This window comes from Chiloscyllium plagiosum, unplaced genomic scaffold, assembly GCF_037043375.1.
Source record: "Chiloscyllium plagiosum isolate Xiang-an unplaced genomic scaffold, Cpla_swu_hap1 HiC_scaffold_32, whole genome shotgun sequence".
Lineage (NCBI taxonomy): Eukaryota > Metazoa > Chordata > Chondrichthyes > Orectolobiformes > Hemiscylliidae > Chiloscyllium > Chiloscyllium plagiosum.
In genome coordinates, this window is record NW_028270170.1 from 19,155,281 (window position 1) to 19,299,459 (window position 144,179).

Below are 144,179 nucleotides of genomic sequence, written 5' to 3' on the forward strand. Positions count from 1 at the left end.
ATAAAACAGTTTATTTGGTGATTACCACATTTCTATGTGAAAATAAAATGCTGTCTTGTGACTATACATTGAAATCAATGGTTTTAAAGAGCCATTACGGTTATAAAGAAACAGTTTTTTCTTTTGCTTTGAGTATTCTGAAATTTCTAAGGTAATTAGCTTGAATCCTTCAAAATAATGCGGTTCTTTTGGCATCACCACTGTAATCATCTTTACATCTTGTCCTTAATAAATGTAAACAAAAACCAGAAATCGCTGGAAAAGCTCAGCAGGTCTGCCAGCATCTGTGGTGAGAAACCAGAATTAATGTTTCAGGCCCACTGACCTTTCCTCAGGAGTATAAAGATGTCTAATGACTCTGTCCTTTTAAAGCAAGTTAATATAATGTGGAACACTCATATTTTCCACTGCTATTGTCTCAGAATATATGCCATTGCAAATAATAAAGTTCTGCTGATGATCCGATGGTTAACTGTAATGTAAGGTGTGGAACTAACCCATACAAGATAGGATGTTTTTCTTTATTCATTTGTGGGATGTGGGTGTTGCTAGCTGAGCCAGCATTTAGTTCCTGTCCCTGGTTACCCTTGAGAAGGTGGTGGTGAGCTGCCTTCTTGAACCGCTACAGTCCATCTGCTGTGAGTTGACCCAGAATGCCATTAGGGAGGGAATTCCTGGATTTTGACATAGCAATGGCGAATGAATGGCAATATATTTACAAGTCAGAATGGTGAGTGGCTTGGAGGGGGACTTTAAGGTAGTGGTGTTCCCATGTACTTGCTGCCCTTGTCCTTCTAGATGAAAGTAGTCATGGGTTTGGAAGATGCTGTCTGAGGATCCTTGGTGAAGGTTTAATTTCTATTTTGAGCCAAGTCAGCTGATCTCAGCTAAAGTTAAAAATCACACAACACCAGGTTATAGTCCAACAGGTTTAATTGGAAGCACTAGCTTTCGGAGCACCGCTCCTTCATTAGGTGGTGGTGGATGAAGGAGCGGTGCTCCGAAAGCTAGTGCTTCCAATTAAACCTGTTGGACTATAACCTGGTGTTGTGTGATTTTTAACTTTGTACACCCCAGTCCAACACCGGCATCTCCAAATCATGATGATCTCAGCCAAAGCAATGTTTGGCATAGTACAGTTCCTCAGTGCCCAAGAGCTTGGACAGAGAAAGAAATCAGTCAGAGTACTAATTAGCATTCACTAATACAACTGATAAATATAGTGCCATGGACATCAAGTGGGGGTAAGATTTAGCTCAGCTGGGTTAACCCCTAAAACAAAGTAATGTGCGAATGTTCACTGTCTTAGTTTCTCATATGCAGGAGGAGCAGTCCAAACCTGTAGACCAAATAATCTGGTAAGCAGGAGAGGTCATTGTTGTAGGCATGCAGGGGAAATGGGGGGATGAATTTAAAAATAAATCACATTTTTTGCACCCAGATTGGAACACGAAGGGCTCTATTTTGCACCGAAATCACACACATGTCCTGCAGCGTTGAGGTAGATTTTTTAAAATCATTCTTGATTTAGAAGAGAGCTATGCAACTTAAGAGTCTAGTTTTGGGAGCTCTTAAATACCTGAACAAGGATGTTTATTGACTTTGGAAAAGTGTCGCCTTCATTTCAGACCTTTCAGTTTGATGAGTTTGTCCAGACAAGCAGGCTATTTGAATTCAATAGGCAGAGCAAAACTTGGGGGCATTAATACAAGTGAATGAAAGCACTCAGATAAACTGCTACAAAGCAGTTATTTTTGCAGGGCCATTTCCTTCTAGAATAGACGGTTGTACGTGTGGTGAGTGTGGACTCACAACGAGCAGGATGAGTTCCAACAAGAGGAAGATATCTTGGCTATAGAAGCAGATGGGTTGACATGCACCAGTGATGTTAATCACAGGGATCATGTGGAGCTTCTGAAGGTGGCAGTGGAATTTGACAACATTTCATCTGCTAAAATAGCATGAATTATTTTTCCATATCTTCAAGATGACTGTGTGACTAGTGTGATGTGGATGGGAAGGTGGAGTGATAAATATGGTTTGCATCATGTAGAGAGCTTAATGGGGAATCAGGACTTTTACAGATTTTTTTTCATTACAACAGAGGAACTATGAGAGGCTTAATATGCAACTTTAATAAATGTCTAATGGCTAAAAAATAGCCAGTGAAAACAGGAAGACTTGCCATTTTGGACAAAGGTCCCTTCCATAAGAATGGGGGAGAATCATTTGATGATTTTCTTTCATGACAAGAAAGTGTTTTTTAAAACTAAATTGTAAATTATATATATGCATTTTCTTTATCAGTTTTGCGACATGTTTCAATATTATGAAAAATGACAAACATTCATTCCAATAATTTGAGCAGTTTGGTGTTTCAACTGACAGAAGGACCTTTCAACGTTTCTTAGGATTGGAAACAGCTCACACCCACCTTTTCTCTTTTCAGATGTCACCACACCATTGTCTATGGCTGGAAACCAAATCCTATTTTGTCAACTTTGCACTCTTTCGGATGCAAGTGTTTAATACAGTGACAATACAAAAAGGTCAATGCAAACCATTGAAAACCAGATTCTACGGTTTCAAATACCTTAACCGTATTAGGACAACAAGACAGCAAAGACAAGCAATGACATTTTATTCAGATTAATGTAGATTAGATAATATCCATTTTGTCTGCTCTTACTGTTTATAAAAGAAATGCTAGGCTGTTGTTTGTCGGCACAATTCGTGCAGCAGATGGCTGGAACAGAAGGGTTGGGGATTAGTGTGACATTCAATTGCTATACAACAGATATCTACTTCCAATCCTTTCAGAGCATATGCAATGTTACTATGCAAGTGACTAAGATCCACTTCATTTTCAATAAGTGAAAGAGACAGGTCTGTTTAAGTCACAGAAGGGCAATGAGATGAAACATTGGGAAGCATGGAATTCCTCCATTCTATAAACACATTAAAAAATACACATGGAATGTGGAAAAAAATGCTAGTGGGCTATTTGTCTATCTGTGGCCTTTCACCACTTCAAATATCTCAAATGTTGTTTAGTAAGAAAGTATCAGACAGGCAGATCTACAAACATAGCTTCACTTGGCAGTAGTAAAGATTGCAAATCTGAGTCTCAAGGTGACTGCATCACCTTGCAATACTTCCAGGAATTTATTTTTGTTCTTGAGATGTGAATGTCATGAGCAAGGCAAGCAATACTTACCTCTATTTGCCTTTGACAAAGTGATCAGGAAGGGGCTTGTTGAATCATTGCAGGCCATGTGGTATAGTTAGATCCATAATGGCTTGCTTCTGCTATGCTGGTTTCAGACAATTCAGTGGTTTGCTCCCTATTTCAGAGGGGTTTATGAGTTAACCATACTGCTGTGCATTTGGATTAGTGTTTCGGCCAGACCAGATATTATTTTTAATTCCAAAATTATTTATTATTTGCATTTGTATTTCCCTAGCTGTTATGTTGGGATTTGACCAAATATCTCCAGAACATGATTCTGGGCCTCTTCATTAATAGTCTAGTAGCATTACCACTAAGCTACCATCTCCACTTACTTTAATGAGCACTGTGCGTTCTTCCAAACAGCTGATACTGCTCTCACTGGGTGACCTTCTCTAATAGAGCTGGCATGGTCTGGCATCTGCAGTCCTCACTTTCTCCTGTACTCCTGGTCCTGTAGGAAGAAGAAGTCTCAGCTCTGCACCACCATGTCCATCAGGGTCGCCGCTGGTGAAGCAGGGTGCCAATTTCCCCTTTCTGCCCTGTCAGGGGCAAATGTCAAAAACCATACAGGACAATTCGAACTGACAGTCATTGTCTGTATGCACAATAGGCTTTTAAAGGTGGCATCGGCCTCAGGGTTACTGGTGAATTGCCGGATATCCACTGAGTAGGGAATTGTTTCAAGAAAGGTGGGTTGTAGGTGGGGCTAGAATCGGCTGCAGACAGTTAATGAGATGAGGTTGGTACGCAATGGCAAGAAAATCCATCAGGTGTTGTCATAAAATTCTCTCTCCAAAAAATCCAACTCAACTTGACCTAAGCCAAACAAAAAGTAAGATTCAGTCATAATGTCTGATAATGGACAACAATCCATTGGCAATCCATTTCATGACAGATGTACTAACTGGGCAATGACCTATATCATATTGTCACCCAGTAGCCAGACCCAAATGGCCCAGCAGAATCCATCGCACATAATGTCAAATTGCCGATCATTTAATATCAAGCAGCAAAACAACATTTTCACATTGCAATGCTGCACTTCCATACTACACTAGTGGAGAAGGGATTACCATCACAGCACAACATATGCTTGCAATGCAAGTGTGAACAATCTTGCTCAGCATCCAAGTGTAAACATTCTGAGACACAGGACATTCTTCTTCAAAGACAGAGGAAAATAAAAGAGGTGTGAAACAAGGAGACCAGTACAGAACTACTAACTTTGTGCCAGCAACGACAAAAACATAAATTGCTGGAAAAGTTCAGAACTGAGGAAGGGTCACTGGACTGAAATGTTAACTCTGATTTCTTTCTACAGATGCTGCCAGATCTTCTGAATCTTCCTAGCCATTTCTGGTTTTAATTCTGATTTTCAGCATCCACAGTTCTATTGATTTTTTATTTACCAAGTCTGTGCTCTTGTCAATCTGGGTAAAACACACAAACCTTCATGTTCATTTCTTCCTTGCTCTGCCTGCCAACTTCTTGAGGTTTGAGGTTCTAAACTCTCCCACACAACTCTTTTACTTCCCACTTTACCCTCCGATTCCCAGGTCTATGCCACCCATCATGGTACACTGTCCTGCCATGGAAACGAGGGTGGTGGTTACTGTCAATGATCCTGCCCCTCACATAGTCACCCACATTTTCCAATGCACCTCCATATGTCTCCCACCCATGTATGTTGAATTGTCCATCACAATTATTCTCCCCTATGCATCCCAGCATGTTGTCTCCAACCCCATAATTGTGCACCAAAGCAGTTGCCCCTGATATTCCCCACCCCAAACATCAGTGAACAGACTCTCGAGGACTGACTGTGGGCAACCCCTGACAAAGTTGGAAGGACATGTCTGAATGCTGACTGACAGAACTCTGACTGATTTCTGTGCAGCTTTCTTATTGAGTTACTGCTAATGCCCTGACTGTTGGAGCTGAACATGCACTGAGTGCACTGGGGCCCACTCTGGCCTGGAGGAGCAAGTGGGCAGCTGGCAACTGCTCCAAATTTTATGTTGGGAATTGTTGCTGATTAGTTTGTCTCTGCCACGTGGGAAAATAGCACACTACATATAAATGAGGCCAGAACAGGTAATAATTGCATATTAGTGCATGTAAGAAGTCCCCCTCTCTGTTCGTAAGTGAGATTCTCATCTTGTTGTTAAAAATTCCTGTGGAAAATCAGGCTTTATCTTACAAACATTGAGAAACTCATGTTATGATCCTGCCATATTTTCCGAAGTAGCTCGCCATATTGTCCAGGGGCTGAGAAGATTGTTTCTTGGTGAAAGGAGGTAATCCAAGTTGGAGGACGGGAAAAATTTCTGGCAGTAAATAGCTGCTCCTTTTTTTGAGGTATTTTAGGTGTTGCAGGTAATATCCTTGAATTCCAGGAGCAGCAATTATTGGTTTGTATGCTATTGCATTGTTTTGGAACTTTGGAGAAAAAAAATTAAAACAACGCATTTTTAAAAAGGAGAGGGATCGACAATAGGCAGCACATGGTCATTCATTGCAGGACAGAGAGAAAGAAACCCACACTGCTAACTGACACAGCAGTGAATCTGCGCTGTTAATACCTTTGCTGTTTGAATTCATGTATCGCTGGACATCAGAGAAAATGAACAAACAGTGAAATTCACAACTGATCTTGGGGGAACCTGTTTGAGAGAGGCCAAAGCTCAGAAGCTGATAAGTAAATAATGTTTAGTGTGGCCTTACTGTAAGTCTGCAGTAGTGAGTAGAAAGGGTTCTTTCTTGATTAAATGTTTCATTGAGGTATGTTTCTTGATTAAACTTGAAAATATAAGCCATAAGTACTAAGATAGCCTGGAGCAGTGTTTGTAGAGAAATAAGACAGTGCTATTTTCTTGAACTAAGATTGAAAGAAGCAAAAATGGCCTTTAGTAGAATGATATGCTCTTCTTGTCGGATGTGGGAGTTTAGAGAGAGCTTACATGTTACTGAGGATTATATCTACAATAAATGCCGTTGGTTGCAAATCCAATCAGCTTGAACATACTGGTTGGAGAGACAGTTAGAGGCAATGAGGAATTTACAAGGGCAAGGGGGTGTGAGGGATGGCAGTTATAGGAAGGGAGAAAAGTTGCAGATACAGTCACATAGATGGGTTAACTCCAGGAAAGATAAAAGAGTTAGGCAGGTAGTGCTGAAGTCTTCTGTGGCTATCTCCATTTCAAACAAGTATGCTGTTTTGGAAAATATAGGGAATGATTATCCGGGGAATGTAGCACAAACAGCCAAGTTTCTGGTATCGAGACTGGCTCTAATGCAATGAGGGGTACATCAGGTTCCCAGAGATCAATTGTGTTAGGGGACTCTCTAGTCCAAGGCACGGGTAGACGTTTCTGTGGCCAGCATCGAAAAATCAGAATGGTGTGTTACCTCCTGGTGCCAGGATCAAGGATGTCTCAGAGAGGGTGCAGAATGTTCTCAAGGGGGAGAGGGGCCAGCAGGAGGTCATTGTCCACATTGGAATCAATGACATAGGAAGGGAAAAGAATGAGATTCTGAAAGGAGAATCTGAAATGTTAGGCAGGAATTTAAAAAGGAGGACCTCGAGAGTAGTAATATCTGGATAACTCCCTGCGCTAAGAACTCATGAGGATAGGAATAGGAGGATAGAGCAGATGAATGCATGGCTGAGGAGCTCTTGTGTGGAAGAAGGATTCACGTTTTTGGATCATTGGAATCTCTTCTGGGGTAGAAGTGACCTGTACAAGAAAGGAAGGATTACATCTGAATTGGAAGGGGACTAATATACTGGCAGGGAGATTTGCTAGAGCTGCTCAGGAGGATTTAAACTAGTAAGATGGGGGGGTGGTTGGGACCCAGGGAGACAGTGAGGAAAGAGATCAATCCGAGACTGTGAAGTTGAGAAAAGAGGCGAGTCAAACAATCAGGGCAGGCAGGGACAAAGCAGCGAACAAGGTAGGACTGATAAATTAAACTGCATTTATTTCAATGCAAGGCCTAACAGGGAAGGCAGATGGACTCAGGGCATAGTTAGGAATGTGGGACTGGGATATCGTAGCAATTACAGAAACATGGCTCAGGGATGGGCAGGACTGGTAGCTTAATGTTCTAAGATACAAATGCTACAGGAAGGACAGAAAGGGAGGCAAGAGAGGAGGGGGAGTGGTGTTTTTGATAAGGGATATCATGACAACTTACTGAGGGAAAATATTCCCAGAAATACATCCAGGGAAGTTATTTGGGTGGAACTGAGAAATAAGAAAGAGATGATCACCTTTTTGGGATTGTATTATAGACCTCCTAACAGTCAGCGGGAAATTGAGAAACAAATTTGTAAGGAGATCTCAGTTATCTGTAAGAATAATGGGGTGGTTACGGTAGGGGATTTTAACTTTCCAAACATAAACTGGGAATGCCATAGCGTTAAGGGTTTAGATGGAAAGGAATTTGTTAAATGTGTACAAGACAATTTTCTGATTCAGTATGTGGATGTACCTACTAGAGAAGGTGCAAAACTTGACCTACTCTTGGGAAATAAAGCAGGGCAGGTGACTGAGGTGTCAGTGGGGAGCACTTTGGGGCTAGCGACCATAATTCTGATTAAAATAGTGATGGAAAAGGATAGACCAGATCTAAAAGTTGAAATTCTAAATTGGAGGAAGGCTAATTTTGACAGTATTAGGCAGGAACTTTCAAAAACTGACTGGGGGCAGATGTTCGCACGTAAAGGGATGGCTAGAAAATGAGAAGCCTTCAGGAATGAGATAACGAGAATCCAGAGAGAGTATTCCTGTTAGGGTGAAAGGAAAGGGTTTTTACAAATATATTAGGGACAAAAGGGTTGCTAGGGAGAGAATAGGGTCCCTCAAAGATCAGCAAGGCGGCCTTTATGTGGAGCTGCAGGAGATGGGGCAGATACTAAATGAGTATTTTGCATCAGTGTTTATTGTGGAAAAGGACATGGAAGGTTTATGAATGTAGGGAAATAAATGGTGACATCTTGAAAAATGTCCATATTACAGAGGAGGAAGTGCTGGAAGACTTGAAATGCATAAAAGTGGAATAATCCTCAGGACTTGATTAGGTGTACCCTAGAACTCTGTGGAAAGCTGGAGAAGTGATTGCTGGGCCCATTGCTCAGATATTTGTGTCATCGATAGTCACAGGTGAGGTGTCGGAAGACTGGAGGTTGGCAAATGTGCTGCCTCTGTTTAAGAAGCGTGGTAAGGACAGAGAACTATAGACCAGTGAGCCTGACGTCGGTGGTGGGCAAGTTGTTGGAGGGAATCCTGAGGGACAGGATGTACATGTATTTGGAAAGGCAAGGACTGATTAGGCATAGTCAGCATGGCTTTGTGCGTGGGAAATCATGTCTCACAAACTTGATTGAGTTTTTTGAAGAAGTAACAAAGAAGATTAATGAGGGCAGAGCGGTAGATGTGATCTATATGGACTTCGGTAAGTGTTCGACAAGGTTCTCCATGGGAGACTGGTTAGCAAGGTTAGATCTCATGGAATACAGGGAGAACTAGCCATTTGGGTACAGAACTGGTTCAAAAGTAGAAGAGGATAGAAAAAAGTGGCGGATGATTGTTTTTCAGACTGGAGGCCTGTGACCAGTGGAGTACCACAACACTCGGTGCTGGGTCCACTACTTTTCATCATTTACATAAATGATTTGGATGTGAGCATAAGAGGTGCAGTTAGTAAGTTTGCAGATGACACCAAAGTTAGAGGTGTAGTGGACAGTGAAGAAGGTTACCTCAGATTACAACAGGATCTTGATCAGATGGGCCAATGGGCTAAGAAGTGACAGATGGAGTTTAATTTAGATAAATGCGAGGTGCTGCATTTTGGGAAAGCAAATCTTAGCAGGACTTATACATTTAATGGTAAGGTCTGAGGGAGTGTTGCTAAACAAAGAGACCTTGGAGTGCAGGTTCATAGCTCCTTGAAAGTGGAGTCGCAGGTAGATAGGATAGTAATGAAGGCGGTTGGTATGCTTTCCTTTATTTGTCAGAGTATTGAGTATAGGGGTTGAGAGGTCATGTTGCGGCTGTGCAGGATATTGCTTAGGTCACTGTTGGAATATTGTGTGCAACCTTGGCCTTCTCCTTTTCAGAAGGATGTTGCGAAACTTGAAAGGGTTCAGAAAAGATTTACAAGCATGTTGCCAGAGTTGGAGGATTTGAACTACAGGGAGAGGTTGAATAGGCTGGGCTGTTTTCCCTGGAGCATCGGAGGCTAGGGGTGACCTTATAGAAGTTTATAAAATCATGAGGGACATGGATAGGATAAATAGACAAAGTCTTTTCCCTGGGGTGGGACAGTCCAGAACTAGAGTCCATAGGTTTAGGGTGAAAAGGGGCAACCTTTTCACGCAGAGGGTGGTACGTGTATGGACTGAGCTGCCAGAGGAAGTGGTGGAAGCTGGTATAATTGCAACATTTAACAGGCATCTGAATGGGTATATGAATAGAAATGGTTTAGAGGGATATTGGCTGGGTGCTGGCAGGTGGGACTAGATTGGGTTGCGATATCAGGTCAGCATGGACAGGTTGGTTTGAAGGGTCTGTTTCCGTGCTGTTCATCTCTATGACTCTGTGGCTCTGTTGCCAATTTGATAGCCAACCCTATATCAACCCCAGTATTTCAGCTGTCTAATATATCACCCCCAACACCAACAGATCTTTGCGCAGTAAACTGTCACGTATCACATTATAAAATGTCTTTTTTGAAATCCAAATATGCTACATCTACTGGAACACCTGTCTTTATTTGCTTGTTATATCCTCTGAGAAGTTTAATAAATTTACCAAACATGATTTCCCTTTCGCAAAGCCATTGTATCTCTTTCTGATTATATTCTGATTTTCTAAGTGTCCTGGTACTCTTTAGGTAGTGCCAAAGAAATATGCATGACTTACCTTCACGCTGTTCTAATGGGTTCAGGAATGGCCGATAAGCCCCATGTGTGATCTACCACATAGAATCGTAGAATTCCCTACAGTATGGAAGCAGGCCAATCAGTCCATTGAGTCCACACCCATCCTCCAAATGGTGTTTGAAGGATTTGGGTGGATGTGGAGATTTGTGCACTGTCTGCGAGACTTTGCCTTTGTGTGCTGCTGACAAAGTGTCTTCATCTATTTGGTAGCTTCCCATTTGGATTAGTTGCACGTCAGAGACCTGAATGAGGGGTTGCTTGGTCACTTCGGGACTATATTGGAGAAGGGTGACACATCCAGTTTGTTAAAATCATAATTAAATGGACTGTTAATATGTTGTGGTTCTGTTCGCCGAGCTGGGAATTTGTGTTACAGATGTTTCGTCCCCTGTCTAGGTGACATCCTCAGTGCTTGGGACCCTTCTGTGAAGCGCTTCTGTGATCTTTCCTCCGGCATTTATAGTGGTTTGAATCTGCCGCTTCCGATTGTCAGTTCCAGCTGTCCGCTGCAGTGGCCGGTATATTGGCCACGAAATGACATGACCAGCTATCCTTAGTAGCCACACACTCAGATGACAAGCAACATGAGTTCGACTGGGACAACACTACTATTATAGGACAAGCCAAACAGAGAACAGTCAGGGAATTCCTAGAGGCATGGCATTCATCCACAGATTCAATCAATAAGCACATCGATCTGGACCCAATATACCGGCCACTGCAGCGGACAGCTGGAACCGACAACCGGAAGCAGCAGATTCAAACCACTATAAATGCCGGAGGAAACATCACAGAAGTGCTTCACAGGAGGCTCCCGAGCACTGACGATGTCACCTAGACAGGGGACGAAACGTCTGCAACACAAATTTCCAGCTCGGCGAACAGAACCACAACAACGAGCACCCGAGCTACAAATCTTCTCCCAAACTTTGAGGACTGTTAATATTCTACTTCAATCATCTGATTCTAATATCTGAGACTTTTCATGTACTAAACATAATTTTAGACAGGAAAAGCACTGACCTCAAATGGCTGCTGTGATTAATTGACAAAGTTGAGCCAAAATTAACATTGTTAGAAAAGGACTTTGGAATTCAAAGTCGTACTTCCTAGTTGAATCATGTCCTTCTGAAAGTTACACACTGATCTGCGAGTTGTCTGTGGAGTATTCAGCTTGGGAAAACAATGATCAGAGTCAGGAATAGACAACTGGGCCTTTGCCAACAGTGGCCCCAGTGGCCAAAGAGCACCTTGGAAAATAGGAGTGTGAGTTTTTCCCCTTTGAGAGAGAACACAGATATAATCTTCACTTTGTGGCAAGTTCAATGAAATGCATCAACCACAGTCCTTGGTTGTTTTCAACCTGATGAAAGCCTGCTATAAACTCCTGAATAATGGATTCCAGTTATTTTCCCAATGATAGATATTAAACTAACTACCTACAGTTCCCTGCTTTCTGTCTCCCTCGGTTCTTGAATGGACGCTTTTGATTTGTAGCCTTTCAATCTACTTGAACGTTTCCAGAAATTTGGACAATTGCAATCATGCATCCACTATCTGTGCAACCACTTTTATTTACAAACCTAGGATGCAAGCCATTAGGTCAAGAGCACCTGTCAGCCTTTAGTTTCATTAGTTTGCTTAAAACTCTTGTTTTCCCTCTGGGGGTGATCATTGTTTTAATAGCCCCCTTCCATTTCACCTCGTGATTGGCTATGACTCTTTGGATGTTTATTGTGCTGTTACTTTAACAACAAATACAAAATACTTGTTCAAAGTCTCAGCCACTTCCTTTCATCCTATTATTAATTCCCCTAATCCTGTAGACGATTTTTACAATGTATTTTTACATTTGACACTGGTTCACTTTCATTCTCCAATTTTTTTGTTTTTGGTTTCTCCATCCTTTGTTGTCCTCTAGGATTTTTCTAACCTGGGTTCCCACTAATTGTATGCCTTCACTTCCAAAAATACTTCTGACCAAATCTTTAACATGTACCCCTAAGAGGTGAGAATGCTGCGAATGCAAAATTGGAAAATGATCCTAACTGTACTGATGTGTGAATTCAAAGTACTGAAAGCTGAAACATATGGCTGGATATATGAACCGCACTGTGATTTCCCAAAGTACCTTGGATTTGATTAACAAGTGAAGGCATTCAATAGTACAGAACTTGTAATGAGTAATATGTGCCATTAAATACTGAAATTGAACTGACATCTCACCAAAAGCAAAAACAAAATATAAATCTGACATTTGTCTTGAGTGATTACAATGAAGCATTCTAAATTCAGCTTGCTGAGCTTATGATGGAGGTATAGGTTGTTTTGACATTTAAATGACTTGACAGGTTTATAAGTTGGTTTCTGCATTATGTGCTATGCACTTAGGGTTTTAGATACAGCTGAGCTCACTCCTTCAATGCAATTGCCATGACAACAAATACATTTGGAAACAACCAAAGGATCCTCTTTACTTTCGAAGCCCATCAAGATGGAATCTGTTTTCATTGTTAATTACTTTTTTTTTCTGTTCTGTTGGTGGAAAAAGCAATCATTTTGAGTTTTCTTTTCAATTTTGTTTTAACATATTGGCAGTGCTGCGCATAAAAACCATCATTCTGATTCGCCCTCATTATTGTGCATTCTTCATTCACAAAGAAATTGCATGAATGGCCACAGCTGCAATAAAAATAACACAAAAACATTTTGATGTAAGTGTCTTTGTGAAAGATCCATTTTCTTTCTCTTCCCAGACAAAGTACGAAGACCTTGCATTTATATAGTAGCTTTTACAACATCAAATTATTTACTGATTTACAATCAACAAAGTAGTTTTCAAATGTAGTCACTCTTGCAATGTAAGGAATCAAATTGCCATTTTGAACATGGCAAGTTTCTATAAACAACCATGAGATCATGACTCAATCTTCTGTTTGAATGTGGGTGACTGAAAGATAAATATTGGCTAGGACACTGAGGAGAACTCCCCTGCAGAACTTCAAAACTGTGCCATGAAATCCTTTATGCCCGTCTACAGGAGTAGACAATGCTTCAGTTGATGATCTCAAGGGAAAGACAACACATCAAAGTAATACAGAGCTTCCTCAGTACTACTGGATGTCAACTTCAGTGTCTGTGCTAAAGTCACTGCTTTGGAACTTGAACCAAAAGTTCTCTGACTCAGAAGCAAGAATGCTACTAACTGAGACATAGAATCAAAAAATAACATTCCATGATTAACTCATAAAATAATCAAGGGGCTGTATAACTAAGTGTTTTACACCAACAACTTAGTTGCGTTCAGCAAAACTAGGGTGGCACGGTGGCTCAATGGTTAGCACTGCTGCCTCTCAGCACCCGGGTCCCAGGTTCGATTCCAACCTCAGGCGACTGTCTGTGTGGAGTTTGCATATTCTCCCTGTGTGTGCATGGGTTTCCTCCCACAGTCCAACGATGTGCAGGTCAGGTGAATTGGCCATGCTAAATTGCCCATAGTGTTAGGTGCATTAGTCAGAGGGAAATTGGTCTGGGTGGGTTACTCTTCAGAGGGTTGTTTTGGGCTGAAGGGCCTGTTTCCACATTGTAAGGAAGCTAATCTAATAAACTTGGGAAGAACACTTATACCAGTTGACTGAATTGTGAGCAGCATCAAAGAGCCAATTTGTTTACAAATCTGACTAAAACTGAATTTACTAAAGCAGAAGTGACTTATTTAGGCCACTCTCTAGGACAAGGCCAAGTAGCAGCTAAAGAAGTGAAAGTAAGGGATATTTGGGATTGTCAAGGACAAGGTTTGCTATATTTTTAGAAGTGCGTCCTATCCTTCAGCACTGTGGTGACTCCTATGAAGAATTTGTTAAAGTATAAAAATTTGAAATGGACACAAGAATGTCAGAGTACTTTTGACAACTTGAAAGCTGTGCTCACAACTGCATTGGGATATGATAAGTAGGTGAAATGGGCATTGAATTACCTGTCAGTTGCTTTTCAAAGAAATAGAATACATGTCAACTGAAATATTCAAAGATGAAGAGACATTAAATCTTGTGTAGGCTTTAGATTAATTTGAAATTTGTATTGCTAACAACTTGGAAGAAACTGTTATTTATACTTTTGTTTCTGTGGTCAACACTCCTTTGGTTTATTTAGAGACAATATTGGACCAAAACTTATCATTGTTATGGTGAAGTTTAATCCTCCAGCTGTACAATTAAACATTATTCATCTGCCTGGAAAAACATACCTTTTGTCAAGAGCATATATGAAGAAAATTGAGTGCTGAAATCTAAACCTTATTGCCATGAATTTTATTGCATATTTAATATCAATACTGTGAATGTGACATAAAAAATAGGATAAAAAGGTCTTCTGTTTATTAAAAGAAACAAGAATACTTCTTATAGATATATTTTCATTCTTCTTTGGACAGTGGTGTGATGAAAGGTGAGTGTGTGCTTAAAGTTTAGAGCATGGATTTCATTCTAGAGGCATATGGGTTACTCTTGTAAGGGGTCTTGAAAGAAACAAGGTCAGAGTGCCCTTCCAGAATGATGATCAAATCTAGTATGTGTCAGAGAGCAGGTGACTGCAAGCACCTGAAGTGCTAATAGAAAATTGCTGATACAGTGAGGTTATAACTGGAAGTAAACTTTAAAATATATTAACTTGCTTTTGGTTTAGAATAATCATGGATTGATTTTAGCTTGGGGAAAAAAAACAACATTGAAAGCTTATTGGGCAGTTTTGGAAGAGATGTTACTGGAGTCATGTCCAAATATAGTTTCTCACCCTGAAATTAATATTGGACAATGCTGGGAAAACCCAGCTAGCTTGGTATAAAAACTTAGATTGTGAAATCTCAAGACCAGGATAAAAAATCAACTGATTATTAAAAAACAGAGAAGATCTAAGCTTTCCGTTTTGTAAGTGTTCCTGTAAGCAGACTTCACAGTTCACAGGACAGAATTGGGAAGAAGCAATTAAGTTAAAACCAAAGATTTGATATAGTAGGATTATTCCACAGGATTTGGATCGCTGTGAAGTAAAGGTATTGGAGAATAGATAAGATTTTGTTTGCTGTGTAATTTAAGACTTCTCAAACTGTATTTAGAAAATGTGCGTGCCAAAAATGCTGGAGTACCGGGGGGCACCCATTGAGTAGTGAGTTGTTTTGGGAATGGTGCCGGGTAAAATGGGGAAGAGATTGGGTGTGAGAGATGCCATGGGGGCAGCATAGGTCATTCATGATGTGAGTTTGGTAAAATAGGATGAGAAATCTCTTGACATCACAGTGAAAAACTGTTCAAACAACTTAGTACAACTTTGACTTAGCCAAAAAAAAGTAAGATTCAGCCCAGTAAAGACTAATATACAGATGTAGCCAGCAATTAGGAGGACTGATAACACAAGTCTTTAACACAAGTGGTTTTGAGCATGTCTATAGGGAAGTCTTGCTTTCATTGTATAGGTTAGATTACAGTCTTAGTCTCCTAATTTTAAGAAAGGTTTTATTGCCATGGAGGGAGTGAAACAAAGGTTCATCGAACGTGTTCCTGGGATTACAGGACGATCCGGTAAAATGATTGAGCAAACTGGGATTGTATTCTTTGGAATTTCGAAGAATGAGCAGTGATCTCATCTTACAAAATACTTGAAGGAATCAGGTTAGGGAGTCTAAAAATGGAGGGGCACAGTTTATAAATCTAGAAGATGCCATTTAGAAATAAGATAGGGAGAAATGTTTTTACTCAGATAGTTGTGAATCTTTATAAAAATAGAAATTGCTGGAAAATCTCAGCAGATCTGGCAAATTCTGTGGACAGAAATTAGAGTAAACATTTCAGGTGCAGTGACCCTTTTTAAAAACTGATGGTAGCTAGGATAAAGTTATTTATTATGCAGAGAATAGGGAGGGGGAGGGTGGGAAGGGGTAGAGAGTAAATTATAGATAGAGATACAGCCTATTGATTAATAGTCCCTATTAGCTGTTATTTGTTTGCTTTGGCTGATTATTATCCACTTCTTTGTCTGTTCACCTGTTCTTCTTTCTCTTTGGGCTCTATCTCCATCTATTGTTGACTCCTTACCCCCACCCACACACCTATCTTCTGCATTCAAACTAACATTTTCCTCTTTACCATCAGTTCTGAAGAAAGCTCACTGGACCCAAAACGTTAACTCCAATTTCTTTTCACAGATGCAGCCAGACCTGCTGAGACCTTCCAGCAAACTTTTGTTTTGCTTCAGATTTCCAGCATCTGCAGTTCTTTTGGTTCTTTGTGAATCCTCACATTTCTCTACCATGAACATCTGTAGAAGCTCAGTATTTGAGTATGTTTAATGTAGACTTTAACCTTCACCTTATCCATTTCTGACTCTTCTGTTCTCTTCCTTGACTTCACTGTTTCCACTTCTGAGGATAGGTTGTCGACCAATATCCATTAACACCCAAGTGGCCCGCTCAGTTATCTTGGCTACGGCTCTTCCCACCCTACCTCCTGCAAGGATTCCATTGCATTCTCCTCGTTTGTTCATCTCCATCGCATCTGTTCTGATGTTGCCACCTTCCACCGGGGTGCCTCTGAATGTCCTCATCTTTCCTGAACTGAAGATTCCTGCCTGACCCATTTCCCATACTTCTGCCTTATCCTCCCTCCCAGAACACTGAGAGGGCTCTCCCGGTCCTCACTTTCCATCCGACATTCAGACATCCATCTTCTGCCATTTCCACCACCTTCAGCAATGTACCACCACCAAGTACATCTTCCCCTGTTTTCCACTGTCAGCATTCTGCAGGGACTGTTTTTTCCACAGTGCCCCACTCCACTCCTCTACTACCCTAACATTTCTTCACCCATCACATGGCACCTTTTCTTGAAACTGTAGAATGTGTAACACCTATAGAGTCATAGAGTCATAGAGAGGTACAGCACAGAAACAGACCCTTTGGTCCAACTCGTGCCAACATGCCAACCAGATATCCTAACCTAATCTAGTCTCACTTGCCAGCACTTGGCCCATGTCCCTCTAAAGCTTTCCTATTCATATTCCCATTCAGATGCCTTTTAAATGCTGAAATAATACTAGCCCCACCATTTCCTCTGGCAGCTCGTTCCATACATGCACCAGCCTCTGCATGAAAGGATTGCCTCTTAGGTCCCTTTTATATCTTTCCCTTCTCACCTTAAACCTCTACCCTATAGTTTTGGACTTACCCAGCCCAGGGGAAAGACTTTGTCTATTTATCCTATCTATGCTCCTCATGATTTTATAAACCTCTATAAGGTCACCACTCAACCTCCGATGCTTCAGGGAAAACAGCCCCAGCCTATTCAGTCTCTCCCTATAGCTCAAATCCTCCAACCCTGGCAACATCCTTGTAAATCTTTTCTGAACCCTTTCAAGTTTCACAACATTCTTCTGATAGGAAGGAGACCAGAATTGTTTGCAATATTCCAAAAGTGGCTTAACCAATGCCCAGTACAGCTGCAACATGACCTCCCAACTCCTTTACTCAATGCTTTGACCATTAAAGGAAAGCCTACCAAGCGCCATTTTCACTATTCTATCTACCTGCTTGTTCTTTTACTTCTCCCCTCACCACTGTTCAGGGCCCCAAACACTCCTTTCCAGGTGAAACAGCGCTTTTCTGGTACTTATTTCAATCTAGTCCACTGTGTATGCTGCTCACAATGTGGTGTTCTTTACATTGGCAAGACCAAACGTAGACTGGGTGAAGGCTTTGTGGAACACCTTTGCTTGTTCATAAGGATGACTCCAGTTGTTCGTTATTTCACTGAAACATCGAGTTCTAACATTGCTGTCCTGCACCTTCTGCATTTTTCTAATCACTCAGGCACTTTGCAGCCTCAGAATTCAACTTTGAGCTCAACAACTTCAGAGCAGCTTTCCGATGCCACTGCCATTCCTTGTCTAATTTGTGTCTTGTTGGTTTTGCTCTCAGCACTCCAGACACGTTTTCTCCTTTACACATTTATAAGTTTGCATATCTAGCTCTCCCTTGCCAACACCAATAGTCCCTTTGACTTTTGCTGTATCCCCAACCCCCCCCCCCCACCACTCCCTGCAGCTTCCCCCATCATCAATATGAATGGGAATATGATAAAAACCATCATTTTCCAACCCCATTCAGTTCTAAAGAAGAGTCATATTGGACTTGAAATATCAACCATGTGTCTCTCTCCACAGATGCAGCCAGACCTGCTGAGTTTCTCCAGGATTTTCTGTTTTTTATTTCAGATTTCCAATATCAGCAGTTTTTTATTTTTATTAGAATGGATGGCTATTTTTTGTCATAGGCTGGTGCAGAAACAGTGGCTGGATGTCCTCTGTCGAGCTGTAGCTTTTTCTAACTTTTCTTCCTAGCTTCTAACTTCAATTACAGTAGTGTCTGTTCTAATTCATTTCTAAACTCATTTGTTCATGTATATTAGAAAATTCTCACAACTGTTAGAAAGCGGACTGTGAATGCAAGCTGTAATAACTGTTAATATGTCATTTCAAAAGCAAATTGGTCATGGTCTGTGGCTGTACCACCAGTCATGCGGGACACTTGTGTATATCTTCATTTCTATACTGTAGTGCAGTTCTCCTTGGCGAGCTAACTATTTATGACAAAGGTGAAAGTTGCTTTTTCTGAAGTGTTAAATAGACTGCAAAACTGCAAAATATATGAAGATCAATGAAGATAAAGGTGAGGTCTTATATTTTGTGCATGAAGAACAGAAAGATCACTTATTCACAGATGCTGGTTGAGCTGCAGGAACAAAGGCACCTCAGATACATCATATCTCAGATACAAATACATCAATCACTAAAGATTGTCCCATAGATTTGCATGGCTATAGGGAGAGGACCAACTTCTATTTCTAGAAGGATAGAATTGGAAAGTATCAATTTAATGCCATACTTGGTTCAAATCTTGGTTTTACAATACTTACCTTACCTGTCTGCCACATTATAAAAATGGTACCAAGGCAATGGAGATGTTGCAAGATTTACAAGAATGTTACCAGAATTGTGTGAGTAAACGTATCAGGAATGGCTTGATAAGCTGCACTTTATCTTTTCACTTGATAGAAGAAGTGACCTTGTGATGAAACGTTTTGATCAAGTGGACCTGGAGAAAATGATTTCTCTTCTGCAAAAATGTCATTTTACAACCTGAGAATCACTCGGAGAATCCAGCCGAATGGGAGAAGAATTCAACTCACAGAAGCTCATTCGAGAATCTGAATCTAAGTTTGCCATATGTTGCTTCAGGGTCACCATAGTGGCTCAACCACAGCAACAGCAAGACTACTTGTATTTATATAGCACCTGCAATTTAATAAAATGTTTAGGGCCATTATAACACAAAATATGCATAACAATGTATTACCTAAGTCAAATGAGTAAAGAGATGGTTTTTAAGGAGTAACTTAATGGAGGAACAGTGTGGAGAGGTTTATTGAGGGAATTCCAGAGCTTGGGGATTAGGCACAACCATCAGTGGGAGAGCAATTCACGTCTGGATCATTAAGGTGCCAGAATTAGAGGAACACAGTGGACTGAAGAGAACACCTTTTTGGGAAGGAAACTGCTGTACTTACTCGGTCTGACCTAAATGTGTCTCCACACCCACAGCATTGTGGTTGAATCTGGACTGCCCTCTGGGTCAATCAGGGCTGGGCAATCAATGCTGGCCTGGCCAGTGGCACTCACATCCGATGAATAAATAGTGAAAAACAAATTCAGAGATTGGAAGCATGGAGGAATTTGCAAACAAGGGTGAGACTATACAAAGAGAGACATTGCTTATCTGAGAGCCAGCGCTGAATCAGTGAATAATACTTTGATCATCTTTCAGATATTCACTTGTGCTCCTTAAATATACAGGTACATGTCCTGCATAAATTGTAGGGTCTTTTAGTGTGAAATTCAGATTCAATGAGCGAAGCTTGAGATGCAGGCACTCTGTTTAGCTGTACTTTAGCAGAGAATAATCAGTTTCCTCCGGGTGCTCCGGTTTCCTCCCACCATCCAAAGATGTGCAGGGTCAGGTGAATTGGCCATGCTAAATTGCCCGTAGTGTTAGGTAAGGGGTAAATGTAGGGGTATGGGTGGGTTACGCTTCGGCGGGTCGGTGTGGACTTGTTGGGCCGAAGGGCCTGTTTCCACACTGTAAAGTAAAGTAAAGTAAAGTAAAGACTAATGGAATGCCAATCTTTACATTTAGAGGACTAGAATGTAAGGATACAAAAGTTATGCTGCTGTTGTACAGGACCCTGGTTAGACCCTACTTGGAGTACTGAGAGCAAATCTGGGTACCGCATCTTAAGAAAGATATATTAGCCTTGCAGGGTGAAAAAACTGCATAGAAGCTAATATTATGTCACCAAGTCACCCTTTGTTTACATGTTTACTGTATATGGATTCTGACTAACCAACTCAGAGCCAGTCCCCAGAATGAGGAGGCTCTCCAAACTTCCTGTTTATATCTGTTAGCCAGGACTCCCTGATTAGCCCAGGGTAACAAATCTAATCAAGAATCTCATAGTCAATGTGATCCAACTGGCCCTCCTTCCAGTCACTACAGACAGAGTACAACGTGGGTTTACAAGAATGATACCTGGACTTCAGCAGTTAAGTATGGCAGCACGGTGGCTCAGTGGTTAGCACTGTTGCCTTGTAGCACCAGGGACTCGGGTTCAATTCAACCTGCCGGCGACTGTCTGTGTGGAGTTTGCACATTCTCCCTCATGTCTGCATGGGTTCCTTCCGGGTGCTCCAGTTTCCTCCCACAGTCCAAGGATGTGCAGGTTAGGTGGATTGATCATGCTAAATCGTCCAGGGCTGTGCAGCCTAGGTAGGTTAGCTATGGGAAATGCAGGGTCACAGGGATAGAGTACGGAGGTGGGGCAGGATGGGATGCTCTTCAGTGGGTTGGAATGGACTCAATGGATCAAATGGCCTGCTTCCACATTGTAGGGAATCTATGATTCTCAGTTCATCATATAAAATAAGCCTGTTTTCTCTAGAATTTAGAAGGTTATGGAGTGATTCTGAATGAAATATTCAAGATATTAGTAGGAAATGACAGGATAGACAAAGATAAACTATTTCCACAGGTTGGGGATTCTAGAATGAGGAGGTATAGCCTGAGAATTAGGGCCAGACTGTTTAGGAGAGATGTTAGGAAGCACTTCTACACACAGAGGACGGTTGGAACTCTCTTCCACAAATGGCAATGGATGCTGGTTCACTTGTTAATTTAAAATCTGAGATAGATCAATTTTTGTTAAGGAAAGGACTTAAGGGATAAGGGCATAAGGAGTCAGGCCACAGATCGACCATGAGCTATTTGAATGGCAGAACAGGCATGAGGAGCTGAATAGTCTACTTCTGTTCCTATGTTCCTAGTACGTGCTTAGAGGCCAAATCAATGGGCAGGAAATTTTCAGATTTGTTTTTTATTTGAATGTCTGGGGAAAACAGACATGCTCCTCCTGACACCCCATAAATACTTCTTCCCAGCAGTTCAGCCTGCTGCCTGTCAATTCAAGGGCCCCTTTTCTGGATTCACCTCTCTCCCCTCCAGACTCTGTCAACTGGTTCAGCAAAATGACAGGACGCTTTTTATCCCTTCATGATCGGCGAATTGCAGAGAATCCTGCTGATACATAAATAAAGCCCAAAGCTGAAGCTGGCCCAAGCCTCAGGCCTTCAGACACAGACCTTGTGGAGTGATTGTTCAGCCAACATTGTGCTTGTTTTGGCCACAAGTCAAACTTCTCCCCCAAAGAACCCCTGGCCTGCTGAAGGTATGGGAACGATTTGTCCCCAGGCAATGAAGCAGTGACAAATGTGACTATTCAAAAGTCAAACGTGTAATAATGAAGCATTACATTATACTTGCTGATTCGGCTGCATTCTCTATGTTTGAGCATTCATGTTTTAAAATGATAATTTAATACACACATTGAAAATCAGTGCTATTACAGAATAAATCAAACAGGGTATTCTTAAAAGAGTTCTGTGATCACGAAAGCAAACGGTTTCAGTGATGGTGAAGTCTTTTCTTTCTAAGTTGTTGCGATAAATATCAAACACCCACAGATTAAATATTGGTTTGGATTGGAATTGTGAAAAATCCACTCTGCTCTGCCCCAGCAAATCAACTAGGCGTCAGCCTTGGAAGAGTACTAGCATCTGCAGTCAGCGTTAGAATCCTATTCCCCACAGCAGCTATCATTATGACCTCAATTTAGTGGCTGTCAGTTTAGTGTGAAATAATATGCAGTTTTATTCTGTGAACTCCCAGCCACCCGCTGCTATATGATGGTCCAAGCTCATTTGGCTTGGGATCCTGGCAGCTCAAAGGGAAGAGTGGAGATCTCCGAGCATTAATTTGGTTGGGACACAAATGCAGGCCCTGAGGTGACAAGATAGTGTTTTAATGGGCCGCATCACACAGTCTCCAGAGAGAGTTCATTCTGACTTTCAATCAGTGATGAAGTCATTGCCTTTTGTACAGGAGATCACAAATTGTTCTGACTCCCTCCTATGGCTCTGTAGGTTTATCCAATGACTAGTTTGCCATGGAGCTGTAAAGATTCTTCAATTGAATCCTTAGCCTGCCGCAGAAAATAGCCCAGAAATGGTGAAAACCCAGCAACCAAGTTACCATTTCATGGATATCAACTGATAAAATAAGAAGTGAAGTACAGGTCGTTCTGCTACAACACATGTTTCGTTACACTGTAACGCAATTGACAAATTAGGTACACTTTCTAAAGCGCAAACTTTTAAAATGTGTGTTGGTTGTATCGTGATCACAGCGCCAACACTTTAAGCGCAGCTTCTAAAGCTGATTTTTCTAATAAAGAGGGATTGCACAAGAACGCAACTATCACATTATAGAAGAACTATATGCACAGCAAACTTTTCACTAACCAGCACCTATGAGACCAGGAATGTGCTGGTTGATCAAATATTCCAGTTGATCAGGAGATACACATAACCACAGTAAACCCTGCTCCAGTGAATCTTTAAAATATCATTATCCCTCAAAACATCTATGTAAAAGTGTCAACATACCTCCAGTTTGTTGGTTTATTAAGAGTGCTGGTTAGTAAGGTGCCAGTTAAAACAAAGTTTGCTATAATTTTAAGTAGATTAGATTAGATTCCCTACAGTGTGGAAACAGGCCCTTCGGCCCAACCAGTCCTCACCTACCCTCTGAAGAGTAACCCACCCGGACCCATCTCCCTCTGACTAACGCACCTAAAATTATGGGCAATTTATCACGGCCAATTCACCTGACCTGTGGAGGAAACACACGCAGACATGGGGAGAATGTGCAAACTCCACACGGACAGTCACCCGAGGTTGGAATCGAACCTGGGACCCTGGTGCTGTGGGGCTGCAGTGCTAGCCACTGAGCCACTGTGCCACCCATAATATTGAATTTAAATTGGCATTTAATCCCTACCGTGTGGAAGCAGGCAATTTGGCCCATCAAATCCACACTGGCGCTCCAAAGAGCGTCCCACCCAAACCCACACCCCTACCTCGTTAACCCTGTATTTCCCATAGTCGATCCACCTAACCCTTTGGGGGAGGCAACTCACGTAGAAAATGTGCAAACTCCATAGGGACTGATACCCGAGGGTGAGAATCAAACCCGAGTCCCTGGCATTATGAAGCAGCAGTGCTAACCACTGAGCCAGAGTAAGGTCAAATCAATAAAACAGCAATTTATATTTAATAGTTCCATTAACATGATAAAACATCCCAGGGTCCCCTCAGGATCAGCTCTGCTGTAGAGTGTGGATTTTTGCAAACTGGCAACATTGAGATGTGCTTGTCATTATCACATGCTGACAATGAGCAGGACTGGCCTTTCGAATTGCTCCATGCTTTATCTCATCATTTCCATTCTGTCTGTGCACATGCAAGATGTTCATAAGGTCTCAGGGTGAGAGGATACTGGCTGCAAGGTGCACATTCCTGCAGGATCACAGCTCTCAATGGGTTGTGCTCACTTTTAAGAGGAAATCCACTTAATTTACCTGCAGGGGTAGTATTCCTTATTTTGCTTATTTTGCAAACTTCCCATACCTATATGGATCCTGTGCAGAAAGTACAACAAAAACATGACATGGAACCATAGACAATAGGAGCAGGAGGAGAACATTCAGCCCTTCAAGCCTGCGCTGGCATTCAATATGATCATGGCTAACCATCCTACTTCTGCTTTTGGCCCGTACACTTTGATCCCTTCAGCTTGAAGAACTATATCTAACTCCTTTTGAAAATATTTGAAATTCTAGCCTCAACTGTTTTCTGGGCAGAGAATTCCAGAGGCTCACCACTCTCTGGGTGAAGAAATTTCCCCTCATCTCTGTCACTTCTAAATGGCCGACCTCGTACCTTTAGACTGTGACCTGTAGTTCTGAACTCTCCAGTCATTGGGAACATCCTTCCTGTATCTATCCTGTTGAGCTCTGTTAGAATTGTATCTTCGGCACGGTGGCTCAGTGGTTAGCACTGCTGCCTCACAGTGCCAGGGACACAGGTTCAGTTCCAGTATCGGGCGACCGTCTGTGTGGAGTTTGCACATTCTCCCAGTGTCTGTGTGGGTTTAGTCCAGGTGCTCTGGTTTCCTCCCACAATCCAAGGATGTGCAGGTGAGGTGAATTGGCCATGCTAAATTACCCATAGTGTTCAGGGATATGTAAGTTAGATTCTTTGGTCAGGGGTAAATATAAGATAGTAGTGTAGGTGAATGGGTCTGGGTGGGTTACTCTTCGGGGGGGTCAGTGTGGACTGGTTGGGCTAAAAGGGCCTGTTTCCACACTGTAGGGATTCTATGAGAGCTTATCAGAAATAGGAGCAGGTGCAGATCAATATAGCCTCCCCACCACTGACGTTGCTTGACAATTTAATACAATTATGACTGGTCCGACTGTTCTTGCGACCTTTGCAACAATTGGAAGAGCCATTGCAATTTTGAGAGTTGCCTTTGGCAGATAGCATTATCTTGATCACAACTTCTGCACTGAAGCAAAGACAGTAGAGACAGCCCTGTCCTCACAAACATAGGTAGATGGTGGGATATAGATCTGAGCACTGGGATAATAATGGATATGCCTTAGGTGTTGTTGAACAGGACCATTATGAAATTGTTTCAACTTCCTGCACATAGTGGGAAAACCCAAAACAAGTTGTATGCAGCAGTAATTAAGACACATTGCAGGAATGTCTGGCTTAGCACGCTGAAAGCTTGTTCGAAAATGAACCACCAGAAATTATGCAGGATATTAAGCATTCACTGCATTTTGCAGAGGTTTGTGAAATTCAGCATAAGGCCTTAGTTTAATTATTGCTGCAATTAAATCAGGCTCCCTTGGTCTTGTCTGGCTCTTGAAAATGGCACCTTGCAAAATTCAGCATGTTATAAATCACGTGCACAGTGGCTGCCATCCGATTTCATGAACTACGTGGTTCTTTAATGAGGATTCAATAAAACCTTGGTGAATCTGGGCTTATGTATAAACAGAACACTCCAGATGGTACTTCTGTTTTAATCCAACTCTTTATTAACAACAAGAATAAAAGAAAGAACGCGCCTCTGCAGGGGTTGACCTATGACTTGAGACAGGTGTTGACCTTACTCAAGGCGGCCTACTTTGAATTACTTTCATAAGAATCATGTTCCATCTTTATGTTGGTCCCCAGGCAAATCTAGGTCCCCAGGTCAGTTTATGATTGTGAGGAGAAGGGACATTGAATACACCCACTTTCTTTATGTTTGTTTTGTGATAAACTGTTTCTATTGCTCCTCTATTGTGAAGTGTGCAGAAAGAGGCAGGCCAGCCTGGCTGTGTTGTACAAATCAAAGGCAGCTCACAACTGGAGGTCCAGGTGTGCATTCGAGATTAAGGACGCGCCTGGGTGCACTTCCACACATGGCACATAATATTACCCTTCGTGGTTTGTAGGTAAAAGGCGGTGATAATCAGTGAGTGGAACGAGTGGCAGACAGGTCCAGGACAAACTATAAAGGAAACTGTGAGGAACAGGGATTTCACAGATGGTGTACAGGACTGGGAAGCAGAAAATGGAAAAATAAAACTGGGACAAACAGGAAGGAGTTCAGATTCAAGCACCAGGGCAGTCTGTTTATACTGTAGTAAAATCTGTGATCAGAGGATTATACTCAGTTGTAGAATTTGCCTCAGAGGGCTAAGAAAGTTCAGGTTGAATGCACCACTGCACTTCAGCTGGTACTTTATAATAACCTGATCTGCAATTATCCAGTTTCTGCAGCTTGTGGTGACCCGTATCGTAGGGCTGCATCACACTGCTTCTTGCATCTGTTTCAGGCTGAGCTCCTGAGACACACTTTGTTTATCAGATACTGGAGTTGACCAAATCCAGGGAACTGCGATGGTAATAGTAGGAAATGTATCATTTGATGCCATCCCTTATTTCCATTGATTATGAATGTTTAGGCAGAGGCATGCAATATTTGCTGTCACTTAGAATCATGGAATGGTGCAGCAAAAGTCCAATCAGCCCATCGAGTCTCTAAAGCACATCCCACCCTGACCCCCACCCTATCTCTGTAACCCCACATGAGGTTTTTATCCTGTGGTTAAACAACCTAGCCTGCATTTCCCTGGACACAATAGGTCAAGTAGTTTGGCCACTCCAGCAGCAAAAGTGAGGACTGCAGTTACTGGAGATTAGAATCAAGATTAGAGTGATGCTGGAAAAGCACAGCAGGTCAGGCAGCATCTGAGGAGCAGGAAAATCAACGTTTCAGGCAAAAACCCTTCATCAGGAATCATCTTTGGACTGGATCACCCGGCAGAAACCCTCACAGACATGGGGAGAATTGAGCCAGTCCCCTGGCACTGTGAGAGAGCAGTGCTAGCCACTATGCCACCTTGCCACCCTGGTGCCAAATCTCACAAGATGCTGAATGTTTCTGCACCAACATTCAAAGTGGATGTAAATAAGAGATGGCATCAAATGGTACATTTCCTGCTATTACCATTGTCTTCTGGCAGACATTGCAGCCCTACGCACACAGGTCAGGGTGCAACATTTCTTACGATACAGTATAATATGGTAACATTATTAGTGAGTTGTAACAGTTTTATGGACATTAAAATAAATTCATTTCCATCCTTCAGTCTCCATCCAGAGCTTTGAGCACAAACCCTAAACCAACATTTTAGTGCATGACTGAGTCTGTAGGGTACTGCCAGAGGTGGGCCATCTTTATAGGTGAGCTATTGAACTGTCGGCCTGTTTGTCCTTTCTATGGGGGTATTTTATGGTCATAATAGTATTGTGACCATTATATGTCCCTCAATCAAAGATCACTTGAAACAAATTGTTTTTTTGTCATCATATAGCTGTTTTGGGGAATTGACTGTGCATAAATTGGCTAATGTGCTTCCTACACAGTACCAGTACTTTATTGCCAGCAAAGCAGTTTGGTCCATCTGGAGATGGTAAAAGGTGCTATATAAATGCAAACTCTTCTCCTCTTGGTTGAATTGTCTGTGGTTTGTTTGAAGACAAATAGCACGATACCTCCTTTTGTTTTGGCTAGGGCAGCACTAACTGCCCATCTCCAATGTGCCTTGAAGAAGGTAATAGAGAGCTATCTTCTCTTGACTTCAGTTTAATTATTTATAATTTTTATATTCCTGGGCCAGTTGGTAGGAGTTTTATTCGGGCTCCTTAATCCAGGAGGCAAATATGATGTTCAAGATTTTACTTATTTGTTACTGTACACTTTAACTGGCTTTTAAAAATGTGGAAGGTAATTTGGAAACTCTTTGCTGGATGAAAACCTTTCATTGATTTTCAGGACTGTTTATCCATTATGTTTTGAAGGAATCTGGGGTGAAAGGCCACAGAAGTCTTGAATTATTAGTATCTCTCTTCAGCTTCTAACTGTAACTCATCAATCTTCCACTGTCAACTCCCATTTGACACAGGTATCCACTTGACTTGTTTTGATGATCGTATTGAAGGCAAAACTTCCGTGTGAAAGTGCATCATTATTTTGGAGATTAAAAAAAATGAATTTAATACCTCCAAAGGCCTAATAGGTTTATCTGATTAGCTGAGACACCTAGGCCTGAAAGTTTCCCTGTTTGAATTTCCAGTTTCTTTTCGTTTCACTAGGAGTGCTAAAATAGGCTTTCTCCGGGTTAGGGAGCACTAAGCTTAGCCACAGCTTCTGCTCCCTGCTGTAAATGGCTGTCCATTTTGTACAACTATTAGATTAGGACAAGTCTGATCTTCACTGTGAAGCCTCACACAGCCAAATAATCAGCTCATGTCCAGAAAGCAAAATTGTCACCTTTTAAGTGCAAAAATGGTAAGGGTCTGGTGCAGGAACTGAAATTTGAAATGTAAATCAGCCATTCATTTTGTTCCTGTACCTAGAGATACATTTGTAGAGTCATTTAGATATATAGCACAGAAACAGACCTTTTGGTCCAATTTGGTCATGCCAACCAGGTATCCTAACCTAACCTTGGCCTATTTGTCAGCACTTGGCTCATATCTCTCTAAACCCTTCCTAGTCACATACCCATCCAGATGCTTTTTAAAATGTTGTAATTGTACCAGCCTCCAACACTTCCTCTGGCAGCTCATTCCATACATGCACCACCCTTTGCACGAAAAAGTTGCCCCTCAGGTCGCTTTTAAACCTTCACCCTCTCACCTTAAGCCTATGCCTGCTGGTTTTGGACTCCCCACTTAACTGAATTAGCCCCCGACTAATGCTCAAGTAAAAGCAAAATATTGGAAAAATGTTGGAAATCTGAAATAGAAACAAAGTGCTAAAGAAACTCAGCAGGTCTAGCATCATCTATGGAAAATGAAAGAATGTTTCAAATCCAATGTGACTTCAGAACAGCTCTGAAGAAGATTCATATCAGATTCAAAGTTAACTCTGTTTCTTTCACCATAGATACTGCCAGAACTGCCTAACCTCTCCAGCACTGATTTTTATCTCAGATTAATACACGGCTCAAATCCCATCATGGCAGATAATGAAATGCAAATTCACTAAAAAAAACCTGGAATTTTAGAAATGTTAGTCTGATGGCACATTGTTTAGATTAGATTACCTACAGGCCCTTCAGCCCAACAAGTCCACACCGACCCTACGAAGAGTAACCCATCCAGACCCATTCCCCCTGACTAATGCACCTAATTCACCTGACCTGCACATCTTTGGATTGTGGGAGAAAACCGGACCACCCAGAAGAAACACACACAGACACAGGGAGAACATGCAAACTCCACACAGACAGTCGTCCAAGGCTAGAATCAAACCTGGGACCCTGGCACTGTAAGGCAGCAGTGCTAACCACTGAGCCACTGTACTGCCCTGTTGATGGCCATAAAAAAAACATCTGGTTCATTAATATCCTTTAGGGATGGAAATCATCTAATCTTACCTGGTCTGGCGTATATGTGATGCAGAAATGTTATTCAAACTGAACCATTACCTGAAATGATTAGAGTGGTGCTGGAAAAGCACAGCAATTCAGGCAGCATCTGAAGAGCAGGAAAATTGATGTTTTGGGCAGGAGCCCTTCATCAGGAAGGGCTCCTCAATGCTGCCTGTCCTGCTGTGCTTTTCCAGCATCACTCTAATCTTGACTCTAATCTCCAGTATCTGCAGTCCTCACTTTTGCCATTATCTGAAATGGCCTACCTAGTAAGCCACTCGGCTCACTATTCCCATTAGGACCTGATGGGACCCTGCTGAAGTCCAGGTGCACTGATTTAATGGATAATTGTGCAACAAGTTTAATCTTCCAATGGGAAATTCTCCTGCTCATGCCTAGCCCTCCCTCCAACCCAGCCCCAAATGTCCCCTGCTTGGTTTCTCTGGAGAGGTCATTAAACTGTTTGCTGTACTGCAGCGCCTTTGAAAAAGTGCAGTTACTACCACAGCTACCTTCTTCCATAAAGTGAGCTCCACATTCATGGGGGCTTTCTAGCTCCTGGCCTTGAGGAACATTCTGAGGGTCGCAATATTCAGAATGCTTTTTTTTTCATGTTTTCATTGTGCTATTTATTAAACTTTACAGTGTTGTCGGCTTGTGCATTGATTTATTTTCCCTCTGAATCTCCTGACCCATATCTCCATTAGAGGGACATAAGGTCTAGCATCCATAGAATCTCAGAATCATTACAACACAGAAAGATGTCATTTGGCAAGTTGTTTCTGAACCATCCCCAAATGAGGGAATGCCATGTAACCTTGAACATTCTTCCTTTACAGATATAAATCCAATTCCCTCTTGAATGCCTCAATCGAGCATGACTCCACTATTGTCTCACACAATGCTTTCCAGATCTTAACTATTTGTTGCATGAAAAGGTTTCTTGCTTTTTTCACCTAAATTTGTGCCTTCTTGGTCTCAAGCTTTCCATCAGTGCAAACAAATTTTTCCCATCCACTCACTCCGGTTCCCTCAAGATTTTAAGTGCCTCTTTCAAATCTCCTCATGACCTTTAATTATTCATAGAAAACAGTCCCAACTTCTCCAATCTATCAATGGAATGGGAGCTGTCTATAGGTTGCACCTCATTTCTTAATGTTGACTGGCATCCTTGCCTTCTATGTTTTTCTAGAGCGAGAGCGATGTTTGTAAAAACAGAACCGTGTGCTTACGAGGTAGGCCATTTCAGATAATGACTGCAGATACTGGAGATTAGAGTCAAGATTAGAGTGATGCTGGAAAAGCACAGCAGGACAGGCCAGGAGCTAGAAAGCCCCCATGAATGCGGAGCTCACTTTATGGAAGAAGTACTGCTGAACTTAATTTCTCTCTTTCATCTCAGTATGAGCCTGCAATGATAGCACATTTTCCTTCCGGCTGACACTGTTTCTTGTAAACTAGGACAGGGAATCCTGATGATTGTGTCAATAATTTCAAATGGAACAAAGCTTGGAAAAGTTTATCAACCACTGAAGTTGGGTGACCTCAATTTTTTCCAGCTAGTTAAAATATCATTACTATTTACTTCACACAGTCACATCAATGGGAGGCCTCAATTGACCTGAGCAGACATCAAAGGCAGCAATGCGCTTTAACAAATGCACAGGCAAAGACTGACCTATAAAACATGAGGCATACCCTTCATATCCAGGTCATTGAAGTCCAATACCTAAAGCCTGGGAGTTTTTGATAATAAACTGAACATTGCGTAGAGATGGGCCTTTGGTCTTGCAATATTCCGAATTGCTTTTCACACTTTCACAACACTGTGCATTAAACATTCTTCATTGATTGTCTTTCTCACGGTGAAATCCATTTTGTATCAAGAACGTGCTGAGCAGAAAGAAATACAACAGCATGTCCGCAACTGAATAAAACGTTGTCACAGTGTCTAACAAGAAAGTCGAAGAGAGTTGCTTCAAACGTGTAATCTAATCTTGATGGTAGCAGCTCATCATTGAACTCTTTGATTAGATTTGTCCTGTATAATCACATTTAGGTATCTATACCGTTTATAGAAGCCAGCTGAGCTCCTCAGTTAGACTGATTACTTGGAATTACTTCCAGATATCTAGTATTCTCTCTATTAAACTTCACTTTAAGCATTCCTTTATCCAGAGATACCACCCTAGTTGGTGCTCCAGTAGTTTGAGCTTGACACCTCAGGAGTAATGAAGAAATGCTGAGTTGCTGAAGGTTACGAGCTTTTGATGCAATGTTAAACCACTCAGGTGAATACAAACGATCCCATGGCACTATTTTGAGACAGATATGGAATTTTTAACAGTGTTCTCGCTCTTATGTATCCTTCAGCCAAAATGACTAAGATATAGAAGTATAGGAACAGTCTGAGGCAGTTCAGCTTCTTGTTGATCTCTCAGTTGATCATGGCTTCCCTGTACTTTGACTCCATATGCCAATCTCAATGTTATAACTCTTAACATACAGAAGCTCCCCGCCAAGTCACCCGCCATCCTGACTTGGGTCTTCATTGTTACTGGGTCAAAATCCTGAACTTCCCTTCCTAGCAGCATTGTGGGCATACCGACACAATAGATTCATGACGACATTGCGTACAGTAGAGGCCATTTGGCGCATTGAGTCTACTCTGACCTATCTATACTAATCCCATTTTCCAACACTTCCCCAAAGCCTTGAATGTTATGACATTTCAAGTGGTCATCCATGTACTCTATAAAGTTTGTGAGGTTTCCTACATCTATTACCCTCCCAGACAGTGCATCCCAGATTCCCAGCACCCTCTGGGTGAAAATGGTTTTCCTGAAATCCCCTAAATCTCCTGCGCTTCACATTAAAATTATCCCTCCTCATTATTGACCCTTCAACGAAGGGGAACAGCTACTTTGCACTCACCCTGTCCACGCCCCTCATAATCTTAAATAGCTCTAACAGGTCCTCCCTCAGGCTTCTCTGCTCTAAAGAAAACAACCTGATTATGTTCAGCCACAATAGATAACTAAAACGCTGCCAAATTGTTGTGAATCCTCTCTGCGTCCCCTCCAGATCCTTCTTATAAAGTGGTGATCAGAATTGCAGAATGTCTACTTTCAGATGAATAGTTATTATAATTTAATACTTTATGCTCCAGTATCATTCTGGTGAATTTCACCTAGCCGCCCCCTCCAACAGCACTGTACTCTTCCTGAGGGATATAACCCAAGACTGATCAGAATACCCCAGATGGCTGTCTGCTCAAGACTCTGTATAACAGCAACATGCCTCCTCACTTCTGTAATCGAGTCCCCTTGAGATAAGGCCAACATTCCATTAGTCGTCATGATTGCTTTCTGAACCTGTCTACCAGCTGTATAATGATTTGTGGACTTGGATTCCCAAAGCCCCTCTGGGGTTCTTTTTGTCTTATCATTTCAAAAAATATTCCAGTTTGTTTTTCTAAGTTCCTAAAGCTGAAAACCTCATACTTACTTAAGTCATAGAGTCATAGAGATATACAGCATGGAAACAGACCCTTCTGTCCAACTCGTCCTTGCCGACCAGATATCCTAACCTAATCTAGTTCCATTTGAAGTGGTTAAAAACTTAACAGAAATCTAGGTTTATTCAATACATCACATTCAGTTGTTTGACACTTTGATCTTTTACTATAAATTCTGTGTCCTATGTTCCTGCCCCACTAGCTACCTGATGACAGAGCAGCGCTCTGTAAGCTTGTACTTCCAAATAAACCTTTGCCATAATTTTGCAATAAGTTCTTCAAAGTAGTTGAATTAATTTGCTATTTTACTTCTGGTGCAATTGCTACAACTGAGTGATGCTTTAATAACGGGGAATTTTGGGGCGATCTAAAGTTTGTCCAGCTCCAACTTATCCTTCCTGTTCATATAATCTATCATTGACTACTTCCTTGTCTCGGTATTTCTTCCAAAGTGCATCACCTCACACCTTTCAGGGTTAAATTCCATCCGACAATGATATTCCCATCTGACTAACCTGTCTGTATCTTCCTCTGACCATTATCTTCTTCATCACTCTTGACCAACTGGCCAATCATCATGTCATCCACAAACTCATTTATCACCCACCCTCACATTCTCATTTATATTGTTTATAGATGGACTACAGCAGCTGGTAAAGTGGCTTACCTTCTCATGGTCAATTAGGCATAGGCAACAAATAACGCTCTTGCTAGAGATGCTTTCTGCTCATAAAAGCATGAAAAGAATACAAAGTCGATCGATAGCATTCTTGTAACTTCCATGTGACTCAGTATTTGCAGCCTTTTGGGAGTGAAAGAAAGGTTCATTTGTGTGAAATGTTATAGAGTCATAGAGATGTACAGCATGGAAACAGAGACAGCCTAATTAGAGAGCCAGTGTGGACATAAGGGGCAGAAAGATCTGTAACAATTCTATGATTCTGTAAAGCTTCAAAGGTGAATACAACCAGAGTTGATTCAGGTTCAGCTGGTGAAAGGGAAGTTTGGACAATATCTCAGGAAATTCCAGAAGTCAAGAATAATTAACGCATGGCATGTTTGTGGAGGTAGGATAATGGAGGCAGAAAATCTTGGTGTAATTAAGCAATATGCCCTCTCCCGCAAGGGCAAACAACTTCTCCAACTCTACCCTGTCAATTCTTGATTTGGAGATGCCAGTGTTGGGTTGGGGTGTACAAAGTTAAAAATCACACAACACCAGGTTATAGTCCAACAGGTTTATTTGGAAGCACACTAGCTTTCAGAGCACCAATCCTAAGGAGCTCTGTCAATTCTTAGGGGAGTTGACAGGGTAAATGCAGATGGTTTGTTACTCCCTGTGGAAGAGTATAGGACCAAAGAGCAAAGTCTCAGAGTAACGGATGGCCCATTCAAAACAGCGATGAGGAGTATTTTTTTTCTCAGAGGGTGGTGATCCTGTGAAATTCTTTACACAGAGGGCGATAAAGGCTGGGTGGTTATGACAGATTTTTAATTAGTAAGTGAATCAAAGTTTATGGAGAAAAGGCAGGGAAGTAGATTTGAGGATTATCAGCTAATGTGAGATCAGACAAGATCCCATTGAATATCAGAGCTGACTTTTATAGTCATAGAGATGTCCAGCATGGAAACAGACCCTTCGATCCAACTCATCCATGCTGACCGGATATCTTGAGTTAATCTAGTCTTATATGCTAGCATTTGGCCCATATCCCTCTAAATGATACCTATTCATGTACCCATCCAGATGCCTTTTAAATGTTGTTACTGTGCCAGCCTCCACCACATCCTCTGGCAGCTTATTCCATTCATGCACCACCCTCTGCATGAAAACGTTGCCCATTAGGTCCCTTTTAAATCTTGCCCCTTTCAGCTTGAACCTATTTGCTCTAATTTTGGACTCCCCTACCCTGGGGTAAAGACCTTGTCTATTTACCCTATCCATGTCCACCATGATTTTATAAACCTCTATAAGATCACCCCTCAGCCTCTGACGCTCAAGGGAAAATAGCCCTGGCCTATTCAGCCTCTCCGTATAGCTCAAATCCTCCAACCCTGGCAACATATTTGTAAATCCTTCTTGAACCCTTTCAAGTTTAATAACATTTTTCCTATAGCAGGGAGGGCAGAATTGAATGCAGTACTCCAAAAGTGACCTAACCACTGGCCTGTGCAGCTGCAGCATGACCTCCCATCTCCGATACTCAATGCAATGACCAATAAAGGCAAACATACTAAATGCCTTCTTTACTATCCTATCTACCTGCAACTCCACTTTAAAGGAGCTATGAACCCACACCCCAAGGTCCCTTTTTCAGCAACACACCCCAGGTGTTTACCATTAAGTGTATAGGTTCTGCCCTGATTTGCCTTTCCAAAATGCAACACCTCACATCTATCTAAATTAAACTCCATCTGTCACTCCTCAGCCCATCACCCCTTTGGAATCAAGGTCTCGCTGTACTCTGAGGTGACTTTCGTCGCTTTCCACTACACCATCTGCAAACTTACTAACCATACCTCCTATACTGACATCATGTTGTCTTAGTTCCATCTTAAATAGCTTAGGTCCAGTGTTTAGTTAGTATCCAAATCAGACAACTTGGTTTCTCCATATATACACTATTAAATTGTTTCTACATTTTAAACACCTCAGTCAAATCATCCCTCACTTCTACTTTCAAAGGAATAGTTCTTACATTTTAACACTTTAAGCTCCAGTACCATTCTAGTGAATTCCCCCAGACCCCTTCCAACAGCACTGTACTCTTCCTGAGGGATATAACCCAAGACTGTACAGAATACTCCAGATGGCTGTGTGCTCAAGGCTCTGTATAACAGCAACATGCCTCCTCACTTCTGTAACCAAGGCCCCCTTGAGATAAGGGCCAACATTCCATTAGTCGTCATGATTGCTTTCTGAACCTGTCTACCAGCTGTAAAATGATTTGCGGACGTGGATTCCCAAAGCTCCTCTCGGGTTCCTTTTGTCTTATCATTTCAAAAATATTCCAGTTTATTTCTCTCAACTCCTAAAGCTGAAAATCTCAAACTTGCTTATGTGAAATCACATTTGCCAAAATTTTGCACTAAGCTCTTCAAAGTGGTTGAATTAAATTGCTATTTATTTTCTGGTTCCAACTGCCACACCTGAGTGGTGCTTTAATAACTGGGGGAGATGGTGGTTTCATAGTGATGTCACTAAACTAGTAACTCCGAGGCTCAAACTAACACTCTGGGATGTAGCCTCAAATCCCAACAAGGTGGTTGGTGTAGTTTGAATTCAATTAGTAAATCTGGCATTTCATTGAAAGCTCATACCCGTAATGAGCTTGTATCAACAATGGTGGCCATGGCAACTGCAATTGTATGTTACAAAAACCCATCTTGTTCACTAATGTCCCTTCGGGAAGGAAATTGTCTGTCCTAGTCTGTGACTCCAGACTCACAGCACTGAGGTTGACTCTTAACTGTCCTCTAAATTGGCCTAGCAAGCCACTCAGTTTGAGGGCATTATGGAAGGATGACAAATTCTGGCCTAGTCAATGCTGCCCACACCTCATAAAAGAATAAAGAAGAAAATTGCACAATGACTGCTAAAACAGACAGGAAAGGCTTTTCATTTGCTGTTGGGCTGCTTTTTTTTGCGATGGAACTTCATTCAATTTTAACCCTTGAATTTCCTTAGCTCGCAGTAGCCAGTTCTGCAAAGGAATGATTAAAGGGGCAAAGTAGTGAAGAGGTTTGACCATTTCCATCGTTGCCGATGTCCACCATTCTGTTTCCACAGCTCACTGGGTGTAGAACATGTTAAATGTTGAACATTGTGGTTTCTACCACTAATGGCTTGTGGCTGCAATAATCCATGCCACAAATCCTTCTTTCTAAAGCTCCTTAATTATCATGTTCAGAGATGTTATTACTCACCTCTGGAGCAGCTGGAACTTGAATCTGGGCCTCCTGGCTCAGAAGTAGGGACATTATCACTGTGACATAAAAGCCCTTGAATCCTCCTTTCTTTGCACAGTCTAAGGGTCTATTTAATTAGCTGTGGTATATGATTAGCCAATATTCAACCTTCATGAGAAGAGACACTTGTCTTAAAATAAGGTTTAGTCTATAGAATGATAACAGTAAGTAAAAGTAATATAAACTAGTGAAGATCAATTACAAAAGCCATCAGGAGCCAGGGATGGCATGTCTGTCTCTAACGAGGCATCATGCTAAACTCTCTGGTTCTCTTCCCATGACTGTGTGACATCAATAGTGAAGCTTAATAATATGGACATTTTTGGAATCATTATCTACACAACACAAATGGCATTGGGCATACAATTAAGATGTTTAGATAAGCTCAGTTTCATTATCGTGTGAAGCCCTTAATATGGTCACAAATGTCTGCAGTCCTTTTGAGGAATGGTCCGGAAGATACTATAGGCATACCATGTGCCTGTAGATACATTTCTGGAGAGAAGGGACATTATTATTTTGGATTAATGTCTCTGAGGAATGTACAATCCTTTTGAGCCTAATTCTCTCTTTCTGTCCTTTAAATGACTTATATTCTTACAGATGCCTACACATAACTGTTATTAATATTAAAAAATAATAATTTAGCATTGAGACAGTTAATACATGTCCATGAACTTTAACATCATCAGACTGAAATTAAGTACCAAAGCTGTTCTTTGGGATCAGCCTTGATAAAGCCCCTGAACAAATTAGAGAGTTGGATAATCCTCTATAATGGTGGCTTGAAGGAGCATTAAAAAAATAAACAAAATCTGCATCAAGCATTAACCTTTCAATACATTAATGATGTGTAATGTAATCCTTCCATGAAAGAAATTGTAATTAATTTGCTTTTGGAATAATAACAGAGAAATTTCTTAAAGTCACAGTCATTGCTGGTGAAAGATTTCAAATTCCTTTGCAGATTTATGGATGGATTTAAGTACATTTTGGAAATTCTAATCTGAATAACATAAATGTTATCCTGGTGTATTTTGCTGTGTTATAAAGGGGTGCCAAGTTTGTGCAAAAATATTTTCCGAACCTTGTCTGTGGGGGATGGAAACTGAAGAGAGCTGTGTGCTATTTTTGTCATATTACATGGGTCACAACTAACACAATAATGAGTTTTAATGTGATTTGCATCAGTGCACAATGAAAAGAAAAATTATTGCATGGTTTTTCTCGTGAAGGTGATGCTGCTTTAAATGTAATTCAGCTGAAGGAGTGTGTGTCAGCACTGCAGAAATATGTCATCATAGATGACAGACTGATGAATTTTGTTGCAATACGAAATTTTGTTGATTGTGTAGCCTTTTCTTTTCTAAACATAAGCAACAGAGGCTCAAATTCACTATAAAATGTATAGTGGTGTAATCATTTTTCATCAAGTGCAGCTCTTCAGTGATGGCGCTCTTGACCAATGTCAGAAATTTTTCAGTTCATGTTACCTAACCCACCACCACCTCCCCCCTTCCCCTTAGCACAACTATCCCTTCATTTTCAAATTCCAGCCTCCAATAATACTTATAAGTCAACGTCAAGGAAATGAACAAACATTCGTCTGATGTACGCATTTCTTTCTCACTGTGATGTACCACAATTACATAAAGCTGGAGACTGTTAGCACAGATGGGACCAATATTTGAGGTAAGCTGGCTAAAGATGTGCAAAGAATGTAGCTGAGACCCACCGATATTCCCAGTTAGGCAATGATATGCAAAGTTTCTGTTTCTGTATTTGTAGATTGCAAGGAGCATATCATGGGCTTTGAGGCCACACATGAGTTTAGATAGATGCTCCCCATTAATGGGCATATCCTCCAAGTTGCAAGGAATAACAGCAAACATTTTTCAGACAGGATTTGTCCATCATTGAGGTAACAATACTTTCCAAAACTCCAGGGCTACAAGATAAGGAAAAATGTGAAGAATAAACAGCATAAATAAGAATGTGCTGATCGGGCTGATTGACCAGAGAACCACATATGGGCTTACAGGCAGTAGTTGGAAACTCCTTTTGATTAGAATGTTAAATGGAAGTGAGCAAGTGAAATCTCATCCCACTGTGACAGAACAACAGCTTCACATGACCGGTTTGTTGATGATCAACAGGAATAGTTTATTTTTCAATATCTTTGACCTGTTTAAGCAAGTTAAGAAGTAAATTATATTTTATTTAATTTGATTAGTTATAAAACACCTTCTGTGAGGAAGAATAACTATGGGGTATAGGTAAAAAGTAATGTCTTAGGTTTAAGACTTTCCGATCATTTTCATGGCTCAGGTTAATGTCAAACTAAGCTAACAAACATGCAAATGATTGTGACAAATGTCTTTTACTCAAAGACAAAGCTATGATTTAAGTTAGTATTGATTATTTTGAGTTTTAATCCATTTTAGACATCAACAGCTATTTTTGAAACACCTATGGTTCTTGCAGTTGAAGGTCATTCATAAGCTTTAGAATTAACCAGAATATTTAGATGTACTGGTTGAACATTTGGCATGGTAGCTCAATCAATAGAGAGTAACACTTTATGCTCTCAATCAGATGTATAGATTACACTATTCATTAATCACAATAAAGGTCTATGCCCAATTATTTTCCTATTTTTCTTATTAACCTGCTTAGAGATGTTACTAAACAGCTCTGGAGCAGGTGGCACCTTGAAGCCAGATCTCCTGGTCCAGGGGTAGGGGCACTGCCACTGAACCACCAGAGGACCCCAATAAAGATCACGAAGTAAATAAGATAAGGGGGCTAAACTGTCCCAAAAGGGACATGATTGATATTTCAAAAAACACATCAGAATATAGTAGGAAACAATATCTGTATGATGACCACCACTAATTAGTAACTAATTAGGAATTGGACATACACTGATCAGCCCATCTGAGATTGATCCTGTGCTGCTCATGCATTTGCAAGCTAGTTAAGGTGCAGGCTATGTCCTGATCATGCATGGGAGGTAACGACCAGCAAAGGTTGACCAGCAGAGATTCATGGTCGTTTGGTAGACAGGGGAGAAAAACAGGCGGACAACTTCAGTCAACAGAAGAGAACAAAAAACATGTGCCTAATCAGCTACAAACTGCAACTAAATAGACACCAAAAGAACTCTGGATGCTGTAAATCCGAAACAGAAATTGTTTGAAAAGCTCAGCAGGTCTGGCAGCATCTGTGAAGAGAAATCAATTAAAGTTTCAGGTCTGGTCACCCTTCCTCAGAACCCTTTAGTTCTGAGGAAGGGTCAGCGGACTTGAAACTTTACCTTTGGTTTCTCTGCACGGATGCTGCCAGACCTGCTGAGCTTTTCCAGATGTAGTCTCCTTTGAGCTTGTTTTCGTTTGCTTAATAAATTACGTGAAACTTGTGAAAACATGCTTCTACTTGAACTGTGATTAATCAGTACAAGTTATACTTCTGGAACTTTCTCTCTAAACTCAGTCCATAACTATAATTGACTTCACTCTCACAATTAATGCTCAAGTGAACTGCAAAATCTTACACCTGGAATATTACAGACCTGCCTAGCACAGGGTTAGTTAGATAGATAATGAGTCTATTTTCCCAGTTGAAAAAGGGAGCAAAAGACAAATCTAGGAAATGGATTTTCTTTTATGCATTTTATTGTGGTGTCACATGCTGGGCCAGCATTTGTTGCCCATCCCTTATTGCTCAGAAGGCAGTAAAGAGTCAACCACACTGCTGTGGATCTGGAGTCACATGTAGGTAACCAGGTACAGAAGGCAGATTTCTTTCCCTAAAGGACATTAGTAAACCAGATTGATTATGTGACAACTGACTATACTTAGATAACCTAATCGTCATAAGGCTAGTTTTCAAATCCAGATTTTTATTTATTCAAATCTCACTGTCTCACCTTTTCACTATCTTCTTTCTTCATTTCAGACAGTTCCATCTGCTTAATAATTGTAATTAATTGTATTTTAGACTTTGTCAGATGATCTGTTATGTCTGGTTTTATCTAATGTGGAATACCCATATTGATAATGAGGCTAAAAATACAATGAGTGTGAAAAAAGCACATTGTTGCAAATAGGAAGTGGATAATTGGCCAATAAGTGGATAAGTGGTAATATTAGCTACATTGTAACAAACATTGCTGTACATAAAACACTGAACCATTTCTAGAGAAGGCAGATATTCCACTATAGTTCTGCCTGAGAAGCTGTATTGTACCAGAGCCAGTAGTTTTGTTTTAATCCACATGTGTGATGTGGGCATCACTGGCTGGACCAGTGCTTATTGCTTATCCTCAGTTGCCCTTGAGAAGGTGGTGATGAACTGCTTTTTTAAACTGCTGCAGTCCTTGGTGCTGTAGGTAGACCAACAATGGTATTCAGGAGGCAATTCCAGGATTTTGACTCAACAACACTGAAGGAATGGCAATAAATTTCCAAAACAGGTTGGTGATTGGCTCGGAGGCAAACTTGCAGGAAGCAGTGTCGAGTGTATCTGCTGCTTTTGTCCTTCTGGAGGGAAGTGGCCATCGGTTTGGAAGGTGCTGTCTAAGGATCTTTGGTGAATTTCTGCAGTGCATATTGTAGATAGTACACAATGGTGCTAACTATGGAAATGGTGCCAATCAAGTGGGCTGCTTTGTCCTGGATTGTATCAAGCTTCTTAAGTGTTGTTGGAGCTGTATCCATCCAGGCATGTGGGGGGGGTACTCCATCACACCTGTAACTTGTCCCTTGTAGAAGGTGGACAAGCTTTGGAGAGTCAGGAGGTGAGTTACTGATTGCAGGATTCCGAGTCTCTGACCCGCTTATTTAGTCATTGTAGTTACATGACTAGTCCAATTCAGAATCTGATCAATGATAATGTCCAGGATGTTGATGGGGGGAGGAGGGCTGGGGATTCAGTGATGCCAGTACCATTGAATTTAAGGGGTGGTGGTTAGATTGTATGTTATGGAAATGGTGATTGCCTGGTGTTTCTGTGGCATGAATGTTACTTACCACTTTTCACCCCAAGTCTGGATATTGTCCAGGTCTTGCAACATTTGGCCATAGACTGCCTCAGTCTAAACAGGGATTCCTGTTGGGAATATCAAAACTCACTCCATCCAGAACCATACCAATGTGTAGAGGGCAGAACACAAGCCAAATGGGATTTCCTTCTTCTTTGTGCACCTTCTGTTTCTCAGGTTAGTGTGGGCAATGTGGAGGCTGACCTCAGAAGGTAGCAATAACTGCACGATGAAAGCCCCACAAAAAGAAATGCCACTGTAATCCTTTCTATTCTGTCACATCACTTTGATTTTCCTATTGAGTATATTCCAACAAGTTCACAAACAGCTTCTTCCCTGTTGGTATCAGACTAATGAATGGACTTCTCATATATTAGAGTTGATCTTTCTTTGTACCTTCTCTGTAACTGTACCACAATATTTTGCATTCTGTTCTATTACCCTAATGTATTTATGTAAGGTATGATTTGTCTGGTTGGCATGCAAAACAATACTTTTCACTTTTTTAGTACATGTGACAATGTCAAATCAAATGAATGCAATGAATTCTGATAGCAACTTTATTCGGCTTGGTTTTCATCTATGGGTACCTTTTGACCCAAAGGGACACTTCAAAATTGCTCAGCAAGTTAATGACTATCCTGATCAGATCATTATTTGATCTATATCACACAAACTATCAAACTAGCTACAGACAACCACTTTCTGACCTGGAAAGTGCAGCTCTGCCTCAAATTATCTGGGAAGGCAAAGTATTGAAAACAAATTAGAGTTTAAGCAAATAATTTTTTGCTGCTATACAGTGTATATGTGAGTGCTGTTTTTCATTAACCTGTTGATGCCATCACTCCAAAGTGTTCTGTATTCCATTCAATTCAGTACCATCATGTATATAGTTTAGTTCCTGGACAAGACCAGGTGCCTAGGTCATGTGCTCAAGTGAGTGGCTGATTGAATCAATCAGCATGCTTTTTTTGATTGTTTCTAATAGACTGAGTATAGTCTTGCAGAACCCAAAGCAAAACTTCTATTGTTGGATGTAATTTCACTTTTGGAATACTGTGTATTCTGGTGTCATGGAAGGCCATTGTGAAACTTGAAAGGATTCAGAAAAGACTTACAAGGATATTGCCAGGACTGAGGGCTTGAGCTGTAGGGAGAGGCTGAATAGGCTGCAGCTGTCAGAGGTGGAGGGGTGACCTCATAAAGGTTTATAAAATCCTGAAGGACATGGATAGGGTAAATAGACAAGATCCTTTCCCTGGGTTGGGGGAGTCCAGAACTAGAGGACATAGGTTTAAGGTGAGGGGGAAAGGTTTAAAAGGGACCTAAGGGGCAACATTTCCATGCAGAGGGTGGTACGTGAATGAAATGAGCTGCCAGAGAAAGTGGTGGAGTTTGGTACAGTTACAACATTAAAAGACATCTGGATGGGTACATGAATAGCAAAGTTTCTAGGGATATGGACCAAATGCCAGCTATACTTGGGCAACACTTGCTGAACATTCTTGATTGTACTAGTAGCTATGTTCACAACTAATTTAAACTAATCAGTTGAGCTAAAATACGGCTCATTTACATTTGCTAGTAATATGCAATAACATACATTTTTATGCAGGCCCTTGTTCAAGCCTTGCATCTCTTTGAATTACCCAGAGGCTTAAGAAGGCTATATTTTCTCATTTATTTCATCCAATCAGAGTCAACTTGCCAACCTTTCTCCCCTTAGTATATTGTTGCAACCATCTGAAATTTGGAGTTGTTGCATTTGTCCTGAAAAGTGCAAAACAGGAAGCTTTTGCAACCTGCCTTTTTTCAGCAATACGTGCCCTTGGTGAACACAGTAAGTTTATTTTGAACACGTTTAGCAATATATTCTTCATAGAAGGACTTTAAAAACCTTTAAGAGTGCTTGGAAATCCTGTCCCTTTCTGTTGACTTTACAAGTTGTTATTTTCCAGGTGAGCATGGACATATTTACAAGGTTCCAGCAGGACCAACAATGTTTTCAGTGCTGATAGTTCACAGGCCATTATATCATGCATATCATCAATTCACTGGTAGCCTCTTGCTAGTCTCATCCAGAATTATTTATTCCAACAGGTTAGTTCAGTGCTATATCTAGACACAAAACATAGCTCACCAGACAGGATGGGGGCAGTGTTTATATCATGGAAAGGCCTCCCCAGAGATTGTACTTTAACAGACAAGAAGGCAGGCAAGAGGCGACCAGCAAGAGTAGGGAGATGGCTCCCAGCTGGCTCACCTTTTCCATTGCTGTGTCTCTCTTTAAGGTGCTGTATCTGTGAATGGGGAACTCATTCCAGGATCCCCCTAAGCAATCCCACACTGGTTTGATTGCAATGCTACCCACAGGGTGAGCCCTTTGCCTGCTGCTGAGTTAATACCAGCAGCATTGGGCTACGTGGGCATGACTTGAGCTAAATTGGTGGTGGAGGTTGGGATAGGAGGGGAAAACCACTCACAAAGTCATGATAAGAAGATGGGGTGGTGAGTGTTGGTCGCCATGGGGACAACACAAGATTTCACTCTTCATCTATGCCAACATTACAGTGCTATTTGGAAGGAGCGTTTCACTGTTGGAAGTGTCATTTTTCAGGTGGGATGTTACTGGAGTCTTGTCTCCTCCCAGGTAGATCCACAAAATCATCTAGTGCTATTTGAAGAAGAGGTGGGGATTTATGCTCTGATCTTGGCCAATATGTATTCCACCACCAGATTATATGATCATTTATTGCACTGCTGTTCCTGAGATCTTTCTGCATATTGACTGCTGTGTTTCTGACATTACAACCATGTCAAAGGTATCTGATTAATTCTATCACATTTTAGGACATCTCATAATTGTGAAAAGTGCAACATAAAAAATGCAAGTGTTCCTTCTAACCACTGTTGTGTGTGCACGGAATTTAACTTGTGTGGAGTTCTGTGCAATATGGCAATGTGTCAATATGAATGATTATAAACAGTGTGCCACAGTGGCAATAAAGCTCTGGAGCACAATTGTGCCAAGGAACACAACTTCGTAGCCAGGACTCTTGTGTAATGTAAAACATTATGCAATTAAAAACAGCATACGCACAGAGAAGAAGGAAGAAAGCTCTTAATTCATTCACGTAAACAGTGGTAGTCTGTAGGGTCATAAAGACCAGTCCCCACTTTATAGAAGGAACCATAACAATCAGCAGGATAGTGGAAGTTACGCTTTATCACAAAGTGCCACATTGATGGGCTAGTATTATAAATAAAGTTAATATCTCAAAAGAGTTCACTTTTACTATTGATATTGATAAAAGGTGATAAATGAGGATAGATGAATCAACAGCTGGGATGTGTCTAGCTACATTAAAAGACATTAAATAGCACTTGAATCTGCATTAATATTTTCTCTGCTTTGCATTTTTTCCATCAGCATTTCTTGCTTTCTACAAGAGCTCCAAACCTTGAGGCAAAGAAACGGGATTTGACTGAATGACTGAATTAGCATGCTTTTCATGAAAATCTAAGCAATCCCTGACTCTCGGAATATTTGCATCAAGCTTTACACAGCCAGCCTAACCTCTCAGATTTGCAATTCAGGGAGGAGATCACACATTGGAAGGACAAGAAGTTTGAGGACTGGACAAGCAAGTTAATGAACCACTTTCTCATTCATAAGAATGGAAGGGAAGACAGTCTCGGGATCATTAAAAGCAATGCAAGTAGATGAAACACTTGTAAACAAATGTGCCTATATTAAGCAAGCTTAGTGATGCTATCTGGCATAATAATTCAATAGCTCTTCAAGAGGAGCAAAGTCCTTGGCTTCACCTGCCAAAGCTCCAAACAGGTAAAATTGAATATGCATAATTGAACAAGTAACCAGTTCACTGAATGATTGTCTGTGCATTGCTATGGCAATTTTAATAATTGCCTATGGCCTATGATCCCAGTCTGGTGATCAGCACCCAATGTTAGAGACCGATTCTTCCACAATATTTATAACAAACTCCATCAGAAAACAGCATCTAGAGTTATATTTGTGTTATTTATTTGGGAAATTTGGAATAATGAAAGTATACAACATCAAGATGTCACTGGTTAACATTATATTGAACAAGAGTTTGCGAGCTTATAATCTTTAGTTTCAAAGTGGATAAAACAAAAGTGTTTGAACATGAGACTTTGGCCCTGAATGGTGCTATTGTATGTATTTCACATGGGTCAACCCTGCAATAAAAGAGTGAAGGGTGACATTTCAGACTAACATACCAAGCATTTGCACTACCCGCTGCATACATTTTGGATCCATCAGATAGGACGCAATGGAGAAAATTTGTTTTGTATATCACTTATAAACACAATCATAAAACAGGTTTATAATTCTTATATCTCACACAGAAGAAAATCTTGCTCCCTTTCAAAACACTGAACTATTTACATTAGAAATTCCCATAAGACCTACTTAGCTGTAAGACTATTTTGATGTTGTGGTTCTGTTCGCCGAGCTGGGAATTTGTGTTGCAGACGTTTCGTCCCCTGTCTAGGTGACATCCTCAGTGCTTGGGAGCCTCCTGTGAAGCGCTTCTATGATCTTTCCTCCGGCATTTATAGTGGTTTGAATCTGCCGCTTCTGGTTTTCAGTTCCAGCTGTCCGTTGCAGTGGTCGGTATAATGGGTCCAGGTCGATGTGCTTATTGATTGAATCTGTGGAGAGTGCCATGCCTCTAGGAATTCCCTGGCTGTTCTTGTTTGGCTTGTCCTATAATAGTACATAGGACAAACAGGAAGACAGCTAACGATCCGCATCCATGAACACCAACTAGCCACGAAACGACACGACCAGCTATCCTTAGTAGCTACACACGCAGATGACAAGCAACATGAATTCGACTGGGACAACACTACTATTATAGGACAAGCCAAACAGAGAACAGCCAGGGAATTCCTAGAAGCATGGCACTCATCCACAGATTCAATCAATAAGCACATCGACCTGGACCCAATATACCGGCCACTGCAACGGACAGCTGGAACTTACAACCGGAAGCGGCAGATTCAAACCACTACAAATGCCGGAGGAAAGATCACAGAAGTGCTTCACAGGTGGCTCCCAAGCACTGAGGATGTCACCTAGACAGGGGACGAAACGTCTGCAACACAAATTCCCAGCTCGGCGAACAGAACCATAACAACGAGCACCTGAGCTACAAATCTTCTCCCAAACTTTGAACTATTTTGATTTTGAATGTTATGATCCATTGTAGTAGCATGCCATATATCAGGCCCTGTTATTGCCAGAGTTATACCAAATATTAAAGTTTTTTAAGTGATACCCACAGTCCAATTTTACTTGACTTTTGGACCATGGTTGATAGAAAGTGGCTGGGAAGATAACTTTTTCATATTGAAACTAAGTTTTTTTCACTGCAGAGAACAGGCAGCTTCTGCTGGGGAGAACAACACACACTAGATTTAAATGCATTTGGAAAGGCAAGGATTGATTCGGGATAGTCAATGTGGCTTTGTGCATGGGAAATCATGTCTCACAAGCTTGAATGTTTTTTTAAGAGTGAGAAAGAAGATTGATGAAGGCAGAATGTTAGATGTTGTCTATAAGGACTTTAGCAAGGTGTTTGACAAGGTTAGATTACATGGAATACAGGGAGAGCTAGCTAATTGGATACAAAATTGGCTTGAAAGCAAGAGAGATGGTGGTGGTAAAGGGTTGGTATTTGGAATAGAAGCTTGTGAACAGTGGTGTGTGGCAAGGACTGGTGCTGGGTCCACTGCTTTTAGTCAGCTATATAAGTGATTTGGATGTGAGTATCGGGAAGTATCGTTAGTAAGTTTGCAGATGGCACCAAAATAGTTGGCGTAGTGGACAGCGAAGAAAGTTATCTCATAGTACAACTGGACCTTGATCAGATGGACCAATGGGCAAGGAATGGCAGATTGAGTTTAATTTAGATAAATATGAGGTGCTGCATTTTGGAAAGACAAATCAGGGTGGGATTTATACAGTTTACGGTAGGACCCTGGGGAGTGTTACTAAACAAAGAGACCTGGGGGTGCAGGTTCATAGTTCCTTGAAAGTGGAGCTGCAGGTAGATAGGGTGGTCAAGAAGGTGTTTGGTATGCTTGTCTTCATTGGCCAGAACATTGAGTATAGGAGTTGGGATGTCATCTTGCAGCTGTACAGGACATTGGTGAGGCCACTTTTAGAAAATTGAGTTCAGTTCTGGTCTCTCTGCTATAGGAAAGCTGTTGCTAAACTTGAATGGGCTCAGACAAAATTTACAGGGATGTTGCTGGGATTGGAGGTTTTGAGCTATAGGGGGTAAGGGTGACCTCATAGAGATTTGTTAAATCATGGGGGGCATGGATAGGGTGAATAGCCAGGTGCTTTTTCCCAGGGTAAGAGAGTCCAAAACCAGAGGGGATAGGTTTAGGGTGAGAGGGGAAAGTTTTAAATGGGATATCTGGTCTCCGCAGACAAGTTGGATTGAAGAGTTTATTTCTGTGCTGTATAGCTCTTCAAAAAAACAGTTCTATCTCCACTCAATCTCCAGTTTTTAAAAACATAAAAACATAAAAATAGAAAGACATGGTTCTTACAAATTATATCACTGTTTCTTCACTGTCACTAGGTCAAAATCCAGGAATCCACTCCCATAAAGTGCTGTGAGCATACCGACACCATCTGGATTTCAATGGTTCAAGAAGACAGGTCATCAACACCTTCTCAAAGTTAATTTGGATTGACGATCGATTCTGGCACGGGGACAACAACTTTCCAAAAAGAATTTTAGAAGATACTCAAATTGTTTGGCCACGAAGGGCTGAATTATCTTCCAGTGCAGAGATCACCCATTGACCTATGAAGTTCATGTTAGCTCCTCACATGCAGAACAACTTGATCAGTCCCACTTTCCATCTCACCCCGTGTAGCTTTGCTGCCTGTTTTGATACTGGGTTATATTCATTCCTGGTCATTAAAAGGAGGACAGTTTAGGAGAATTTTCTTATCAAGTATTTCCTTCCTTTACTCTATCTATGGGAATGAATTAGATGTTGTCAAATGCCTCCTGAGATAGTTACAATTATAACATACTTTTCACCTCTGTTTGACATCTTCTCAGGTTCTGAATGCCAAACTAATACATCTTAACTGGAAAGTGAAATGCTCGGTCAATCATGCAGTTGCTCTGTTGGTATATCCTCTGATTAATGATTACTTTTCACTCATTAGAAAACTGTAAAGACACTTCATGTGCATAAAAATTTAAAGCCATATGCCAAAAAGGATACAATTTGATTTGTGTTCTGAGACACATTTTTTTGTAAATTGAAACCTGTAAGTCATTAACACCTCTGCTTGCCTACATTTTAGTTGCAATCTAGCCCACTGCGTTTACTTTCTGTTGATTAATTAACTGATTTCAGCTCATTTACACAGAGATTACATTGAGAAATGACTGTAAAGTGGAAAAAAGCAGTAGGAATTTGATATTAAATATTCAGGGGTGGATATTTAGCAAAATTGTTCCTGAACAAACCATCATTAAATTGTTGCCCTGTTGGGAAACTGAAGAGAAAGAAAATACAAGTTTTATAATACAGAAGGACAACAAAAAAGTTGAAAAGACTGGGGGTAAAGACAATAGATTAGATTCCCTACAGTGTGGAAACAGTCCCTTCAGCCCAACAAGTCCACACTGAGCCTCTGAAGAGTAACCCACCCAGACCGATTTCCCTCTGACCAGTGCACCTAACACTATGGACAATTTAGCATGGACAATTCACCTGATCTGCACATCTTTGGACTGTGGGGGGAAATCAGAGCACCTGGAGGAAACCCACACAGACACAAGGAGAATGTGCAATCTCAACACAGACAGACAGTCACTAAAGGCTGGAATTGAACCTGAGACCCTGGTGCTGTGAGGCATCAGTGCTGGCCACAGAGCCACAAACAAAGTATTGGTCAATGATTGATACCAAATTTTGGAATTATAAATTCAATACAAATAAGGAATGGTCAAAGACATTATGGAGAATCTTAGTTTTGTAAGTCCAGAAAAGAATGAGTGAGGCTAAGAGACTAACTTAGTTTAAATACAGTGGAACAGAGAGAGTATAAATCTGTCAAATAACATTCTAGTAACTCAAAGTTTATTTCCAAACAGACAACTTTAATCATGAAGGAGATTTAATCTTACATTATAATAGAGCACATGACATGTAATATTTTAACATACAAGGAGGTACTAACAAAGATAAAAAGAATATTTATGCTGTATTTATTTTACTTTTTTAAAAAAAACTTGTGCAGAAAGGCTGAATGTCAGTTGTTTATGATTTATATACTTGTACCACTAACCTTACCATTAACTGCATGGCCCTACCTATCACTGAGGCACATACTGAGGCTAAATTCAAAGGGCAGAGGTCAGACACATTAGTCCATAAAGCAGCCATTATTGCTTTTGACGCCCATTCCTAAAAATTTAATACAAAAATAATGTAGCTTTTTTCTTGCATGTTACATCCTAACTCTTATATTTGGGCAGATACAGTTGGGATACAAATCCTTTAACAGGGTCAATTTAAATCATACATGACACAATATTACACATTAACACGTATTGTGAAATCAAGGCCAATTGCTGTGAAAAGACTCAATCAAAGATGGAAAATTGGAGTGATTCATCAATAAAAAGATGAGTATATGTTGTTTTGAAACCATTTTTCTTCAAAAACTAAGTATTCCCAGATGGAGTGACACTAATTTTTCCAGTCTGTTTCAGTTGTAGAGACAAACCTCCCACATACAATATCTCAGCAGCTGGGACCTTTTCCCAAGGCAAGTTTAAATGGCCAGCCAGCTGATGGGACCTCATTAATCAACAGGGGACACACACAGGGTCATTTCTCTAAAGGAAAAATTATTATAGTAAATTGTTGCTATTTATCATCCACACTGACATGCTCAGTGGCTTATGGGGGTAATGTACCATTCTCCTAACATACTGACGCTAAGTACTCCAAACTCAAATTCATTTGTTAAACACACATCAGTAAACATGACAGCAAGACGCAAATTTGATTGGCTGTGTCACCTATGAATCCGTGTCATATTCTGTTTTGTGATAATTGTGGAGTTTAATAAACTGTTTGATTTTTTCTGTTAAGGTTTACATGTTCTGGCTGGAAGTCTCTGACAGGATGCTGTCACCTGGTGTAGAATTACTTTACGTGACAAGATATACTTTTGTTTTATTATCACTGAGTAAGGTGTAGAGTTGCCTGACATTGTGTATGATCCATTGAAACAATATTTAAATAAAACAAAAAACTACAGATGCTGGAGATCTGGAACAAAAACAGAAAGTGCTGGAGAAATTCACCATATCTGGCAGCATCTGTGAAGAGAAAAATGTGTTCAAGTCTTGAGTCCAGTGACCTGGACTAAGGGTCTTCTGATGAAGGGTCATTGGACTCAATTTTAACTCTGTTTTCATTTCGCAGACATACTGAGTTTCTCTAGCACTTTATTTTTGAATACAATAGTTATCCCTTTTTCCTTGTTACTTTGATTAAGTAGAATATTGTTGACTTAATGAACATTAAAACAGGTCTCTTTTCTCCCTTTGCTTTTCTGGTGAAGCTGCTAGCGCTTTGGGTACATGCCTCAGCTGTTACACTGGCAGAGGGGCCATGCTTCATTCTCCACCTCTCTTTGTACCTTAAAAAGATTAATCATTTCTCCCAAGCCTTTAATTACTTAGCCAAATTCCCTCACAAGGATCACTTTCTGCTCCTCTATCTTGACATCAAAGGCTCTGCGCCGAATCTTATTTTTATCACAGTGTGAGTTACATCAAATGTTTTGGAGGGTTTTTCACCATGAGGGTTAGGGGTATTTCTTGCCTTGCTCACCTCATTAACTCCCTATATTCCCGTTATTGAGTCCCTTCCGTTTGAATATAGTTCCATCTTATCATGAAAAGACTGCAATTGGCAATTTTTGCAAACTGGTCAAACCTGCCACCAAACATTCTACAAAATGTTAGGAACCTGACATCGGTATAATGAGTGACTTTTTCAATATACTAGTCGAGTGGTAGCTAACAAATTAAACTGCACAATGGGCATGCATCCATCTGCTTAAATGGTTTGTTTGGACAATTGAACTCCTGTAACCAAACTGTAGAATAATGTAAATAATTCCTATAGGCTAATCAGGTTCATGGATCCACTGCATCTGAACATGTCCCCGTTTTCCTTGGAAATGCTGATCCCAGGATTTGAGGAAAGCCAGACCTACCTTAGATGATAAGAAGGATCTTCTCCATTGAAATCACCTTCATATTATCACTGACAGATCATGTGTTTTCTTATTGTCTATGATCAAAATTTTGACCCAAAGGCTTTAGCCCTGTATCTCATACACACGGTCATGCACAGAGAGGTTTAATACAGATGAAAAAAATACAAGTTGTCATCATTGAATCTCTTTTGTACAGTTTGTTAGCTGAATTGAGACTTTAACTAGACTGGAGGCCTGGTAAAAGAACAGGAATTTCAATGAGCTTTGAGGTTTTGTGCAGTCAAATTGCCAGGACACTGCCTCTCACATGAACTTGTAACTAGAATTGGTCAACGGAGAATCTGCTCACACTTTCAAAGCATCAATGGTTCACCTGGATGCATAGCTGACTCACAACTAGTTCAATGACTTTTCAGGTAATGTTTAAGCTGGAATCTCTTGTGATGTTGCTTTGAGCTGAACAGCTTAAGTAGGCACAGACGTGTGTGTCAGCCTTTATCACCTGATTTATTATGAGCCCCAAACCCCTTTCCAAATAAAATGGCGTTAGATCATTGTATATCCAGTATCGTGGTTTTCATACTGAGACAGCCAAGGTTTTTTGCTTGAGCTGAGCAGCCATCACATTACAACGAAGGATCAATAAGACTCATTTCACGTTTATCTGGCACCAATTGAGCTTCAACATTTCTTATCTATGGTGAGACAGGAAGCTGATTGGGCTGGCATTTCATACTCCTATTTACTTACAGTCATTCTTAACACATGGATTTAGGTGTTTCACAATTGGCTAGGATTGTTCTTATTTTCTTTAGGGATCTTACTGTGTTTTAGATCTGTCTGGAGGTGATGTTGCATATGTCACCTGATAGGTCATCAGCCATCTTAACTGATTTGAAAAAAATATGCAGCTTTGGAACTTGTAACATCTTTACATGCATGCCGGGTATATTGGTGGACTCTTCATGAATCAAGATGGGAGATTTTTACAACATAAAAGAAGGCACAGGGGTACAGCATTGTCATCACAGGTGGCCTTCCAGAACAAGGAGTTGACCTTGACTAAGTGTTGCAGACTGGCACATTCCAAGATCCACGTATTGAGGAAAGCACTGAAGCTTGGGGCAACTGCCGCGAAGCTGCTTTGAGGAAGTCTTCCTGCTAAAGTTAAATGGGGGTCTGATCAGTTATTGGACCCCCCTAGTGGCTCAAATGCATGTAAATGTAGTCTGATTCAAGTAAAAGGTGCCTCGACTTTGATTATATAGAGCCAAACTTCAATGTTGGTTTGTTTCCTTGATATGGCTGCTGCACAGAACTGAACTGCAGATTTTTTTTATGAATAAAGTAAACTTTGAAATTTTAAAAAGTCATTGTCACAGGCACGTGTCACTTTGGTAGCTTTAAGGAACATGTGGTTAGCAGTAAGAGTAATGGCACAGTTTCAGTCTTGCAAAACCAGCAACTCCAGAAACAAGTTCTGAAGAAGGGTCACTGGACTTGAAATATTAAATCTGCTTTCTTTCTACAGGTGCTGCTAGACCTTCTGAGTTTCTCCAGCAATTTCTTTCCCTGAAGCACCAAGGATGTGCCAGATTTTGGATCTGCCATATTCTGGGCTATGGGTGGTTTGTTGTAAGCCTGTTGTGAAGGGTCAAGTATTGCTTGTAGATCAGGATTAGACCACCACACAAGCAGGGAAGTGGATAACTCTACTGGAAACTGTAATGTAGCTGAGTTGTCTAGATACATTTGTTAAAGAACAAAATACTGTGCATTCTGGAAATCTGGAATAAAATCAGAAAGTACTGAAGAAACTCAGCAAGTCTGGCAGCATCCGTGGAGAGAGAAACAGTCTTTACTCAATCAATGCTGATGCACAACACATGTTACAAATGTCTGGATACTTAGATTTTGGACAGCTGGATTTGAGATACTGTACTTGTAGGAACATAAAACAGAAACAGTACAATCAGACAATAATAAGAAGAGCAAAGCAGCAGCAGCCAGGAGTGGTAGCATAGCACAGTACAGAGTTTGTCAGAAAATAAGTTTAGGAGGGGAATTGGATGAACTAAACTGGGACAACTCAGTCAAAGGAACAGCAGGAACAAAAGCAACAATTTTTCAGAAGCAGCAATCTAATGATTCACAGCATGTGTCCAGCTTTGAAGCTATGGAACAGTGTTGCGCATATGACACTGATTTAACTTAGAAGGAGAACAGGGTACTAACAGTTGTGTATTCCTGATTCTACAATAAGCTATGAAAAGGAAATGTCATGAGCATTGACCATTTTCTCTGTCCACATAAGTTAAGGGTGAACTTCAGGGGTGAAAGAATAAGAGGGCAGCTGTGGGTTGCATTGAGGTGCAAGTGTTCTGAGTGTGTTGAGAGAGCTTGAACAGGAGTGTCTGAACAGCTTCTATGTATAGGTTTACAAATTTCCATGAGGTCGAACCAACTAAGCACCCTTAAAAGGAAACTTTACTCCAGGCTACAGTTATACTGCAGGCAATGCAAACTCAAAACTGTGTGAAGGAAAGCATTAAGTGTTATTACTCTTAGAGCTTGACATAATGCCGGAGGTATAGTTTTGGACCGATCATATTCAATTCTCACCAGTTAGAAGATTACATAGATTCTTATATTGTGTCCAAATTCAAAGTCTCCTCAAACACGTGTGACGTTTGCGTATGTCAGGAGAGACAGTGATTTATAACTGGTGTTGAGTTGCACAGTATTTGACAGAAAGTCACAGTCTTTCATGATGTGCAAAGGTAAAGTTCTTCAGTTAATTTATATTTAGATGGAATCTTTAATAATAAGACATTCCCAAGGTACTTCACAGGAGATGCAAAGAATGATATCCAGACATAGAAGGAGAATTAGGCCAGATAACCAAAAGCTTAGGCAATGACATAGGTTTTAAGGAGCATTTTTGAGAAGAAATGAGTGATCATGAAGTGAAGAGGTACAGGGAGGGAAAAATCAAAAAAAGACAGGAGAGGCAATTTTTTTTATACAGAGAGAGCTTCATGTGTGGAATGAACTTCCAGAGGAAGTGGTGGATGTGGATACAATTACAATGTTTAAAAGACATTTGGATAAGTACATGAATAAGAAAGGCTTGGAGGGATATGGTGGGACTAGCTTAGTTGGGGATCATGGTCAGTGTGGACTAGGTTAGACTGAAGAGTCTGTTTCAATGCTGTATGACTCTATCACTCCAGAGATTGGGGCTAATGCGATGAGAAATGTAGAGACCAATGATGGTCTATTTCAAATCAGGGACGTTCAGGATGCCAGAATTAAATATATATATGGAAGGCTGTGAGGTTGCAGCAGAATGCAGAGATTTAGTGGGGTAGGGTGGGTGGGGGTGGGAGTGGGGGGGGGGGGGGTGGTGAGGGTCTGGGGGATTGTAAAGGGAAAGTCATAATAAGAAACAAGGATGAGAATTTTAAAATTAAAGCATTGCTTGACCAGGAACCAAACTGAATGTAGGGTCAATTTATATTTTTCTTCTAACATTTTGTTTGGTTCTCCATCTGCATTCGCTTCCCTTAAAGTGAAAAGCGCGCTGAAATAAATGACTGTTATAGGGTTTAACAATTAATGCACCATATGGACAGGCAAAACTAGCTGATGTTTTGTCTCTGTTAATTATCTGTGTAATAGTTGCATGTGTTTTCATTATCTTTGCTTTATGCTTGCCATCAGTAACATGGGCCCAGACAAGACTGTCAGATACAGATGCAGCCCTATTCCCAGCCAAGTGTCCTTTGCCTCTCCCACCCTCTCAGTCTCTCTTCTCAATAGGACAGATGTACAGACTAAAGGTCATAGGCCCAGCTGCCTCGACTTGTGCCTGTAAATAGCATTTTGGCCTCAGACAGATCGGTACCAAAATGAATGAATGAGTCACTACCAATAAATTATTCAATGAGGTGGGCAACTAGCTGACCTAATCTGCTAATGTGTGCCATTTTTATAGAGGAAAGAAAGATTTTAAAATGATCTGATTCATGTAATAATGCACATGAAAAACAACCATAATATTCCTCATATCCTTTCCATTAGGTTAGATATTGATTTACAATCAGTTATGTCGAATGTGGGCATTTTAGTTTTGTGAAACTCTGCTGATGGAGCTGGCTACAAGACAAAAGAACTGGAGAGCTGTAGGTGCCATATATTTATGGTCTAAAACAGGAGGCCTGGGTTGACACAGTGGTTAGCACTACTGCCTCACAGCGCCAGGGACCTGGGTTCGATTCCAGTATCAGGCAACTGTCTGTGTGGAGTTTGCACATTCTCCCTGTGTCTGCGTAGGTTTCCTCCCACAATCCAAAGATGTGCAGGTTAGGTGAATTGGCCATGCTAAAATGCCCATAGTGTTTGGGGATGTGTAGGTTAGGTGCATTAGTCAGAGGTAAATGTAAAGTAGTAGGGGAATGGATCTGGGTGGGTTACTTGTTGGAGGATTGGTTTGGACTTGTTGAGCCTGTTTCCACACTGTAGAGATTCTATTTAAAAAAAATTGTTCCTTCAGAACACAGAATTGATAGTAGATTGACAATATCTGAGGAGAAATGAATGGGAGAGATAAAGCAAAGGACACATTTCTGAAGTTAGGCAAGACACTGGGACCTGGAGAGACCTGAGCATGTGCTAACATACTAGTGGAGGATTGAAGAGTTTTGCATCTAATTGGTGCCAATGTATAGAGGAAATGTCACGTCCAAATGTCACTGGCAAGAGTATTTTGTTCGGATAATCAAATGTTTGGATAATTGAATGCTGGATAACACAGTTTAAACAAGCATCGGGACTTTGTAATCTTGTCTGGATAATCAGAAATTCGGATAATTGAATGCTGGATAATAGAGGCTCCTCTGGATATGAATAAACAGAGTCGAAAAGTGTGGCATTGGAAAGGCACAACAGATCAGGCAGCATCTGAGGAGCAGGACAGTCGACACCTTGGGCATAACCCCTTCATCAGGTGTATGAATAGTTAGTATTGTCACAATGAGGGACAGCAATCCATGTTTACTATACGTTCAGGAGGCTTCCTTTCTTGGAGAGGAGCAAGCAAAGTGAGAATCCTGTGCCAGACAATCAGCAGACAAGAGTGTGCAAGCCGCTTTTAAATGCCTAGATGAAGACAGGTGGGAAGGAAGGATTTGTGACAGGGAAATCATTTATTACATACACGTGAGAGTTTCTTGAGGTTTTTTAACTAGTAGAATAGAGGAGTGGGATACATAGGATTTTGCAAATTTGGACTTTCAGAAAGCTTTTGATAAGGTGCCATAAAAGAGATTATGTGTGCAAAATCAAAGCAGATAACATTTGTGGTTATATATTGTATAGTCTGAGAACTGACTTGCAGTCAGGAAATAGAGAGCAGTTTTTGTTTCAGATCTCCAGCATCCGCAGTTCTTTGTTCTGTTGTATAAAAGTAGGAAAGCTTTGCAAAATATATGCAAGGCACTAGTCAGATCACAGCTGGCTTTGTGAACACTTTAGAGCCCTGTACCGATGGAAAGATATACTGACATTGGAGGCGGTCCAGAGAAGATTCCCAGGTATGGAGGGGATGTCTTATGAGGAGAGCTCAGGGAGATTGGGCTGATGCTTGTTTGAAGTTAGAAGAATAAGAGACAACCTTATTAAAACATAAAAGATTCTTAGGGGACTTGACAAGGTAGAAGAGGAAGTTGTTTCCCCTTGTGAGAGAGTCCAAGACCAGAGGGCATAATCTCAGAGTAAGAACTCACACATTTAAGATAAAGATGAGAAAACATATTTTCTCTGAGAGCTGAGGATTTGTGAAATTCATTACCACAGAGGGCTACTGAAACTGAATCATTAAGTATTTTAACCCATTTTCCTAATCAGAGATGTTATTACATCACAAGATGCATCGCAAAGGGCCCATTCAGTATTTTTAAGGCTGAAATAGACAGATTCCTAATTGTTGAGGAAAGTGGAGTTGAGAATTATCAAATCAGCCATGATCTCAATGAATAGCAAAGTGGGCAGAGTGGCCTACTTCTGTTTCTACATCGTTACAATCACAACTCCCCTCACAGCAAACACAAAACGTTTCCACTTTATAACAGAGCATTGAACCGCTCCCATTTATACTACTGTGACTGAGCTCACTCTCCTAACATGTGATTACAAAATCAGTTAAACCTGTGCAATACCTGATCTCACCTGCTCTCTCGCATTGCCATGATTACCCTGCTGCCAAGTTTCTAAGACACTTTAAACCAGATCTTGTTCAAGATTAACCCTTAAGATTTAAAATTCTTACTTCCCTTCTCACCAATTCTCAGTCTTTACCCTCTGCACCAAAGCACCAGCGACTGTGCACTTAACCTCTCTTGTTTATACTACTGGGATTTAGGTCACTTTCCTAACAGGCAATTACAGGTAAACAGTAAGAATAGTTATTGCCACCACAGTCCTGTGTTGTAGAGAGACCTGAACTGTGTATCAGTGACACGTGACAACCCTAGAGGAGTTCCACTTGCAATGCCTTTGCTGCATTCTCCAGGATCAATGAGAGAAATACTGGTGTCTTTCTTAAATGCAATGCTACAAGCATTCAGGCTAAACTCCTGCAAAGTCACTGTAGCTGGATGACTGAAGAGTGTTGCCTCGCTAATTCCTGCTTTCTCAACTCAAATGGCCAGTGTTCCAGAGGAGAAAACACCAGCAGGACATTCCGAAATGCATTGGCATTGATAGAGATAAGATTGCACCGATCATTCAAAGAATGGACTACTTGTCCATTTAGCTGCATCACACTTTGACTCCCACCACCTTAATGATGTGGTACAACAGTGGCACAGAAGGAAAGAAGATTCTAGTACATTGTGCAACTTCCTGTCTCATGTGTCTGAAGTCTGAGAGCTGAGAAATCAGGCTGTTCATTCTCAGAAGGCAGAAACTCATGATTTTATGTTGATATCTTCCTCAAATTGAGGGACAACTGACAATTAATCATACTATGTCTATCATTTTGTGGTACGGGTAATAAAACTTTGAACCAGCATTGCTTAACTACATAAATTCAGTTGCTACACTTTTGTTCATGCTCCAATGCTTCTGTGTGGAAAATCTGCTATTATTTTTAAAAGATGTCAATGCACCAACCTAACAATGTCTAGGGCTCAGCTGTTCTTTTAGTTTAATTACAATTATCTATTAATTTAATGCTTGGTTCTTTTTGGCTGGAGATTGGGTAGTGGTTGCTCACCAGCTGAGGTTCTCATCTTTGGGTTAGTTTAACTCAAAACCTTTGCAGTATCAAAGCAGCATCAACCCTGGACACTTGAGTATTAAAGTGATTACATTGAATGTGGGGGGGAGCTGTAATATGTCTGTCTCTGGATTTCTAACTGAAATTTACTCCTTTCTATTTTCTACACCCCTATTTGCTATTTTATCTTTCAGTTTTCAGATTGACAAACAGTCTCTGCCCTAAACTTTAACCTGTTGTTTCCTCTTAACTACTGAAAAGTGGCAACACTTCCAATTCTGGCTTGGATTTCCAGCCTTCATATTTTTGGTCAGGCTGTTGAAAGGATACATTCACAGACGCTTCAGAGAAAGGTTTGGATTTTTTTTTCAGTTGTATCAATCTGTGAATGGTTTATCCACTGAACTCATGCAAGAATCAATTGGAAGTTACACCTTATTCTTCAAAACATCAAGATTTGTTGAAAAAAGGATATTCATGAGTAGGAAGGCCTGTGGATCAAAGTACTGTAATGGGGAAAGCTACTCCAAAAGGATTTGTCAAGGTGAACAGTGAGGAAATGTTTTGGGCACAGTCCCAAATGAGGAGCCTTTAATATTAATTGGTCAATAATACATGCAATAAGGAATTTGGTAAGAATTTCTTAACGGAGAGTGGTTAGAATTGGGCACTCGATACCACAAGCAGCAATTGAGATGGATAGCAACGATGCATTTAAGGGGAAGGTGAAAAAGTGCTTGAGGGAAGAAAAAACAGAGATTATATTAATAAGGTGAGATAAGGATGGCTTAGAAGGAACTTGTCTGGAGCATGGACACTATCAAAGATCAGTTGGGCCATTGGTATGTGTCTGAGCTGTAAATACTATTGGCAGGAGGTTGCGTCTGAGTCACGAATACTGCAATCTGAGCAAGAGTGCGCGACTCATGCATGGGTTTGACTCTGCTCTTGATCTTGAGAGCCTGTGAGTTGCTGTTTAGTTTCTTGACAATTCTGTAAATTAAAAAGCTGTTAATCATGTTAATACAAAGTTTAAAACAGCCCTGGGATATGCATGACAAAACCAGAATCTGCTGGAAATCCATGTCCGTGTCAGAATATGTTACTATCCCAACAGAAGATTCTCCAACAGCTGAAATTTGATACAGCCCAGAGGGGGAAAAAACCAGATGTACTGGACCAGAACAAAACCAGTCTACTGTAGTATTTGGAACTGATCCCAGGAGCGCAGGACTCCACACCTGTGCTCCAGGGAGCACACCAGGTTGGAGAAAGTGAGCACTGCAGATGCTGGAGATCAGAGTCAAAAGTGTGGTGCTAGAAAAGCACAGCAGGTCAGGCAGCATCCGAGGAGCAAGAGAATAGATGTTTCGAGCATAAGCCCTTCATCAGGAAGCACCAGGTTATAGCACCAGGTTCACTGGTTATAGTGAAGTTACAGGACGGAAAAAAAGATTGGTGCACCCTCATGGAACAAGGAATACAAACTTTGTTCCAGTGACAGTTCTCCATATATTTATGAATAATTAATATAATCACCATCTGTGCAACAAAATAGTATAATTGCAACAATCTGAGGAAGGTACACTGCTACTGGAAAGAAAAGAAAAACTTGCATTTACATTGCACTTTTCCTGGGCACTGTATGTCTGAAAACCCTTCAATGAAATACTTTTGTTGAATAGTAACAGTAGCCAAACTCCACCCCAGCAGACAGTTATTGGCTTTGGTTACACATCTCATCCAAAAGACAACATCTCTAACTGTGTAGCACTCCCTCAGCACAATAGTGGAATGTCAGTTTTGATTTTTCTTTGGACACAAATCCTGGATTGGAGTTTGTACCTGGAGCCTTGTAATTCATAGTGAGAGAGGTACCTATTGACTTGACCATTAATAGTGTTTAAAGCGCCAATTAACTTGCACATCAATAATTCCGAAGAGGTTGTATTTGACTCAAAGTATCAAATATTTCTCACTCTAAAGGTGTATTTTGCGACGATTAACATGGCAAGGGAGTACACGACGCAAGGTAGGACGTGAGGAAATACAGAGGATTAGAGGTCTGCTTATCCAAAGATCCTTGAAGGCAACAGGATATCTGGATACAGTGATTAGGAAGTAAATCAAACAATTGGAATAATAGTTAAATCCAAGAACAGGATGGAGCTTTAAAGGTCATTAGTTAGGCCACAACTGGAGTACTGTATGTCGTACTGGTCGCTACACTATAGGAAGGATATGATAGCAGTAGAAGGAGCAAAGGAAATTCACCAGGATGTTCCTGGGCGAGGACATTTCATGGGGGCTGGAGTTGGTTTCCTTTGGGCAGAGAAGGCTATGCAGAGGGAACCTGACTGAGGTGTGCAAAATCAAGGAGCTCCTTGGATGCTGTCTGACTGGCTGTGCTTTTCCAGCACCACACTTTTCAACTCGCACAAAATCAATCATCATAGATAGGGGATATAGGCAAAACCTTTTTCACTAAGTAGAGGGATTAACAACTGGGAACATAGATTTAAGACAAAGGGCATGACGTTTAGAGGGGGTTTAAGAAATAATTTTTTCACCCAGACGGGTGGATATCTAGAGATATCACAAACTCACTGTCTGAAAGGGTAGTAGAAGTGGAAATCATCACAATATTTAAGAAGTATTTTGAGTGATAGAGTCACCCAGATGTGCAGCACGGAAACAGACCCTTCGGTTCAACTCCTCCATGCCGACCAAATATCCTAAATTAGTCTCGTCTCATTTGCCAGCATTTGGATCTTATCCCTCTAAACCTTTCCTGTTCATGTACTCATCCAGATGCCTTTTAAATTGATTCATTGAGTCATAGAGATGTACAGCACGGAAACAGACCATTCGGTCCAACTTGTCCATGCCAACCAGATATCCCAACCCAATCTAGTCCCACCTGCCAGTACCCGTCCCATATCCCTCCAAACCCTTCCTATTCATATACCCATCCAAATATCTTGTAAATGTTGCAATTGTACCAGCCTCCACCACTTCCTCTGGCAGCTCTTTCCATACACGTACCACCCTCTGCGTGAAAAAGTTGCCCCTTAGGTCTCTCATCCTAAACCAATGCCCTCTAGTTCTGAACTCCCCCACCTTATGGAAAAGACCTTGTCTACACAGGCACCACCCTCTGCCCCTTACATCCCTTTTAAATCTTTCCCCTCTCACCTTAAACCTATCCTGTCTGGATTTGGACTCTCTTACCCTGGGAAAACACCCCTGACTATTCACCATATCCATGTCCCCAAGATTTAATAAACCTCTCTGAGGTCACCCTCAGCCTCCAATGCTCCAGGGAGAAAAGCCCCAGCCTATTCAGCCTCTTTCTATAGCTCAAACCCTTTTAAATGTTGCAATTGTACCAGTCTTCAACGCTTCCTCTGGCAGCTCATTCCATACACGCATCACCCTCTGCATGAAAAAGTTGCCTCTTAGATCCCTTTTAAATCTTCCCCCTCTCACCCTAAACCTATGCCCTTTAGTCTGGACTCCCTCACCCCATGGAAAAGACCTTGTCTATTTACTCTATCCATGCCCATCATTTTATAAACCTCTATAAGGTCACCCCTCAGCCCCTGATGCTCCAGGGAAAATAGCCCCAGCTTATTCAGCCTGTCCCTATAACTCAAACCCTCCAACCCTGGCAACATCCTTGTAAATATTTTCTGAACCCTTTCAAGTTTCACAAACATCCTTCCTATAGGAGGGAGACCAGAATTGCACACAGTACTCCAAAATACATATTGAAGGGCTTAGCATAGAGGCTATGGGCCAATTGCTAGAAAGTGAGATTAGAACAGATTAGCTGTTTGATTATGGGTGAGGACATGATGAGCTGAATGGCCTCTTTTTCTGTGCTGTAAAACTCACTTTATGCTGCCAAACTTGCTGTTTCCAACATTTTTTAAAGTTCTCATTTCAGTCTCTCAAACCCACACTACTTTTTCTTTTGCTTTGCATTTCAACAGGTTCTGACTTGTCTATTTCAGATGTCTCTGCATTTGTGGTTTTGCACAGGATGTGTACGTTTTGGAAGCCCACTGTTGGCAGGGGCTCCTCGGCTTCAGAACTTGCTCTTGGGAATCATCTCGGGCTCTGGGTTGGAGCGGCCCCTGGTGGTCGGGCGGCGGAGGTTCCCTCTCGAGGGGGTGTGTGTGTGTGTCTCCGGAAATTGCCGAGGAAGGTTCGGCGGGACGCGCTGACATCGACAAAAGGGGGCGGGGTGTGTGGAAGGTCAAGCGGCGTGCGTAAAGATGGCGGCGGTGGTGGAGATGGCGGTGGAGTGATTGTTTTCTTGCAGTGTTGTTGAGAGGCTCTTCTCCTGATTATAACGATAGCTGGGTGTTGCGGGATGGCGGACGTGGCGTTAGACGAGCTCAGTAAGCTCGAGTATCTGTCCCTGGTGTCCAAGGTCTGCACTGAACTGGACAACCATCTGGGCATCAACGACAAGGATCTGGGTAAGAAGCCGGACCAGGCCCGGCCAGGCCAGGCCACTGCCTCAATGCTGTTTGTTTCTAATCCATCCCATTGAAGTGTAAAATAAACATAGAGTCAGCACGGAGACAGACTCTTCCGTCTAACTCGTCCAGATATCACAAGCTGATGGAGGAGCAGCGCTCCGAAAGCTAGTCTACCCAAAATAAATCTGTTGGACTATAACCTGGTGTTGTGTGATTTTTAAGTTAATCCACTCCCATTTGCCAGCACTTGGCACATATTAGTGAGTGTTGAGAAGATTTGTAGCTCAGGTTGAGGTTCTGGATGTAGGTTTGCTCGCCGAGCTGGAAAGTTCATTTTCAAACGTCTGAAAGTGAACCTTCCAGCTTAGTGAGGAAACCTACATCCAGAACTTGGCACATATCCCTCTAAACCCTTTCTATTCATATATCCATCCAGATGCGTTTTAAATGTTGCAATTGTACTAGTCTCCACTTCCTCTGGCAGCTCATTCCATACACATACCACCCTCTGCGTGAAAAGGTTGCCCCTTAGGTCCTTTTAAATCTTTCCCCTCTCACCCTATGCCCTCTTGCTCTGGACTTCCCCATACCAGGGAAAAGACCTGTAACTATGCATTAAAGATCACAACTAACTCCAGTCCAACCCATGCTAAAACACAATAGGTTCTGGGTGAACCGTGTCCATGACTCCCTGCTGCCACTTTGTAACCACAACCATCTCGAAAGACAAGGTCAGCAGATACATCGAAACATCACCACCTGCACGTTCCTCACCTGTCTGCACACCATTGTGTCTGGGAACAGTGTTGTTGGGTCATTATTGTGGAACTCTCTCCCTAATAGCACCATGGGTGTTATTCTCCTTTCATGTCTTCCCCACCCTCAATGGATTACAGTGGTTAAAAATAGCAAATCTCCACCATCACCTCCTTGGTGTAGTTATGAATAGGCAAAAGCTGCTGACTTTGCCAGTGATGCTTATATACTTACATATTTAATATCTTAGGTAGTTGTTCTTTTGTCAGAATAATTTGTGTTCACTTATTCTCTCTTGATCAAAAGCCTGCCATTTCTCACTTTGCAGTTTTGGTTATGCAATTGGCACTTCAGTTCAGGACAAAATCAGGAAAGTGTACAATTAACTCAATTGATTCCTGAATAGCCTTTGAAGACAAGTTTTATTTAGAAGTAATGGGAAAGACTCTTGACGCTTTCTGTTACAACATCTTGTGGACCGAGCTGGAGGAAAATGTAGCAAAAGTCATGACACAGCATAGGAAGAAAACCATAAATTACCTGTGTTGCTATTGGGAGCACTGAATGCTGACTCATAAAGTGAAAGAAGTATATTGCTGTTTTGCTTCGAAAGTGTGTTTTGGATCACTGGTTGATGGAAATGATGGGTGGAGGGGTGAGAGAGTAAGTGTGAACATTAAATACTGTTTTTAGACATTACAGTGGTTCCCCCCATACCCGCAGAGGAAACGTTCCTGAACCCACTGCAGTAGCCCAAAATCGCAGATAGGAGCGAACCCATTCATTTAAATGGGAAATTTACCTTCCTGGCAGCCCCGTGGTCCCTGGTTCCGGAATGTTCCCTCTAATATGCTCGAGCAGCAGTAAACCATGGGTAACTGAAACCATGGAAAACCATTCTGTGGATATTTGAATCACCTTGTATTTTTGTATGTGTTCGAGGGCTACATTATTTGAATTATTTGTATTGATTTTTATAATTTGTTATAAAAACAAAATTGGGTGTTTTGGAAATTTAGAAATTGGTAACAATCTTTAAACTATTTGGGTAGCATGAAGGTTGCATGTATTTTGTAAAATGTTGTTTTATTTCATAACAACTGAACTCTGTCAATTTAATTTTTGGGACTTCTGTTTGGGCTAGCATGTTGATGTTTGATGAATTAGTGTTATGCGTAATTTTGATCCAAGTGAATGTCACTAGGTTGCATTTCTTAACCAGTTGTCTGTGAAAGTATACTTGCCTTTGAGCCAAAACATTGTGGTTCAAGTTCCATTCGTGGACTTGAGCATGCAATTTTGACTGACATTCCAGGGTAGTGCCAAGCAAATGCTCCACTGCTGTAGGTGTCACCTTTGGGGTGAGGCATCAAACTAATGCCATGTCTATCCCCTCAGATTGATGTAAAAAATCTCATTGCACTATTTTGGAGAAGAAGGGAATTAACTCGGCTATCCTTGCTGACACTTAGCACTCAGACAGCATTGTTTAAAAACAGATTAACTGGGCATTGTATCATTTCTGGTTGTGTAAATTATACATGCCACATTTCCTACGTAACAGTAGTGATTACTTGTAAAGAAAGGTGCTTAATTGAATACAATGTGCTTTGGAACATCGGAAAGCCCTGAAACTTGCAAACCAAATGTATATTTTCCCTTTCATTCTGGCCAATATTTTGATTGCATCATTATGAAACAAAAATAAATTAGATTAGATTCCCTACAATATGGACACAGGCCATTTGACGCAACAAGTCCACCCTGACCCTCCAAAGAGTAACCCACCCAGACCTATTTCCCTCTGACTAATGTACCTAACACTATGGCCAGTTCACCTGACCCGCACATCTTTAGACTGGGAGGAAACTAGAGCACCCGTAGCAAACACGCAGACATGGGGAGATAGTCTGTCAACGGCTAGGTTCAAACCTGAGTCCCTGGCGCTGTGAGGCAGCAATACTAACCACTGAGCCACCATGCCACCCTTTATTTGATTTTCAATTATTCAGTTAGTGTTTTCTGACAAAAGAATGTCTTTGATTTTATGTGCAGGGCATTGTGCAAAATTAAAATGCTGCTTTCCTTCCAACCCATAATGTGCCATTGTTTTTCTATTTTCAGCTGAATTTATCATCAATCTGGCTGAAAAGAATATTACTTTTGAGACTTTCAAAGGAGCACTGGTGAAAAATGGAGCTGAGTTTACGGTAAGGTCCCATACAGGGAGATTCCAAAATATCCAATAACAGAATATTCAGTAAATACTCAGATCTGACAGCATCCATCGAGAGAAAAACATCGATCATGTTTCAAGTCTGTGTTCTTCCATCAGAATTACGCAGTATATTTTACCAAAGTGATCAGAGGTATTGCCTAAAACCTAAAATAAATTTCCAGTTGTAGAATTTGCTGGTTATCCTGTATCGACAATATCCTTCCCTAATTAAACTGCATAAACACAAAAGCAAATTGAAACAGAATACTTCTATAGAGTTGAATGGAGGATGACATTCTTAAATGATTGCACCTTAACAGTGCCATTTCTATTATTAGATGTCTTCACTGCTGTTGACTATGTTGTCCAAATTGTTCTTTGTTCAGGAGTGTAATTTTTGCTCTACTTTTCCAAATGAGGGTTATCATGATAGAAGGTGGACTGAAGTGTTTCACTATTTTGCTCAGATTCCCACCATCTGATGTTGATGTGAGGGTAGATTTACAACATAGGCTGCTTTGCTGAATTTTATGTGCAATGGCGATATGTGATTTGGGACATAAACATGGAGGGCAGATTCCAAGATTTGCAATGCCTAAAATTTTCAGTTGGTGCTTGGCAAATCAGGGGAGTTTGTTGGCCTCTTGTCCAAATCCCTGATGTGTGTATTCATTGCATGAAGCTCTGCAGCAAGGCTGCTTAAGGACCATAGGCCTAGATGTTTGGCCATTCAGCATCCTTTTTTTTGGTGCACTAAGTCTCCAACCTGGTGGGCAGGCAGTGCATGCCAAATGCTCAGAAAATTGGCATACAGTTCTTGTGACTGAAATGAGTGTTACTTATTTTGCGTACGCAAACCAGCGGCTTAATGTCTACTTGAGAACTTTACTATGAGGATTTGCTGTGTTTACACATACTACTTGTCAATGTTTTTGTGAAAAACAAGTTGGTATTCAAATCAGAGTTGTTTAATCAATTTACTGGGTTAATTCCTTTTCACTCAAAATAAATTACACATGATCAGAAGTAGACCATAATGTTTCTCCCATCTCCACACTTCAGATACGCTTATAATAATGTCATGCAAATTGAGTTTACAGGAATAAATGTTGTAGGTTTGTTGCCATGTATGATTTCTTTGAGTACTTCATTTTACTTTGCTCTCTATACTTTTTGTCCTGCATTAATATGTGTTTTGCCACTCTTAGGACTCACTCATCAGCAATTTGTTACGTCTAATACAGACCATGCGACCTCCAGCCAAGCCATCGACATCTGGCAAAGGTTAGAAATATGTGATCTTCTATTCTATTCACGGAAGTGATTGAGGTTTCCTTGTATCATAGAATTTCAGGGCATGTCAAGTGATTCAGGCCATCCTAGCTGAACCATCCTGCTTACTGAAGCCTATGCACTGTTTTGTTTAAAAAAAAAAACCCTTCCAAAATTTAGCACATTTGTTGAACAACAGATTAGTAATGAGGCCAGTCAGTCTCACCAGCTGGTTGCTGGTAATCCCTCTGTGTTGAACGTTTAAGTTTTTAGAATGTCCATAACACTTACACCAGTAAGCATTAAAAATGTCTACAGCATAACCCAGTTAGTGCCTTTTGGAATTTTTGGAGCTGTATTAACAGTTTTAAACATTCATCCATCCAGTGAGAGACCTGTACCACATCATACTGTGTTATACAACTTAAAATGTTTTGTAGAGCAACAACTGAAGCTTGGAAAGATGAAATCTGTAGCTGGGGTTAGGTGTTATAGTGGTTCAAATGGCTTTGGATGATCAGTGTTTGTTCACTGTTACATGAAAAAGCTGTCTGAAAGAGTTATCACGTTAGAGCTAGTTCCATCTTCATCTTATTTATGTACTGATGTGAAGCCTCATTACTTTCTCTTAATATTTTTCTTCAGTTGAAACAGTCAAACCAAAATCAGAAAGGGAGAAAATGAAGGAGCTGTTCCCTGCTCTCTGCCTGCCTGATACCCTGCCTACAAAGGTACGTTCTGTATTTACTCCACTTCTAGTTTACTTAATAAGAAATGTGATTGTTCTTGTGGCTAGCCTTTCTAATTCCAACTGTCCTTTGACTCTTGGTTGATGATAACTTTGTTCACTTCCATTCTTGCATTGATGGTAGAACAAAAAAATTGATGTGAACAAGTCATTACCTGAAAGCAAAAAGACAGATGAACTTTTCAGGTGTGGCCTTTTATCAGAACCGAGGTTTGATTTGGGATATTCGGTATTCTTACCTCTGCCCCTTATACACTTCTGATCCTACTTCACAGAAGTCACATAATGTGAATGCCTATTCATCTTTTAGTTCATTCATGGTTTGGGAGTGTCACTGGCTGAGCCAGCACTCTTTACCCATCCCTAGTTGCCCTTGAGACGGTGATATTAAGCTGCTGTCTTGAACTGTTGTGGTCCACTTACCGTTGGTAAGCTCACAATTCTGTCAGGTATTTTGACCCAGCAGCTCTGAAGGAACAGCAATATATTTCAGGGTCAGGATGGTGAGCAGTTTGACGAGGAACTTGCAGGTGCTTTTCCCATGTATCTGCAGCTCTTGTCTTACTAGATGGCAGTGGTCATGTTGTTTGGAAGGTGGTGTCTAAAGAGCTTCATTGAGTTTCTGCAGTGCATTATGTAGGTGGTACATACAGCTACTGAATGTTAGTGAAGCAGGGAGTGAATGTTTGTCAATCTGGTGCCAACCAAGCACGTTGCTTTGTCCTGGATGGTGTCAAACTTTTTGAGTACTGTTAGAGTGCACTCATCTGGGCAAGTGAGGAGTATTATATCGCACTTGATGGTGGACAGGCTTTGAGTAGTCAGGAGGCAAATTACTGGCTGGTGGATTCCTAGCCTTTGGTCTGCTCTTGTTGCCACAGTACTTACATGGCAAGTCCAGTTCAGCTTCTGGCCAATTGGAAGCTCCCGGACATTGAATGTTAAGGGGTGAAGATTAGATTTTCTCCTTTTGGAAATGATCATTGTCTGGCATTTGTGTGGCATGAATGTTATTTGACATTGACTTGACTAAACCTGAATATTGTCTAGGTATTACTATATTTGGACACAGATTCTTTAAGCTTCTGAGGAGTCACAAGTGGTACTGAAATTTGTGCAAAGATCAGCAGACATCATCACTTCTGCCTTTATGATAGAGGAGGGTCATTGCTAAAGTTGCTGAGTATGGATAGATTGAGGTTGCTACTTTAGGAAACTCCTGCAAAAGTTTTTTTGTAGCTGAGATGACTGATCTTGGATAATCTTCCTTTGTGCTAGGTATGACTCCAATGAGTGGAGAGTTTTCCTCCCATTTACTCCAGTTTTGCGCTGGCTCCTTGACTCCTCTCACAATTGGTCAAATACAGCCTTGATGTCAAGAGCAGTCACTCTTGCCTTGCGTCTTGATTTCAGCTCTTTTGACAATGTTTGAACTATGTAGTGTGATCAGGAGCTGAGTGGCCCTGACTGAACCCAAACTGAGCAACTCATTAGGAAGAATGTGCTGCTTGATAGCGCTATTGATGAGACGTTCCGTCATTTGTCTGATGATCTCATGAGAATAGACCAATGGGGTGGTAATTAGTTAAGTTGGATTTGACCTGCTGTTTGTGTGCAGGATATGCCCAGGCAATGTTTTGCATTGTCAAATGGATGTCAGTGTTATAGCTATACCAGAACTGCTTGGCTGGGTGGTGGTTGTGGGAGCATTTCTGGGGCACAAGTCTTCAGTTGCTGGAATGTTGTCAGGGCTCAAAGACTTTACAGTATCAAGTTCCTCCAGCAGTTTCTTGATATTGTGTATAGTGAATCAAATTGTTTGAGCCAATCCTCTGTAATGTGTGGACTTCTGGTGGAGGCCAAAAGACTTCTCAACATCACCTTCCTACTTTGTCCACAAGTCTCATAATTCTTTCACAATCAAGAATCCATTGATCTGGGTTAGGAATATAATCGACAACTGACTATCCCTCAGCTTTCTGGGGTAGAAAATTCCAAAGATCTTCAAAACTTCAATTAAAGAAATTTTCTTTGGTCCAGTATCAAACAGGTGATTCCTTATCCTGTGCCTGTGTCCACTAATTCTAGCCTTCCCCATCAGCGGAAACAACCTCAGAACACATATTGTGTCAATCCCTTTAAGAATTTGATGTATTTCACTGAGAACACCTCTTCTCCTTCAAACATCTGGGGAATATATTTGGTTGAGCTATCAGATTAGGTGAATAGCTGTAGTAACCCATGATTCCCTTAGAGGTACTAAGGCCCTGAATGCCCACCCGAAATATCTCAAAGTCTTTGTTGCTTCTCCCTGTTTTCATTGCCAAATGAAATAAATTTCCATTATCTTAAGCTAGGTTTATTCAGTTTTACTGGAGAGACACTAGAGTTGTCTTGTTGGATGCAGAAAGCTGTTGAGTATCAAATGTAGCCTTCATGATAATCAGAGTTCTCTATCATTTAACCTGTGACAATGCACTAATAATGTACAGGCAGCGAACCATTCTCTCATCATTTTGAACAGACTTGATTTCATGTTGAAATCTCTCATTTTTCATGAAGTCGTTTGAGTTATTCTGTGGACATACCTCCGTATTGGCTGTTGCTACTTCTACTTGTTTTTATTCTGTTATCCCAACCTGGTGTTTGCTTTGCAGAGTCTGTTGGATGAAGATGATATGAAAGTAGCGGCAGATGCATTGAAGGAGCTTGAAGCCTTGATGCCATCAAAGACGGATCATAAAAAGAGCAGCAAACGCAGGTATTCAATTGGCAATTTCTTTCTAGAGTGTATCAGTAACGCTCCTTGAGGAGATGAGTGGGAAAAAGCCACCAACTGATCTGATAACAAGCCACATACAGATTATATGTGCTATCTCACTACCTATAATCAATAGATATTGTGTTGAAAGTGGTATGGCGTTTCGTTCCCTGTAGTATGTATTCCAATTAAATCATTCAGCAAGTTTTTGTGTTAAAAGTCATGTCAAGTTAAATCCTTAAGTTTAAAAGGAGGTTGTTTATTCTTGCAGGCTTACCCTGAATTAATGCTGTGTTATACACTCAGTGTCATGCATGCTGAAATATACAAAGATAAAACACAATAATAGAGCACTTATACAGATTATGGTTAATCCAGTCTCTGATTTACAGTTTGCATTTCTGAAGTGGCGGACTATGGAGTCTGGAATGGATTTAATGTTTGAAAGTTTGAGTGAGGGTCTTGTAAAGAGAATGGATGACAACAGGTTGTGAGATATTGTTGTAATCAAGCATCAGGAGATTGGTGAACTTTGAAACTGGATCAGTTTCAATATTTTGACTGCTTGATGACTTGCAGCTCACTCCTGAATGTGATTCTAGGCTGGCTGCTGAATTTTCTGGGTCCTGGGGTAATCACATGGCAACTGGGTATCACGTTTGAGGTCCAGTCAGTCTGGTTTGAATGGGATTACCATTGGGAAGGTGACAGTGATGTTTGAGTTTAAATCTTCCCATTTGTCCAGTATGAAACTGTTGACAGGCAGGCTGCAAACTACATGTAACTCCTGAAACAGTGAGATGTGAATTTCACAGATGGCTGTGAATAACTCTCGTTAATGTTGATATTTAGTTAAAGTGACTTGTTTGGGAGATAGAGGCCTCATGGTACTCTCACTGGGCGAGTGATCTAGAAGCCCAGGCTAATGGTCTAAGGATGCTTTAAAATCCCACCTTGACAAATAATTGAATTTAATTTCAATGAATAAATCTGGAATATAAAGCTAGTTACATTAAATGACAATTATGTTGTAAAAGCTCATCTACATCACTAAATGCCCTTTACGTAAGGTAATCAGCCATTCTTGCCTTGACAGCCTTACAGAACTCCAGAGCAATGCGTTTGAGTCTTCTGCACTTTGTCATGGCTTAGCAAGCTGCTCAGCTTTAGGGCATGTGTGGATGAGCAACAAATGTTAGTGTTACCAATGGGCACATCTCATGAAAGAATATAGAAGGCATTTACCAGAGGTGTGACATGCAATCTAAATGCCAAATATTACATAATTGATGGGAGACAGTTTTTAAAGTATTGACTGAAAGTACATGTCACATTATGAACAGTGCTTGTACAGGCCAGAAAGTCCTAGGTTTGGGCCCTGGTTTATGGTGAGCTGCCTGATCTTATCTGGGCAGCACTGGGGCTTATACCATTGGTCTTTTTATCCTGAGTCAAAGAAGGGGCAGAATCACCAGGGGTTCCCACTTTGGATTCCTATCAGTGACTACAACTGAAAAGTCTTCACTAAGTGAAAGACAGACTGGCCCTCTATGTTAGAATAACAACAGAACTACACCTCAAACAGGTCAACTACGTAACATCTATAATGCTGGATGTCATCCAGTGAGAACAATGTGACAGTAGGTTTAATTTGTGACTCAGAGGGTTATAATTGTATTGAATTTTATATTTTCCTTTCAGCCTTAAGGTTGGATTTTGATTCCCAGTAGGGTCGGGAAAGCTGGCTGGAAAGGGTCCTGTTGTCCAAGTGGGTCTCGTCTGTCTGTAAATGCTTTTTCTCTGGCCAGAGACCCGGGTTCAATTCCCGCCTCAGGCAACTCTCTGTGTGGAGTTTGCACATTCTCCCCGTGTCTGCGTGGGTTTCCTCCGGGTGCTCCGGTTTCCTCCCACAATCCAAAAATGTGCAGGTCAGGTGAATTGGCCATGCTAAATTGCCCATAGTGTTAGGTGAAGGGGTAAATATAGGAGTATGGGTCTGGGTGGTATACGCTTCGGCAGGTCGGTGTGGACTTGTTGGGCCGAAGGGCCTGTTTCCACACTGTAAGTAATCTAATCTAATCTAATCTAATCTAATCTAATTCAGGAGGTACTTTTCTTGCCTTCATCTTCCTGACAAGATTCATCTGTGTTAATAAAGCAGTATTTTGTTGAGAGGGTTCTGAAATCTAAATATGAGAATAGTTTAAAGGATGTCACAAAACCTAGAATCACAGTCTGAGCCAATGTGAATTTTTGCTATGTAAATTAGGCAGGATAGAATTGGAGAGTATTTTTACAGTTAATGCAAAGTAGATCATTTAAAATTTTAAACATTCATTTAATGTCTAGTAGAATTGGAAAAATTGAGCTTTTTTAGGGTTATTATTTTAATTGGATCTTAAAGTTTTATAAATTGTTATTAAATTGTGCAGTTAATTTGACAAAGGATAATTGACTCAATTATTTGAAAAATCTGCTTAACTTACTAATAATTCATTCGTATAGTTATTTTGAAAACAGAAACGACCATGTAATGTTTTTGTTGTAATGTTAAAAAATGGTCGTCAATGGTTCTGACTTTGAGTTTAACTGGACTGTTAATGGACCAAGTCTAGTATTGAACGGATTGACATTACATATTTTAAGGGAGGACTTTCTTTTAAAGTTGTTTGTCTTCTATTTTGAGGGGAGAGATTTTATAAGAGAAAAATGTTCTGTGAAGTTGAGATACCATGCACGTCACCCTCCAAAATGACCAGAAGAGGGCATATTTACGAGATCACTTAGATTTTCTGCTTGAAAAAGCTTAAGACAGATTCTGTATCTTTGAATTGACAATATGTGACCCTGAATTGTGTAACCAACTTTATCATGAGATGTTCAAAATGTATTGGTTCAAAAGGATTGTTTTCCTGTCTTTTCATCTCCTATATCAAATTTATGAATATGTATAAAAGAATTTGGTTGCCATCTTGATCAATCTTTCCTCCTGTGGGAACAGAAGCCAACTGAGCTCCTTTCATCACTTTCATGGGGTGTATCACATGGGGGAGCAACAGATTTAATGATAATGTTTCCTCACAACAGGTAGTGTTTCATAATAAATGAATAAAGTTGGATGACGTTATAATATGGTAGTAATTTAAATGTTAACTAAAACTTATACTGCGTGTCTTTTGTAATAAGTTTTCACTAACTTTATTGTTGGTGTTTTGACTACTCCATTTCTCCCTTCTGCCCTTTGGAAGTAATAAAACCTTGCATATTAGTGCAAATTTATCCCGCCTGGAGCTTTTTACTAAATACAGAATGTGGTATCAAAGAAAGACTTAAATTTATATAATGAAAACTATGCCTCGAATAATCATTGAAAAGTGCTACATATGCAGTTAATTACTTTGAATGTAGTCACTGTTTCATTGGTGAACCCAGGAACCATTTTGTTTAATAATGTCTTAGTTATTAAACAGGTAGTGCCTCGTGAATACTAAATTAAAATGAAACGATCTCAAGCTGTTACAAAATGTACTTAATTAAAACCTATACCCTTAGCAGTTGTTCAGATGAAAGTCAATATCTTGAAACTTTTTTCCACTTTCCTGGATTTGAAATTGGTCACTGTGGTATATTTATGTAAATTATAAATAGGTTGCTGACTGTTGCCCATAAATGTCATTCTTCTGACCATGTATTCTGATCATTGAACTTTAATGTGAGTAAAATATTTTCACCTGAAGGACATTGACTTGTGCACCTGTTCTTTTCAAACTTTCCATCAGCTTCTTTGCCATAATCTGGAATTCCATATCTTTATACCTTTCCTAACCAAAATTCAACCAATTCTTTATGCAAGGCTGCCTCTGATCAATCATTGCTTTAAAAAGAATGGCATCTAAACTCCTTACTTTCTGTGGGCTTCTTCAACATTAGCAGAGTCTTTGAATCCTGTGCTTGACAGAAAAATTATATTGGATTGAAATTCTTCACATTGAGAAAATTTTAAGGCATTTATCCTTTTGTTTCTCTTCTGCATTCTTCCAAAAAGTGAAGTTATTTAGCCAACCTTGCTTCATAACTCAGCTCTCTAAATTCAGAAATTATTATTAATATCTTATTCTTACTCTATGGTTTTGGACTATGCCTTTCTTGTAATTTGGACGCATCCTGATCTACTGAAACAAAAGTGGATTTTCAAATACTCAGCCAGATCAGCCACTTGAAGAGAGAAGCCGAATTAATGTTTCAGGTTAATGATCTTTCACCAGAGTACTCCAAGTCATCTCAGCAGGGTCAGATATTATTTTGACATATTTCCTTTCAATTGTGCTTCATCGTTAGTTCTACATCCTAACATTATATTTATTTATTTAATCACCTGTGAATACTGAATCAGTGGTGTTAATGACCAGTCTAGTAACCTACACAGATCTCTTTCCTTTTCTGTTGGTCTCATACCTGCTGTCATTTTAGTCTGTTATGCAGCACTATATCAGATATCTTTTGAAAGTCAATGGTGTGCCTTATCAATGCTCTGTCACATTGTAAAAATACTGCAGCAAATTAGCTATACAGCTGGTTCTGCTGTAATGCAGTAGTTCCATTCTCTTGCAAAGAGAATCTAAGAAAATCGTGTAATAGCAGCATTTAAACTAATGGAACCAGAATCACGTTATAACTAGTACATGCTTTAAAGGTTCGCGATTTAGAAACAATCTCCCCAATTTGTGAATCACGTTGCAGCAAATTTGCGTTAACAAAATGCGTGTTATAGCAGAATGACATATACTTGATTTGCCTTTAACTATTCCATGCTGGTTTTCCTTAATTAACCTGTGTTTGTCAAATTGACAATTAATTCTGTCCTGTATTGTCATTTCTAAAAGCCTTTTTTATCACTGAGATTAAACTAACTGATTTGTAATTGCTGGGAGTGAACACAAATCAGCTGCAATCTTTCAGGATACTGAAATTGGAGAGTTCATATTTTTTTCAGATGTGTCTCCCCTGTATCTTTCGTGACAGTGAGGTGTCATCTTAACATTATGATGATTTATTTGATCCACGTCATTTATAAAAACAAATTGTTCATTTTTTTTCCCTAAAGCTCTAACGAAAAGGGGAAAAGGAAGAGAAGGAGTCGTAGTCGCAGCAGAGACAGAGACAGAGACCGAGACCGAGACCGGGACCGGAAACGACATCGCAGGTCAAGGTCCAGATCGCACTCCAGAGATCGAAACAAAAGTAAATCCAGCAGACGATCCAGAAGCAGGAGCCTTAGCCCTAACAGGGACCACAAGGATCGAGTCAGAGCAAATGAGAAGAACTGTGAGAAGAGAAAAGATAGACACGTAGACAGGCCTCCACCAGAAGAACCATCTGTGGGCGAGATCTATAATGGCAAGGTCACCAGTATTATGCAGTTTGGATGCTTTGTACAGCTGGAAGGTTTAAGGTACAGTAAAGCACAAAGAAAAAAACTGCACAATGTAGGAAATAATGGGGCAATCTGAATAAATCCACAGGTTCAGAAATGCATTAATGAATAAACTTCAAAAAATAGCATTGTGTTATTAAGCCAGTTCTCAGACTTGCTTTTCTCATTGCCTGCATTTGAGCAAATTTTCCAAATCCTAAGTGCTTTAGTTCCAAGTTTTTTGTACCTAACTTGTACAAGTCACTTGGTATCTGGTGGCATGATTTTCCTACCTCATGTAATGTACAATTGATATATCAAATATTCTGCTGGAGCTTTGGAGATATTGGCTGTGCTGAATAAATTAAAAGCTTAATTTTGCATTTCAAAATCAAGATGCCCCTATCTGAAAGTCCACTTAGGTCATAAATAATTTTTTTTTAATAAGTGCAAAAACAGTTCAGGTTAAATGGGTGAAGGTAAAGAATTAGGGATGGTGAAGATCTGCAACAAAAGGCTGGAGAAACTCAGCAGGTCTGGCAGCATCTGTGAAGAGAGAAATCATGTTAGTACTTGTGACTAATATAATTTCTTCTAAAGAGTGTAAGAGAAACATTGCACTTGAAACGTTAACTCTGTTTCTGTCTCCACAGAGCCTGCCAAACCTGCTGGGTTTTGCAAGCACTTTCAGTTGGGATTACGTAGATATGATAGAAAATTAATAAGATCATAGAAATAGTCTCTGTAAAGTCAACTTTGTTTCAGAAGTGTTTGATTACTCCAGTTCTAAATCAGCATGGTTTTAGAATGGATGTCATTACCTTGTGACTGGGCAATTTGCTTAGACGTTTGAGTGATGACAATATTTTAGTCATAGTTTGGGGGAGTGGTCTGCAGTAGACACTTGCCACAGGAAGCCAGAGGTACAGCCCAGATTTGTGAAAGTGCTGTACATCTTCCTTGTCCTTTATTAAAACAGAGATTGTAATCATTCCCAGGGAATGGTGTCTTGAAACTAGATTTTAGAATTTTACAGAATCTTTCAATAGAGCTGACATATATATAGTCTCTAAATATGAGTTAAGTCTTATGTAAATATTTAACTGCAAAGCAAAAACCTACTTATTGATTTTTTTATCTCTGTTGTGTTTTTCTTGGATGTTTCAGATATCAACCATTTCCCAGGTGTGTCTCCGAAATCGTTTAAACGTAACTGACTTAAAAAAGATTTAACATAGATTTTCCATTTCTATTTCAAAATGCTTCATTCATGCATAAATGGAATTGTGTGTGTGTATGTTTTCACAGTCCATTTACCAATGCTTTTTCTTTTCATGCCTCTCTTTTACAGAAAACGATGGGAGGGTTTGGTACACATCTCTGAGCTCAGGCGAGAGGGACGTGTAGCCAATGTTGCTGATGTTGTTAGCAAAGGTCAAAGAGTTAAGATCAAGGTGCTATCATTTACTGGATCCAAAACGAGCTTGAGCATGAAGGTATTATACATAGTGTGAACTTGTATTTAATTTTGGATTGCAGTTGATACTGGAATGAGCAAGTTTTCGTATGATTTGATTTGATTTATTATTGTCGCATGTACTGAGATACAGTGAAAAGTATTGTTTTGCGTGCTAACCAGACAAATCGTACCTTGCATAAGTACATCAGGGTAATAGAACAGAATGCAGAATATACTGTTACGGTTACAGAGAAGGTGCAGAGAAAGATCAATTCTAATACAAGGTCTTTTCAAAAATCTGATAACTGCAGGGAAGAAGATGTTCTTTAAATCCGTTAGTATGTGTTTTCTTTTGTATCTTTTGCCCGTTGGGAGGGGCCTTTGATTATGGTGGCTGCTTTTCTGAGGCATCGGGAAGTGTACGCAGTCAACAGAAGGAAGGCTGGTTTTCGTGATAGACTGAGCAATGTTCACAACTCTTTATAATTTTATTTGGTCTTGGGCAGAGCAGTTGCCATACCAAGCTGTGATGCATCCAGGTAAGATGCTTTCTATGGTGCATCTATAGAAATTGATAAGAGTCATTGTGGATGAGCTGAATTACCAGTTGAAGAGGGGGAGGAAGAGTCCTGGGTCTTAGAGTTTGGAGATGAGTTTGATTAGAATTATGATGTTGAAGATGGAATAAAAGTCAATAAGTAGCAGTCTAACATAGGTGTCCTTGTTATTCAGATGTTCCAGAGATGAGTGTAGGGCCAGAGAAATGGCATTTGCATTGGAAATATTGTGACAGTAGGCAAGTTGTAGTGCATCAAAGCAAACTGGGAGGCTGGAATTGAATTTATTGTCACGTGTACCGAGGCACAGTGAAAAGCTTTGTCTTGCAAGCGATACAGGCAGATCACAGAGTTAAGCAGCATAGATAGTAAATAATAGGTAAACAGTGGCGAAAACAAAAGCACAGTTACAGACAAATGTTAAGAGTTTGTATTCAGTATTCTAACAACAGTAGGGTAGAAACCATTGTGAAACCGGCTGGTGCATGTGTTCAGGCTTCTGTCCCTTCTCCCCGATGGTAGTGGTTGTAGAAAAATATTGCCAGGGTGGGATGGATCTTAAGGAAAGGCTGCCAGCATTCTTAGACAGTGGGCCTGGTAGATGGATTCTATAGATGGGAGGTTAGCCTTTGTGATTGTCCGGGCCGAGTTCACCACTCTCTGTAACTGTCTCCGATTTGAATGGTAAATTGCCATACGAGGTATTGATACATATAGACAGAGTGCTCTCGATGGTGCACCTATAAAAATTGGCAAGGGTACTCACCGTCATGCCAAATTTCCTCAGCTGCCTGAGGAAGAAGAGACGTCGTTGGACCTTTGTAACCAGTGTGTCCACATGACGAGTCCAAGAAAGCTTGTTGTGGATGACCACTCCCAGGAGCTTGACATTCTCCACTCGTTCCACCTCTGCTGTTAATGTGTAGGGGGGCATGAGGAACATCGCGCTGAAAGTCAATAATGGGTTCCTTGGTTTTGCTGGCATTGAGAGCTAGGTTGTTCTCAGTGCACTATTTTTCTAGGTCTTCCACCTCCCATCTGTGATCTGTTTCGTCGCCATCGGAGATTTGACTGACTATGGTGGTATCATCAGTGAACTTGTAAATGGCATTAGTCTGTTATTTGGTGATGCAGTCATGGGTGTAGACTGAGTACAGTAGAGGGCTGAGTATGCATCCCTCGGGGGCTCCAGTATTTAGTGTTAGTGAGGATGAAATATTGTCCCCAGTCTTCACTGATTGTGGCCCGTGGGTCAGGAAACTGACGATCCAGTTGCAGAGAGTGGGGCTTCATCCGCGATCACTAAGTTTAGTAATCAGTCTTGAGGGGATAATAGTGTTGAAGACTAAACTGTAGTCAATGAGTAGGATTCTAATGTAGGTGTTCTTGGTGTCAAGATATTCTAGGGAAGAGTGAAGGGTAAGTGACATAGCATCTGACGTGGATCTATTGGTCCGATAGGCAAATTGGAGTAGGTCAAGAGTAGTGGGGACGCTGGAGTTGATTAATGCCATGACCAGCCTTTCAAAGCACTTCGTGACCACCGAAGTTAGTGCTACTGGGTGGTAGTCATTGAGACATGATGCATGATCCTTCTTAGGCACAGGGATGATGTTAGCCCTCTTGAAACAGGCAGGGACAGTGGCCTTGCTGCACGAAGAAGTTGAAGATATTCAGGAAGACCTCTGCCAGTTGATCTGCACGTGCTCTGAGTGCACGACCTGGTATTCTGTCTGGTCCCATTGCTTTCCTTGTATTCACACAAATTAAAACTGATCTGACCTCTGATGCAGTGACTGTTGGGATAGGTCTGTCAGGACTTAGAACATAGAACATAGAACATAGAAGAATACAGCGCAGTACAGGCCCTTGGGCCCTCGATGTTGCGCCGATCCAAGCCCACCTAAACTACACTAACCCACTATCCTCCATATACCTATCCAATGCCCTCTTAAATGCCCATAAAGAGGGAGAGTCCACCACTGTTACTGGCAGGGCATTCCATGAACTAACGACTCGCTGAGTGAAGAACCTACCCCTAACATCAGTCCTATATCTACCCCCCCTTAATTTAAAGCTATGCCCCCTTGTAATACCCGACTCAATACGCGGGAAAAGGTTCATACTGTCGACCCTATCTAACCCCCTTGTCGGAAAAGGTGTTACCTCTCCGCCGAAAGTCTGCTCAAGATGAGCATAGAAGACGCTGAGACGATCAGGGAAGGATAAGTAATCGTCTACTATCTTGCACTGTCTCTGTTTAGAACCTGTGGTGTCATTCAGTCCTTGCCATAGTCGCCGGTTGTCTGTCTGGGTCTCTAGTTTGGATCGGTACTGGTCCTTGGCTGTCTTAATGGTCTGCGAAGGTCATACTTGTTGTGTGTTGTTACAAATTTATCAAGGTTCTTCATTTTGAAGGATGTCAGAGTCACTGGACATAGTCATTAAGGCACATTGCCTGATTTTTCTTTGGCACCTGGATGATAGTGGTAATCTTGAAACAAGTGGGAACCTCACATGAGGCTAGGTCGGACAGCCTTGACTTGATTCAGCTGGAGCTTAAGAGTGAGGGTGACTTGATTAAAGTGTGTAAGATCCTGACTAGTCTTGACAAGGTGGATGTAGAAAGGATGTTTAGTCTTCTGGGTAAGTCCAGAACTAGAGGGCAATGATTTAAAAATAGGGGTCACCCTTTCAAGACCAAGATTTTTTTTTCCCTGAGGGTTTTGTGACATTGGAACTCTGTTCCTTAAAACACAGTGGAGGCAGTGTCATTTTTCAGCTAGCCTAGGTAGATATCTGTTAGATGGGGATCAAAAGTTATGGGGTAGATGGGAATGTGGCTCCTTGTGCTCCTGGTTTGCATATTCCTATGCAGTTGTTAAAAGTGAAATTTAAACCTTGTGATCCAAATTGGGTAAATGTCTCAGACTGAAAGATGTAGTAAAGCTTTGTGTTCTAAGCGTGGAGTCAGTTACCGTGTGGTAAGCTCTGAATTAAAATGGTCCTCCTCTGATTCTTTCTCATTAGGATGTAGATCAAGACACTGGAGAGGATCTAAACCCAAACCGGCGCCGCAATGTTGGTGGGGAAACTAACGAGGAAACTACCATGAGGAATCCTGATAGACCAAGTAATCTGTCACTGGTGAACACCCCTGAGATTGAAGATGATGTGCTTGAACGCAAACGTCTCACAAAAATCTCTGATCCTGAGAAGTGGGAGATCAAACAGGTGCGGGGGCAGTTTATACAGAATAACAGATCAAAGTATAAACTGAAAATGTAGCACAGCACAAAACATGTCAGTTGCTGTTCCAGATTGAACTGTTTCAGAAGCGTTGTTCTGTCCTATCGCTGCTTGGTTGCTGACTGATTTGTATATTTTGTTTGTCTCCCATATCTCCAATGTTCTTTATTCTGTCTCTCAACTGTCAGTGTTAAGCATAATGTGAGCTGAAGATTTATTAATATAATTTTCCAAACCTAATACTTGGATGGTATTTCAAAGATTATGTTATAGTAACAAAAGTGAAATTCCTGTAGTAGTGATTTCTTTCTGCCACTAGGTGGCACTGATTCATTGCATGCATTAGGATTAATTAGTTGGTTATATTTAAGAACATTTAAAAAGAAATCAGAATTACCTGTTTTATGTATGTATGATTAAAATTTCAGATGATTGCAGCAAATGTTATCTCAAAAGAGGAGTATCCTGACTTTGATGAAGAAACAGGCATCCTTCCGAAAGTTGATGATGAAGAAGGTATGGCCCATCTCTTGCCTTTTGTGTTTATAATAACACCTTTCATGAAAAAAAAATGCTGACATCTAAATCACGTTTGTGTATTTGCTTACTTTGTGCTAACGTATATACCGTTTCTCCACTGGTGGCTGCCTGACCTACTGTGCTTTTCCAGCACCACACTCTAGGCTGTATCTAAGGCTGCCAGCCCCTAAGCTCTGGAATTCTTGGCTGATCCTTTCTTTCTCTTTATCTCTCTTCTATAAAATGTTTCAAATAAACCTATTCCTATATTCAACCTGTCTGATATCTCCTGATGCTCCGTGTCAGATTTTGTTTGATAATTTTTCTGTGAATAGTCTTGGGATGTTTTAGCATCTTCAAGATAAATATCTGTTGCTTATGATAATTTTTCGTTAGTGTGAAAACTGCCATAAATGTTTTTTTGCTTTACTTTAAGTTCTTTGGAGAAAAAAATCATTTTTAAGTTGTTCAATGGTACTGTACACTTCAATATGCTTAAAGCTGTCTGTATTACATTAAAATATGCCAAAACAGATCCATTTGACTCATATAGAATAGTTTGTTGGGTTGTCATACGTCTCCATTGTACTGTGTAAAAGTAGATGATGAAACATATGAAAGGAGAAAGTGATTTACATGCTTGATTCCAATGTCAGTAAGATGTTACATTGACTTTGTAGGAAAAAAGCTGTGGTTTTTTACTGTTTCATATATAAGTAGTTCTTACATAAGACCAACTCAGTCCCATGCTCCGGTCTTTTCACCATAGCTCGCATTTGTTTTCCTCTTCAGAAACTTACCAATTCCACTTTGAAAGCTGCAAATGAACCATCTTCTCTATCTGTGCTATCCAGAGACTAAGCACTTGTTGAATTAGAAAAAAACTTCTGGCTTTTTTATATGTTGCACTATTGTGGATTGTTTCAGGACAGAGAATATAAAAAGTTTAGCAGTAAAAAATCAAATGTGGAAAATTTGGTAATATTTTACATAGATTTATATTGATTGATTTTGTCAACTATTCTGCAGATGAAGACCTTGAAATTGAGCTAGTGGAAGAAGAGCCTCCGTTCCTCAGGGGACATACAAAGCAGAGCATGGACATGAGTCCTGTTAAAATAGTAAAGGTATGGGAAGCAGTTAATAAATCCAGAATGCCTGCTGCTTTGGCTTCTTTCTCTGCTGAATTTGTTAGTTATACTTTGTATTTGCATTCTACTTGAGGTGTGTTTGCTACTTTTAATGGGAATGTTAATTTACAAAATTAAAAATTAATCCACAGTTTATCTTCGTACATTACTCATTGTGATTATTTGCTAAAGGCAACATCTTGTTTGCTTGTCGTGAAATGTGTAATGGAACCTGAAAAATTGAGCTCCTTGGAATCTTGAAGACATGTGCATTATATCAAAACCTTGAGTATTGCTGAAAAAAAAGCATCTTGTCAAACTTTTCAGCTTGCATTCATTAATTTGCAAGAATACCCCCAAAAAATCCACATTTTAACTGCATGAAAGGAGGCTGCTGATTGGTTGGCAAATGGATCGTGATTGGTAGAAATGTAGCGATGGAGATTGCACCCGTTAATGCTGATTGACAGTTAACTGCCAATTTTAAAGTTAAAGCAAGAAAGCAATAGTTAAATGTTAAACCAGGTAGATTGACTTTGATTGGTCTACCAAATGATTATTTTATAACAAAATTTAGTGAGATGGTCAGAGAGTGAGACCATTGTTGCTTCCTGAAACACAGATGCTGGCTTAGCTATTGATCTAATTATAACCTTTTAAAAGATTTTAAAGGGGGTGCCATGGTGGCTCAGTGGTTAGCATTACTGCCTCACAGCACTAGGGACCTGGTTTCGACTCCAGCTTCTGCGTGGAGTTTGCACATTCTCCCAGTGTCTGTGTAGGTTTCCTCTGGGTGCTCCGGTTTCCTCCCATAGTCCAAAGATGTGCAGGTTCGGTGAATTGACCATGCTAAATTGTCCATAGTGTTCAGGGATGTGTCAGTTAGGTGCATTAGTCAGGGTAAATGTAGACTAATAGGGTAGGGGACATGTTCTGGGTGGGTTACTTTTCAGAGGGTCACTATGGACTTGTTGGGCCGAAGGGCCTGTTTCCACATTGTATGGATTCTACGATTCTATAAAAAAAGTTTTGATACCTAATTATTTGGTACTGTGCTTTCAAAACATTCTCTCAAACTTTTAGTATATTGGTTTATGCTTGATTTTAGAATCCTGATGGCTCACTATCCCAGGCTGCCATGATGCAAAGCGCTTTGGCTAAAGAAAGGCGGGAGATGAAGCAAGCACAGCGGGAGGCAGAAATGGACTCGATCCCGATGGGACTGAATAAACACTGGGTTGATCCACTACCTGATGGTATGTTAATGGCATAAAGTATTTTCTTTGTGCTGAGGATGGAAAAGGAAAGGTATTGATTATAAATAGTTTGTTTCTGCTGATTGTGTTTTTCAGCAACTGGTAATGTAATATTTTAATGCCTTTCTGATTTAAAGTTGATAATTATATGAATTATTAAAAGTATTTTTTTTCTTGCTTTCACTTTTTTTTTCTGTGAACGTCTTGCTTTTCAGTGCTTTTTCTGTTTTGGCAACCAGTCAACCTTAAACATGATCTGATGTGGCAGTGAGAGACACAGCAAAGCTCTAATGCTTGATCCTAATAATGTGTTTAAGATCTGATCATCCTTTGCCGTTACCTAAAAACCATGCTTATCACATCAGTGACTTTATTTTCAAATAAGGTGATCAGTTTTCTCTAACTAATGGCAGTTTTGTGCAGTGGCCCAAGTAGGACCAAGCTGTGCTATTTACACATTAGACCACTAAAGCCCTCAAACTGAGGTGAGTTCCAGCTCATTAGTCTGAATTCTGTTCTTTTATGTAAACAGAATTGTCACAATTATCTTTTATCTCCCCTCCCCCCAACTTCAAATCAAGTATTACCGAGAGTAATACATGTTCATGTTTATTGCATCAATTGCAGAAAGCACCAAAAAGATGCAGTCCAAAACCATGTGGCTTTCTTTTCTAGTTGATGGCCGACAGATTGCAGCAAACATGAGGGGAATAGGAATGATGCCCCAAGACATACCTGAATGGAAGAAGCATGCGTTTGGTGGAAACAAGGCATCTTATGGTCGTAAAACCCAAATGTCTATTCTTGAGCAGAGAGAGAGCCTGCCCATCTATAGACTTAAAGAGCAGCTGGTACAGGTATGAGAAATTGCATTAAATTAATACATCAATGTACTAACCTTTTTGATAGTCTGAAGATTTATTTTTCCATTTCATTACATTTTGTAACGTTTATAATTGATTACAGGCATTACCTAGAAAATTCTCAATGTAAGCCATTCCACAGCTGCTATAATAGCAGACTGTGATTATCATGTAATGTCATATCTCCTCTCTACCTTGCATCATGTTTAGCTTTGATTAACAGTGAGCAGTACTGTCTATTAAATCCATTAAAATATATATCACCTTTTGTTTAAAGGATAGTAATCTCTAGCAGAGTTGAAATGATATGACAGCTAGATATTGACAGTTGAAGGCGGAAATATCAGTATATTTGAGTTGGATCAATTTGATTTTGTCAATTTAGTCTATTTTAACAATTGCTCTGTCTGTGTTTTTCTCTTTCTATCTCACTCCTTGTTTTTGAAGTATTTAAATACAGTCTGGATGCAGTTGCTTGTTTGAGTGTACAGGCAACATCCTGTTGCTAATAATCTACGCATCCTGCTGTTTGGCAGAACTGTGAGTGTAAATATCATCTCCTGATCCTAGGGAGTGCTATGTGAATTATCTTGGTTATGAACTTGTAATTGGTATTATCTTGTTGCCTTATGTTAATTATAGAATCATACAGTACAGGAGAGGCCCTTCAACCCATTGAGTCTGCACTGACATAAAGCTACTTTAAATTATATCAGTACGTTGTAGGACCTGGCAGCCTAGAACATTGTATTCACTGTCTTGTAGCATTTGTGGAATATTGAGATCATGTAAATTATAATGATATAACTGATCAGATGAAAGTGACCTCAATAAGAGGGAAGACACTAGAATGAGCTTGTGAAGAAGGAGATCGTAGCCATTATATTTGATAGCTGTAATTGATAACTGACTATGCACAGATGAAAATTAATGAATTGAAGCATGATAATACATAAAGAGGGGCAAGCAGCCTCTGGTACATAGTATGTGTAGACACCCACAGTCTGCAAAAGTCTAGAGTGCTACTTCTGTCTATGTAACAGTATGGGCTTAAGGCACAGGATAAAGCAGCATTAATCTGATAGTGCTTTTTGATTTGAGCCACAGCAGATAATGTTACTAGGATAATGGCTTTTGACATATTTAGTACTTGATATTGAGAACAAGTTGGAAATGTGCAGTTTCGACGCTAGTTAATATTCCTTTGTTCAAATATGGCACAGAGTATTGGGGCTTTGATCAGAAAGTATCTTATGAGGATATGGATCAAATTTATTGTGGAACCTGACGTTTTCATTAAGAAACACCTGCAAAACTTCTGTTCTGAAAATGTTTCAGTTGTGAAGTAGAACTCCTGAACTATTCAAATTCTTAGTGTTTTATAAACTTAATATCTTGGAATCTAAGTTTAAAAGATCTTGATTTTCTTACTGTTGCCAAAAGGGAAACTCGATTTAAATATTTGAAAGAAAAGGGCATCACTTAGACTGTTGAGTCACTTTTATCTTGAGATGTTTTAAGAATACTTCTACATCAAGATGTATCAATCAGTTACATATTTAGTATGACTTGGAGGTAGAGGGTGGTGATGATTATACTAGTTTCTGATACGATTTTAAAACTATTGGATTAAGTTCTTATGATAAAAACAGAAAGCACTGAAAGTACTTAGCAGGTCAGACAGAAATAAACATAGTGAACATTTCAGGCCAATGACCTTTCATTGGAACTGCTTCAATCCTTGCAACAGATACCATAGACTATTAGTGCTGTAGATAGTAACTTTCTCTTTGAAGTCAGTATTCTCATTTTAAGCATTGTCTATTTCAGATGTACTTATTCAGTAGTAAACCGGGGTTATATACCAAATAAATTGCCTACGGGCGTATTACGCAACCCAACTTCTTGCAGTGTTCCACTTTTTTTTAAAGATTATATGTTTTGGCTCTACTGAATGATTTTCAAAAATGGTATCAAGTTGAACAAAAGCAGCAAGTTCCTTCCATTTTGAAAATCATTTTTCAGTAATGAAATGATTTCCTGTCTTTAGGCTGTCCATGACAACCAAGTCCTGATTGTCATTGGGGAAACTGGTTCTGGTAAAACTACACAAATCACCCAATACTTGGCTGAAGCGGGGTATACAACCCGGGGAAAAATTGGGTGCACGCAACCAAGACGTGTAGCTGCAATGTCAGTTGCTAAGAGAGTGTCAGAAGAGTATGGATGCTGTTTGGGTCAAGAGGTAAGCTAGAATACTGCCTACCCTATTGTAATTTTACATAGTAGAAATGTTTTGATGATTGACTCATTGCTCTCATCTTGATGCTGTTTCAACAATGAGTTGCTGAAAATGAATGTAATTTAGTGGTGAAATATCATTCATGTACATTCTTTTTGTGTTAATGCTAGTGTGCACATTTTTGAGCCATTTTAAAAGTTTTCACATAGTACTGTTCATGCTGACAGATTTATTTTGCAAGGTTAAGTAACAGCACTTAATTTATATTTAAGATCTGTATAACACTATTTATTCAAGACTTAACAGATTTTTCTCAAAACATTAATAATAACCAATGTGTCATAACTTTCCAGTTTTTCCCTTTTGGGGAATAATGAGGAAGTGTGGAAGGATTAGTAAACTGATTATCGACATGTTGAACTATTCCATTGATAGCTCCTCCATGGCCTCACTGAGCCACAAAACTTTATCTTACCTCTAGAAGCTATGTGCAGTCTATCCAATCATGGACTTTATTGCTTTTTTCTTGAATAAAATTCAAATTCACTTTTGAAATCTTCTCTCAATAACTGGAGTGTGCTCTGGAAAACCCAGCCCATGATACCCAAATAAATTGTCTTTTTTCTCAATAGCTGGTCTCTCTAGGTTTGAACTTGGGGATGGCCTGGAAATTGGGGATGTCTCAGTTCATTAGCATTGTTAAGTCATTGGATGATACACTATAAATTAGACTGTTTCAGTATCTATAGCTTAAGGTTTGTATAAATCCATGGGAATGTAATAAATACAACAGCCCCTGCTGGTCGATGATGTGCATAGCTCACAAAGACTAAACTATTAAAAACCTCTCCTATGATAACATCCCAGAGTAATTATTATGTCCAGTGCCAATAATTTACAGTACTTTGTAAAGTTATAGCAAAATGAGGAAGTTCAGTTGACAATACAATATTACCTATTGTCATACATTTTCCCAAATAGTTCGCCATCTTCCCAACACAAAGCAATTTATAAAATTGTGACATTGTTGAGTTTGCGAACAGTGTGCTGCATTAACTGCATAGGTCAAGTTGCTGAAAGATTTTTTCCTTACAACCATTTACAATCCAATCATTTACTGTTTTGTTCTTCAATTTGTGTGTTTAAGTGTGGTGTGTTTTATTAACTTTAAACTCTGTGAAAGGGCTAATGGTGATAGCAGCAGGTTGGACACTAGAATTGTCAAAGAGCCATCTTTTTCACTCTTTTCATTGCATTTTGTAGGTTGGTTACACCATTCGATTTGAGGATTGCACCAGTCCAGAGACTGTGATAAAGTATATGACTGATGGTATGTTGCTCAGAGAGTGCCTCATAGATCCTGACCTGTCTCCGTATGCAATCATCATGTTGGATGAGGCCCATGAGAGGACTATCCACACTGATGTTCTGTTTGGACTTCTGAAAAAGGTAAGCTCTGAATTTTTTTCTCTGTTGCAGTGACACTAAAATGTTGAACATGGCATATTTAAAAAAACTCAAATTGAACCGTCTGCATGTTGAATCTATTTGCCAGCATATGGTATTTTACTCTGAATACGGGATACGAAGGACGGTATTTAGAGTATGACATATAGAACAATAACAAGCAGAAGTGACTTATTAACTAATCTAATCAAGCGATTCAGATGACATTTTAAATTCTGAGAATGAAGTTTGATTTTATGATCCTCCTCCCAGCCTTGATTAGATTTCAGCTTTGAATTCAGTCACTTGTCTATTTCTAGTGTAGAAGGATTTAATAGCTCAGCATATTCTCAATCCATCTTTGTCTTACTAAAAAATACACATTGGGTCAATTACATGTATTGTAAAAATAAATGTTTTGATGTTTTTTCATCGTTAGCAGAGTTGGCTCCTGTACCTGTATAATGTAATAAATTGTGCTGTCTGTTAAATATATTTATTTAGTTTGTGTCATGTAGAAAGATTTTCACCATCATAACTCCATTCTGCTTACTTTTTTCTTTATAGACTGTTAAAAAACGTCCTGATATGAAATTAATTGTAACATCAGCCACACTGGATGCAGTTAAATTCTCTCAGTATTTTTATGAGGCACCTATCTTCACGATTCCTGGCCGAACATACCCAGTGGAAGTGCTTTATACGAAAGAACCTGAAACTGACTATCTGGATGCTAGTTTAATTACAGTGATGCAGATTCATTTAACAGAACCGCCAGGTATTTCTCATTGCAGTACTCAAATGACTGACTTATCATACTTTAGACTTCTCATTCCCATAAGAGAATTTTATTTCTTCTACAATAAGTGTTTCCGATCTGCCTTGTCATTAGTCTTCCGGTACTTTGAATAAAGGCTTCATGGTGCAAATACCTTGATTAAATTTACTTATTTGTAATCTCAAGGACAAAACTACTTGATATTTGCTCAGATTTAATGGTAAAATTAACAATGATGATATCAGGCACTCAGTTTTTATATAGAGCAGTTTAGACAGCAACTCACAGCAACGTCTGCAATAAAGCAGAGAAATCAGGAATTTGCTGTCTGAGTTGCTCTTCTGGTACAAAAATGTCGCTGTGCCAGTATCTCACTGGGAGATGCGCCATTCAGAAACATAGAAGGGTAGGATATTGGTTTACTTGATGTATAAGTACTTATGAAGCACTCCAGACAAATGTAGGACTTCTTTTCAAGCATTAGAGAATTATTAACAGTGTGACTAGTCTTGATTATTATTTCCAAACAATATTCCCAACACTGAAAGTAATTTTTACATGTGTGAAATTTTGATTCCTCCCTTTTAATGTCTCACTTCTTTATATTTTTAATATTGGAACTTAATTCTTTTATCCTGTGGTTTGTAAACCATTTTTTTCTTCCAAGATTTAGACTTTCAGCACCTATAAAAATTTCAATGCGGTTTTAAAACTTAGATTTCTTTTTGATTTTAGGTGACATTCTGGTTTTCCTAACTGGTCAGGAAGAAATCGATACTGCGTGTGAGATTCTGTACGAACGAATGAAATCCATGGGCCCAGATGTGCCAGAATTGATTATTCTGCCTGTGTATTCTGCTTTGCCAAGTGAGATGCAAACCAGAATTTTTGATCCAGCCCCTCCTGGTAGCAGAAAGGTAAAACTGCAGGCTCACTACTTTACTGACAGGAAATCTTGTTTGATTTAATGTCTTTTGGTAGCATTACAAATCTATTTTAAACTAGAACTAAAACAAAGTGATCTGAATTTGTGGTGGTTCCTTCAGTAAAAATGTGCTAATTCATTGGCCACTATCTTGTTTTTAACACTTTGCATTCTCCTGTAAAGAAATCTTGTCTATGTGGAACCTCAGTAGGTCTCTTGCTTCAGTAGGTTTCTTGCTTGATATAACTAGTATTGATTACTCTTTTTTAAAAAAAATCCCTTCCTAAATTTATTGACAGCTGTATTTAAACAGACTACTGAGTATTTTTAATAATATAAGGCTCATGTAGCTATTTGTCAATAGAGTTCCTTTGATATTTATTAATGTATTTAAGATTGAGTATATAGTAAGCAGGGGTTACAATTTCACAGGTATTAATTGCCCTTCGTTATTTTGTTCAAAGGATCTGAGACTAGGAGGGTGTGGTGAGCTGTGGGTTGGATGGGGATTGAAATTCCCTTGCACTTGGAATTATGTTATGATATCTTGTACACTCACTGAGAAATTAGAACCTTGGTTTACCATTTCATTTGTAAAATAATATCTTGAGTGCCGAACTATTTATGTCCTCCCAGTGTTCTCGTCAAAGTTTATCTCTCAAGCAGCACAACGTAAACAGAATATTTGATCGATCACCACTTTGTCGGGCATAAAATGACTGCCACAACTGCTTAAATTATTATATGGAGGAGCCGGTGTTGGACTGAGGTGCACAAAGTTAAAAATCACACAACACCAGGTTATAGTCCCTTCATCAGGAGCAGCACTCTAAAAGCTTGTACTTCCAATTAACCTTTTGGGGTATAACCTGGTGTTGTATGATTTTTAACTTTGCTTATATTAAAGCAGTGACATTAAGCATTTGAACTACTCTAAGGATAGCAAGAGAAATACAAATTAAAGTTTTTCTAAGTCATCGCTTTATTTACTGACTTCCTAACAAGCATACCATTGTTGGTAAACGAGTACAGTACTGACCGTAACTTGTTACTGCATAAATTACAAAATAACTGAAAGCAATGCATCATAGGATTAAAAAGTGTTTGTGGAAAGGTTTGTTAGAACTATCACCGCATGGGAGATAAGTAAAAGCAAGCAATATCTCCAGTAAGGGTTGGGGAATAGAAAGGAGTGTAAATCAGAGTTCCTAACCACTAACCAGTAACTTTGACAAGAAATTTCAGCATGTGGGTATTTTTGGACATACAAGGTCAGGTACTGCCTGCATGAGGGAACTAAGGATGTTCTGCACTATTGAAGTGTCAGCTTTGATAGGTGTTCAAGTCTCAGTTGTGGTGCTGGGATCCACAGCCTTCTGAGACAAGCGTGTTACCACTGGGCTGAGGTTGTCTTCTGCATCATTTATCCTCTCTTTCCTCACTCCCACTACCCAATAGAGTTTTCTCTAATTATTAATGTATTGATTTGTTAGTTTTGTTTAACCAAAAGCAAGCAAATATCTTTCCATTATGTCTGTTGTTTGAATGAGTCTAAACAGTGAGCATTGACAGACTAGATCCTTGCAGCCAGATCTTTCACGATCATCAGATTTTCCAGTAGTGGGTGAATAGTAATCAGACCAATTCCAGCTATTTCTATTTTTTTCACGTCCAATCCACGCATTCCTCCTATCATCATTTCAGATGACTAAAGCTAACTCTGCACGTATGAAATGGGTTTTCCTGGCCTACATTATTCAGGAGTGCAATTACTCAGCGAACGTTTATTCAAATTGCTATCAAGCAGAATTACTAGAACTTTGGTCCATTTATTCATCTCAAGACTTGGTCTCTGTCACATGCTACTTGCTGGGGCACCTTTTTACCCCATCCCTTTACTCCACTATATGTGCCTGATATTGTCTACAACTGCTATTCCCTTAATTCCCTCCTCCTTACCACTTCCCTTTCTGCTTTCACAATTTTTCTTAAAATCCTCTTGTCAATAATACCATCAACAGCCACTACCCCAGCTCCATCTCTGGCTAATTCTCCTCTGCTACCTACTCAGTGTCTGCGTAGTTTACCTTTTGAGCGTGCAGTGCTGTGAGAGGCTTTCCTGCCATTTAGGAGCCTTCAAGAAATAGTGACAATAGGGGATTACAATGGGACAAAAAGTAGATTATTGTGTGGCTCTATCTATCTGGCTTTTTAAATGCATTTGTTCAAATTTTAAAAAATTTTTCTAACCAGCCAATGTATAGATATTATTATGCATGTATGGAACAGCTGGGACTTGATTGGGACTGAGGCAGACCCCTCAGTCTAGGGATAGGGACACTACCATTGAGCCATAAGACTGCCCTAATGCATTCATTCAATGTGCTTGACTAAACTTTTTTCAACTGTAACTTTTTTTAAAATGTGTAGGTTGTAATTGCTACCAATATTGCTGAAACATCACTGACTATTGATGGCATCTACTATGTTGTGGATCCTGGGTTTGTTAAGCAGAAAGTCTATAATTCAAAGACGGGTATTGACCAGCTCGTGGTGACTCCAATTTCACAGGTAATTTTTAAAATGTTTCAAGGATATAGATAGAGTACCTCAAATCTGGCTGTCCAAAAACTGGATGCTTTTTGCATCAGTTTTGAGTACAATTTTAAACATACAATTCACCCGAATAATTTGGCTCGACCCTGCATTTTCACAGAATGGCTTCAGACTAGTTACTGGCCTTTGCGGCTTTGTGCGATGCTCTGTCCTCTGTGCCAGGTGTGCTTGAACTGAATGAACCAAAGATATCCAAAATCTAACACGATGTCCATCCAAAGGACTCTGAATTTGAGGTACTGTGCATGTAATTTATTGTATTCTATAAACAGAACCAGTATCATGCATTGGATTAGCTGGCATAGATTAGATGTCATTTAGCCCTCTCCATGGACTCTCCCACGAGGAGGTTGAACAGTTCATCCACTACACTAACACCTTCCACCCCGACCTCAAATTCACCTGGACAGTCTCGGACTCCTCCCTCCCCTTCCTAGACCTTTCTGTTTCTATCTCAGGCGACCGAATCAACACGGACATCTACTACAAACCAACCGACTCCCACAGCTACCTGGAATACACCTCCTCCCATCCTGCCCCCTGTAAAAACGCCATCCCATTCTCCCAATTCCTTCGTCTCCGCCGCATCTGCTCCCAGGAGGACCAGTTCAAAATACGTACAACACAGATGGCCTCCTTCTTCAAGGACCGCAATTTCCCCCCCGACGTGGTCGACGGTGCCCTCCACCGCATCTCCTCCACTTCCCGCTCCTCCGCCCTTGAGCCCCGCCCCTCCAACCGCCACCAGGACAGAACCCCACTGGTCCTCACCTACCACCCCACCAATCTCCATGTACAGCGCATCATCCGCCGTCACTTCCGCCACCTCCAAACAGACCCCAGCACCAAGGATATATTTCCCTCCCCTCCCCTATCAGCTTTCCGTAGAGACCACTCCCTCCGCGACTCCCTTGTCAGATCCACACCCCCCACCGACCCAATCTCCACTCCCGGCACCTTCCCTTGCAACCGCAGGAGGTGCAACACTTGCGCCCACACCTCCCCCCTCACTTCTCTCCAAGGCCCCAAAGGAAACTTCCATATCCGCCACAGATTCACCTGCACCTCCACCCACATCATCTTCTGCATCCGCTGCAGCCGGTGTGGCCTCCTCTATATTGGGGAGACAGGCCGCCTACTTGCGGAGCGATTCAGAGAGCACCTCTGGGCCACCCGGACGAACCAACCCAACCACCCTGTAGCACAGCATTTCAACTCCCCCTCCCACTCCACCGAGGATATGCAGGTCATTGGACTCATCCACCGCCAAACCACAACAACGCGACGGTCGGAGGAGGAGCGTCTTATCTTCCGACTGGGAACCCTCCAACCACAGGGGATGAACTTGGACTTCACCAGTTTCTTCATCCCCACCTTGTCTCAGCCGAATCCCTCCAGCTCGGCACCGCCTTCCTGACCTGCAGTCTTCTTCTTGACCTCTCCGCCTCCATCCTACTCCGACCTATCACCCTCACCTTGACCTCTTTCCACCTATCACATTTCCAACGCCCCTCCTCCAAGTCCCTCCTCCCTACCTTTTATCTTCTCCTGCTGAACACTCTGCTCATTCCTGAAGAAGGGCCTGTGCCCGAAACGTCGAATCTCCTGTTCCCTGGATGCTGCCTGACCTGCTGTGCTGTTCCAGCAATAAAGTTTCAACTCTGCCATCTGTGTATTGTAACCCAGATTTAAAAAGCCAGTGTTTATTCCACCAGTCTTATAGCTTTTTTATCTTTTTCCCAGTCTGTTCCCTTTTGTCCTCTCCTGTTAGTGATTCTTTGCTGTGATGTATTCTTCTTATATCAGTCGCTGTTTGGAATAAATCCCAAATAACAATTATTCTGTGTGAACATTGATTGAAGTTGTTTGATCACAGGGATATTTTAATTGAACTCCATTCTATCCTTGCTACACTTCATCTGGCATCACCATGGGATCACATTAGTGGCATTCCAAATCCCAGTTGGATGCTTTCTTAAAAGATACCAGAGGGATGAACTTTAGGCTGAATAACTTTTTCTTTCCATTAAATGTTCTTTTACATTTTGCTTTGTTATTCATGTTTGCATCAATCATAAGGGGAGTCAGAAGCATAGAATCCCTACAGTGCAGATCCTCCGTAGAGATTGCCACCCAGATTCTCCATAACCTCACATTTACCATAAATAACCCACCTAGCCTGCCTATCCCTGGACACTACAGGGCAATTTACCATGGCCGACCCACCTAACCTGTACATCTTTGGACTGTGGGAGGAAACCGGAGCACCCAGCAGAAACCCAGGCAGACACGGGGGGAATGTGTAAACTCCACACACATGGTCACCAAAGACTGGAATGTAACCCAGAACCCTGGTACTGTGAGGCAGCAGTGCTAACCACTGTGCCATCATCCCACCCTCTCAATTTTGATTTTAATAATTAATGCTCAAAACTGATAATCGTTCATGACTTGGGAAGGGTAACGGGGAAAGGAGCAAAAATATCTTAAATTGTAATGCTTTCACCTAGTGCTAAGTATTGCCATCTTAATGTTTAATTTTAGATACTTCCTCTTTTAAAGTTTCAATTCTATCTTTTGCCCATAGGCTCAAGCTAAGCAGCGTGCTGGTCGTGCAGGAAGGACGGGACCTGGGAAATGTTATCGACTCTACACTGAACGTGCCTACAGGGACGAAATGTTGACCACAAATGTTCCTGAAATTCAAAGAACTAATCTTGCTAGTACAGTACTGTCACTCAAGGTAACTTAAATATTGATTGCAGTTACATCTTCACATTGTTAAATACTCTGAATGTAATGAGGTTCAAGTGTGGGGAGATGATACAAAATGGAAAGCTCAACTCCCTTAAAATAATGATTCCTGAGTGTTACAATTTAAAATCATAGAAGTGTATATCACAGCATTAGCCCTCCTTAACTGTGCTGGCTTTCTGCCGCAGTAATCCCACTAACATAGTCATAATCCCACAATCTTTTTTTTTGTTAGGAATACTTTTCCGCTTAAAGTAAAGATCTCTGTCCCAACTATTGTACCTGTAACCATTCTTACCAGGGTTTCATAACTCTGACTAAAATCTTGACAACCCTGCTCACTGACAACATTAAATTGACTACTCATTATTGCTGAGTCTTAACTCTTATTCCCAAAACGTTTTATAATTTTCAAAACCTCTACAAAGTGTCTTCACAGCTTTACCTACTCCAGTAAATGTTGTCTTAGTGTCCCAAATCTGCAGTTTCTCAGTCCTGATATCTCTGTGTCAGTATATTTCATGCCTTTTTGGTCATGATATTCTGAAAATGTCGCACTATGTTCTAACATTAGCATAACCATGTCCTTGCATAAATTGTGCTCTTTTATTTTATGCCACTGATTCTAAAATCCAAAATGCTGTTGGTTTCTTTTGTGGTTTTGGGCAGTTGTGACTTTAAAATATTCGTAATCAATAAAAATGATGTACAGTACTCCAGGGCAATGAAAATGACCAAAATGATCAGTTTAGTTTCACTTGTGCTTGAATTAAAAAAACACATATAAAACATAATCTCTGAGCGGGCACTGTCGCAAAGGTTATTGAATGCACCAGATAGCCACCTCTAAGACCAGTATATGTGCTGCTGTTATATGTTACTCCTCAGATTTGCTCATTTTACGCCTTTTGAAATTAACGATTTTGCTTAGCCGAATTTGAAGTGGGGTTTTTGAGTCATGCGTCATTTTAGAGTATTCTGTCAGGCAAAGGTTTCCCAAAAAGTGATTGAAACATCACTTCTGTAAAACCTTGTCTGGCCACACTGGCATTATTAATCTCTCTCTTCACTCAATATTGTCTTGTTGATTTGCCAAAAGCTAGGTGCTTCTGATATTTATCTATTCAAAATTGTAACACTTGCTAAATGAATGAAGTCCATTTAGCATTTAATCTTTGGGGTCTGAATGGTTAATTGCTGAATTCCAATTTACTATTAACTTGCTGTTTCCTTTTGTGTTGTTAGCCATCCTTTTGTGGCCATTTGAACAATTTGGTCATCTCTCCAAATTTCCACCCTAAAGCTCAGTTTGTGTGTCTTTCTTTGTTTCTCCTGTTCTGTAAAGTGCTTTTGGGTACTTCCTACATTTAAAGGAGTTGTCTGAATGCTGCTGTTGTTAGATAATTGATGTCCACTCTCAATATAGTTACAGCACAGGAGTGTTTATCATTCCAAGATTTTGTGGAGGAAAACTTTTCCCACAAAAGGTCTATGATGTCAAACATATACATGACAGATCTTGTAGATTTCTACATCAGATCTGGAGTTTTGTATGTTGAGAGCACAATTTAGGAATTTAGATGCAAGCATCTGCTTACCCTGCCTGATGTCCTATTCTGCATAGTGAACTGACCCAAACATTCTTGATTTTGTAGTGTCCACAACTGAATGCCAGGACTTTTCTTCCTGCATTCTCGGATCGTCTGAATTGTTTGCCAAATCATGGGATTATTTTATTATTATGGACAGAATGAAGATATAGCCCTCAGTCTACCTCTGCAGGAACCAAGATTGAACCCTGAGCCATTGGCATTAATCTGATTCTTGTACAAACCATCCAGCCAATTGATCTAACTGGCATCTGCATCAGGATTCTGAGTTTTAAAAATCTATCTTGTGATTTAATTTTTCTTTATGGAGTTAGTAGCATGTCACTTTGTAATGTACATACCACAGGTCAACAGTGGTACTGTAATATTGTGTGTGGTGGCATTCGTATTACTCTTTACAGTTCAGAAGCGAAGTGTGAAGGAGTCTGCTATTAGGACATGACATGACTAAAAGCAGGCATCATATTTTGGGTTATTTGCTTTAACAAACTGCAGACTAGCATTCAAAATGCATGTACTTTTTCTTTGTCTCAGGCTATGGGGATCAATGACCTGCTTTCATTTGATTTTATGGATGCTCCTCCTATGGAAACCCTAATCACAGCCATGGAACAGTTGTACACGCTGGGAGCATTAGATGATGAAGGTTTGCTGACGAGACTTGGGCGCAGGGTAAGACAAACCTCGCAGATCTTTGGTTCACTAAACACTAAAATAATGTTTCACCTTCAAGTTTGACAATGTGATTGCACATTTATAACTACTGATTTATTAAATGAGTCGGGAGTCAGGCAAGATTGTTTTACTTCATAGATTGGTTATTTTGTCATAGAAACTTTACCAATTTACCAGATTAAGTGAATATTAATAGCTGAAGTTTATTCACTTCAATATCAGTACTCTTAAGTACTAAGCAGGAAGTAAATGGAGTCAGCCTCTTCACTTCTCATTTAGGTCCATTTATTACTCTATGCATAGGTCAGTCATGCAGCTATTAACCTTGCCATACTTGCTGATGTCGTTGTGATCATAAAACTGTCTTCCATAGAACAGGATGAGATGTGTCTGCATAATTTTGCAATGGTCAAATTGGCTGGCTGGACAAGGTGATTAGGCTTATTAAATTTTCTGTTGATTTAAGTTTTTCTATTGATTTTATTTTGATTGATTGACAGAGCTGAGTTCTGAGCTCATCCTGATCGGATACTTAAGTCTTTCAGGAAAAGGATCTATAATCTGCTGTATTTTGTCTATAACTCACTTTGTCACACGGGGTCTGAAACCTAGTTTTGGTCCGATGGACATGGATATGTACTACATCAGTCATTGCTGAGCTTGATCCAGTCTACTCCTAACTCAAAGTTGCTCGATTTGAATTGTATGTTAAGTTAATTAAATTGGTACTGTGTAAAGAATGATAATTGAGTGCTTTTCTTAAACAAAAATAAGTGACTGGAGACTGTACTATATCCTGTCTATCTTTCACATTGGCAAGTGATGCTGGAATTTGAATTCTGATTCTCTGATATTAAACTGTTAAATTTTTACACATTTTTCTTAGATGGCAGAGTTTCCTCTGGAACCCATGCTCTGTAAAATGCTGATCATGTCTGTACATCTTGGATGCAGTGAAGAGATGTTAACAATTGTGTCCATGCTGTCTGTACAGAATGTTTTCTACCGACCAAAGGTGAGCACATTTAACTGGATTGATTATGGAAAGTGCTGAATTTATGACCTCCTGTGAATGACTAATGTGTCAATATTGTGAATGGATTTAGATCATGAACCTATTTCTATCAGTAACTTTTCTTTAAACTGTGTCATTTTCCAGTGGAAAAGTTTTAGAAATAAGTGACTTTATTGTAAGATACCTGGGTTTCTACAATGTGCTTGAGGAACCAAACATTCTTTTTTTTTTCAAAAATACAAGTCTTAAAGTAAATGGAAGAATTCTTGTTGATCCAGCAAAGCATGGACCTATACATTGAAAATGTGAAAGTTAAAATTACATGTTGGCAATGCATAAAGCTTCTGTCAGCATCTGTTTAGGGAAAGGACAGGTTAGCCATTGTAGATACCTCATCAAACAGTACTAATTAGAGATCTGAATTATTAATTTACCTTTTCTCTTTACAGATTTAACTGACCTCCGCATTTTAGTATTCTCAATATTTTCGCCAGATTTCCACCATTTTTATCTTTCTGTTTAAAGGCGCAGTTGGCTATTCAGTCTGCTTTCACTCATCAACTGTTCATATGTGCTATTAAATCAAAACTAGGATAAGCAAGCTCTTGCAGATCAGAAGAAAGCAAAGTTCCACCAAGCAGAAGGGGATCATCTCACCTTGCTTGCTGTCTACAATTCATGGAAAAACAATAAATTTTCCAACCCTTGGTGCTATGAAAACTTCATCCAAGCGCGTTCCCTTCGCAGAGCACAGGATATCCGTAAACAGATGCTGGGTATCATGGACAGGTAGAGGGAAATTCCTTGTCACACTTCTTAGCAAATGAAGTTAGATTCAATATTAAATATTTTCTTTATCAATTATTGGTCTCAACAAACAAACCTATAATGAATGCACTTGTATGTATAACAAAATCTTCTCACTACATGAGCAGATTAAATAGAATGTAGTTTTAATTGATAGCATCACCAGACATTTTTCACTTCTTTCCTTCTCTCCAGTCTCCATTGGATGTGCAGTATTTCTGACTAGGAGGATGAATAGAAAAATAATACCCCAGACGTCAGGCATTCAGCTTTGTGTAGTGTTGTTATCAGCATTGAAAAATGCACAACAGCAATCTGAGACACATTTGTTTCAGGCTGTGCTTACCTTGAGTGGGTGGAATGGAGTGGCCTCAATGCAGAAGTGCAACTTTTTTACTATTTATTAGTGCTGAGGCATTCTGTGAACCAGTGTTCCCACCACTGCTAAGCATGTAGTGTGAGCGTAATATTCATAGAGTTAGTAGTGTTTCATTAGAAAAATAAGTCTAACCTGTTGGTGAAGGAGGCGGAAGAAAATAATAAATACACAAATGAAGATGTTTGTTTATGCCCATTTCTTTATTCAGTGCACCAGTGATTAGATTTGTTGGCCATCATTCCATGTACACATCTTTCTTAAGTTTTTTGCCAAGTATATTTGTAACCCTACCAGAAACTGTCGTGATATTGAAGTTACTCTGTTCCATACTTAGAAGAATAAACACATTTGATTATAACCTTGCCCTCGTTATACAGTGAATATACAGTAGTAAATTCCAAATAGATTCTTGTCCGTATTTGCAGCAATTGTTTTCTTACGAACATCCTACCACACATCATTAACTTTATCAAGGAATAAGCTTCAGCAAAACTTTGGTGAAAATGGTGTTAGATGTATTTCAAATTTCATAGAATCCTACAGGTCTGTAGTATAGACACAATTTTATCCATTGCTTGAGTATTCTTTCCATTTCCTCTATAATCTTTATTTCCAAATGATTACATTTTCTTAAACTTGGTCAAATGCTGGAGAGTAATATCTTGAATTAATGTGATAGGCACTTCTGAGAAATACCTTGTGGTTGATGATGTCAGTACAGTTTCTTAGATTGTGATCTTGTGGTGCCATGTTTTACGTACGTGTTGTTTTTAGTTTGGGGAAACTGAAATGGACACCTTGTTAAAATACTGGTACACTATTTGGTTGCAATTGTGCCATTTTTGATCTAAACTATGTGCACATGCATTTCTTTATACATTGTACTCAACAAGAGTTTAAATACATCAGCAGCTTGGATGTTTGGGCCATTCTATCTCTGTCGTTGATTGGGAAGGACCTTCTGTCAGGAGAGCAGGACAGCATTCCATTTCCTGATGTGCTCCTAACCTATAAAGAAAGGACTTATGTTTATTACACAGCAGCGCTTTTCACAACCTCTGGCCTCTCCCTCCTTAGCTTGTATCAGGTACATTATGATATTGTATATTCAGCTCCTATCTGCAAGGTAGATTCCTGCAGGGGATGTGGGAATCTGTTCACCATAAGTGTTAGAGACCTGCAAATGTTTTTTGCACCCAACTTTGATCTCACCCATGTAAAGGAAATATATTGGATTGTATAGTTTCATTATTTGCATTTAGAATTAGAGTCCTACAGCATGGAAACAGGCCCTTTGGCCCAAACTGGCACATGCTGGCCAAAATGTCCATCCATGCTAACCCCATTTTGCTGCCGTTGGCCCATGTCCTTCTAATCCTTTCCTATCCATTTATTTGTCCAAATGCCTTTTAAATGTTGTTAATGTGCCCGCCTCAACCACTTCATTCTGGCAGCTCATTCTGTATGTGTACCATCCTCTGTATAAAAAAAGTTGCCCCTCGGAAAAAGACTGAGTGCATTCACCTTATCCATGCTGCTCATGATCTTTTCCACCTCCTATAAAGTGCCCCCTCAGTCTCCTACGCTCTAAGGAAAAAAGTCCTAGCTTGTCCAACCTCCCTATAACTCAGACCATTGAGTCCAGGCAACATCCTTGTAAATTTATTCTGCACTCTTTCCAGTTAATAACAACCATCCTATAACAAGGTGACCACAACTGAACACAATGCTTCAAGTGTGGTCTCATCAACATCCTCTATAACTGCAAAGTAAGTTCCCAACTCTCAATGCCCTGACAGATGAAGGCCAGTGTGTCAAAAGCCTCCTTCACTGCCCTGTCTACCTGTGACTCCACTTTCAGAGAACTGTGAACCTGAACCCCAAGATCCCTCTGTTCCACTACACTCCTTAAGGCCCTACCATTCACCATAAAACTCCTTGAGAGAAAGTGAGGGCTGCAGATGCTGGAGATCAGAGCTGAAAATGTGTTGCTGGAAAAGTGCAGCAGGTCAGGCAGCATCCAAGCAACAGGAGAATCGACGTTTCGGGGTCCTGAAGAAGGGCTTATGCCCGAAACGTCGATTCTCCTGCTCCTTGGATGCTGCCTGACCTGCTGCGCTTTTCTAGCAACACATTTTCAACCATAAAACTCCTACCTTGATTTGACTTTCCAAAATGCAAGACCTCACAGTTATCTATATTAAACTCCATCTGCCATTTCTTGGCCCACTTCCCCAGCTGATCAAGGTCCTGCTGCAATTTCTGATAACCTTCCTCACTGTCCACAATGCCGCCTATTTTAGTGTCGTCAACAAACTTACTAATCATGCCTTGCATATTCTCATCCTAATCATTGATATACATACAAACAGTAATGGGCCCAGCACTGGCTCCTGAGAAACTCCACTAGTCACAGGCCTCCAGTCCAACAAACATCCTTCCACTATTACCCTCTGCTTCCTATCAACAAGCCAATTTTATGTTCAATTTGCTAACTCACCCTGGAATCCATACGATCTAACCTTCCAATGCAGCTGACCATGTGGAACTTTATCAAAGGCCTTACTGAAATTCATATGGACTACGTCAACTGCCCTGCCCTCATCAGCCTTCCTGGTCACTTCATCAAAGAACTCTAACAAATTTGTTAGGTATGATCTCCCAATCACAAAGCCACGCTGATTGCTCCTAATCAAACACTGTCTTTCCAAATGCATGTATATCTTATCCCTCAGAATCTTCTTAAGTAACTTACTCACCACAGATTTAGGCTTACTGGTCTGTAGTTCCCAGGCTTTCCTTTGCGGCCCTTCTTGAATAATGGCACAACATTTGCTACCCTGCAGTCTTCCGGGACCTTACCCATAGCTAACAATGATGCAATTATATCAGCCAGAGCCCCCAAAATTTCTCCTCGAGCCACTTGCAGTGTGCTTGTATATATCTGGTCATGACCAGGAGATTTATCCACCTTCATGCATTCGAATACATCCAACTCACCTCTACTGTGATGCGGACTGCCCCCCAGATATCACCACTAACTTCCCCAAGTTCCCAGGTCACCTTGTCTTTCTCCACAGTAAACAGTGGAGAAATATTCATTGAGAACTTCGCCCATCTCCTGTGGTTCTACTCATTCATTTCCACTTTGGTCCTTGAGAGGCTCTATTCTCTCTCTCGTTATTCTTTTTCCTTTAATATACCTAACGTACCTCTTTGGATTTGCCCTAACCTACTCAGCCAAGGCTATTTTGTGCCCCTTTTTCATCCTTCTGATTTCCATCATAGCATCCTTAGTGTGGAAACAGACCATTTGGCCCAACAAGTCCATGCCAACCCTCCAAAGAGTATCCCACCCAGACCCATTCCCCTACCCTATTACTTTACATTTCCCCTGACTAATGCACCTAACCTACACATCTGTGAACACTATGGGCAATCTAGCATGGCCAGTTCACCTAACCTGCTCATCTTTAGATTGTGGGAGGAAACTGGAGCACCTGGTGAAACCCCCACAACGACGGGGAGAATGTGCAAACACCATACAGTTGCCAGAGGCTGGAAGCGAACCTGGGTCCCTGGCGCTGTGAGGCAGCAGTGCTGGCCACTGTGCCACCCCTTCTTCAGTAAACTCCAGTATTTCCTTTATACCTCCAAGGATTCCCTTGATCCCAGCTGCCTGTCGCTGAGCCACGTCTCCTCTATTTTCTGGTTAAAGCCTTAATAACTGTTTGTCATCCCGGGTTCTGTATTCCTGACAACCTTACCCTTCAGCCTCACAGGAACATATAGACCTTGAGCTCTAGCTATCTCATTTTTAAAGGCCTCCCACTTGCCAGAGGTCCCTTTGCCTGCAAACAAACTACTGCAATCAATCTTTGCAAGCTTCTGTCTAATTCCATCAAAATTCTCCTTGCCCCAATTTAGAACTTGAACCAGCTTTATCCCTCTCCATAACTACTTTAACATTAATAGAACAATGGTCACTGGTCCCAAAGTCCTGTCCCTGCCTTAGGAGAAAGTGAGGACTGCAGAGTCAAAAAGCATGGTGCTGGAAAAGCACAGCAGGTCAGGCAGCATCTGAGGGGCAGGAGAATTGATGTTTCAGGCATAAGCCCTTCATTATGTGACAGGTCGTTGTGGAGGATGGATGGATAAGTGGGAAGGAAGATCAAGAAGGTGGTCCTAATTTGGAGGGTTAGATCTGGGATCAGGTGGAGGCAGAGGAGGTTTGGAAACTAGTAGAGTCGATGCTGATGCCGTGTGGTTGAAGGGTCCTATGGCAGAAGGTGAGGTGTTCTTCCTCCAGTTGTCGGTGGTTTGGATTTGGCGATGGAGGAGGCCCACAGCTTGCATGTCCTTGGGGTGTGTGAGGGGGAGTTGAAGTGGTCGGCTACAGGGCAGTGGGGTTGTTTAGTGTGCATGTGTCCCAGAGATATTCCTGAGCACTGAGTTGGCGTCCTGTCTGACCTATCACAATTGACCACTTCAATTCCCCCAAGGACATACAAGTCCTGGGCTGCCACCACCACTAAATCAAAGCCACCTGACAACTGGAGGAAAGACGCTTCAGCTTCTGCCTTGGGACCCTTCAACCACACGGCATCAACGTCGACTTCACTACTTTCCAAATCTCCCCTCCCCCCGCCTCCACCCTCTCTTTGCTGAGTCAAAAGCTTCCAGGTCCAAAGTTTAAGCACAAAAATCTCTCACAGTCTAACGTTCCAGCGCAGTATTGAGGGAGTGCTGCACTGTGTTCTGTTGTCTTGGTGACTTATTAAGTTGTCTGTCTGCTTGCCTACCTGTATGTAAAAGGTCACATGGCACTATTTTGAAGAGCAGAAGAGAGAGTTCCTGGTGTCTGGGCCCATATTTATTGTCCAATCATCATCTCAGAAAAAACAGATTATCTGGTTATTAATTGCTCTTTGTGGGTGTTTACCAAGTACAAATTGGCGCCTGTTTCCCCTATATGATAATAGTGGCAACACTTCAAAAGTAGTTCATTGATTGTCAAGTGTTTTGGGACAGTGGTAAGATGCGATATAAATGAAAGTCTTTTTTTAAAAATGGCAAGTAGATTTTAAAAATTTGGATCGTTTTAAATAAATACACATGCCTTTGAATTAATGCCTTCGCATAATTTTTACTGTTTTCTTACAGACATAAGCTGGATGTTGTTTCATGTGGAAAAGCCACAGTGCGAGTTCAGAAAGCAATCTGCAGTGGCTTCTTCCGCAATGCAGCGAAGAAGGACCCACAAGAAGGATACCGTACACTGATTGACCAGCAGGTGGTATACATTCACCCCTCCAGTGCTCTCTTCAACAGACAGCCTGAATGGTATGTAATTTTAATGAGGTAATCAGGGTGCCAAAACTAACCACCATGCGCAATGTCTCTGCAAACTGGTGGATCTAGCTCACTTTGTACTGCTGAGATCTGTTTACCTGCAAACAATGACAAAATACTGCTGATTAAGTTTCCGATAAATATCAATGTTTTTCAAATTTTAAACAAAGCCCAACTCGTCTGACTATTATTTTGCGTGAAGGAAGAGCAATCACACAAGATTTGGGCATGTTCTTGACCATTCACGTATATTCTTGTGTATCTGCATACTGATCTGTTAACCAATGTATGGTCTATCTGTTTTAAATTATGCCATGTTCTCTGTGTCAATAGCTACTCGTATTAGAGCTCTCTTCTGGTTGTAGGTTTGCTCGCTGAGCTGGAAGTTTTGTTTTCAGGTGCTTCTTCACCATGCTAGGTAGCATAATCAATGAGCCTTCGATGAAGCATTGGTGTTCTGTCCCGCTTTCTGTTTATGTGTCTTGGTCTGTTAAGGTGGGTGATATGATTTCAGGTTCTTTTTCTCAGAGGTTGGTAAATGTGGTCTAAATTGATGTGCGTATTGATGGAGTTTCGATATTAAATGCCAGGAATTCCCATGCGTGTCACTGTTTAGCCTGTCCCTGAATCGATGTGTTATCCCAGCAAAACAGATGTCACTTACAAAATATCCTGCAAGGATAGGCAGTCAGACAGGCAGGAAACTAGTCACCAGGATACACGAACACTAAGTAGCCACCAAAAGCCATTAGTATCCTTACATACCAAAAGACTATCATTAGTATCTATCATTAGTATCCTTACATACAGACAAAGAATGACACCACTTCGACTGGCACAATACATCCATCCTCGGACAAGCTAAACAAAGGCACGTGCTAGAATTCCTAGAGGCCTGGCATTCAATATCAGAACTCCATCAATAAACACATCGATTTACACCTCATTTACCAACCTCTGAGAAAAAGAACCGGAAATGATATCACCCACCTTAACAGACCAAGACGCACAAACAGAAAGTGGGACAGAACACCAGTGCTTCACCAGAGGCTAACTGATGTTAACTGGCATGGTGACGAAATGTCTGAAAACAAACCTTCCAACTCCGCAAGCAAATTTACAACCTGAACCTCAAATTGAGGTACAAAGTTTCTCAAACATCGCAGAGCTCTCTTCTGTTTTGGAAGTGAATTCTTCTAATTTGTGCCTTTTTTAAAATGTCTTCAATTAATTTCTCTCATTTCTACTTGGATTTTGAGATATTTAAAATTGTCAGCAATTTGTATTATTTATCCTGTCAGTCCATAATTTTAGGTCTCCAGACTCTCCCTAATCTTCTCAGTTTCATTTCAGAGTTGTTAATTCATTGTGTTTCCTGTTGCATGTCTATTAAACTCATTTGACAGCATTGTTGTCCTTCCAATGATGCATGATCCAAGCCGTACTCTATATTCCAAGTATAAAATAACAATGTCATTGACAAATTCAAAACTGGTTGCGTATTTTTATATACTATTATCCCAATAAACACCACTTAATGTTCTTCCTCATCTGTCACATCATCTCACTCCATTCTGTTTTTTGTTCTTCTGCATTCTTCTTCACCATTTGCTGGATGTTATTTTTCTTACTACCATCAACAAACTTTGGTATCCTTTTGCTATTGTTTGTCTGAATCATGCACTTTATTAGATTCACTTTGCCTCTAATGCTGAAATGAAATATTTAAACATTACTGCCATTCCTTCAATGTCTCTCATAAGATGGTTTCCCTGTCTCCATGTGCTCCCACCCCAACCTTGCCAATCTTTGTATTCCTCGGGTACTTGTAAAATCTTATAGCTTTTTTCCACTTTATGCTTATCTACTGTCAAATTCACTTTCATCTGCCTATATCTCTCTTTTCTTTCTGGCTATTTTCACTTTTTCTATTATTTTCTGCTGTTTTTACAACTTGAATCATCTTAAATGTTACTTGTCACAATCTCTCTTCACTCACAAATATCCTGGGTATTTTTTCATCCAGGGTAGAAAGTATTTCATTACTTACCTCGGGTTAAATATTTCCCTCTGTATGATCTGCCATATTTTTAAAACAAACCATTAATTCAGGCTAGGTCTTTCCCAAATCATTCACTTATCCTCTGTGTTGAGTGACAAGCTGAACCTTTCTATTTAGTTAATGGTACCAGTGAGATGCCATTATCTGCTATCATGTTATTGCTGAAATATTCTGCAAATATTCCAGAAAGCACATTTCCGAAGCGGGACATTGAGGTAATTTCTCTTGCAGTGTATCTTTTCTCGCAGCTTAAATTCTGATTTTTTTTTTGTCTGTAGTGATTTTTTTTTTCAAAGTGTGACAGTAAAATTTTACTCCAGTGTTTGTAGTACATGTAAACAGTTTACGTGATGCTTGTGTATTTGTGGTATTTATAAGTATGACCATGTTTTCTTGATGGCTTACTGAATGAAAGCATTGTGTGTGATACTACACTATATAGACCAGTAAGATCTTGGAGTTGAGTACTAGCTGGTTATGATGGATAGGGCAAAACTGGGTTCTATACCTAACGGCTTCAAGGAAAAGAGTACTGACCATTGACCCAGCCTGTGCTTTCACGACCTCCCGTCCCCAGCTCTCCCCAACAAAAATGCTTGATTTTCAAATGTCAATGATCAACATCTGGTTTGGCTGTTTGTCATTCATTTTAAATAATGACTGCAAGCTCTCTCACGAAATGTTTAAGGCAAAACATTGGGATGTTTTAATAAAAGAGGCACTGTACTTCAGTTTGATTTATATGTTTTGTAGAAGATACAACATTTGGAATAACTAAAGAAGGCTGGAGAGCTAACAACATGTTGATGTTAGTGGATGGTGACATGAGCCACTTAATGCTTCCGTTAACATCGTTGTGCTGAGAGTTGGCTGTATATATCGGCAGTAATTTATAAGCTTGTTTCTTTTACTAGTTGGGAAAATGAGGCATATCCAGGATATTAAAAAAAAGTAATAAATCTGCTCAATTCTGAGTTTTGTATCATCAAGCAGTGTTTTATTGCAAAATTAGTTGAGACTGACCAATCTGTATATTATTGAACTGCAGAAAGTCAGTGTTAACTTATTAACCAGGACTAATTTTAAAACTTGATCCCAAATGTGAAAGGTTATGCTTTAATCCTTGTATACTATGCTCCTCTTCATTTTGGTTCAGAATGAACATTTGCCTTGAATGGATGTGAGAGAAGATCAGCACTAAGACAACTGATGCAAAAGTGTAAAAGCATGTTACTGTGAATCAAATACAGGCTTTGACTCCGGAATGACTCTCCTTCAGAGGATAGTTCTTCAGTTCTGAAGAAGTCGGACTGAACTCAATGTTAATTCTGCTTCTCTGTCCATAGATTCGGCCAGACCTGCTGAGCTTCTCCAGTATTCCCTGTGTTTGTTTCAGATTTTCTGCATCCAGAGTATTATACTTTGATTAAAAGGAGATATTGATGTTTCTGTAGGAGTCAGTGCAACACCATCAGTAAAGTTGATGAAACGAGTATATCTTATTATTTGAAAGTCTTTGTAAGCAGTAGTTTTCAATTTTAGGATTAGTCTTTTATGAGATTTAAAAAAGAATAAAGTGCTAAGAACTGACAAGCGGGAATCCCTCTGTTTCAGTGGGTGAAAGTGATAGAAACTCCATAATGAATTACTTCAGTATATGAATTGTCTTCTGATTGGCTTGTGGATGCTGTCAGCCCATATTACACAGTGAATTGTGGTACGGTAAGCCCTTTGGGCTAAGTGAGTCACTTCCCCCGTTTATTTAATTGATTTTCTACATTTGGCAGCCTGAATTGACATTCTGTCTGCATGGCATGAATAGCCTTTTGCAGATGTCAGTTTGCAAGTCTTTGTTTCATTTGAAGAAATAAGTAAATTTCTTCTTGTGCTTTAAAACCCATCCATTTCTTTTTTTATGCCCTACAATTTCTGCAAGCTACCTAAAGTGTTGTACTTTATTTTTTTCCCTTTCTCTGTGTGTGTGTGTGTGTGTGTGTGTGTGTGTGTGTGTGTGTGTGTGTATATATATATACACTGTATTTATGCACACATTGTTTTATATAAGAAGTCTACTTAGTTGCTCATTTTCTAAAATTTTTTTGCTCCCTCTTCATGTGTTTTAATTGAGCATCACAAAGCTTCTTTGGGAATTTCATACTTTTTATCTTGTTTCTCTCCTTTGGGGTTAAGCCTTGCTAATTCCGGGTTTTGTTTCAAGTGGGCGGCTCCAGACTTTACGCTAGTTTGTTCTTGTCAAGCTCACTGCTGCTGGGCTTATTCTGGACTGGAGTTGGGAAACGACAGCGATCATTTAATCTGTTGAGGTGGATTTTTTTCTGGTGTTTCCTCCTACAGAGCTGCATTCAAGCTAATATAACACACTGCTCGCAGTTTTCCTATTTGGCGAAATCTTCAAATTATATTGCTTGTAATTTTTTTTAAAAATGTGTGGTAAATGAAATAGAGTTGTTGTCAGCATGTATGTCACCCTTGAAAAATCTCTTCAAAAATTGGGGAGCAGCATTTATAATCAGTATAATAGTGAACCACCATTTGGATGTGGGTGGTCGCCATCTTGGGTGAATGAGCCTGTCTTAATCTCCAGTACACGGTCATAACAGGGCCCAATCTACCACTTGATTCCCAGGCACCCCATTCTAAATATTGGTTAGTAAAGAATCTGTGAAATGAAAGATTTCTTTCCCCCCATATTATTGATACCAAGGCTGCACACTCCATCAAGTACAATCAAGGAGCCCAAGCAAAACTGGAGTCAGTGAGAATGGAGGGAGTGGCAGGGGGGAGGGAGCATGAGTCTCAATTGTTTGATTTCGTGGAAAGGGGGATGATTGTGGTTGTTGGAGGTCATTCATCTCAGTTGCAGGACATTTCTTCAGAATTTCTTTTGGGTAGGGTCTGAGACCCCATCATTTTCAGTTGCTTCATCAATGACCTTGCATCCATCATGAGATGAGACGTTCACTGTACAAAGTTTCAGCATCATTCAGGATTTGTCAGCTACTGAAGCAATCCATGTTTATGCACAACAAAATCCAGTTTCTGGCTGATAAATGGCAAATGAAATAGCACTTTTGCTATGCCCATGACCAACTTGAAAATGAGAGAGTTTAGTCATCTCCCATTTATATTCAATGGCCTTATCATAGCTGAATCCCTTGCTGTACAGTACTCTGTACCTGTCCGAATGTTTTTTTAATGACAAATTTGTGCTTGCCTCCACCATTATCTCTGGCAGCCTGTTCCAGACACCCAATACCCTCTGTGTGAAAAAGTTGCCCCTCTGGACCTTTCTGTGTCTCTTCCCTCTTGCCTTAAGCCTATGCCCTCTAGTTTTATACTCCCCTTTCATGGCAAAAAGCTGAGTGTGACAGCTGTTGACAAGATGGGTTCTCTCTTTAGTGTTACGACATGGGGTAAACCCCTCTGCTAATGTAAACCCAAGACACAGAGAAGCTCACCTCACACTGTAATCTGTTACATTTTGAGAGGCAAAGAACTATCCCAGAGGTCACTATTTAAATAAAAATTAACAATTCTATTTTTTAAGTCCAACAGAGAATACTAAAAAAATCCAACAACTATTTACGCCTTTCTCTTAAGCCTATCTTTTACCTTCCACTCTACAATACTGGTCTGATAAATTCCCTTTTAAATTTATAGCAAAATCAATTTCAAACCCAGGTATAGTCTTCGGATGTCGAACTTTCTCTGTAGTTTTCCCCTCGGTTGACTTTGGTGTTCTGCTGCACAAATTTCTTGCAGACAGGTATCTTTCAGAGAGCTGTTCTGCTAGCAGTCTGTTGGTGATTTGGCAGTTCTCCCCCTAACCGTTCAAAATGTCTGGTTTTATACACAAAACATCAGATCATTTTTGGTTTGATGTCATCAAGACACTAAATTCAAATTCAATTGGATTTTGGTATCTTGGTATGTAATGTAAACTGTTTGGCCAAATTCAAATTTGTTGTGTACCATGGCAACTCAGTCTCACTATTGGTTTCACAGTCAAATGTTGCATTTTAACCTTGTTGAGGAAACTGTGCTTTCAGACAGTCCTTGCTAGCTTCCTCTCTCTCTTAAAGGTACAGTACATCTACACCTTCATAACATTAGCTTCAGCAGTGTCCTGGATCAGGCATTGTCCGATAATAGACCTCAGTGCACTGGCAAACCATTTCAAGGAGTGTATTATGCAGGTAGTGATTCATATCACATCCTCACCCCATTAACTATGTTCAATTAAAGTCATAGAGATATACAGCTCTTAGAAAGACCCTGTAATGAAATACTCTCTCTGATAGTCTGCTCATAAGCCATTTAGGTCAAAGCAGCCCACTTGGCACCGTGTCCATCACCTTCAATATTCATTCACTTCACAATTTGTGTTGAGTTAGGTGCCACCTTTGGCTCAATTGGTACCACTCTTGTCTCTGAGTCAGAAAGTTGTGGTTTGAGCACCAAAATCCAAAAGCTTGTATTCCTTTGCAGTATAGAGAGAGCACTCCACTGCCTCACAAATCTTGAGTTCTTTGAGGATGTTACGAGACAAGTTGATGAGGGTCGAGCGGTGGATGTTGTGTATATGGACTTCAGTTAGGCATTTGATCAGGTTCCCCATGGTAGGCTCATTCAGAAGGTCAGGAAGAATGGGATATAGGGAAATTTAGCTGTCTGGATACAGAATTGACTGGTCGACAGAAGACAGCGGGTGGTAGTGGAAGGAAAATATTCTGGCTGGAAGTCAGTGGTGAATGGTGTTCCACAGGGCTCTGTTCTTGGACCTCTACTCTTTGTAATTTTTATTAATGACTTGGATGAGGAGATTGAAGAATGGGTCAGCAAGTTTGCAGAAGACAAAGGTTGGAGGTGTCGTTGACAGTATAGAGGGCTGTTGTAGGCTGCACTGGGACATTGATAGGATGCAGAGATGGGCTGAGAGGTGGCAGATGGAGTTCATCCTGGATAAATGCGAAGTGATGCATTTTTGAAGATCAAACTTGAAAGTTGAGTATAGGATTAAAGACAGGATTCTTGGCAGTGTGGAGGAACAGAGGGATCTTGATGTGCAGATTCCTTAAAATGGCCACCCAAGTGGACAAGATTGTTAAAAAAGCATATGGTGTTTGGGCTTTCATTAACAGGGGGATTGAGTTTAAGAGCGGTGAGATCTTGTTGCAGCTCTATAAAACTTTGGTTAGACCGCACTTGGAATACTGTGCCCAGTTCTGGTCGCCCTATTATAGGAAAGATGTGGATGCTTTGGAGAGGGTTCAGAGGAGGTTTACCAGGATGCTGCCTGGAATGGAGGGCTTCTCTTACGAAGAGAGGTTGACTGAGCTCGGACTTTTTCATTGGAAAAAAGAAGGAAGAGAGGGGACCTAATTGAGGTGTACAAGATAATGAGAGGCATAGATAGAGTTGATAGCCAGAAACTTTTTCCCAGGGCAGAAATTGTTAACACTAGGGGTCATAGTTTTAAGCTGTTTGGTGGAAAGTATAAAGGGGATGTCAGAGGCGGGTTCTTTACGCAGAGAGTTGTGAGAGCATGGAATGCGTTGCCGGCAGCAGTTGTGGAAGCGAGGTCATTGGGGATATTTAAGAGACTGCTGGACATGCATATGGTCACAGAAATTTGAGAGTTCGTACATTAGGTTTACCGCACATGAGGATCAATGGTCGGCACAACATCGTGGCTGAAGGGCCTATTCTGTGCTGTACTGTTTTATGTTCCATGTTCTCCCCGATGGTAGAGGTTGTAGAAAAACATTGCCAGGGTGAGATGGATCTTTAAGAATGCTGGTGGCTTTTCCTTGACAGCAGGCCTGGTAGTTTGATTCTGTACATGAGAGATTGGTCTTTGTAATTGTCTGGGCTGACTTCACCACTCTCTGTAACCGTCTCCGATCTTGAATGGTAGAGTTGCCATACTAGATAGTGATACATCCAGACACAATGCTTTCAATGGCGCACCTATAAAAATTGGCAAGAGTATTCACCGTCATGCCAAATTTCTTCAGCTTAGGCTGATATTTATTCCTCGATCAACATTAGAAAACAAAAACCAATCTGCTTATTACTATTTGTGGGACCTTGCTGTGAGCAAATTGGTTACTATATTTTCTACATTAAAACAGTGATAATGCTTCAAAAGGAATGTGTTGTTTGTAAAGTATTTGAGATATCCAGTGGTCATGAAAAGCTCTATATAAATGTAGATTTTTTTGAATTGTTATAAGGTTTTTTAAGACTCTTTTCATATAGATGACTTGCAGCCAACGCAGAAGAAGCATTCAGCCCATCAGTACATGTTGATTCAAACTAATGTTCTGAAGATAAAAGGACAATGTTGATATTTCTTCTCAGTTCTTCCCCTTTTTTTTTTATCCCCTCAATTCACTGCTATATGCATTTTTAATAACCAGTCAGGTTTTTTTTTAAAACAATTTGTTCTAATGGGGATCATCTGTATGGCTATATTTATATTTGTGATTTTGAAGCATGTGTGATAAAACTCAAATGAGAAACTACAGTTCACAGTTCTGAACAAGTCATACCAGATTTGAATAATGTACTCTGTTTTTGTCTACTCAGATGCTGCTGGACTTGCTGAGTTTCTCCAGCATTCAGATTTCAGATTTCCAGCATCTGCAGTCTTTTTAATTATAATTCACGAAACAAACTTGCTTGACGAGCGTTTAAAATATTTGTGTTTCTTTCAGGGTTGTATATCATGAACTTGTCTTGACTACTAAAGAATACATGCGAGAAGTGACCACCATTGACCCACGCTGGCTAGTAGAGTTTGCACCTGCCTTCTTCAAAGTGTCCGACCCAACTAAACTCAGCAAGCAAAAGAAACAGCAGAGGCTGGAGCCCCTGTACAACCGCTATGAAGAGCCCAACGCCTGGAGAATCTCGCGTGCGTTCAGACGACGTTAAATTGCTGACTGTCAGAATTATTTGGTGAAGAAAGTGGAATTGGAAGCAAGACAAAATTCTAAAGGGATTAAAGACTGAAAAGCAGAGCTGTACATTCAAAGCACCTCCAGTATTTAAGATGACTTATTTTTTGTGTTGCTCCGTATGATGTATTCTTAGCATTTAAAAGTTTCCTACGTAAGGAAATACTTTGTGTATTCTTCCATAACGTCGTTGCACAAATCTATTCTGTACAAACTTGGTTAGGAGCTGCTGTTTTATCTGTCTGTAGTATATACTAACATGCAATTTCAGTTGAATCCAAAAAAAACCCTTTTCTATTGCATCAGATCGAATGTGGCAGAAAGTCCTTACTTTAAAAAGGCTGCATTCTTTTTTTAATTTTCTTTCTGAACCACAACTAATGCTTTGAAATAGGCACAAAGTGTAATTGAGAATGTGTTTGAACATTCTGAAATATTAAGCAATCGAAACCTCTGGAGTCAAGAAATGCACAACAGCAACATAAATCTGGAAACCTGCATTTCAATGGGCGAAACCAGATTCATTTTGTAGTGGGATATTTCTATCCTTCCCTTGACATGCTGAAAGATTTGTTCGAAGTAATCTTCTTCAATCCCTTTACCTTCTAGATACATTTGACTCAGTGCATTTGAACATCTTTTTAATACATCAGTTTTTTAATGACTGTTGAGAGGTGTAATTATTGTTGGAAAATGGATTAAACATTGAAGTGTAAAACATGCCTCTTGGCCATTACCTTTTATACGAGTTTAATAATTCTTTTAGTAAATTATAAGATATGAACAGTAACACTGCTAATGCAGATTTTTTTATGGTTAATTTCAAAGGAATTGGCAGATGCTGTTCTTTAAAAAGCTATCAATTTTTCTGTACAGTATTTAGTTCTAACTGGTGGTTTCAAAGGCAGGTGTTACAGCAGCTGGAAATGAGCAACCGAGGGAATTTTCTCAATTGGAAGACTTGAATCAGTTTCATCTGTGTTTGAAATATATTTATATTAGGATTTAATGTACATACTGTAAAAAAAAAGTTTTTGTTTAAATATGTAGCCTCTCAAGGATCTAAATAAATCTGGGCTGTATATTTTGTATGTAACGTGCACCTATGTTTTTATTCCTCTCCTTTAGCACAACCCAGCAATTCCTTTCATGAACAATTTACGATGTATTAATTTCCTCCATGGGTTCACAAGTTGCCAGGAGCCACACAACTAGTTTGTTATTGGTGTCTGTGCCAATATATGATTACCGCCAGGAAATGCTCCTACACATCAACACTTCAAGAAAGGGAGTCAGTGGAAAGAGTCACAGAATAAATGTTTTAATTTTGTTTTACTCTTCATTTTCCCAATTTCCCGATTCCAAAATGTATGGCCTCAAGTGGTGTAGTTAGGAATTCCGCGTGGAATGTGTGACCTTTTCCATATGCTTCATGACTATTCAGAGATCTAAACTGTTCTTTTAAATAATGACAACTTCAATATTCTCATCCAGGATTTTTGGGACTTTTTACAAAGCTCCAACTTCAGATAATTGCTTTTTGGGGAAATAATTCTTGTTGAGGAAAATCATTCTATTTTCCAGAAGTTGACCTTAAGTTATGAGGTGATCTTGCTCTGATGGTCTATTTGTCTATACGTTGCAATCTCTCTTTCAAAGGTGACATAGGTTCCTGATCCATGACCTAAATTAGCCACCAAGATAGGAGTATCTTGAATTCCAATCAGTGCTGGAATCTCATCTTGATTCTATAGTTGTTGGGCATCTTGTTACGATGTGGAGACAGCCTTTCTACCTCTGTATTCACAACACAGTAAAATTAAGACTTTCAAAGACGCTCAAAATTGACCCCAATGATTCCTGATCAGACTGCTGAATAACATAGAACATAACAGCACAATCCAGCCCTTAATGTTGCACTGACCTGTGGAACCAATCCATTTTCATCCATATGTTTATCCAATGACCAATTAAGTGCCCTTAAAGTTGGTGAGTCTACTAGTGTTGCAGGCAGTGCATTCCATGTCCATGAGTAAAGAAACTACCTCTGATATATGTCCTATATCTATCACCCCTCAATTTAAAGCTATGTCCCCTTGTGCTAGCCATCACCATCTGAGGAAAAAGGCTCTCACTATCCACCCTATCTAACCCTCTTATTATCTTCTATGTTTCAATTAAGTCACCTCTCAACGTTCTTCTCTCTAATGAAAACAGCCTCAAGTCCCTCAGCCTTTACTCATAAGACCTTCCCTTCACACCAGGCAAAATCCTGGTAAATCTCCTCTGAACCCTTTCCAAAGTTTCCACATCCTTCCTATAATGCGGTGACCAGAATTGTGCGCAACACTCCAAAGTCAGGCCACACCAGAATTTTATAGAGTAACAGCATGATTTCTTGGTTGATTTTCTGAAGGTGTCGATCAAGGTCACATTTACAGATTTCTCAGATAAAGGCAGTAATGCTTCTAACTTAGTCTTCTCTAAACGTCTAAGAGCTGCCCATGGGAGGTTAGGCAGGGAACTTTCAAATCTTCATATGTTATTTTTCCCTAACAAATGCTGCCCAAAACCTGGTTCAAGCTCTGACCACTCCCACAGAGACTGCCTCCTCCACAGGGCCCAAGTTACAGTTCAACATCTGCTTGAGCACACAATCTTTTCCAGAATTGTTGGAGCTGATTCTGAGATACTGGCATTAAAACTAATATCTGCTATCTGTTCAAACATAATGTTTTTCCCTAGTGATGATGTGTCTGCAGAGTGTTCTCATCAAATACCAATCTGCAATTAACTTCCAAGCCTGGTCTCATGAATGAACAAGAGCTTGTTTGGTCTGTTTCCCTTTCACCACAAGCTGTTGCAGACAGTCCAAAAGCCCTCTTTTGCTCACAATTCAAAGTTCACAGCTTCAAACCAAATTTTGATCATAAAATAAAAGTAATGGAAAATCAGCAAGGGTTCTAAAAACATGTAGTCACCAAATAGCTATAGTCACTAATTGGACAGTAAGATATAAAGTCTTGAACAAGAAATAGACATTTGGCTGTTCAAATTCATGCCATTAAGGGCTTCTGGAACACTGGGAGTTAGGTGGTGGATCAAAACTTTTATCACAAGAGGGTGTTTTAGGAAAGCTCTTAAAAAATGGATCGGAGGAGGATTTTGGGGAGGAAATGTTAGATGGCAGAAAACACTGACAACAGTGAAGGATTGTGGAAAAGTACAGAAATAAACTTTGACAGGAGATGGATTAGGCTTGGAAAATTTTGCAGTGAGGCCCTGAAAGGAATTAAGTGGGAAGATGTGAATTTTAAAATGGGGGACTTTCAAGAATAGGGAACGGGATCATCTATCCAGGTCACTACCATTCAATCTTCAGTTATTTAATTTAGGATAATTAAGGCAATATAACAAAGCACTTTCAGCACAGAAGCAGATTATTCAGCCTAATCCATTAATGGTAGTATTTATGCTTCACAAGGGCCTCATCTCACCCTCCCTCTTTTAAGCCAATCAACATGTCCTTGCATTCCTTTCTCCCTTATGTGTTTTTCTAGCGACATAGGTGTAGATAATTTAGTCCATTAAACCTGTGTTACCATTCAATGAGATTGTGACTGATTTGCAATCCAAACTCCGTTTATCTGCCTTTGTCCCATAATCCCTTATTATGTTCAGTTAACAAAAATCAATTGCAGATTTTAAAATGAACAATTGATCTGGCATTAATTGCCATTTGTGGAAGAGTGTTCCAAATTTCTAGTACCCATTGTGTGCAGAAGATTTTCCTGATTTGACTCTTGAAAGGTCTAACTCTGACAGTTAGGTCTTGCCTCTGTGTCCCAGACTCCTTAAGCTTCCCCTAACTACATCAATGCTAGTCTTATTAACAGTTCCATATGGTGCTGAATTTCATGTTTTAATCATTCTCTGGGTAAAGACTTTTCTCCTGAATACTTTATTGAAAAAACTAGTGACTCTGATATTTATAATCTCTTGTTCTGGTGAAAAACGGAGTGGGAGCAGTTTCCTTTCTTCAACTTTATCAGGTCCTTTTATAAATTACAATGACAATTATATGTCTGCCAACATGTTCTCTGTTGGTAGCACACTTGGCTTTGGGTTCAGGTTCCATTCGAAGACATGTACGCAAAATTGAGATGATGTTGTAATGTAATATGTTGGGGATACAGCACTGTCAGGGGTGGCAACCTTTGAATACAATGTTAAATGGAGGCCACTTACAGCATGGAATGGAAGTAAAGGATTACATTGCACAAATTTGAAGAATACAAGGGACTAATTTTCTGATCATTGTCATGGTGCCTCTTGTGGGAGTTTAATATCCACAGATCGGCTGCTATGTTTCTACATTGCAACATTGACTACCCGTGAATAGCTATTTCATTGGTCCTAATGTACTTTGCACTGTCCTGAAGTCTTGAAAGGCACTATGCAAATGCAAGTCTATTTTTCCAACAGACCATTCATGTTCTTCTTCCTAATGTCACCTGAAAGTAATTTCTAAATATCACGGGAGGCTGGAAAGCAATTTTTAATGAAATGATTGATCCTGATGAAATTTCTTAAAAGAGAAAAGAACTACAAGTCCAAACTTGATTTCAGAAAACACAAGAGCACTACCTTAGACAGGCTAAAGCACAGTCACTCCATCAACATTTTGTTGTCCTGTAATGATGAAGTAATTTGGCTTAGATCCATTGCCATCAAATGAATATTATAAACTGCAATAGTAAGCTTTTACTTCAGGATATGAAGTAATGGTTTAAAGAACGCTTGGTTTCTTTGATACTGATTGGTTCGTCTGCATCACACCATATATTTATTTGAGAAATTATGAAGTTTATGAGCTAAAATGTTTCATAAGATCCAAAAGCTGTGATCGTACTTGAATTGTCGAAGGACGTAGAGTAGAAATGTGGGATTCCTCTCATAAAGGCCCATTATGGTTGCCTTAATGCCTTTAATAAAACCTTGTACCTTGTAAAAATAATTTCTGCTTCAATGTCAGGAGCTCGTCCCTGGGTGCCACCATTTAATTGGGTTTTCCTGCCTTAACGTGTTACGATTAGCAGAGAAAGTTGAGACTCTGTCTCATTTTGCTGTGTTAGGCAGAAAAGCTTCGTGCTCACTTCCTTATAATAACAGCTATGTTATGACCAAAACAAATGGAGCACCCTGTGACACATTCCTGATGTTAAAAGGAAACATTTTCTACAAGTAAATATTTAATGAAAGGCACCAAAACTATGAATATGTAGGAAAGTGCTTGATTTCCTACATTTTCCCTAACTCTTTTAAGGGCTAATTGTTTGAATATGTACCATTATTGTTGGCAAAGTCAAGCCAAGTTTACTTATAATTAATCCAAACTATAAAATTAATTGAATAAGATGGCTTTCTAGCACAGTTCCTTTACCACATTTTCTGAAATCATAATATTTGGCAGATCATGTGCTTGTGGGTGGTTAGCTTTTGGCCATTGTAGCTGTTTACCCAATGTGTACACACTTTGGTCGCTAAATATAGGATTTTCTCTTTATTTAGCCTTGTTTTGGACACTCCACCCAAATTAATTTGGTTACACATCTTTAACTCTTTACTACTGAAGATGGAGACCTTATCCATTCCTAAAGTTTTACTTTTCAAATTGAGCTACAGTAATTGAAATTTTGACCAAAAATAAACTTTGGTGCTTAATACAATTATTTAGAAATCTAAACTTCTTGGTTTGAAAAAAAAGTTTGTTGAGTACAAAGAGGTCCAGCTATGAATGACTTAAATCATTTCTAAGTCGACATTTTAGTTGCCTTCTGACATATAAGCTGTATTTTAAACTGGTTTTAACTCAAATTGTATACATACATTAATTGAAATTAACGTATAATCTCATGTAGAGTTCAGATAAAATCATAAAATAATTCAATCACACAATTTAGGTGCTGTCATGAAATTACACAATAGTTATTGTATTGGACAATTTACACAATTGAATTGAACATGAACGAGAAGGTGATTTTTCTCCATTCTGATTTTAAAGCTTAATTGATCACTGAAAATATGCACTTCACAGTATTGTGACTGTGCAGAAGGAGGCCATTTGGCCCATTGTGTATGCACCAGAGATCGGAATGAACGGTTCACCTTGTGCAATCTCCTGCCTTCTCCCCATAACTTTGCATATTGTTCCTTTACAAATCCCCATCTAATAGTTATTTGAATGCTATGACAGGACCTTCCTCCATCAGTGTATTCTAGACCCCAAACACTCATGAAGTAACACGTGTAACACTTATACATCTCTATTAATTACTTTAAATCTCTCCCCTATCACCCTTGAGCTATTATGTGGGAACATGTTCTCTTACTCTGTCCATGATTTTGATCAGATCCCTTCTCAGCTTTCTCTTCTCCAAAGAAGTCTACAATTTATCTCCACAACTGAAGTTCCCTAATCTTGGAGTTTTGTAGATCTCTTCTGCACTCTCTCCAATGTCTTCACATCCTTCTTAAACTGTGGGTCCAGAACTAGATGCAATATTCTAGCTGATACCAAATGGGTATCTTTTACGGCGAGGTATTAAAAATGTGTTTGTGGCACTGTCATTGCCAAATCGTTGGAAGCAAACTCATTATTTATTTTTATTTTTCACACTTCTCCATGTGGCATTGATGATGTGGTTTCTTAGCTCAAGCACCCTTCCAGCCTGTCGAACAAGTGATCTTTTTAGCCCATGCATGATGGCAGTCCATTTCATTTTTGTGAAATCACAGATGAGCTCTTGTTTATAAATATTTTTTTCCTGAAGGAATTATGGAAATCGAAGCACAAACACATTCTCTCCCCTCTCAACGGCCACAGATGATGAGACTGCTTGTAGAACCACATTCACATGGAGATTAACCAACTTAGCAGCTACTTCTGACTTTGTGTATTTGTACGACCTGCTGCTATCTGACGTTGTCTTTACTCAGTAAGACATTGATGTTGCTAATAGGGATTTTTCTTTTGCATTAGATCTTATACATTTCCTGAGAACCCACAGTTTGACTGGTAATATTTTGCCTCCCAGAATTTGAGAGAGGAATTTCAATTCCAGGTGGCTAAATTCTTTGAGATGAACTCTGAACATTTGTAGATTGGAGGATTTCCAAGATGCAATCTGTGCATCCACAAACATTGAGGTCTTACTCTTCTCTGAGGATTGGGAAGTTTTTTTTTATCCTTTAGAAAATAGGCAGAAACTGGAAATTCAATTTTTAAAGGTTTACTTACATGTTAAAGTTATGAATATTTTGATAACACACATTTCCAAGCTAATTTATGAACATACAAATTAGTAAGCGACTCTGTCTCTTGAGCCTGCTCTGCCATTCAATAAGATCATGACTGATTAGATTAGCCCAGAATCACACATAACCTTGATAACCTTTCACCTTACCAAGAATCTAGGTACCTCTGCCTTAAAAATATTCAAAGAGAGTGGGCCTAGTTTAGTTTAGGTATATGCTCGGCATGAACTGATTGGACCGAAAGATCTATTTCCATGCTGCATGACTCTGCTTCTAATACTTTTTGAGGAAGAGAGTTCCAAAGACATGTTTACCTGCGACAATAGCACATGGCCTTTACCTGGTTCTCTTTGTTGATGGTTAGAACAAGAATTGTTAACACAAAATAGTTTTTTTTTAAATGTTTTATCCAAAATTTGCCCTGATGCTCCTAAACCATCTCTTCTAGTACTTATAGATCCTGGAAACCCTCTTCAAAATATTGCTAGGCCTAGAGGTCCCATTCCCAGTGCTGCCACATCACATCAAATGCTGACAGAAGCTTATTCATGTAACACAGTGCTATTCGACACAACTTTCTTATTCTTCTAAAAGCCCACACTTACATTGAGCAATTTTTCATGAGTTCTTCCTTGTAGCTGCTGAATAGGCTGGGGCTGTTTTCCCTGGAGCGTCAAAGGCTGAGGGGTGACTAAATAGAGGTTTATAAAATCATGAGGGGCATGGATAGGATAGATAGACAAAGTCTTTTCCCTGGTGTGGGGGAGTCTAGAACTAGAGGGTGTAAGCTTAGGTGAGAGGGGAAAATATAAAAGGGACCTAAGGGGCAACTTTTTTCTCACAGAGGGTAGTGCATGTATGACATGAGCTGCCAGAGGAACTGGTGGAGGCTGGTACAATTGCAACATTTAAAAGGCATCTGGATGGGTATATGAATAGGAAGGATTTAGAGAGATATGGGCCAACTGCTAGTAAATGGGACTAGATTAGGTTGGGATATCTGGCGGCATGGACAAGTTGGACCGAAGGTCTGTTTTCATCCTGTACATCTCTATGTCCTCCTCAAATGATTTGATTGAGATTGGTTCTGTTGGCCTGAGAATCATAGAATCCCTACAGTGTGGAAACAAGCCATTCGGTCCAACAAGTCCACACCGACCCTCCGAAGAGTAACCCACTCAGACCCATCCCCGTACCCTATTACTCTCCATTTACTCCTGACTAATGTGTTAAACCTACACATCCCTGAACACTATGGGCAATCTAGCATGGCCAATTCACCTAACCTGAACATCTTTGGATTGTGGGAAGGAGCCAGAGCACCCGGAGGAAACCCATGCAGACATAGGGAGAATGTGCAAACTCCACACAGAATCGTCTGAGGGGGGAATCAAACTCAGGTCCCTGTCGCTGTGAGGCAGCAGTACTAACCACTGAGCCACCTTGCTGCCCACGGTAATGACAGAGTTAATTGTTTACCCCAGGCAAGCTGCAGCATGACTCAAAAAAACAGAAATGCCAGTATCAAGCTGAGGGCAGAAGATTCTAACAATATTTCTCACTGGCTCTTATTGAGATGGTGAATAGAAACCCATAAAACTACAATTTCAGTGTGAAAGATCGTGCAAACTGATAAAATCACAGCAAAATTAAACATTATGTGGGTAGTTGATGCTGTGATTCAGGTTTAAGGAATCTCCAGGTGCACAAGTTTGAACCCAGCATTGCTGTACTGAACAAAACCATCCTGTCCCTCTGCTCTGAACAATATCTCTCAGCAAGAAAGGCATGATATTTAAGGATTATTATTCCATCTCATCCAGCTTTTTCACATAAAGAGTTAGATGAATTTATTGAAAGGAACGAAAGATAAAAGGCAACTTTTTGATTAAAATGTCTCATTTTGCAGACTAGGATGAAATGCACTGCTTTCCCCATAGTGCACAAATAGTTAAATACTCCTGGAGATTGCAACTTTCAACAGAACATTACCAAGAATACTACACAAAGTCATTTTGATGGCTTATCAGATGATTTATGACTAAGTTGTGATTCAATTGACATTTTCCTTGCGGCTTCGGGTCAGGGGCATGTATGGTTCAGATGTAAACATATTCCTTGTTTGCATATGTTATTTTCATTAGGGTAAGGAGATTTCCCTCATATACCCTTTAACCCCTCTCCCTCAAACAGTGACAACTTCAATAAGAAATTCAGGGGAAACCTCTTTATCCAGAGAGTTGGTAGAATGCAGAACTTTCTATTTGCTGTGGAAGACTTGAGGCAAATAGCACTGATGGATTTAAGTATTTACCAATCATTGGCGTCTTGTGGTTGGTGTAGTTCATTGCCACCAATCTCACATCTATGTTAGTCTAATATTCAGTGGTGGAGGATAGACCAGAAAGGAGTCTTAACATGGGTGGCACGGCGGCTCAGCGGTTAGCACTGCTGCCTCACAGCACCAGGGTCCCAGGTTTGATTCCAGCCTGGGGTGACTGTCTGTGTAGAGTTTGCACATTCTCCCCGTGTCTGCGTGGGTTTCCTCCGGGTGCTCCAGTTTCCTCCCACATTCCATGTGCAGACCAGGTGAATTGGTCATGCTAAATTGCCCATAGTGTTAGGTGCATTAATCAGAGGGAAGTGGGTCTGGGTGGGTTACTCTTTGGAGGGTTGGTGTGGACTTGTTGGGCCGAAGGGCATGTTTCCGCACTGAAGAGAATCTGTTAAGAAGAAGTACCTGTCTCAGATAACAAGGCATGACAATTGGTACAATTAGCAATCAATAGTTAGACATGATTTCAACAGTTAACAGTCAGGTATATCATATCTATCTCCATCGCAACCTTGTGCACAATCAAACATTTCTCTACACAAACACAGTGTGACATCATAAGATTAGGTGGAGGTAATACTAAGATGGCATTAACTCTGTCAGAACCATTACCTTATACTGTATAAGCGAGATATGTGCATGATGGAGAAAGGATTTGAAGGTTTGCTGATAGGGTTAAATGAAATTGATTGGAAAGAAGCTTGAGGGTAGTTTAAACACAAGTTACTATTACTGTATAAAGGACCAGTTACTGTTGTGGTTGGGTTGAGTTCTAGATGATGTTTATGGGGTCTTACTGTAAAGTGAGAATATACAGCAATATGAATCTTTATGAAAGTATAAATTTGTTTATACTAAGCTAACTATGTACATTGCACTCTGCACACGGTCTAAATCTTCTCATCATCATGTCTATCATCATGTGGTCATGACATCATAAATGACGTAGATTCCTATTTTTTTTCATGAGTTAACCCTTTATGCGATTAGGTCAAGTTACCTTTTTGAATAATTATCTTATACAAGTTTACAGTGGGCCATGTGATGATCGGTCAGTTATAATAATCCTTTTAAAATTTGTAATTTCCCAAATATGGAGAATGTAAACAAAATTTTAGAACCATATCATAATAAAAATGGTATTTCATGGAACATATGTGCTGTAATGGCAAGATGTAAGTAATGACTCAGCTTACCTGGATAAATGTCTAGCCATGTCGCTTGTCACTTCAGAGATGTAAGATCACCGATAATGCAAAGCCTGAATTAACTGCAATGATAGGAATGAACGCTAATGACAGAGGCAAAATATTATTTTTCACAGAAATGGCTGGGGACTAAGGTGTGTGTTATAGATTAAAGCTGCAAAGCTTTATTTTGAGAAAACTGTAGCTGATGTGTTGCTTCAAGTGCTCCTCTGTACAGTGCCTGTTAATATATTTTTCCTGTGCTGTTAATAAACAATGATAGCTCTGTCCATCTGAATGGGGTCAGAGGTTGACTCCTTGAGGAGAATGTTTAACAATGACTTACTGTGGTCAACACATATGGTCACAAACTTTTACAGGATTTGGAAAACATTGGTTAGTGGACTGTTCCAAGCTCTGCTCGAGTAAAATTGCTTATGCCCTGGCCAAAATACACATATTGATTAGGAATCATATGCACTTAGATATTTGTATTTACACTTTAAATCAATGTATCATTCAATTCTCACCAATAGAGGCCATATGTGAGCCAAATAAATAAAACCACCTCAAATTGCCAAAAGTCAAGTAATCTTGCAATTTACCACTCTTCCTACATCTTGCACGGACCACCTTTTCTTTGTACAATGTTTATCTTTCAGAACTGTAAGTGCATATTTTGGGCAGTTATCTATTTTTTTTCTCTGCCGGTCTTTTTTTTTCATCCTTTGAAGGGATTAAGAAATAGACCCACTTTGTATCATCCTCTGTTTGGAAACCATTCCCTCCCTTTGTGATTTTGCAATGTTTCCTTTGGAAGAATTCACTCTGGGTGTGTCCAAAGCCATTTTCCTCTGGTGCTCTGATAATTCAATGGGCAATTACACCACATGGTATATTGTGAAGAGGAAGGCGCCAGTTTGGATCTTCAGTCTGTGTGGGTATATCTGATCTGCAGCCAAAGTGGACACATGTTATCACTATAATTAGCCAACAATCCTCCTCCTGATCACCAGCCAACAAGAATCTTTGGGAGAGGAGTGTGAAAATAGCGAAAATAAAACACTATAATCAACTTGATGGACACTGCTTTTCGAGACGTTTGTGTGGAATCTACAGCACAGAAACAGGCTATTTGACCCAATGCCTATCTCACTGACTTAAAGGAGCCCATTCCCAACATAGCTCCACATTTCTATATTCATTCTCACTCACATTGACTTCAAGGCTTGCATTATTGCTTGAAGTCAATACTTTTTGTGGCAGCAAACATATCCCACTTTGTATAAAGTAATTCCTAAATTATTTGCATGACCTATTGGTGGCTAACATATTTATTTGTCTCTTTGTTCTGAGCTCACCAGTAAGTGGAAACAATTTCTTCACATCAGCTTTGAACCTCTTCATAATACTAAGGCCTTTATCAAATCTTGTCCTCAGCTTTGCTGTTTTAAAATACGTAATGTATAACAATTTGCTGATTATTATTCAATGGATACATTTCTTTATCATTACTTTGTTTATTCAGATTGAAACCAGTGTGAAATGGTTCATACACCTCTCTGTGCTCCAAGCTCAGCAACAAAACTAACAATGATGACAAAGGATGGTGTTATCAGAGTACATTCTTCTCTAACAGTGCTACAGTCCAGTTGGGGATGTTTTAGACTATAATTTGAAATGTTTTACTGAGATGTAGTGATGGCATGAAGGTCATTTGCCTGGATGAGTGCAGTTGCACCAATATTCAAGAAGCTCACCATATCAAAGCAGTCTGTCTCCACCATACACATACAGTGGCAGTAGAGTGTACCATCTACAAATGCACTTAGGAACTCTCGAGGCTTCCTCAACAGTCTTAGAAACCCCCAATCTCTACCTAGAAGAACCATGATAACAGGCACATCAGAACACTACAATTGTAAGTCTCCGTCTAAGTCGCATACTATTCTGCTGTATTTCTGTTCCTCAGCATGACAGGGTTAAAACCCTGGAACTCTTTGTCTGACAACATAAATGGAGCATCTTCCCCCACAATCATTAATGTGGCTTACCACAACATTCTTAAGGGAATCTAGGGATTAGCAATGACTGCTGGCCTTACCCTTAATGCCGACCCAGTGAATTAATACATTAAAATAAAAACTCATTGAAAAAGCGCTGGGGGAAAGAGCAGAAGAAATCCAACACAGCAACATTTTTTTTGATTGAGATGTCAGGTACAAATGGTGTCATGGCCTTCTCTTGATTTGATGCAATTCTATACGTACTGTAGAATTGAATTGAATGAACACCTTAATCAGTCAGTTTAATCTCTGTTATTGCTGAGGACAGATTCTCTGGAGTACTTACTGCATAAGTAACTAAACATTGGGATAGTGTGCTTAGATATGTGTGGTTAGATATGTGTGCTTTTGACACTATGTCACCGTGGTAAGATATAGATCATTGATTTTTAAATTCATTGTCTGATTTTAATAGTTGGGACCACCATGGAATAATAGGGTTTTAAAACTGAAAAATTAACACTGACTTAAAATGGCCAGAGGGAGCAACTGATGACACAGGTTCAAGATTAGAGTGGTGCTGGAAAAGCACAGCAGGTCAGGCAGCATCCGAGGAGCAGGAAAATCGGGCAAAATGAGGCTGGGACCCTCGGGGGTGGAGAGATAAATGGGAGGGGGTGTGGGGTTGGGGAGAAGGTAGCTGAGAGTGCAATAGGTGGATGGAGATGGGGTGATGACACAGGTTACCCAAGCTTTGTGAAACCAGTGAGGAATAATCTAAATACTCTGAACATGGTATTTGCATTCTTATCAAAAGATGCCGAAACTAGTCAGACTAGGAGTGAGGAAACCCTCAAATCTTATTTTGACTTAAACCTGTGTGATATGTTTTGCACATTGAAGATGAAAGACGTCATCTATAATTGTCGAGCATGAAAAAACGGAATTCAGATAGTGGAATGTACAAACCAACTTGTATTTCAGGGGACTGCTTTTGGCAGGACTCAGCTGATGAATTGTGATTGGAACCAACTGGTAAAAAATTCTGTTTCTCTCAGACTCTCAAGAAGGGAAAGGAACAGAACTGATTAAAAAGAAACATGAGAACAGCGAAAACTCAAAGGACAACTGAGATGTTTGCTAATGCTGAAGATACGAGACATTAATTTAACAAGCAAAGTCTCAAGTTAAAATGTCTTTAAGCCTCAAGGACACTCTAAGGACACCCTCCTTTTGAACTGGATACTAACCCTTTTCAGCATTGTAGCTGCGTGCATGTATGTTTGACATATTCTTTATTATTTTTCACAGGGTTAGCAGATTGAAACATACAAGATTCTGAGGAGACTTGACAGGGAAACTGGGGAATGGTAGGTTCCCCTAGAGGGGGAGTCTAAGACTAAAGGGTACAATCTCAGGAAAGGGGCCAAAATGTAAGGCAGAAGTGAGAAGGAATTTATTTTCTCAGAAGGTAGTGAGTCTGTGGAATTCTCTGCAGCAGTGGGCAGTTGAGGTTGGGTCATTACAGGCTGAGTCAAAAAAAGTATGGCACTGGAAAAGCACAGCAGGTCAGGCAGCATCCGAGGAGCAGAAAAATCGATGTTTCAGGCATAAGCCCTTCATCATTGCCCAAATCATTGACTCTCCTGCTCCTCGGATGCTGCCTGACCTGCTGTGCTTTTTCCAGCACCACACTTTTCAACTCTGACTCTCCAGCATTTGCACTCCTCACTTTCTCTCATTAAAGGCTGAGACAGACAGATTTTTAATCGGTAAGAGATTCCGGGGTGGTAGGGAAAAGGCAGGAAGGGGGAGTTGAGGATTATCAGATCAGCACCGATCTCATCGAATGGCAGAGCAGGACTCAAAGGGCTGAATGGCCTACTTCTGCACCTCCGCCATATGGCCTAGCAGCAGATGAAAACCTTGCAATGGCTCCATATTGCTTCTGGTGAGCTAAGTGATGGCATTTTACATGGACAGAGGTACAGCCTTAAGCTAAAAAGAACGAGAATTCTTGTTGCAGCCAGCTGGGGAAGTTGAGGAGGGGGAGGTCGAATTAGCCCTCCACACCTGGTCGCAACAAATATCATTAGGTGTTACAGACGGGTTATTTCACACTGATATTTTCCAAAATGCTTTCCTCCAGGCTAAATCCAGTTTCTCCTGGCTCAGTTTAGTTGATGACACTCTCCTGTCTCTGAGTCAGAGGGTTTGATCTCCCCATTGGAGCTTGCATTCATAATCTATGCTGTGTAGTGCTGATGGAGTGAGGCATTAAACTGAGGCTTCATCTTTGTGTTCCGGTGCTTCAGATGATGTTAACAATCCCATGGCACTCTGTAAATTAGAGCTGAGGAACCTCCTGGTGAACTGCGTAACATTCCTTCTTCAAAGCAATGCCTTTGAATTAACTTGACTGTTTCGACTTGTGGGGCTTTGGTACATATGAAATGCCGCTAAATTCGCTGCATAATAAAAGTCACTGCATCTCAAAATGACTGTACATGTTTTTGAGACATCGCTGGAATGTGACATAAATCTAAGTCTTGCTTTCTTCAATGGAACTTAATCTGACTGTTACGTATCATCTGTTAGATTTTACAATTAGGCTTGTTCCTTGACAATAGAACAAGACTGTTGGAACTGATGTCCTTGTCAAAAACCTTTTGTTACTGCTGTGATCTGCAAATTTCAGCAGTGTACTGGGGGAATATATTTTGCTTCCCTGGCGATGGCTTGACATTGATCAAACATTTGAAAAAACACAGTCAAAACAATGACAGTAATCATCATGAAAGTGGATTCCAGAAAGCTATGGGTTTGAAACAGTTAGGGCATTTACAAAGAATGTATATCAAACAATTGATTATTGTTTCAGTTCATGGTTCCCAAATTGAAAAGAAAAGCAATTGAGATTTACATTGTGACTCGCTACACACTCTATCAAAATTTACAACAGCCTGGGTTCCTTCAGGAGAGCAGCACCACATTTTATATTAGTGAATATGATCCTCCACATTCAGAATTATGGCAAAAAATAATTGTTCCATTGAGCTGATCAAGTTTAAGGTGGGTATAGATTCTCAAATGTAATGCACTGCAGTTATAAAACTCTAATAAAAACAGAAAGTACTGGTGAAGTTTGGGAGATCTGGCAGCATCTATGGAGAGAAAAACAGAGTTAACATTTTGAACCTTCTTTGGATGTGGCCTTATCAAACATTAGAAGGGAAATAGAAAGCAGCAAAAGTGAATAAGTCAAAAGATTCAAACAGATAGAAGAGCAGAACTTCTTCCTGGAACTTATGACACCGAGAAACCGTAATGACCTCCTCAGGAGACAGACTCGAGTGGCACCCTTCGTTGACCAGTACCTCCCAGGAGCCGAAAGACTATGCCATGTTCTTCACAGCCTGCAATGCATTATCAATGAGAGTGAGCATCTCGCCATGACCTTCCCTACACTTTCACTTCTCGCCTGTAAACAACCACTAAACCTCAAACAGATCATTGTTCGTAACAAACTGCCCGACTTTCAGGTCAGCACCATACAGCGTTGTCATGGTAGATGCTGCAATACGTATCAGAATGTCGACACGGATACCACCACTACATGTGGGGACGCCACCAACCATGTACACAGCAGGTACTCATGTGACTCGGCCAACGTTTTCTATCTTATGCGCCACAGGTAAGGATGCCCTGAGGCACTGTACATTGGTGAGACCGAGCAGAGGCTATGGTAATAGACAGGCCATTTTTGGAATATTGTGCACAATCCTATAGGAAGGATGTTGAGAAACTTGAAAGGGTTTAGAAAAGATTTACAAGGATGTAGCTAGGGATGGAGGGTTTGAGCTATAGGGAGAAGCTGAATAGGCTGGGGCTGTTTTCCCTGGAGCATCATAGGCTGAGGAGTGACCTTATAGAGGTTTATAAAATCATGAGGGGCATTGATAAGGTACATAGATAAGGTCTTTTTTCCTGGGGTGCGGGAGTCCATAACTAGAGGCATAGGTTTAGGGTGAGAGGGGAAAGATCTAAAAGGGACCAAAGGGGCAACTTTTTCACGCAGAGAGTGGTACGTGTATGGAATGAGCTGCCAGAGGAAGTGGTGGAGGCTGGTACAATTACAACATTTAAAAGGCATCTGGATGGGTATATGAATATGAAAGGTTTAGAGGGATATGGGCCAAGTGCTGGCAAATGGGACTCGATTAGTTTAGGATATCTGGTCAGCATGGACGAGTTGGACTGAAGGGTCTGTTTCCATGTTGCACATGTCTATGACTCTATGGCTCGAGTTTCCTGGCGGTAGCTGGTGTGATGGGAAGCTGCAAAATAACAAGGAAAGATGTGCAGTTCATAAGGTCATTGAAAAGTACTAATCCCCCTTAATAGGCAGCTCACCACTACCTAGTGAGAATCTTTCCTCAATGCCTGATACCTAATTAAAAGATGTAGCGAGTTTCTCCCAACATCGAGATAGGTGTTGCTGCACTTATTGTGCAATTCTGCTTATTTCTTGCTTTAGTCCACATCATTCAGGTTCCTATAAGGTTTTATTCGAAGTATTGACTATAATTTTGTCGTTTCAAGTGGCAATTCTGAAAATTAATGACCCTGGTTTTCTAGGTTTTTGCAACTTGCCAGCGGTTTGCGTTCAAAACGTAATCCATTTCAGAGAATGATGCATTTACATCATAGCGATTGAGAACCTGTATCTTATCTTCCCTCGACAAAAGGACACTGACCTGCATTATGCTCAAAATATGTTGGCCTGATCCAGAATCTTGATCTGGTGGCTTGGAGCTGACCTCGATCTGACTTTTGTAAATTGTACTATTAGAATCTAGGCTTGCACTCCAAAAAGTCAAACTGTCAATGGATCATATTTCTGGACTTTCTTTTATTTTTTGATCGGCTTATTATTAATTTGTAGGGCGATGCATCTTTAAAACATAGCAAATACTTTGCTTGGAAAGCTGAACAGAGGAAATGCCATTTGCCAAGAGAATAATGAACTGATGACAGACAGCTTATTTATTCAGTGAGTCCCTTCAGACAAAGACCTGTGCTTTACTTGAAATTCTCCGAACTGATTTATGAGGAAATGTCTGACCACAGCAGCTAGCACACCATAAGTCTGCCATATGTATGATTTATATCTGGCAGACACTTCCGGGCACCCTTTCATTTATAAATGCTGCTGCCTGGTGTAAATGGACTCCTGTAGGTTATGATAATGATATTATAGCAAAGAATTAATTATTATGTAATAAATTGTTGAACTTAATCATTTTAACACCCGAAGAAATGTCCAAACTATCTAGTATTGCATTGCTAGATTGGCATGTTGTTCGATATGTAGATGTATACTTCACAGCATGTGCACATCCACACAAGAACACATACAACAATTGAAGACCTTTACAGATTGATCTCATTAACATAGAATATCCGATTTGTAACTGCCATTGTTTTCTGTAAAAAGAGAAACCCTTTGGGGTGGCACGGTGGCTCAGTGGTTAGAATTGCTGCCTCACAGTGCCAGAGACCCGGGCTCGATTCCAACCTTGGGCGACTGTCTGTGTAGGTTTGCTCTGGTTTCCTCCCACAGTCCAAAGATGTGCAATTGGGTGAATTGGCCATGCCCATAGAGTTAGGTGCATAAGTTAGGAGGAATGGGTCTGGAAGGGTTACTCTTCAGAGGGTCGATGTGGACTAGTTGGGCTGAAGGGCCTGTTTCCACACTGTAGGGAATCTAATCTAATCTAAGCAATTGGAAATCCAGAGGAGAGTTTACCATCCTCGAACAGCATGGAATTTCTCCTGAACTGTCCTGTCTATTTAGTGAATGCTCCTTACAATGATCTCTCCTCTAGGACAGCACTGAACTCCTGATTTTATCCCATGCTTTATTGGGAAGTACACAGCAATAGGTAATGCCACAGGTAATTCTCATTGTGAGATTTATTTTGAGAATGAAAGATTAAAAATATATCTCATTGATACTTTGCACATTCGGTTTTTAGAGGAAGACAATCCCCATCAGAGAAAACTGTTTCATTTTCAACCAAGTTTCTCCACCTCCTCATTTAGAACGTCCTGATCAATGCATAAGCTGTAGCTGGACAGCAAACATCTCCTCCCAAGAAGTCTTTCTCTCATTTTTATCTCTCCTGTCTCTACTTACAAGTGTTTTGCTGATCAACTCAGGGTAGTGGTTGGTTGCAGGCACGAGTGAATATTTCAGAACTCCACATGTTTGCTTCTTTGACAAGAATTTCAGTTTTGTTTGATTAACATTGTGTGATATTCTTTGTACAAAAGTTAAACTTGTTGATGCTTTTCATTCCCAAATTAAAAGCCAGCTACAAAAGAAAGCTGCTTCCATTTAACCCCCTGGGTATGTAATAGTCAGTTTCTGATATTGTTGCTTGATGTTAACATTGCTTTTTCCTCTAATAACTAGTGTCATAACAGCAGAAGCAAACTACTGCTTACTCTAAAGTAGTGGCAATTTGTGAAGCTTCAAATGGGATCTTTGACATTTTAAAGTCTTGTGCTGTTATGTTGCCCAAACTTGGCATATTAAACCGAATGATTTTAAAAATGATAAATTCTCCAATATTTTCTTGCCTCGTGAAATGCAAAATGTCCAAATCTCCATTTTCAACATTGGAAGTCAAATTATCTCATTTAGAAATTATTGCTCTACTCAGTCTCATGTTCGCTGCCATCTTATGTTCATGTGGAGAAATCAAAATCCCAGTTAATGCAATGGTTTACAGTCACTTGGTTTTGAGTCAGAACTGATAACGCTTTGTCAAAACAAAACTCTGACGAAAACCATGGAGGAGCTTTGGGTGAGAAATATAAGCCCTCTGGTCTGGTGGTGTCAATGGGTCTTTTGGAAGTTGGGGGAGTAACATCCATGAAAAGAAAAACAACATAAAGGCCTTGGATCGGCCGTTTCTTCAAAGTGACACTCCGCTCAGAACTTGGAGTTTTTGAACTCCAAAAGTTTCCAAATATGCAGATTTGGAGTAGGACCAAATGACAAATGGAAACCCAGAGGATTAGATAGTCCTACTTAAACTATGCTGGATGATTCTCTAAAATTCCAGCAGCATTTTTTCATTACTGATTAAAATCCTTTGATTTTGTTTGCTGTCTTTGGATATTTTTAAAGTCAGGCGAAATCTTGATTTCTTTTTTGAAGGCCGTAAATGCTGTTGCTCCTGTGCATTTGAGAGTCAAACCAGGCCCAGGTACCCTCCCTTTTTCTCTCAGCCATTTTCTTTTCTGATATTTATTTAATTTATAACACACTAACCCTTTTCACCATTATTTTTGTTCAATCACTTTCCGCCCTGACTTTCTTATGTCTTGCACTAGATTTGTTTCTTCTCGGTCCCTCTGTATAATATTGTGTCCCTGTTGTTTCCCTCAGTCGCTGCTTTTTAATATCCTTCTTCTATTTCACTTGGCAAATATAATGTCTGACAAACTGTGAAGGAGATAGAGACTTAGGAACAACGAGGACCTGGGGTAAAATTAGGAGCTTGAAATAGTTAGGTACAACCTAGTTTTAGGAAGTGTAGGTAAGCTGAAACAGGCAGTAATTTTAGAAGTCAGTATGGATTTATCTCTTCATTTTGTATTCATAATAGACATAATCAAAGCTGTCATGTCAGCTGTAACTCAGAGTATTTTCCTTAACCATCCAAAATACTGTGAAAGAAAGAGAAGCCCAGCAGTAGGTGTTGTGCTGTGGATTTCCAAATAGATATTTGCTATGGTTCGTCAAAAAGGTGGATAAAATAATGACTTATCGAGTTGGTGTGATATGTTAGCATGGACAGAGGAATTTTCCACTGAAGAAACAGAGAGTAGGATAAACTTGGCATTTTCAAGTCAGTAGGCTGTAACTGGCAGATTGTCAAAAGGATCACCTTAGGCCCTCAGATATTTACAATTTATCTTCATTGTTCAGTTGAAGAGACCAAGAGTAATGTAGCTAAATTATTTTATCAACACATAACTAGTTGGGAATATAGGTTGTGAAGAGGATATAAAGAGGCTACATGTAAGAGACAGAACAGGTGAAATACAATGTGGAGAGGTCTGAGATGAGTCAGTTCAGTGATCAGAATAGGAAAGAAGAATATTTTTCGAAAGGTAGGAAACTTCTTAAATGTTGTTGTCCACAGAGACTCAGGAGTAGTCATACAAGGAACAAAAAAAGTTAACACCAGGTATAGTAACCAATTGGAAACTGATGAAGGGCTTATTCCTGAAATGTCGACTTTCCTGCTCCTCGGATGCTGCCTTTTCCAGTGCCACATTCTGTGACTCTGACTCTCTAACATCTGCAGTCCTCACTTTCTCCCAACCAATTGGGAAGGCAAATGGCATGTTCACCTTAATTTAAGGAGGCTGGAGTACAAGAACAGAGAAATCTTGACACAATTCATGGAAGGGAAATCATGTCTGACTAATTTACTACAGTTTTTTTTGACGAAGTCTCAATCAGAGTGGTTAGAGGGGAACTTTCACTAGGTGTGTTGCATTTGGAATTTCAGAAAGCATTCAAAAACATATCTCACAAAAGGTTGTTATAGGATAAGAGCTCATGATTATTGAGGTGGTATATTGTCACGGATAGAGCATTGGCCAATGGGCAGGGAACAATGAGTGTGGCTAAAGTGTGCTTTTTCATGTTGGTGACCTGTGGCTTCCACAGCAGTTGTTGCCGGGACTACAGCTGTTTACAAATATATTAATGACTTGGAGGAAGGAAGTGAATGTACTGTAGCCAGGTTTGCAGATGACCCAAAAATAAGTGGAAAGTCGGGTTATTAGAGGGAGAAAACAGTTTACAAAGATATATTGAAAGGTGAAGTAAGTGGGCAAAAGATTGGCAATGGAGTACAATGTGGGAAAACATGAAGTTGTTCATTTTGGAAGAAAGAACAAAAGAACTTAATATTATTTAAATGGAAAAAACCTGTAACACAAATGGATTTGGGGGTACTTGTACATGAAACACAGGAAACTAGTACACAGGTGCAACGGGTAACCAGGAAGACTAATGGAATGTTGGCCCTTATTCTAAGGAGTACAAGAGGAAGGAAATCTTATTGCATCTTCACAAGGTGATGGCGAGACCACGCCTGGAGTACTCTGAGCAGTTCTGGCCCCCTTATTTAAGGAAGTATGTCATTTCATTGGAAGCAGTTCGGAGGAGGTTGATTAGGATGATCCCTGGTGTGGAGGGATTATCTAATGAGCAACGACTAAATCAGCTGGGACTCTACTCACTGGAATTTAGGAGAATGAGAAGTGATCACATTGGATCATTTTGGATTTTTAAGAGGCTTGAAAGGGTAAATGCTGAGTGGATGTTCCCCCTCATGGCAGAGTCTAGGATTAGAGGACATAGTCTCTGAATTAAGGGGCGCCAATTCAAAACTGAGATGAGGAGGAATTCTTTCTCTCAGACGGTGTGAGTCTTTGGAACTTTTTGCTACAGGGAGTTGTGCGGGGCAGGTATTTAAGGCGCATATTTAAGGCTGACATAGAGAGATTCTTGATCAGTCAGGGAATCAAGGACAATGGGGAAAGGGCTGGAAAGTGAATGTGAGGAGTGTTGGATCAACCAGGATCCTATTGAATGGCAAAGCAGATTTGAGGGGCCAATTAACCTATTCCTGTTCCTATTTCATAAGGCCTTATGGTCTTTATTGTATAGGGCTTTGTTGAGACCGCCCCTGGAGTACTATGATTAAGAAACTGAAGGGCTTATGCCCAGAATGTCGATTCTCCTGCTCTTCGGATGCTGCCTGACCTGCTGTGCTTTTCCAGTATCACACTCTGATCTCCAGCATCTGAAGTCCTCACTTTCTGCTACCTGATATATATCCAAGTCAGGATGTGTTGTGGCCTGGAGGTACTGATGTCCCCATGCTTTTCCTGGTCTTGTTCTTCTTGCAGAGGCTGTGGAAGAGTGAGTTTCTTTCAAAGTAACCTTGGTGAGTTATGCAGTGCATCAGTATCCTGTTTCTAATACAGTATAAATTGTTGCTGCCTTTGAAATGTGATATTCTTGTACCCTGAGCTAATGGTACCAAGAATGGTACAAGCAAGGCAAAAACACTTTGACAGTGTGTCGTTTTTTTCTCAGCAAGACCCAAATTGTGCAGAATAAAATGTGTCATGAATCTGAGTTTTGGCGTTCTTCCGAATAGATCTGATTTTGCTCGCTGTGGCATAGAAAAGCAGCCAAATTGTGAAATCAGACAAAGGCCATGTTCACCCAGTACTGACCCCAACAGATCAGAAGATCCTCGGTTATCGTCATCATTTGATGCTAAATTAGTGGATGTCAACAGAAGCAACTGTTGGAGTTGGTGCAAATGGCCTCAATAATGACATCCGAAGGAAGGGATAAAGTAGTCAGGGTTTGAGTGCCTCTTTATAATCCAGTGACTTCTGTAGGAGTGTGTACATCTGAGCAAACAGTGTTACTTGGGTTAAGATTAAAGGTGGCCCTTGAACAAGAAGACTAATATGCGCATCACTGGGAAAGAAAAGCAGCCTTGGGATAAAATTGGAACGGTAAATTCTGAAGTATTATTTAAAAAGGCACTAGAGCAGATTGTGATAAAACATAAACTTTAATAGCAAAATGAAGGTGGAAAAGGTGGCTAAGGAGGCACATGAAATATTTGCCTTTATTGAATACAAAACCAGGAAGGTAACAGTGGAGTTGTGTAAGATATTAGTTAGGCCACAGCTAGAGTACTAGGTCCTGTTCTGGTTAGCACACGACAGGAAGGACATGATTGCTCCAGTGAGGATGTGGAGGAGATTCACAATGTGTTTTAAATGATGTAGCTGTACCTGTATATAACACTTGCTCTGGCATTATGATGAAAAGAGTTCAAAAATATATACTTCTTAAAATCTGTAAATATATTTCTTTTTGTTTAGAATTCTACAGCATGAAAATAGGCCCTTCGGCCCAACAAATACACACTGCCCCTCTGAAGAGTATCCCACCCAGGCCCATTACCCTACATTTCCCTTGACTAATGCATCTAACCTATACATCCCTGGACACAGTGGACAATTTAGCATGGTCAATTCATCTAACCTGCATGTTTTTGGACCATGGGAGGAAACTGGAGCATCCAGAGGAAACCCACGCAGACTCAGGGAGAATGTACAAACTCCACATAGACAGTCACCCAATGCAGGAATCGAACCCATCTCCCTGGCGCTGTGAGGCAGCAGTGCTAACCACTGAGCCACTGTGCCAAAATTTATATTTTGATCCAGTCAGAGTCATTTATAATACTTCTAGAAAATTTAGATAAGTACATGAATAGGAAAGGTTTAGAAGTATATCGGCCAAATGCAGGCAATGGGACTAGATTAGTTTGGGAAACTTGGTTGACATGGACTAGTTGGACCCATGGGTCTGTTTCCATGCTGTATATCCCTATGTTTATGACTTTGACCAGAAAGTTTCAGCAATGAGGAGGTACTAGAGAGCTTGTTCTCCTCAAAGCAAAGGTAGCTGAGGTGGAAACTGATTGAGGTATGCATAAATCTGAAAATGAGGTGAACAGTAGAGGGTTCAAGAAGCAGGAAAGCAGTGATGAGGAAACGTTTTTTCTTTCAGAGGATTGTGAGACTTTTGAAATCCCTTCCTCAAAAGGCAGTAGTTGCAGAATTTTTAAACATTTTTAAGGCAGGGCAAGATAAGTCATTGGTTTCCAAGGGGATGAAAGGGTATTTGAGCATCTGCAGGAATGTAGTGTTGAGGTTAAAATCAGACCAGCCGTGATCTTATTGAATGGCAGAACAGGCTGGAAGGGCCAGATAGCCTACTCTTGTTCCTTGTTTGTATGTTTGCATGATCTTACATTTGTTTGTGTACAAATTAAAGGGCAGGAGATTTAAAGGGATTTAAGGAAAAAAACTTTTCACCCAGAGGATGATGGAGATCTGGAGTTCTCTGCCAGAAAGATGGCAGAGGCACAGAATTCTTACAACATTAAGAAATATTTAGATGAACACTTGAAGAACCATAGCATACAAGGCTCTGGGCCAAAGAACTGGAAAATGGGACTAGAATAGATAGGTTCTTGATGTCTGGCACAGACATGATGGGCTGAAGGATCTCTTTTTTTGTGCTGTTTGATGACCAGTAGCTGTGGGTGAAATGCAAGAAATAATCATGAGCAGAAAATCATGCATCTGGGGCTCAAGTAATTGTAATCTTGTAGAGAAAACTAGAAAATAAGTGTCCTGGTGATCATTACTCTTGTGGCCAATTGGTTAAGAATGGTATTGTGGTGCAGATTATATTACTGATCTGGTAAAACAAGAGATCAGAGTGCATGACACTCATTACCATCTCCCGTGCTGAACTAGGATTCATTAACTCTTGCTGGGATACTTATAGGATACCGTGTGGGAGACAAACCTCTTAGGTGTTTAGCAAATACTCTGAGACTGACTCTTCAGTTCAAGAATAACTCAGTGGTGCACTGGGAGAGGGATTACTGATTTGGTGTAACAGGGAAACCCAGAGGTAATTTCAATGCTTCTGTCAGGGGCATTTTAAAGCAGCCCGCAGAAAATGGTTTCTCATTGGGGTTTGCTGTTGAATGTGCGGCAGTGACAATGGTAAGGACTCACAAGATCCCATCTCAGCCTTGGTATTTAAAGAACCAGCCAAGGCACCAAGGCTGGACCTGGTTAAATGATGGATCCAATGGTATATGCTGGGATAGGGACACTGTGCTGCAGTGGCAGTGTCCCTACCTCTGGAGCAGGACACTTGTGTTCAACTCCCACCTGTTCTAGAGGTGAGTAATAAGGTTAATTAGAAAATGTATATAGTGTTGGATAGAGTGGAAAGTATGAGGCTTCTTCCCAGGGTGGAGGGGTCAATTACTATGGGGCACAGGTTCAAGGTACTAGGGGGATGGGTAGAGTTTAAAAGAGATGTGTGAGGCACAAAGGGTGGTGAGGGCCTGGAATGCATTGCCAGGGGAGATGGTGGAAACAGACACAATAGCAGTATTCTAGAAGCACGTGAACAAATACCTGAATAGGAAGGGGATAGAGGGATACAGATCCTGTAAGTAAAGACAGTTTTAGTTTGGAGGGGCAAAATGTTTCCGTGTAGATTTGGAGGGTTGGAGGGCCTGTTCCTGTGCTGTATTGTTCTTTGTTCTTTGTACTGCTGGATCAGGATTTCAATGATGACTCCATTGATATTATATTGGAACTAGGGAGATTCCACAGCATGATGCCTTACAGAAGCCAGACAGAGACACAATCCTGAGCTCCCGCAGACAAAGTTTGTACCATTGCTGGGCCTGATGAGCCACTCATTGCCTTCCTGGGTATTGTAGGCCTTCGACTGGGACACCCTGGCTGTGTTTCCAGCAGAGCCCTGGCAGGATGTGGCAATAAACCTGTTGAGGGTGATTGTGACTTTAACGTGTAGCCACCAGGTTCAGCAGAGCAGAGATCTCTTTCTCAGTGTCTTCCGCCACCTGAAGTGATAAACTGAGCCTTCTGAGACACTGCTGTTCAGACTTGTCAAAGAAACACCCCCTCTAAACATTATGCCCCTTACCTTCAATCTATGCCCCCTCCATAAAGGGAAAAAAGTCTCCCCCTGTCTAGGCTATCTATAATCTTACACAGCTCGATAACATCCTCTGCTCAAAAAAAACCCCGGTGTCCACTCTGTCTTAATATTTAAAACTCTCCAGCTCAGGAAACTTCCTGGGAAATTTCCTCTGCACTCTCTCCAGTGCAATCACACTCCTTCAATCAAGTGCATTCCAGAACTGCACACAATGCACATCATCAATACAATAGTATTGGGTGAAAAGTATCATTTGCTGGCCTGGGTCAGGGTCTTGAGTTTCCTGTAATCCCTGTTTGCTCACCTGAAACCAACATGATCCAGTTAATTGTTCAAGACTAACTTGTGGAAATGATAATTTTTGAAACTTTTAAAGTCTGGGACCTGGTTGGTACTGGTATGGGAACCTTTTTCAAGCGAAAGGAACAAATAATTTTGTGCAGTGAGATTTAAATAAAGTCAGAACTCTGAAACTATTTTTAGTGTGCTGTTAAAAATTGTGTTTAATCCAAGCACAGTGTCAAGGAGTGAGATTGTGGTGTGATGCTTATATTTTGTAGATGGTAAGAAATGGGAACAAATTCACCCATAATTTGGCTCCTGTTCACCATGTAAACTAGCGATTCCAGGGAAAGAAAAATACTGAATCTTTGGTGGAATCCAAATGCTGTAAGCCAGTGCTAACTTTGCTTTCTCACCAGGCCATTATAAATAACTGAGACAGTGCTGGAAGTGAAGTTCAAGCAACTACAATATGTTTGCCCAGCACAGAATGGTGGCTTACTTCTGCACTTCTTGATGATACGATGCCATGGAAGTCGAGCCCTGCTATGGTCAGAATGCTCACAGAAGTTGAAGGTTTGATAAAGTAAGCTGAGATTTTCCAGCAACTTTTGTTTTTCTTCCCATTAAGAATCTTATTTGTTTTAATAAAATTGCCTCTCATTCTTCTATTTTTTAGCAATGAGTACAGGTCCAATCTACTCAACTTCACCTCATAAGACAGTCTTTCCATATCCGGGATCGACCTAATGACCCTTCTCTGGAATGCCTCCAGTACCGGTATATCTTTCCTTACATAAGGGGCCCAGCATTCCATTTGCCTTTCCCATTACCCACTGAATTTGGATGCTAGCATTTTGTGATTCATGGATAAAAACTCTTAAATCCCTCCATTCTGGAGTTTTCTACAGTTTTTCTCCAGTTTGTGCTGTTATCTCACTCACCCCGGACCTTCCTGAATGTTCTGTGGTCTTTGTCCAAAGAGATTAGATTAGATTCCCTGCAGTATGGAAACAGGCCCTTCCACCCAACAGGTCAACACCGACCCTCTAAAGTAACCCACCCAGACCTAGTCGCCTACCCTACCCTATATTTACCCCTGACTAATGCACCTATCACTATGGGAAATTTAGCATGGCAAATTCACCTGACCTGCACATCTTTGGATTGTGGGAGGAAACCAGAGCACCTGGAGGAAACCCACGCAGACACGGAGAGAATGT

At 40.3% G+C, this 144,179-nt stretch overlaps 1 protein-coding gene and 1 long non-coding RNA gene across 3 annotated transcripts; both read left to right on the plus strand.

Annotated features, from left to right (window-relative positions):
- The first annotated feature begins 41,638 nt into the window (after positions 1-41,638).
- On the plus strand, positions 41,639-51,241 carry LOC148141776 (uncharacterized). Its single transcript, XR_015752442.1, has 3 exons — positions 41,639-41,750; positions 45,635-46,051; positions 48,852-51,241. It is a non-coding gene; the product is annotated as an uncharacterized LOC148141776 (long non-coding RNA).
- A 12,864-nt stretch (positions 51,242-64,105) lies between these two features.
- On the plus strand, positions 64,106-117,239 carry dhx8 (DEAH (Asp-Glu-Ala-His) box polypeptide 8). 2 transcript variants are annotated; one of them, XM_043675030.2, is made up of 24 exons: positions 64,106-64,300; positions 67,184-67,269; positions 68,486-68,561; positions 69,195-69,280; positions 71,955-72,058; positions 77,163-77,510; positions 78,639-78,656; positions 78,823-78,967; positions 82,518-82,721; positions 83,165-83,252; positions 84,285-84,382; positions 85,494-85,641; positions 86,317-86,498; positions 88,555-88,749; positions 90,010-90,195; positions 90,760-90,970; positions 91,706-91,887; positions 94,326-94,466; positions 97,099-97,254; positions 99,410-99,547; positions 100,437-100,565; positions 101,158-101,354; positions 106,915-107,094; positions 115,906-117,239. In XM_043675030.2, exons 1-24 carry the CDS (start codon positions 64,192-64,194, stop codon positions 116,123-116,125), a joined length of 3,627 nt encoding a protein of 1,208 aa, XP_043530965.2. In that variant the 5' UTR covers positions 64,106-64,191; the 3' UTR covers positions 116,126-117,239. The 2 variants fall into 2 exon arrangements, with proteins under 2 accessions (XP_043530965.2, XP_043530966.2); XM_043675031.2 differs by lacking the exon at positions 78,639-78,656.
- The last annotated feature ends 26,940 nt before the right edge of the window (positions 117,240-144,179 follow it).

Coding starts and splice junctions, on each gene's coding strand:
- dhx8 (XM_043675030.2), top strand. CDS start 64,192: ATGGCGGACGTGGCGTTAGACGAGCTCAGTAAGCTCGAGTATCTGTCC. Junction 88,750..90,009: donor GATGCTGTTTGGGTCAAGAG/GTAAGCTAGAAT, acceptor TGCATTTTGTAG/GTTGGTTACACCATTCGATT. Junction 90,196..90,759: donor TGTTTGGACTTCTGAAAAAG/GTAAGCTCTGAA, acceptor TTTTCTTTATAG/ACTGTTAAAAAACGTCCTGA.